At 39.6% G+C, this 144179-nt stretch overlaps 4 protein-coding genes and 1 long non-coding RNA gene across 7 annotated transcripts; 3 read left to right on the forward strand and 2 right to left on the reverse strand.

Moving 5' to 3' along the window:
- Positions 1–49651: 49651 nt before the first annotated feature.
- On the reverse strand, positions 49652–94160 carry atp8b1 (ATPase phospholipid transporting 8B1). 2 transcript variants are annotated; one of them, XM_041970570.1, is made up of 30 exons: positions 94007–94160; positions 75970–76149; positions 75785–75882; positions 71522–71635; positions 71340–71438; positions 70173–70234; positions 70019–70091; positions 69465–69535; positions 69129–69211; positions 64089–64247; positions 63697–63785; positions 63356–63546; positions 62091–62175; positions 61428–61551; positions 60379–60422; positions 60102–60258; positions 59790–59978; positions 58489–58601; positions 58213–58377; positions 57932–58043; positions 57747–57822; positions 56212–56347; positions 55917–56045; positions 55663–55819; positions 55357–55580; positions 54587–54670; positions 53510–53755; positions 53257–53395; positions 51230–51360; positions 49652–50991 (listed from the first exon to the last, which is right to left on the reverse strand). In XM_041970570.1, the coding sequence occupies exons 2-30, from the start codon at positions 76130–76132 to the stop codon at positions 50758–50760; spliced, it is 3747 nt and encodes a 1248-aa protein (XP_041826504.1). In that variant the 5' UTR covers positions 76133–76149; positions 94007–94160; the 3' UTR covers positions 49652–50757. The 2 variants fall into 2 exon arrangements, with proteins under 2 accessions (XP_041826504.1, XP_041826505.1); XM_041970571.1 differs by having other exon boundaries at positions 94003–94148.
- A 6122-nt stretch (positions 94161–100282) lies between these two features.
- txnl1 (thioredoxin-like 1) lies at positions 100283–105703 on the forward strand. Its single transcript, XM_041970816.1, has 8 exons — positions 100283–100566; positions 101288–101384; positions 101905–102078; positions 103316–103438; positions 103529–103598; positions 103699–103871; positions 105229–105333; positions 105423–105703. The coding sequence occupies exons 1-8, from the start codon at positions 100469–100471 to the stop codon at positions 105450–105452; spliced, it is 870 nt and encodes a 289-aa protein (XP_041826750.1). The 5' UTR covers positions 100283–100468; the 3' UTR covers positions 105453–105703.
- Positions 105704–108935: 3232 nt separating this feature from the next.
- LOC121630441 (tripartite motif-containing protein 16-like) lies at positions 108936–110687 on the forward strand. Its single transcript, XM_041970723.1, has one exon. The coding sequence runs from the start codon at positions 108936–108938 to the stop codon at positions 110685–110687; it is 1752 nt and encodes a 583-aa protein (XP_041826657.1).
- A 4241-nt stretch (positions 110688–114928) lies between these two features.
- Positions 114929–124299, forward strand: nars1 (asparaginyl-tRNA synthetase 1). Of its 2 annotated transcripts, none has more exons than XM_041970269.1 (15): positions 114929–115123; positions 116140–116222; positions 116324–116389; positions 116535–116627; positions 116709–116798; positions 117307–117385; positions 117479–117549; positions 117712–117798; positions 117982–118203; positions 119295–119494; positions 120739–120874; positions 121000–121113; positions 122152–122283; positions 123260–123391; positions 123559–124299. In XM_041970269.1, the coding sequence occupies exons 1-15, from the start codon at positions 115084–115086 to the stop codon at positions 123688–123690; spliced, it is 1677 nt and encodes a 558-aa protein (XP_041826203.1). In that variant the 5' UTR covers positions 114929–115083; the 3' UTR covers positions 123691–124299. The 2 variants fall into 2 exon arrangements, with proteins under 2 accessions (XP_041826203.1, XP_041826204.1); XM_041970270.1 differs by having other exon boundaries at positions 114929–115102.
- An 11161-nt stretch (positions 124300–135460) lies between these two features.
- Positions 135461–135801, reverse strand: LOC121629571. Its single transcript, XR_006008389.1, has 2 exons — positions 135615–135801; positions 135461–135539 (listed from the first exon to the last, which is right to left on the reverse strand). It is a non-coding gene; the product is annotated as an uncharacterized LOC121629571 (long non-coding RNA).
- Between the last annotated feature and the right edge of the window lie 8378 nt (positions 135802–144179).

Genomic DNA, 144179 nt, shown 5'->3' on the forward strand with positions numbered 1-144179 from the left:
GGCCGTCCCTACAACACCGAAGTGCAGTAAAACTGCAACAGTATTTTAGCAATACACCTTTTCATCCCCACGAAACCAGGGATTAGCCTCCATGAAACCGATCATGTCTGAAACCAGGTACCAAGGTGGATAGGTTTGAGACCTCTACCGTCTGTGGTATTGTGAGGACAGCGCAACCGCACCACTAGAGGATATGACGTCAGTGTGATGAACGTGTGCCAAACACAACAACAATAATGGAGTCCATGACCGGCTGTGTTGTGGTTCTGCTCCAGACAGTCCTGGCTTGTACAGCTTTAGCACCAAAATGCACGGCTTTTACAACACAGTGCTGCACTACTGTACCATCAACAGCAGAAACAAGCAGATATCATTATCTGCACATGTGCTACGTCTTGTTCTAGCTCTGGAGTGTTACACTTTAATCGTCGTAGCTCCACCCACAGCCTTGTAGAATGTAGTACAGCGGTTTCGTGGGAATGTTAAAGCCTTTTTCCTAGTTTTCGCCACCGTTTTCACCTTGTTTTCAGTGCGTGTGGACATTGCCTTAATCCGAATCAGGAGCGATGGAACAGGAAAACATCTTCAACCTGCAGGCCAGTAACACCCAAGCACCAGAGTTTGGAGAATACTGCTCTTGACCTTTTCCCTCATCGAGTGAATGGGGTTCTATGAATATGCTAATCTGGCTCGCCCATATCGCTGCCTGAGAGCAGATGGCATTGGCTTCCCTGTTTACTCTGACTCTGTTAAGCTTCCTTCACATAGAATATGATATGCACTGTGTTTGCTGCAGGGGTACAGAGCAGAGGAGACAGCCAAGTGACAGAAAAGATAACCAGGAAGAGCTTTTTTTCAGCTATAATGTTAGAGATTTGCCAGCTAGCCAAAAGCTAGCCAGATTAGCCAGCAGTTGTGCTTAGTTTTTACACTACTTTTTTCACATGTTTTCTCGAAACCAGAAGAGTGAGAAAGCATGCTAATTCTGCTGCTTGTGTGGAGTCACATCATGTCAAACATGAGAAAAAAACAAAAAGAATGTCTGCTCAAGGCCCCTTATCCTCCATGTGTCACTGTGTAGCGGTGCCTCTTACTGGGACACATTCAAAACTGGAAGGAAAAGTCAGCGTCAGGCCAGCTCTGAGGAATCATGAACTATAGCGGATTAAACCCTTCTTACCTGCACCAGAGTCAAATGTATAACTCATCCATAGCTCATCCAGATACCGCTAGAGTTTTAACCAGGACTAAGAGATCTGAAAACATCATACCAGTTATAAAATCTTTACGTTGGCTTCCAGTCAGTCACAGAATAGATTTTAAAACCCTTCTGATTGTTTACAAACTCCAGAATGGTTTAGGCCCAGAATACATCTGAGATGTTCCGAGAATATAAACAGAGCAGAGCTCTTAGACCCAAGACTCAGATCAGCTAGTTCAGACCATCTCATATGTATATATATATATATATATATATATATACTGTATATATTTCTCAGGACTTCCCTTTATTTAACCATAAACTCATATATTTACAAATTATTTCATGAGATCATCACTCTAAGGAGGAAATGTAATAAAATGTAAACCTGCAGGTTTAAGGATAATCCATTTCCCATACAGTCAGCTGGTGAGAAAATATGCACAGCTGTCAGACATCTCACACACACACAGAAACACACACATTGTAGGGGTGAGTTAAAGCATCTGTTGTGGCTCCAGTCATCCCCCTTATTGTGGGAAGTATTTATTCCAAATTAAACTTTATTTCTACCATGACTTGATTCAACAAGTTTATCGTTCACAGGAGTTAAGGACAGACTGTGTTCAGGGACAGGCTGAAAATGCAGCTGACCAGCCACAAACTGGTCGTTTGCTGTGATTGTGGACAGAGGTCGACATTAAAACTGATGCTGGAGACATACCCAACAAGAACATGACTGCCAAAAACATTTTTTAACCAACACATCTGCCAACCACATTTCAGTTTCTTTTCCCACTGAGCATGTACACCCACAAATACATTTACATTCACCACCTCTAAACCCCTCCTGGATGGAGCATTTTCTTCCGCTCTACCCCTACAGTACACATCACCCCATCCCCAATGTACAGTGCTGACACACTGCTTTCCCTTTCTGAATAGAAATAAATAAATATATAAAAATGAATTAATGAATCATTTAAAAACATCTACAAGGAAAAAACTTCTTGGGATTTTGTTGCATAAAGCGTATACATATATACATATATTTCAGTTAATAGTTAACAAAGCCCTTAAATTAAATTATTATCATTATAATGTGAATAAATTGATATTTGTATGTAACTCAGACAAATTTCTCCAATAACAAATATATTTGTAACCAATTTGTTCTAATTAACTGGAGCTGAAGCTACTCAATAAGTTGATTTGTTTTTATTCTTAATATTATTAAAGTGATGTAACGAACTGAACTGAGACAAAGAGACATTGATGGATGGAAAGATTTCTACAAGAAGTCAAACAAACCTGTGAGCAGACAGGTACAAACACAGCAGAGGCCTGGAGGGGAGACAGGGCCTTTCACCATCAGTCCACCAGATGAACAAAGGCTCCACATCCATAAATATTTACCCTCTTACCATGACAACAGACATTCTTCATGTCTCAGTATTTTGGTTTTTAGGTTATCCTGGCTGGGTATCAGTTTCAAATGACCACATAAATGTTCCATTTTCCCATCTTGTTTTTTTCCTTCTTCTTTCTTTCTCCCTTCAGTCTCATATAGATGTTTGAATGAGCAGTGTAGGTTTTTAGAAATGATGAAAAGTAAAAGGATAAAGTTACTACCGAGTGCCTCTTGGCAACCTATCTACAACATTATAATTTCCCTCATGGAATTCATGAAGTATAAAGGAATGTTCAGATTTCCTGAGTGTTGTTTCTGCGATGGACTGGCGACCTGTCCAGGTGTACCTGCCTCTTTCCTGCTAATTGCTGGGATAGACTCCAGCCTCCCCCCGACCCAGAATTGGACTAAGCAATATAGAGAATGAATGAACGAACAGAATTAGTTCCCAGCCTGGAAGAAAGAATATCTGTCTGCTACCAGGTTGGACCCCTTTTCCTTTCAGAGTTGCCTTAATTCTTGGTGCCATAGCTTCAACAAGGTGGTGGAAACATTCCTCAGAGGTGTTGCTCCATATTGACGTGATAGCGTCACACAGATGCTGCAACATGATTAGCTGATTAGATGTTAGTGTTAGCAAGCAGTTGAATAGATGGACATAACAAAGGTGGCTGTTGCTTATTACTGTTATCAAAATTTTACCTTATCTGGGCCATGGCCAACCAGGTTATTTAAAACAGTGATTATGACACTTCCTGCAGGTTTCATGTGCCTCTAAGATTTCTGCAGGTAAAAGTGTGCAAAGAAACCTGAAGTACACAATGTTTAGTGTGAATGTTTGTGCTGCTCACAGTTGCCATCCTGCATGGAGCTGCATGCAGCGGCAGAGCAGATCTAATGATGTGCAACAGTATTTAAACCAGAACATCAGCAGAGAGGAGGCTGCTTTTAGGATGGATGCCAGCAATCCTCTGTCATCCTTTTGTTTGCATTTCTTTAATTATGTCATTTGCTTTGTTTCATTTAATTTTTGACGGCATTTTACATTTTTTATCCAGAGGTTTGAATTCTTGTTATTTATTCTTTTCTTTCCTTACTCATTTTCTATTGAGTTTAATTTCCTTCCCATTTGTCTTCTGTTATTATCTAAATCCAGTCTATCCATTCACTTCTACTTTTAAGAAATCTTTATTATTTTGATTTTTCTGTCCTTCTTTTCCCCCTCTACTTACCAGCTTTCTGTGTATTTGTGTGTTACTGACAGGTGCAGATCATTAGTGTCGCAGGTAAAAACTATACACACACACACACACACACACGAGTATATACACTGTACAGGTAAGCACCTGGCCTATTGCATACTGTGTATGTGTGTTTGTTTGTGTGTATGCATGTGAGAGAGCAGAGCTGATGATGACAGAGATAAATACAAGTTTTTTAAAACAGATTTCAGACATAGTTATTTATAGTACAAACAAAGATGCACACACAAATGTGTGTCCAGATTCACACCATAAGCCCAGTTAAGAGACCCAAAACAGGGGAGATTAATGTTGCTACCTGCCGCCAGAGACATCTGTATACACTCCACCATGTGCAGCGCACACACACATACACACACACACACACACACACATACTATATCTGCTGACATCTACGTTTCCATTGTGAAGTTTATGCTAAATATGCATATCTTAATTACTTTATCTGAAATAATTAGCCAGTGTATTTTCCTCTCCCTCTTGTCTGTCCATGAGCTGAGCCAACAGCTCAGCACTGCAGGGGGCGCGCTGCTAATCATTATCAGTTCGGCTGCTTGGTTACACAATATAAGAGCGAGACGCTATATTAGAGGAAATGCCGCCTTCTTTCTTCCTACACGGCCTCATGTGTCAAATAAGAGTAAAACGAGAGTTCAAGTAGAAGAATGATAGAAAAGAAGGACTGAGAGTATAAATGATCATGAAGTGCTTTATGTGATTGTTCCAGTTCTTATTATTGTAATATCATTCCAAAAGGTTAGTTTTCTTATGTTAAATTCACCTATCCATCCATTTCCTGCTGCTTATCTGGGGTCAGGTTGTGGGGGCAGCAGCCAAAGTAGGGAAACCCAGACTTTCCTCTCCACGGCCTCTTCTTCCAGCTCATCCAGGAGGATCCCGAGGCTTTCCCAGGCCAGCTATGACACATAGTTCCTCTAGTGTGTCCCAGGATCTCTTCCCAGTGGGGCATGCCTAGAACAGGAGGCATCCTAACCAGATGCTCGAGCCACCTCATCTGGCTCCTCTGAATGAGAAGGAATAGCAGCTCTACTCTGAGCTCCTTGCAGATAACAGAGCTTCTCACCATTACTCTCCCTCCAAGGGAGAGCCCAGCCACCCCATCTCAGCTGTTCATATTCGCGATCTTGTAGTTTTAGTCACTGCCCACAGTTCGTGAGGGTGGGAATATAGATCAACAAGTAAATAAAGAGCTTGCCTTTTACACAGGTGGCACAGCTCCTTCTTTGCCACAACAGACGATGCAGAGCAATGAGGCCAGCAGACCCACATCATCTGCAAAAAGCAGAGGCTGAATCCTTAGGTCACCAAACTGGGCCCCCTCAGTACCTCAGCTGATCTTAGAAATTCTGTCCAAAAAAGTTATTAAAAGTTAACAGAATCAGTGACAAAGGGCAGCCTTGGCTGAGTCCAACCCCTCCTGGCCATCCATCTCCTTCATAGTTGATTGTCCGAGGGAAATGTGTGAAAACTGACTGTGGAATCTTATTTAGCTGACGAGGTACACAAAGGAACACAGCAGTTTTCAGCTGTCAACCCGCCGAAACTTGTAAGATGGCTTCATCCCCTACTACTATATTATGTTATTATATTGACCTACTATACTATACTATACTATTACACTATCTGTCGTCTCGATTATAAGCAATATCTCATTCCTTTGTTCACCTCACTGCGGCAATCTATCGCCACAACGCTACCCACAGACGTAACCGGAAGCGCTCTTACTGGCTTACTGGAAACTGGAAGTTTTATAGAACGTGCCGTGCATAAGCTCCAAAAGCAGCGTATCTGCAGTTCCTTTCCTCTCAAAAGACTCCACAACAGACTCTGCATTTATGTGCAGAGCAGATGCCTGACAGTAGAGTAGTTACTGCTGCTGCGCTTCTGGAGGCAATGTTGGTTCAATGAAGACATTTTGACGTCCATGAAATTATTTAATTCTCTCCCTTTTGAAAGCATGTTGTTAACAATATAGCCATGGCAGCCCACCACGGCTGAGTCAGTGTAGGGGAAACACTTCTTTATATTGTATCATTGTCACTGAATTTTCATGTCCTTTATTTATAAATAAAAAATAATTGATCACAACAAAAAGAGACTAATGAGTTTGTCCGTCCGTCCGTTCTCGTATCTGTCTTCTATGTCGAGTATGAATGGGCCTTTCAATGTTTTAACAGTCATTACAAAGATAGACACATATTGTAATTTTCCTCTGGGATTGAAGTAGTTTTCATTCTGTCTCACATTTAATAAAGAGAGAAAAGTTACATTAAGGTCAGAGAACATGCAAGAAGCTCAAACTGCATCAGAAAATAAAATATCCTCAATGCATCAGCATCTGTGCAACAAAAGATGCAAAGTAAAATAAATCTGAACATTGTAAAAGTTTGTTCTTATCAAGTAGAAAAAGACAAAAATAAGCTGTCCTTGTTGCATTTGGTCGTTTGGTTAATTTAGTTGTTTGCTGCCTCTGAGGTACCAGGAAATGGCCTAAATACATCACACTCAATGACACCAATTAATCACAGGCACACAACTAATAAATATTTCCTTTCTTGCCTTAAGTAGCAAACACAATATCCCATCCCCAAAGACAAAAAGGTCAGCATGAGCCTTTAAGCCTCCGAACACAATTCAGCTATTCTAAAGTGGTTAAATATACACACTGAGTACTTCAGGGAGAAGCCAAGGTCTGATCTGATAGTCACACTTATGATGACAGATTATACAGACTTGTTTTATCACTTAGTTACTTGTGTGTTAACCAGCCTAGAATATATCTGAGAGAATTCAGGTGTAACTGGGATAACAGGTTTTAGTTTCAAAGATGTCTGAAAGACATCTGAGTGGTCCATAGGAGTCCTTTTTGAAGGGTCCTTGAAGGGTTTAGGACTAGAGAAAGAAGGGCGGCAAATAAATACAAATATTATTTAAAAAAATGTAAAGAAAAACAGTTTTTCCACAAATTTATGTTACATATTAAGTAATGCACAAGGTTGAGCAGAAGGCAAGGCATCTCCTTTTTGTTTCTTTTATTGAATTCTACTTGTCTTTTGAAATGCCTCCTCAATTCTTAATGAGTTGTTCCCAGATAGATCCACCTTGCTAGTGGACAAGAAAAAAAAAGTACAAAAATAGGGTATTTGTTGCCTAAAATAAGAAAGATTATCTACCAACAGAACAATAAAATTAGGCTTGTCAAGACATCCAAAACAAGAGAAAATATTTAACCTTACTGAACCCAAGAACACATTAAAATTAATACATTCTAACTAATTTCAAGCTATTTTTGCTGATACAAATAGAACATATGAGACTCATTTCATAGCATGTTAAAAAATTCTACTAAAATTAAATTAAAGCTGATAACAAAATCTTGACATAATGGTCAATATGATGCCACTAGGCATCATATTTCTTTAAACCAGTAAAGATACACTAAAAACTATAGTACTTTTCTTGATACAAAGGAAACAGTATATAAACAATATTTATATGCATGATAATTTATTTAAATTGCTTAATAAGGCAAAATCCAGGATTTGATCCGTACAGGAAATGTCATGGGCATGCTTAAATAAAGATATGAATCCCAATTCTTTTAACTTTATTATAGTTGAGGTGCACATGAATAAAAATATGATTACTGTGTCCAAAGGTGGAAATGTGTTACATGCAGATGACTGTACAAACAGTGCTGCAAATTGTATAACGATCTCACAGGAACGTGCCATACTCCTAGGACGCTGTGAAACCTACACTAAACAGGTCATCCACTAAACATTTATCAGGACAGAACATCAGCATACTTTCTAATTTACAAGCCTACTCAGTAATAAACTTCTTCCACTCAGCCATTGCAGATTCATATGAGGAAGTCATGTTTGCAGCCCTAATTCATATACCTTACACGTATGTACACACACACATATGCATCCCCACACCCACACACACAAACACACACACCAAATCTAAATATTCTGTAGACCAACATTTACACACAACTACAAGCCACCAGTCCAGCTTTTCTCTCTCCTCATCAAAAGACTCAACACAACGGTCCCTGCAGGACTCCGTCATTCATCTCATATTATGTTATTTATTTATAATTTAGATGCCTGTTTACCATAAATATAGTAGGTTGACCTCATTATCGCTGCAACAGCAGAAACAAGAAGTGTTCAACAGCAGTGTCACCTGATGTGAATCAACTAACATTAGAAAATGAAAAAGTCAAATCTACTTAGATAAGAGACTGGCCATCCTTGAGGGGTTCCCAAACTTTTCCACTCAGCAGTCCACCTGTGGAGGTCACAAAGTTTCCTCATCGGTTTAAAACCTGGACTAATAAAATGTTCCTCACTGGTCCAGTTTAGGGCTGGACCAGGACAGATGTGGACAGAAGCCTATGTGTACAGACGAGTTTAACTGAGCAGCCTCAGTATTGAAATATCCACCTGTCACTTAAACACAGCCATAAAATGAACTAATTTTTTATCCATCATACTAAGAAATCCCATACAGGACACTTGTATGTCCAAGGTCGGAAAAACCAGAAGTTTTTATGTTTGGGCTGATGAGAGATGTAAAAGTACAGAAACAAACCACAACATTAACAATAAAGTCAAGTTTGACAACAAGTAGTACCAGAGTCAGGATTACAGCTACATGTAGAATCACATCCAGTGCTCATCATGTTATGTTTAGATAAAAGCCTGCAGCTTGTAGCACACCAGCCGTCTCTCCACTCATTTTTTAAACAGTTAACTCAAGAGATGTCGTTGCTGCTGCTAACGAGCAAAAAAGATTAGAAATTTTCTGACACTTGCTGCCTCCTCCTATCTTCCCTCTATCTTTCTTCCCTCTTGCATCGTTTTATTCTGAGTCTATTTCGCCATCATGTTTCTCTACATCTCAGCTGTTCCGCCTCCATGGCTTTGCTCATGTTGGTCATTAAAAAAAATTATTAATGTCATTTGAACCTATTGCCATTATTATATTTTAATCACCATCATTTTATTTTATTTTATTTTATTGATAAGCAAGCCAGTCAGGCCACTTTTGGGTCCAGACCACCGGGAGTTGTCGGGGCCAGTCCGGGCCTGCCAGGTTGGACTGGTTAGGACTGCTTTAATTCTTGGTGTAATAGATGGAACAAGGTGTTGGAAACATTCCTCAGAGAGTTTGTTCCATATTGACATGATAGCACCACATAGTCCATGATGAGAATCTCCCGTTCCACCACATCCCAAAGCTGCTCTACTGGACTGAGATCTGGTGTCTGTGGAGGTCGTTGGAGTCCAGTGAACTTATTGTCATGTTCTAGAAAGCAGGTGGAGATGATCTGAGTTTTGTGACATGGTGCATTATCCTGCTGGAAGTAGCATCAGAAGATGCTCCACTGTGGTCATAAAGGGATGGACATGGTCAGCAACAATACTCAGGTAGGCTGTGGTGGTTAAACCAGGCCATGTTGGTTCTAAGGGGCCCAAAGTGGGCCAAGAAAATATCGCCCCTCCATTATATCAGCAGCAGCCTGAAACGTTGATCCGTGCAGAATTTGACAACAAGCTGTTAGACAACCATTTAATTTGAATCAGGTGTGTTGGAGGTTGGTGATTCCTGATCTAGACTATCTCTTCAAAACTTTTAATCTGGATCCGGATTTCATAATCCATTTTTGCAGGACGGCGGATCACATAATCTGGCTTACTTTTATCCCGGTTGTTCAAAGCAAAACAGAATTGGATCACCCTGATCCAAAATACTGTTTTTCAGGATCACGTAATCCGGATTTCCAGCATGTAGATCAGTGTGTGCTGCCGGCCATGTGAAGAACAGCAGGTAGACAAGATGGTTTGCATGCCTTGCGAGCGGAACCACCGGGAGCATGTAATGTAATATGTTGTCCTGCATAACATTGCGACCAGGCGGAATCTCCCTCTCTGTGACGATGTTAATGACGCACCTGAGCCCCGTGTGAACGTACCAGACCAACCGCTCTCATTCTGTCACAATGATGGACGGACGGAACGTGTAGTGAGGGATGCAATTGTTATAAATTTATGTTTTTACAGGTTCTTTACTGATTGTGCAGTGATGAATAACAGGAGAACTGAATATTTTATTTGTGTTTGTTATTAGACTTGTTTGGGGTTTATTTCATGGGGACATAATAATGTCATGTTTTTATTTTTACTTTTTTTACGTTACTTTTTTTAACCATTTTATTTTATTACGCTGAAAGACCTAATAGGAGCCTGTCCCTATGTTAACTACTTTATCACTGTAAGGGTTAAGTCAGGTGTAAAATACAAATATAAGCATATTTACCGAATAAAGAGTACTATTATTTGATCAGCTGTTAGGTTGTACCGCAGTTTCTTACTGAAATCCACCTTGTATTCCTGCCCTCTGTTGGGATCCGGATAAGCCTGTTTTTATTAAGTTATCCGGATTCTACTCAAAAGTTATGAACAACCCAAACTGAGGGTTTTATCCGGATAACAACCAGGATTGGATTACGTGATCCAAGTGGATTTCAGAATCTGGATTTCCGTTTTGAACAACGCATTTTCAAGATTTGATCCTATCCGATAACGGAAATCTGCTAGGATTACGTTTAAACAACCGGCCCTTCATGTCTAAATGCATTGGGTTGCTGCCATGTGATTGGCTGATTGGAACTTTGAGCTAACCAGTAATTAAACTAGGGTATCTAATAAAGCGCCAGTGACCACATAATTATCTGAAAGTGGCCAGGGATAAGGATTGAAAATAAGCCAACTATTCCTTAAGATGACTTTAAAAGTCCGTCCTGTATTGATATGTTATATTGTAAGTTCAGATTACAGTGTCACTGAAGACTGTAGATTTATCTTACTGTCACCAGCAACATGTTAACCAATTCAACAGACTTGTTTGTAAGTTTGTAAGAAATTATTTATTAGTTAACTTTGACATGAATCAGTGAATTAAACTGCAGCCTGACCTGCAGTGGATTATGTGGACTACTTTTTCCTGACCAAACAAGTTGCATATCACACAGACTGCAGAGCATTCTGAATAATAATCTGTTGACAGTGATTTTTCTGCCTTCTGATGCCAGGATGTGAGTGGACCTTTAGTCAAAACCTACAGGCTGATCTAGGTCATATCCACTGTTCTGGACTGAGTGATTATTGGCTGTTAAGCTGCCATGGCAACCAACACCCCCACCCCCAAGAGAATAAAACAAGGGCCCAGGGAACAATGTTCCTGCTTTAGAGATGCAGACCAGCGTTCCTGCCTCTGATCACAAGTTAATAGCTGTTTTACATGGTCACCAGCACCCTCGTTTAAGGTGCTTCTGTGATGGCAGACCACCTACAGCTCAGACTCCATCCTGAGCGGTCCACCTTAACAACACTGTGCTTGGCATCCAAACAAGCTTTGTTTACTGACAGGATTTGGCAGTCAGCCATTTTGTTTTTGCGCATTTACATAAACACCAAATGGTGCCTGTTTCCTGTGTGTATGTGTGTGTGTGGGTTTGTGTGAGTGTGCAGGGGCCCCAGCTAATTCCCTCCCTCATCGCTGCAGATGAAAATCTGAGGCAGGTTGAGATTTATTTAAGTGTGGACGCTGTTTTCCTGCAAAAGCCGATGAACTCTACACAAATGCTCATGAGCTGCAAGTTCATCTCTCCGTACCTTAATGTAGTTGATTACTGAATTATGCAATGACCCAGCCAAAGACATCGAGGGAGGGGGGCACGGGTAGGGGGAGGAATTTTCGCTGCCAGTGATTTTTTCCGGAATTGCCCTGTTTTTAGAAATACTTTCTGCTTGCCTTCACCCCGGGCTAAACATGTGTGCCAGGCAGCACAGCAGAAAATAAATGAAGAAGTTTCTCTCTTCCCACTACCCTCCAGTGAGCTGTAATATAAGCCTCTTACATCAGGTGGACAGAGATACATACCATGATTCAAATCTACAGTATTATTAATAGGGCCACTTTATGTGCACACGTGCATAAAGTGTCTATACTAAATATACACTTAATATGTAAAATTAAACAAGTTCAAAGTGCTTTTAACTGGTAGAGGAGAAACTATTTATTCCTAGTTGCTCCATAAATGTCAAATTATTTGATTTAAAATGGATGAATTGCATGTTTAGTTTTTTTATGTTTTTTTCCACCATCTACTGCATTTATTCTATATTACTAGATAGATAGATAGATAGATAGATAGATAGATAGATAGATAGATAGATAGATAGATAGACAGACAGACAGACAGACAGACAGACAGACAGACAGGCTTGTTGGTTGGCCTGAACCAAAACTTTATATTCTTTCTTTTCAGTTTGTTTTATGTAAGAAAACAAAGGCGTAACAACTGAATTATGCAGTTTTGGGGTTTCTGTTTTTACTTTGATGTTCAAACCTAATGCATTTTTAATAAGAATCTGTCCAGTGTGAGCAGCAGGAGAGGCAGCAAGTAATCCACTTCATGTGACGTTGTCTCTTTGGTTCAGTGGATGGATCATTTGCATTCACACTGTAAGCAAACCGCCCAAGAGTTCACTTGCAAATGAACTGAGACTCCTGGTTTTCAAGTGGACCAGGATTCGCACCAGAGTACAAATGGGTGCTCATACTACTTCAAATAAACCATACTCTCTGTAGAAGCGGACCAGGGTTCATTTAAAGGGGACCAAACAGCACCAGTGTGAATGCATCCTTAGATCTCCCTAACAGCTCTTTAGTCTTGCTGATGTTCAGGAGAAGGCATGCTCTTTTTTCTCCAGTCCCTGTGCTGCATTCAAGTATCCCAGAAACACATCGTAACAGTCCTTCAGGGTGAAACAAGTTTGCAGTATTTTTTAATGCTCTTACATCTTCTACCATTTAAATTTTTGCTTACGAAGGTCCCCAATCCAGAGTAGGACAATTCAGCTTTACTTGTACGGCACCAACGCACAACCAAGTCATCTCAAGGCACTTTTACAGACAGTCCAATTCATTGTAGTCCGATTATAATCTAGTGAACTAGATTAGTTACATTTATAATAATTGGGTTCATTTAAGCTAGTTAATAAAAAAAAAAGTTAGCAAACCAAATTTTAATCTTCTCTTTGAGTCAGTCCTCCATCCTGAGCTGCACTGAGCTGCAATGGAAGGGAAAAACCTACAGCAGAACCAGATTAAGAAAGATAACCAGGTTTTTTTTTAACCTAAACACAACTAGAAGGTGTGTAAAATATCCAAACTGTTTTTATATGAGGGTGTCAAATATGCATCCCATGTTTGCGTGAAAGCAGCATGTGTAAGGATTTTCTGACTTAGTTAGTGGGAATCATTGAAAACAGGTAGTTGACTTTAGGTAGAATCATCATTTTAATTGTGGCAACCCTCCCCATGAGTGATATGGGTAATCGCCTCCACCATGACAAATCCTCCTCTATTGTTTTAAGAAGCTGGACATCTGTCCCCAGTCTCGTGTAAAGACCCACTTTTATTCTCTGGCTTTTAACACTGCGTGAGTTGTGTGGTCCTTTGTGTCTTTTTATATATTTTATCTTTTCACTTTGATTCATTTAATTTATTTTATCTTTTTACTTGTTTTTATTATTTCAATATTTTGTTTAGTTTATCTTTGATTTTATATATTTTATCTTTTAATTAATTTATTTGATCTTTTAATTAAGTAAGTAAGATTATTTATTTAGTAATTTATTTTTTTATTTTATTAATATAGTTGATTGTTGTGGATTGTTGATGAGCAGCACTTTGGAGATTTGTTTTAAAATGTGCTTAATAAATAAAGTGGATTGGATTGGACATAATTTAGCTTTGTGAGTTCTGAAAATCTGGCAGAAATGCCTAAATATCTAATGTTTCCAGACTGTATTGCAATATTGGGTTTGTTTTGTAAGTCATAGTTAATAGGCATAACTATTGTCTTAGACCAGTTAATAGAGTAATCAGATATTGATGAGAATTTGTTCTGGAGGAAAAGTAATACATCATCAGTATAAAGACTTATCTTTTGTTCTATATTTTTGGCATGGATTCCTTTCATTTCTTTATTTTTTCTTGTGGCAGCAGTTAAGGGTTCAATTAAAATAGCAAAAAATGATGGAGAAAGCGGGCAGCCAATATATATATATATATATATACACATATTTGCGACTATGCCTGACACTGGCCCATGTTTAGTGTATTGTATCAACAGAGCGTGCCAGTGCTTACAAATATTTTGTGTTATTTGACCATCCCTTAGGTAAATATCAGCTGTCCAATCCAATGGTCAGTAAATGCAGCATGTACTGTACGGATGTTGTACGGATATGAAATGAAGTGCGTATATGTAACCCTCTCACTGGGAAAAGATTGTGTGTCCTTCTACATGGAGGCGATGTTCATGGGTTGTTCCATTAATGTTGTGTTTATTCTCAAATCCATCCATAGAGCCACCCGACTCATCTTTTTCATCTTGCCTCTCCACATCCCGCCATCATAACAAAGAAATAAATCGATGTATGGGGCTTGTCATGCCAAGTGTCGTTAATTGCATTAAAAATATTAATCCAGAGGTGTGCAAAGTGATATATAAATAAAGGTGATATTAAAAGAAATCTGACTTCTCTTACCATTTTTTCATGGGTTAAGCATTAAAGGGTTAAGGCCATAATGACTGATGAATAGGTCAAAGTCTGATTATTATAACCACAACAGTTGGCACATTTGAGTCATATTTAATACCTTATAAAACATATCTTAAAAGGAGCTGTTTTAAAATTATTACTGATTTACTTAATTCAGTGCATTAACTAGAAAAGAAGGGAAATGAAGTATGTCCATTTGACCTTTTTTTCTGCTTTTCTATTGTGCTTTTCTCCCCATAGAAGTTAAACTAAGCTCACATTTATTATCTTTCTCCTATACCATAGGAAACATTTGTATGAGAACTAATATGCATGAGAACTATTGATCAAGTCAGCATAGGGGCCCACCAAGACAATTTGTACATAGTGACCCAGAATTTGTTCTATGCCCTGTTTCAGAGGATACTATTTAAATTTTAAACCCCGGTTTATTTGGTTGTTTCATGTTGAATTATTTCTACAGATGTGATGATAAAAATGAATGGTAGAGGGGTCTCATTTTTACCTGCAATTTAAATACTGTGGGTTTGCTAACTGTTAATTATTTGGCTGCAATAATTGACTTCCAATCTAGTAAGAATGAATTGAAACTTGAGTAAAAAGTTGGTTTATGTTTATTCACTGCTTCCAAATATACTTCTGCCTCTTGTAGTCAACTGTTAGATTTATTGTTAGTGTTAAAATTGTTGTCGAGATCATTGTTGCACAAGATGTTTTCAGTCCTTTGCATAATGAGTTGCCTGGATGGTTGTTTTTGTGTTTGTTTTTTTATAAGCCTTCTGGCTTGTTGGGTTTTTATGTCACCTTCATAATTCACCACCAGCCCATTCCCTCTATTTTTTGGGGTTTGTTTGTTTTTTTGTTTATTCCCAGGTCGGCATGTCTGCATGTGTGCAAGTTTGTGTGAAATACAAAGTCATTTATTTTACAGATGCACCAACAGAAGTTTCATTGAGAAAGAACAAACAACACTGGCTCATAAGTCTTTATTCCCCTCCCTTTTTTCTTCCTAAATCTATAAATCACCTCTTCTTTTTCATTTTTCCATCCTTGCTCCATCTCTTTCTGCTCTGATGAAGACTCCTGTCTCTTCAGGCTGTAATTAAGCAGATCAGCCTCAGTCTCTGCGCTCAGTCATGGGTGGTTCATTGTACACATGGATTCCTCTGCAACGCTTAACTGGCTAAACATTGTTTAGTCCACTTAATCACTTCTACTTATTATTATTATTATTATTATTATTACACCCAGAGTGCTTCCACCCGCTTTGCCTAATCCATATTATCTTTCAGTTTTCTCTTTTTCATCACTCTCCTAAAACTTCTTTATTGCGACACGTTGTCTTTAAGTTAATTTTTGGGGGGGGGTTATGTTCTAACTCTTTTTCCTCTACTTTCCATTTACTCTTCCCCTCATCTGTGCTCCAGATCCAGCGGGGTTTTAGCTTGTGGTCCTAATTGTCAGGACATGGGTAGATCCTGTATGACACGACCATATGGTGCATGGCTACAGCACTACAGTGCCTCAGGTATTTTAAATGTACTGTGTATATGCTCATTATATCTACTCACAAGACAATTATGACTTACTGAAAGCAAAACAAAAGCAAACTCATTAGAATCTGTCAGCAGTTAGGAAAACGTGAGGCGATAACATTACGCTTGCTAAAAAGAAGTTGAAGGAGTTCTATAAAAGGTCCTTGGACCTCTTCTGTTCAACTTGTATATGCTCCCTTTGGGTAAAATATTACAAAACTATAGCATTAGTTATCAAAGTTATGCAGATGATACACAACTTTATGTGTCTCTGTCACCAGATGACTGCAGTCCAATAGACTTATTGTGTCAGTGTCTGGAGCAAATAAACACCTGGATGAGGGAGAATTTCCTACAATTAAATGAAGACAAAACTGAGATTATTCTGTTTGGTAGCAAAGAGAAGAGGGTCAGCATTGGCAAACACCTGGAGACTCGGGCTCTTAAAATTACCAACCAAGTTCGTAACCTGGGAGTGTTGATAGACTCAGATCTGACTTTCAGCAGCCATATCAAAGCTGTCACTAAGACAGCTTTTTACCAGCTCAGAAACATCAACAGAATTAAAAGTTTAGTCTCCCAGAAAGACCAAGAGAAACTCATCCATGCATTCATCTCCAGTAGACTGGATTACTGTAATGGTCTTTTAACAGGACTTCCTAAAAAGAGCATTAAACATCTGCAGCTCATCCAGAACGCTGCTGCTAGAGTTTTAACCAGGACTAAGAGATCTGAACACATCACACCAGTTTTAAAATCTTTACACTGGCTTCCAGTCAGTCACAGAATAGATTTTAAAACCCTTCTGATCATTTACAAATCCCAGAATGGTTTAGGCCCAGAATACATCTGTGATATGTTCAGAGAATATAAACCTAGCAGAGCTCTTAGATCCAAAGACTCTGGTCAACTAGTCCAGGCCAGAGTCCAGACTAAACATGGAGAAGCAGCATTTAGCTGTTATGCTGCAAACAAATGGAACAAACTGCCAGTGGAGATTAAACTTTCCCCAAATGTAGACATTTTTAAATCCAGGTTAAAAACTTTTCTTTTCTCATGCGCCTATGCATGAAATCTGCACGGTAACTTTTTTTTTTTTTTTTTTTTTTTTTTTAACTTATCTTGCTTTTAATCATTTTAATGTAATTTATTATTTTATTGTGATTATGTGTTGATTATGTGTTGATGCCTTTTACTATTCTAAATATCTGTAATGTCTTTGTTTTATGTAAAGCACTTTGAATTGTCCTGTACATGAAATGTGCTATACAAATAAACTGCCTTGCCTTGCCTTGCCTAATAAACCTTTGCTGAATACAAAACCACTAAAGTCAGAGAAGTTCAGGTATGTTTTGAGGTGCCAGTCCATGTAAAGCTTTGAACTGTTTGGTCAACTGGGAGCCAGTGAAATGGTCCAGTTAGATGTCAAACCGCTGGTTTCTGAAACAGCTGCAGACTAGATAAAACAGACTTGGCAATACCGAAGTACAGACAGTTGCAAAAATCCAACCTTGACAGCTTATAGTTGTAGTAAATGTCTTTAAGTCATTGCTGGAAAGAAATTATTTTAATCTATCAATGTTTTTCTTGCAGTAATGAGCAACTTTTTACCAGTGAATTTATCTGTCTGTCAAATTTGAGCCTTTCTTCGTCTTTTGCATTATTTACACGCGTAATTTGGTCCATTTTGAGGCCCTTGCAGATGCATTCCCAATGGAGGAAACAGAGCAGTACCACTATAAACTGGATTTTTTTTTTGGATGGGCTGCACAGTGGTATGATAGCACCACAACCTCACAGCAAAAAAAGTCCCTGGTTCAAGCCTTGGTTGGGAAGGTGTTTGAACTGTTACCTTTCTATGTGGAGTTTTCCTTTTTGTGGATTTTTCATGTTCTCCCTGTGTATACGTGGCTTCTCACCGGATACTCTGGCTTCCTCCCACAGTCCAAATATACATGTTGGGTTAACTGGTCAGTGCCTAGGAGTGAGAGTGATTGGTTTTTAGTCTCTGTGTTGGCCCTGCAATGGACTGAGAAACTGTATGAGGTGTACTCTGCCTCTTCTCTGTTAATTGCTGGGATGGTCTCCAGCTTCCCCGTGACCCTAAATTGGACTAAGCGGTAAATAAAATGGATGGATGGAAAGCAGTTTTGAATAGGTGTGACCAGTGTAGAGTCTTTAAGATGTAAGGACTGATAGATTTTTGTGTTATCTCCATATAAATAAAATGAGATGTTGTATTTGTGAAAGCTGTAGCCCAAGGAAAGCATATACAGAAATGGCTCCAAAACTGATCCTTGTGGAACTCCACAAAACGGCATTGACTAGCTATGCCCATGCCAGACTAGATAAGTATCCCACTACAATTTCCCAACCTTACCACATTTGTTCCATATATATATTGATGCCATATCAAGCTTTAGCTCTTCCTTTGTCTTCACAGAGAAATACTTGATCCCTATTTTTCTCAAATTTGACCCAGGTCATTTTCATGTGTGGTCCTAAATTTGAAGTTTTTCAAAGTGTTCCTGTCAAATTTTATCTGACTTGTAAGTTGTTGAAGTGAGTCACAATTCTGGTTTCTCTTGATAATTTGATTTTATTTTTTATCTTATTTATTTATTTGGAATTATGGAATTTATGTAATTTTGCTGGACCTGACTGGAGGGGACAGAAAAAAAGGAGAATAGTGAACAGAAGTTAAAAGGAAAGTAGACAAAAGAGAGAAGACAAAGATACGACAGATAGAAGGCAATGGCCCCTCAATCCAAACTAACACCAGCCATTGAAACTGCTTTACTGGAAAACGAAGCTGACAATCATCAGGAGCTCCTAAAAAATAACCAAAACAACAACAACAACAAAAAACAAACAAACATGTATCACAACAACAACCAACATACGAGAAACTCACACAAAAAATCCTAAACAGTGTATAAACCCACTGGACAACTCAGTGACTGTGTCAGCATGCAGAGGACGAGGAATGAGGAGTGATCAGAGATGAATGTGATCCTATAAATGCTACCATACCTCTATGGAGGCTAGAGGCAAACTAGGGCTGACCCAAGCGGCAAACCAGTAAAATGTGAAGCCTATGCGGAAGTGAAAAATTTGCAGTTCACCCCTCATCCGCTAGGGGCTGGCTCCAAAAGAATCAATCCCCATAGACTCTCATGTTAAAAAGACCAACAAACATTTTAGGATTAATAGGTCAAGTTTAACTTCATGACAACTGTGAGGGGGGTGAATTTTTTTCTAACTCATCCGTTTGGATGTTATTTAACTTTAAAATTCGGCATTAGGGGTGTGTCTTTTTGATTGACAGGTATCCAATATCTGCAGCAAGAAGGGAGAGTGTAGCACAACCGCGGTTTTTAGCCGGCTAAAAGTGCACCTTAGCTTTAGCCTGCCTACCTCCATTGGCTGGTTAGCTACCGTTAGCTCCGGGTTTGTTGGGTTAGCGCTTAACCACAGGTAGCTCGGAGTTTGATGGGTGTCAATCCCCCACCTTCACAGTCTCCCTCTCAGCTCCACCTCTTTGCCCATTTTTGTATTTTCCAGGAATGACAACACAGGTGACGCTGCCAAGATGGCGACAGTGGGAACCGCCCAATGAGCGTCAATTCAGCTCTTCAGAAACCTACGGGTGACGTCACGGAGACTCCGTCCATCTCTTATATAAATTCTATGGTCAGACCCCAGCTATCAGCAGCTGTCTCAGAGCACGAACCCAAGCCATCCCACCCCTTAGGTGACCCTGAACCTACCCAAAGGGCAGCAGAGGAAGGCCCCAGCCAGAACACCCCACGGTCATGGGGCACAGGCACCGGCGGGGCCAAGATCAGCAGCCCCCAATCCCACCAGGCACAAGCCATCCAGAGCAGTCAGAGCGCAGGGCCCAGGGCTCCAAGAGCTCACGAGTGAACCCCGCTCCCAAAGGCAGAGGGCCTACACCATGCCTAGGATGACCAGGCCCCCCAGACAACCACCCAGTGTGGGCTAGCACACCCCGGATTTTCCAGCCACAACATTGACCACTCCCCCCCTCCTCCCCTCACCCACCTCCCTACACACTCTCTTCACCCACCCACCCATTTACTCACATATACCCCCACCCCACACGCTGCTCCTCCCCCTACCCTTCCTCCTCCACTCACTGCCACCCACCCCACTCTCACTCCTCCACCCACTCCTTACCTCCATCTATGCACCTCAAAACACCTCATTCACAGCCTCCCCTGCGCCATACCCAAGAACACTCACACTCACACACCCACATGCCACATGCCCAGTGGCAGGCATCCCTGGTGGACCAGAGGATAGTGAGCCCCCAAATCCAGCCCCCACCACCACCCCCAACCAAGCCCTCCTTCAAACCCCTACACCCCACTTCCCCCAGGCCATACCCCAGGTCCTGGGGTGGCAATCAGACACCAGGGCATACACCAACCCACACTCGGGTAGACCCAGACCTCCTGGAGAGGGGGCCACCCTCGGACACCAGAGCCCAGAACCCCCACTCAGCTCATCTCAGAATAGCTCGGACCAAAACTGATGCCCACTCACCCAGGCCCCACCAGCGGCCACGTCCCTCCGCCACGAGGTGACCCCAACTGCAGACCCCCCACAGCCTATTGTTGTTTAAAAAAAAAAACAAAAAAAAAAAAACAACATAGTTTTACATCTTAACTTGGTTTTCCCCTTTGAACTCAGGAAAACTTCTTACAATGATTTATTTAAAAAAAAATTATTAAGAATTGAATAAGTGTATTACCATGTGGTTAATGTATGCAGATAATCTGTCTCGCATGATAATGATAAGCAGTTCAACTCGGGTTATATCTACAAAAATTACACACCGTCCATTTACTTGCACTACCCCCGAGACACACAACCTGTTGGTCTCTGACACACACACATGAGCTTGAGCTGTCCCGCATGACATCTGCCTGTGTGTGAGAAAATAGTCGACAGGTATGACTGGTGGTTGTCGATGCGTATGTGTGTGTTGTAGACATAACACAAGTCCCACCGGGAACCTCCGATCCAGCTGCTGATTTCAGAACAAATGGCATCTGCTGCCCCACAGACACACACACATACACTCACACACCATTTTACCACCACTATCAAGAGTATATGTACACATGTGCTAACTGGTGGTGCGACACACACGTGTCACGGTGTAACAGATGTAGAGTGGGCCTGAGACACATGCTCACTCTCCTCCTGCTCAGGTGGAGGGAGTGCAGCTGATGTCGCAGAGAGACACGCAAAAATTGTCCTCAGACAAATAAGTGTCCAGAAGACATTCATCATTGTCCACCATCTGGAATAAAACAAATTTGTCTTCTAATACTGAGAGAAGAGGAAAAGGAAATAATTGATGGAATAAATTATTTACTTGCAAGACCTGATTTCTTTTACACAACATGATGCATGTCTCAGTGAGACCTTTGGACATATGAGACGCGAGTTTCACAGCTTGTTCAGTATGATACTTACATTGTTTGATCCTTTAAAGAAAGTAATTAGTTATGGTTAGCACCTGCTTCTCCCAAAAGATAACCGAGATACAGCATTATAAAAATAACCAGGGAAAGTAACTTTTCCATTATATTAAAATGTCTGATTGAGCTCAGAAAGAAATTTTGATATTTTATGTTTTTTGTGATTTGATTGTGTTAAATCATCTTGTGATCTCGACTCATATCGATCACTGGATCCTAAATAAATAAAATCAAATCAAAATCACGTCATGGAAAAATTTTCTTTAAAGGTATCAGCAGCAGTCTGTGGAAGTAGCACCATGTACCTTTCTGACCTTAAAACTCAGTTTCTGATTCGTTTTGATGGCACACTGATAGTTATTATCCACATTCCTTTAGCCATCGTTGAGGCTGAGAAACCACACTTCACAACTCTTTTTTCCAGGATGCTGCATCACTTTCCAGCAGCATTTTGCTTTACAGCACTGTAACTATCTACACATTCGTCATTTTGAATGCACTCCATGACTGATTCATCAAAGGAACATAAGAAGATATTATTATGCAAGAGGAAAAGAAGGTGCAAGAGTGACAGAGCAAGATATAAGACCTGAGTTAACACCAGGCTAACATTTGCTGACTGCAGCTCATAAGAGGAAGGATGCAAGAGAGATGCTGAATTAGCTGTCATTAGGGGCCCCTTGGTATGAACATCTGACCAAGTTCAGTAGTACAGCTTTAAAATAGGAGTCTTCAAGACTTTACTGTTGTTACTGCAGTGGTTCTCAAACCTTTTCTACCGTGCCCCCCTTTTGAAGAATAAAACATTCCTAGGCACCCCCTGCCCTTGTAAATACAGAGTGAACCAGGTATATATATATATATATATATATATATATATATATACACACACTACCGTTCAAAAGTTTGGGGTCACTTTGCCACGGGATTCAATAGAGAAGTGACCCCAAACTTTTGAATGGCAGTGTATATACACAGACGTGGACAAAATTGTTGGTACCCTTTGGTTAATGAAAGAAAAACTCCCAATGGTCACAGAAATAACTTGACTCTGACAAAAGTAACAATAAATAAAAATTATATAAAATTTAAGCAGTGAAAGTCAGGCACTGCTTTTCAACCATGCTTCATCAGAATTATTTAAAAAAATAAAAAACATGAAACAGGCCTGGACAAAATGATGGTACCCTTAACTTACTATTTTGTTGCACAACCTTTTGAGGCAATCACTGCAATCAAACGATTCCTGTAACTGTAAATGAGACTTCTGCACCTCTCAGCAGGTATTTTGGTCCACTCCTCATAAGCAAACTGCTCCAGTTGTCTCAGGTTTGAAGGGAGCCTTTTCCAGACGCCATGTTTCAGCTCCTTCCAAAGATGCTCAATAGGATTTAGTTCAGGGCTCATAGAAGCCACTTTAGAATAATCCATGTTTTCCTCTTAGCCATTCTTGGTGTTTTTAGCTGTGTTTATGGTCATTGTCCTGTTGAAAGACCCTTGACCTGCGACTGCGACATTTCTCTCTAGACTCCCTTGATAGTCTTGAGATTTCATTGTACCTGCACAGATTCAAGACACCCTGTACCAGATGCAGCAAAGCAGCCCAGAACATAACAGAGCCTCCTCCATGTTCCACAGTAGGGACGGTGTTCTTTTCTTCATATGCTTCATTTTTCCGTCTGGAAACATAGAGCTGATGTGTCTTGGTAAAAAGTTCCATTTTTGTCTCATCTGTCCATAGGACATTCTCCCAGAAGCTTTGTGGCTTGTCAACATGTAGTTTGGCTTTTTAGTGATTTGTTTTTAACAATGGGTCCTCCTTGGTCGTCTCCCATTAAGTCCACTTTGGCTCAAACAAGGACGGATGGTGCGATCTGACACTGATGTTCCTTGAGCTTGAAGTTCACCTTTAATCTCTTTAGAAGTTTTTCTGGGCTCTTTTTACCGTTCTTATTATCCGTCTCTTTGGTTTGTCATCAGTTTTCCTCCTGCGGCCACGTCCAGGGAGGTTGGCTACAGTCCCATGGATCTTAAATTTCTGAATAATATGTGCAACTGTAGCCACAGGAACATCAAGCTGCTTGGAGATGGTCTTATAGCCTTTACCTTTAACATGCTTGTGTATAATTTTCTTTCTACTCTCCTGAGACAACTCTTTCTTTGTTTCCTCTGGTCCATGTTGAGTGTGGTACACACCATGTCACCAAACAGCACAGTGGCCACCTGTAGCCTATATATAGACCCACTGACTGATTACAAGATTGTAGACACCTGTGATTCTAATTAGTGGACACACCTTGGATTAACACGTCCCTTTGGTCACATTATTTTCAGTCTTTTCTAGGGGTACCATCATTTTTGTCCTGGCCTGTTTCATGAGTTTATTTTTTAAAATAATTCTGTTGAAGTATGGCTGAAAAGCAATGTCTGATTTTCATTGGTTAAATTTCATAGAATTTTTATTTATTATTACTTTTGTGAGATTTAAGTTATTTCTGTGAACATTGTGAGTTTTTCCTTCATTAACCGAAGGGTACCAACACTTTTGTCTACGTGTGTATATGTATATATATATATATATATATACATATATATTAGGGCTGGGCACATTAGCTCGTTAATCTTGGGTTAAGGTAATTAATTAACGCCGTTATTTTTATTTATTTATTTTTTCCTTGCTCACTGGCTTTGAGCACAGAAACCACATGCAGAGGCTGCAGTCCATGTCTCTTCCTTACTTCCTGGTCCTGCTGCAGCAGTGCCTCTGATAATCAGGAGAAGGCGGATTTATTCAAATGAAGAAATGTTTTCTGTTTGGAGCTTAAGAAAGAAGGAAAAAGAACCAACGTTTCTCTTTGTCCATCAAAACCCATGCAGATGGGCAGAACATTGTGATTTTTGGATGGAAACTGCTCCCAAAAGACGATGATAAATAATAAACCAAAGCTTTTAGTTATTTATTTATTCTATTTTAATAAATGCTGTTTTAATTTATGCAAGACAGCAAAGGTAAGAGTGCGGACCAGAAAGTTTCCAAGACCCCAAGTTGTCAAAACATTGGTTTGACTGCTACATTTTCCCAATCGCATGCGCTCCTCCGTCATGTTGCCGTGTCCCTCCCAGGGGGGCCCGCCCCCCAGTGTGAGAACCACTGCTGTACTGTATGCATTACTGTAGTTGTCTCATCACTTTATAAGAACGCGATCTGATCCCTCGGCTGGAGGAACTGCAGCATTACAAAATATCACTCCCAGGTCTTCTGGGACAGTTCACACCACAGAGAAACAGTCGGGCGTTTGGATCCAATGTTGTTTGTACTTGAAGTACTACCTCAAATTGTGGTTAAAAAAAAAAACAGGAAAATTAAAGAAAAGCAAGGAAATGGTTTCTGTGAACTAGAGGAAAGCTCCTTCACCAACACAAGCCCAGACTGAGTTCCTCTGCGACATATGCAGTATTTTTAAATATGCTGAACACACTTTGCACGCATTGGTGTTCCGCTGTCTGTGTGACCTAACATATCCACACCTACAGTTGATTCTTTTGAGATGACACGTGACATGGGGGAGGGAAAAAATGTCTCATGACCACATTCCTGCACCATGGACATGAATGTTTGTGAGTTTGGCCTACGACTCACACCTGCCGAAGCAGAAATGACATTTCCCGCACTGTGGGACATTGGTAGTTCATGCAATATAATGCAAGGGGCAGTCATATAAAAGTTTAATTGGTGCACCGTTCATATGGAGGGTTTTGTTGTTGTACCAATGTTAAACCAATGGAGCTGTTCACAGGAAGCTGGAAAAAGTCATTCTGAGTTATGGAAAGAGGGTGGGGTTAATACGTTTATTCTTTCTCCCACTCCTTGTAAAACATAAAAAGTTGAGATGGCTTGAGGTGGAATGCCCACCTACATTTATTTCTTGGTCTGCTTTTATCTATTTTTTATGTGTGTGTTTGTTTGTTTATTTATTTATTTTTCTAAAAGTTTGTACAGCAGCCCTACATATCATGTAATTCCTCGGTGCTTTGTATGAACTGCAATCTTCACTCCCCCTCTCTGTCCACTGGGAAAAGGTTTACTATCAATGTTTTGGGACAGCTCTTTGACAGAGGCTGCAAGATTTGCATCCAGCTATGTTGAAAACATCAGGTTTGACCTGATGGTGGTGCTAGAGGACAGGTCAAGGTTTCATTATCAGGAGGTTTTTTTTTTGTTTGTTTGTTTGTTTTGTGTGGTTTTTTTTTTTTTAATGTATTCAACATATAAACAACGTGCATGGCAAAAATTTGGTAAATAATTTTCTGTAAATCATTTTCTGGAGGCAAATATCCCTGGGGTCAGATTGATCCCAAGGGGGAAATGTGTTATAATAATAATAACATTTATATAAATATATATAATAGTAATATTTTACAGTAAGAAGAGGGTTACTATTATAGGCAAATTGCCAATAAAGTTTATAGAAAAAAAAATCCTTGCAACTGAACTAATATGTTTCATGTTTGTTATTAAGTTTTCTATTTGTCCTTTCTATTTAGTCATGCACACACGGTTTAAATGTGCAAACAAATTTTAGAATTTAAGCCAACCTGGATATCAAATAAATATTTAGTATAATCTGTGTAGTATGTGTTGTATAAAAGCTTGTGTTTCCTGTTCATCTGTACATTTGTCTGTGGTTTTCATGTGCCTATATTTGCGTGTCTGAGTGTGTGTTTTGGGAGGGGAGGGGGGGTCAGTGGATTCGAGTGGCAGGTGCAGGGATCGTGGTGATGCCCCGGGGCCGACTGCAGGGCTCGAACGCTTGCCGCGGCGATTAATCACCCGGCAAAATGCTTCTGACATACCAAAGAGGGAACGAGAGGAGCTTCATGTTTCTGCATCCTTCAGTGAACATGTGTGTGTGTGTGTGTGTGTGTGTGTGTGTGTGTGAGTATTGGTGTGTGTATGTGTGTGTGTCTGTGTGTGTTTGTTTGTGTGAGAGAAAAGGGAGAGGATGGGAATCAGATACAGATTCGTAGACAGAGCGGTGTACATCTAAAAGCATGCTTGGTGTGTAGATAAAAAATGTACTTATGTCTTTTTGTTTGTGATTCTGTTTTAGGTGCATGTCTCTACACTTACCGGTCACTTTATCAGGTCCACCTGTGCAACTGCTTTGGGAATCTAATCAGCCAGTCACATGACAGCAACTCAATATCATGCAGAAATGGTGAAGACGACTTGCTGAAGTTATTTCAGAAACTGCTGAGCTACTGAGCAGCAGTTGTCTGGACCAGAATGTCTGGTTGATGTCAGAGCTCAGAGGAGAATGGGCAGACTGGTTGGAGATGATGGAAAGGCAACAGGAAGTTAAACAACCACTGGTTCCTACCAAGATATGCAGAATAGCATCTCTAAACACACAACACGTCCAGCCTTGAAGCAGATGGGCTCCAGCAGCAGAAGACACACCGGGTGCCTCCTGTCAGCTGAAACTGCACAAAAACTCCCAGAATCCAGAGATTTCTTTGCCTTGATGTCAGATAGGCCTCATGCATGGTGGTTTCCATGGTGAATACTCTCCGAATATGTACGTTTCTGATTTCATGTCCTAAACATATCAACTCCGGCCATGGGACAACTTTTATACTGACAGAATCTGTAGTTTAGATTCACTCCTCATATCAGATACTAGTCAAGGCCCATATTCGGAGAGTATCCTAACACTAGAGATATCCTGTCAGGATATTTCAAAATTCCACTTAAGTCAAATTAGTTTATTTCTGATTCCAGTATACCAGTCATATCTGAGGTCAGGATATTGAACATATGGCTTACAGCCATATTTGAAGTCTGAACATAGGAAACATTTGTCAGGATATTTCAAGATATTACTCGTGTGCTTATACTTTTACGATCGCAAGGATACTGTCCATTCTGTTCTCACACAAAAATATTCTGCAAGGGCCTTCATGTGATTTTACAGTAAAAAAAAAAAAAGACAAGCATGTTTTCTCATAGGGAACTTCTATTCATTTTCATTTGATGTTCTTTTACAGAGTATTTCTTTATATTTTTAGTCTATGTTACTATAACCTGAAATCGGGCAGGTTTTTGATCTGCTCTGTGCTTATTTCTACAACTTCTGAGCATTGTGTTACATTTCTGTGTAGTGTGCACTGACTGCTCAGTAGTGTTCTACATTTTGACATACTTGGGGCATGAATACACAGCAGTGTTTGGTTTTGAGTACGAATTAAACTGTTGTGAGGTGATCGCTCATTTTTGCAGCAATTTTCAGAAAGTTTATGAAAGCAGTTTTATCTAAGGGTTTAGTGTTCAAAGATGAGAGAAAATAAGAGCATTTAAAAAAAAATAGTGTTTTAGCAGTTAAAAAATACTTTAAATAATTAAATCTTCCAATTGAAGCAGGTGAGCTGTTTCATTCAGCACCATGGACAGCAGCATGCTGTGCGCACGACAAATACTTGATAAGCTTCCTTTTGTGGAAGTGTTCTGCATACAGTTGTGCAGAGCGGATTTTTGGTAGTAGCCATATTTTTGACCGCACTACGTGCACTAATATACATGTCTGTGCACGTGATGTGCAAATTCGCAGTGCACGCTCGACGATATGGTTTCCCAAAACAATTCAGCCCCTACCTGAAATGTTAGCAACAAATAAGAACAAAACATACACAAAAATAGATTTTAAAAGTACACAATATTCAAATTAAGTGAAATAAGAAGAAATAAGTAAAAAGATAAAAATGGACTAAAATAAAATAGAAGTTCAGTTAAAAGCTAAGCTAAAAAGGTTAACACAGTATTGATGTAATTAATACAGTGAATGTTTTCTAAGAGGAGATTTTGTAAATTAAAGAATTATTTTAAAATATTAAACTTTTATTTATGAGGATAAGCTAAATGGGGGGAAAAAACATCATTCCACCAGAAAGAAGAATATTCACTGTAAAATTCACATGCACACTCACACACTCACACACTTTTAAGATGGATGGGGACAAAGCAGATTTATTCTATCAGCCTGGTCATTTGTTAGTCTTCTATAGAAATATTGTTGATGAGAAACATAAATCTTAAATATTTACTTCAGATTTCTCAACCACCTGTCGGTTTTCTCAGGTGGACATAAGGGGACACATCTACACAATCTCAGATCTGAATCAGATCAAATGTCTCTGCAGTCTTTTACTTGCTAAAGAATGAACAAAGGAAATTCTACTTTTACTTGTTCAAAGTTTTATTAGATCAAGAATAAGAAATAAAAGATTTGACTCTTGATGATTCAGCTACGTTTTCTTAACTTTTCTTTATTTATTCTTATCTGACTTAAAATATAGAAGTCAGGTTAGGTAAACCCAAACCAAAGGTCCCAGCTCAGAAAACTCATGTGGTTTTGAATACTTTGCTGACTGGTAGTTGTCATAGTTTGTAGTATGTGTTAATGTAAGCTTTCAGCCACGTTACTGTATGCGCTCCAATAAATTAATAATGTTTTTTAAGAATTATTGAGTAAACAAATTAAATAAAATTAATCTCAAATAAGGTACGTTTTGTAAGGGAAGGGGTGAAAAATGGTTTACCCCTGAAAAACCAGCTGCTTTGAACAGAGCAGTATGAACATGGCTGAAAGTGAAGCTGTTGTGTTTTAACTACAGCATGTCACAGTCATTTCATAAAGATTTTCATATAATGGCACAAGGACTCAACAATGCATGTTTTCTTTATTTAAAAAAAAAAAAACTCAAAAGATTTACTAACTAAAGGGTAGAAAGTCAGCAGGATGAATTTAAAGCTGTGAAGCTGCTTCCTTCTAAACACAGAAGGAACAATATGTGATGAATATCAGCATCAGGTGAACAGACAGAAAGCAGGATGAGAATCTCACAGCTTCTAGATGGTGAGGAGAGAGAAATATTCACAATATGCACAATAACTTCCATCCATGCACCTTCAGTGTTTCATTATCCAGATTTTTGGCCTATAAATTCTCTAACCTTTCAATCTTAGCTTGACTGTTTAGTTTAACACCTCTGCAGCCTCCACTACCGGGAGTTAAGGGTTAACATCTCATTTCCAGGTGTAGCATCAGCTCTGTAGATGTAAATATAAACATGTGTGGTATCCACAGAAAGTCCAGAATCTCAGCTACCAGCTCAGTAAAACCATTTCTATCACCAACAAACACAGTTAAGACAACAACAATTAAAAAACCAGGTACACAAATTCAGAAGAATATGTAAACACAAGTTGTGGCTCCATACAACACATGAACGCGAACAAACGGCTCCTCTACTGAAAGCTCACATCTCACAGATTCCACAGCTGGAAGTTTCATCTCGCTAAGACCAAGATTCACCGAACCAGAGGCAGAAGAAGACCCAATTTATGCTTTATGTTTGTAAAAGTCAGAAAACATGTCTTACCTTTGCTGTCTTGCATAAATTAAAACAGCATTTATTAAAAATAAATAAAAAAATAAAAAGTTTCTCGTTGTCTTTTGGGAGCAGTTTCCCGTCCAAAAATCACGATGTTCTGCCATCTGCATGGGTTTAGACAAAGAGAAACGTCAGTTCTTCTTCTTTCTTAAGTTCCAGACAGAAAACATCTCTTCATTTTATTAAAGCTGTTCTCTCCTGATTACATCAGATGCACCACTGCAGCAGGGGAGGGAGACATGGACGCCATGTTTCTGTGGTCAAAGCTAGCAGCCAGCAAAAAAAAAAAAAAAAACTTAATGCGCGATTAAAATAATTAACAGCGTTAATTAAGCATTGCGTTAACGTCTTAACGTCCCAGCCCTAATACATACATATATATACATATATATATATATTTTTTTTTTCTTTTAGGGGCGGGACTTGTACATATTGATTATGATTATCAATTACAAAAAATTAACGCATTTAATCGCAAGCTGGATTCCAAACAACGCAGAACGTTTGTTAGTGCCAAGCGGCAACCTCCATGTGTAAAATGTGAAGCCTGTGCAGAAGGGCAAAAAATTGCAGTTCACCCCTCATCTGCTAGCGGCTGGTTTTCAAAACAGAGCAAATCCTCCTAGACTCCCATGTTAAAAAGACCAATTTCACAGCAGAAATAAACATGTTTAAATCCTGGAACAAAAATCCATTTTAGGATTAAAAGGTCAAGTTTACCTTTAATCTTTTTTCCAACTAGCCCAAGACTTTGAGAGCCGGATTTTTCTTCTTCTTGGTCAGTGGTAGTATCAAGAAATATCCCCCCTAGTGAGCAGTTGTAACTGTGTGACATTATTCTGGCAGTTTAGTGTGAAAGCAAACCAAACTGAACAAAGGTGAAAATATTTTCTTCTTTGAAAATTGTAACCAGGGACGAGCGTTTGCAAAATAGCTTAATGCTAGATGTAATCTATGTCGTCTATGTGTCTTTTCATTGTCCCTGATAAATAAATACACAATTGATCTATACTGGTGTGAATGTGCCCTAAAACAGAATCTTTTTATTTATAATATAATAATTTTTTTTTTTTGGATCAATGCTATTAGATCATTGATCATTGAAACGATGTATGGTTACATCATTCGTAGCCGTGTTCCTACTGGAGCCTTTTGCATGGCTTCGTTCTTTGTTTGCTGTAACAGTTTGGACCAGCTGCAGCAGAAAGAGTGCTGATGTAATTTTATATGACTCCAGTAGGATTATTCAGATCTTTTATTTTAAGATATATGTAAAATTCCAGTATTTTCTGCAGGTATCTGATCCATGAAAATAATGGAAATTGGGGAATACAGTTGGAAAAGCAAAGAAAGGTGAGAGGAGACGGCAATGAAAAAAGACTGAGAAAAAGGGGTTTGTCCTCAAGATATAATGGAGTATTATTTGTTGTTTTTTTATTGTTTGGGTCTCAGCTGGCAAAATCCAATGTATTCTATTTGATTGTTAGTATGTGTGTGTACTTGTGTTTCAGATGCAGGCAGAACTGAGGTGCTTCCCTGTGCACAGATTCACACTCACATCTACAATGCTAAGTGAAACTGCCCTCTGAGGTTAAAATTTACATAATGATCTGCTATCGGTTTGATTTATCAGTTCAAATCCGAGTCTCCCATTTCTTTATGATCCCCTGGGTGAAGCCGTTTACTGCTCTACCGTCCCTAATCGGATGAGCAAGGCACCAACACGGCCTGGGTGAGAATTCGATTCCCAGCGGGGCCAGACATGTTAAACATTAATACAAACTGATTCCCGCTAAATGAAACATTAATATTAGAAAAGTTAAATAATATTGTAGCTGTATTTAAATGTGTCAGGAAGCGTTTAAGAGTCAAACAAGCGTGAATCCCTGGTGGAAGGCTTGTGTAGGGGGAGCTGAAACCTTAGGAACAATCATCTTAATTCTAACTATAAAAATAAAGACTTTACCTGTAATAAATTATTTAAGTGACACAGAGATTAATGCTTTTTTTTCTATTCTTTTTTTTCCCATTACTCCAACTGGAAAGTATTATTGCCTTTTTTTTCCTGTAGCTAATCTATATCATTAATTTTTTGTTTGTTTTTTTTTTTTTGTTTGTTTTTTGGTTTTTTTTTTTTACTTATGTAAAAGCTGTTCATGGTAGCATACATTTCTGTCAGTATTGCCATCATCTCATTCTGAATGCCTGACAACATAATGACGAACCACATTCTGAAAAGACAGGGTGTGCAGAAGTATTAGGCAAGTTGTATTTTTGAGGATTAATTTTATTATAGAACACCAACTATGTTCGCAATGAACACAAAAGACTCATAAATATCAAAGCTGAATATTTTTGGAAGTTGGAGTGGGGCTTTTTTAGTTTTAGTATCTTAGGAGGATATCTGTGTGTGCAGGTGACTATTACTGTGCATAATTATTAGGCAACTTAACAAAAACCAAATATATACCCATTTAACTTATTTATTTTCACCAGGGAAACCAATATAACAACTCAAAATTTACAAATATACATTTCTGGCATTCAAAAACAAAACAAAAACAAATCAGTGACCAATATAACCACATTTCTTTGCGAGGACACTCAAAAGCCTGCCATCCATAGATTCTGTCAGTGTCTTGATCTGTTCACTGTAATGTCTTTGTTTTATGTAAAGCACTTTGAATTGTCCTGTACATGAAATGTGCTATACAAATAAACTGCCTTGCCTTCACGATCAACATTGTGTGCAGCAGCAACCACAGCCTCCCAGACACTGTTCAGAGAGGTGTACTGTTTTCCCTCCCTGTAGATCTCACATTTGATGAGGGACCACAGGTTCTCTATGGGGTTAAGATCAGGTGAACGAGGAGGCCATGTCATTATTTTTTCTTCTTTTAGACCTTTTCTGGCCAGCCACGCAGTGGAGTACTTGGATGGGTGATGGAGCATTGTCCTGCATGAAAATCATGTTTTTCTTGAACGATGCTGACTTCTTCCTGTACCACTGCTTGAAGAAGGTGTCTTCCAGAAACTGGCAGTAGGACTGGGAGTTGAGCTTGACTCCATCCTCAACCCGAAAAGGTCCCACAAGCTCATCTTTGATGATACCAGCCCATACCAGTACCCCACCTCCACCTTGCTGGCGTCTGAGTCGGAGTGGAGCTCTCTGCCCTGTACTGATGCAGCCACGGGCCCATCCATCTGGCCCATCAAGACTCACTCTCATTTCATCAGTCCATAAAACCTTAGAAAAATCAGTCTTATGATATTTCTTGGCCCAGTCTTGACGTTTTATCTTGTGTGTCTTGTTCAGTGGTGGCCGTTTTTCAGCCTTCCTTACCTTGGCCATGTCCCTGAGTATTGCACACCTTGTGCTTCTTGGCACTCCAGTGATGTTGCAGCTCTGAAATATGGCAAAACTGGTGGCCAATGGCATCTTGGCAGCTTCACGCTTGATTTTCCTCAGTTCATGGGCAGTTATTTTGCGCCTTGTTTTTTAACACGCTTCTTGCGATCCTGTTGACTATTTTGAATGAAACGCTTGATTGTTCGATGATCACGCCTCAAAAGCTTGGCAATTTTAAGAGTGCTGCATCCCTCTGCAAGACATCTCACTATTTTTGACTTTTCAGAGTTCGTCAAATCTCTCTTCTGACCCATTTTTCCAAAGGAATGGAAGTTGCCTAATACTTATGCACACCTGATATAGGGTGTTGATGTCATTAGACCACACCCCTTCTCATTACAGAGATGCACATCACCTGATGTGCTTAATTGGTAGTAGGCTTTCAAGCCTGTACCGGTTGGAGTAGGACAACATGCATAGAGGATGATGTGATCAAAATACTCATTTGCCTAATAATTCTGCACACACTGGAATCAGAAAGTAGTTTGACTCACTGGAAAAAGGTTACATCGGTACAACCCTAATTCCAAAATAAAGTTAGGATGCACTGAAGAATGTAAATAAAAACAGAAGGCAATTATTTGCAAATCTGATAAACTCGTATTTTATTCCAAATAAAACATAAACATAGGGATGGACTGGCGACCTGTCCAGGATGTAGTAGCTGCTGGGATAAGCTCCAGCTCACCTGCTGCCATGCAGTGGAATAAGCAGGTATAGATTATGGATGGGCGGATGGATAGAAAGAACATTAACACTATCAGATGTTAAAAATAAGTTTGATTAAATAAAATTTAAGAAAAAAAACTCTTTTTGTGGCCTTGTTCTGAGTAGCATTTAGCTATAGCTTTAACTTCTAACGCTGTTTAAAAATCTAGCTGTGGTTCTAGCTAAAGCTAAAGCTAAGTTTAGTTTTAGCTTTAGCCCACTATTCAGGAAACAGTTCAGTTCTCATGTACTGAGAATACTCTCACTGTTCCCAGCTGATGGTAAAACACTGACAAGTCATAATTACTACATCCATCCATTTTCTATGCCGCCTATTCTCATTCAGGCTTGTGGGGGCTGGAGTCTACGTCACCAGTCCATCACAGGCCAACACAGAGAAACAAACAACCACTCATGCTTGCGTTCACGTTCTCTCCTAGGGAGAATTTAGAGTGACCAATTGACCTAGCATGCATGTCTTTGGACCATGGGAGGAAGCCAGAGTACCCGGAGAGAACCCACATATACGGGGAGAACATGGAAACTCCATACAGAAAGGCCCCTGTTTAGACCTTCCAGGCAAGGGCTGGGTGGATCCATCCAAATATTGATATTATTGATACCAAGGCAAGTATCGATATCGATCAATACCTGCCTGATGAGATCGATATTTTTCTCATAGAGGGCTTTGGAGGCAACAAGCTAAAGAATGTAAATGAGAGCCAACCAACAGTAGGATTTGCTTTTGTTTAGCTACTTTCCACTCTTGAACTTATTTTTCCCAAACAATGAGATAAAAGGCAATAACAAAATAATATAATATATTATATAAAATAATAAAAATAAATCAGTTCTGCCATTTACTTTGTTAATAAAAAATGTTTTATTTGACAATAATCTTTATACTGTGTTTAATTATGATAATAATAATCATCAATAACTAAAGGGAATTATTATAAATGTGAAATGTCAAGCAAAAAAATTCAGTATCGGCAGTATTTGCCCTTGATTTACTTTGTATCAGATTGATACCAAAATTTGCAGTATTGCCTGGTCCTACTCCAGGCCGAGGCTCGATCCAGTGACCTTGTTGCTGTGAGGTCGACATGCTAACCAACAAACCACCATCCAGCCCATCCACAGAAACAGGAAGTAAAAAGCAATAAAAATCTGTAAATTGAAGCAGAGTTTGACTAAAATTCCACCACAATAATGTGAGACACTCATACAGAAAATTATTACATCAACTTGCTAAAGTCGATTATTGTTAAATAATAAAGTATACTTCACTTTTCACACACAAGCTTCTGCATTTTGAGTTTTAGGTAAGCAGATAATGATCATAGTTGAATATTTCCTGTCTAGTTCATATCAGATAGTTATTACCAAATTTAAGACCTGGTAAGAATCAAATGTTTTTTTTTTTTTTAATATCCTCAAATATTAAACTTTAGAATTAAAGGAAGGCGTAGTTTCCTTTTACTTGACTATGTTATGGGTTTGGTTAGGTTCACTTAATAAATAATATACAACCAGAGTTGTAATCAAACACACTATTACACTACTACAATATGCTGATGAAACATTTTCCCACTATGAATAAAACACTGTCAGTTTTAAATCCTAATTAAGTCTCTTCTTTGCAGTCTATGATTAATCGGCTTCTACCATTTGTATTTATTTAAAACCATAATCAGCTGTTTAGATAGGAAACGATAGGATTTTTAAAATCTTTTATCTTCTTTTAAAGCTGCTGAAACCTATTTTACGTGTTTAAATATTTTCCTGCTTACTATTGGCAAATTTCTTCATGATGGAGCCTTGCTGCAAAATTTAAACCTAAATTTAGAGTAAACCTGCAAAGTTTCTGCACTGTTTATCTACTGGAGGCCATAAAAATGAGATGGGGTGCAGGCATGATTTAGCCATCAGGCAGCACAGTTGTCTCGCAATACTTGTATTTGGTTGCCGATCAATTAAACATGTCTAATCTCACACTTTTGTCATTCTTCATTCTTTGACATTAACTTATTCATTCATTCACTCTCATTTGTTCATCCATTTATTCATGATCTCTCACCCTCTCCATCATGCATGCATCAATTCATGTTAATGTATTTTTTTTAATATGCATGTTGAGCGATTCACCGTGATTGACTTCAGTCAAACATACATTTTAATTTAATGCGTTTGATCAGCACTTTAATTCATTCACCTGTCTGTTGATTTGTCGGTGGATTCTTTATTCACCCCCTCAATGCGATTTAAATTTTTCAGCTGTGATCTGTGCAGGTATCTGTCATGAATATCAAGCTCACCTCAAAGAGAATAATGCTCCTCGGAGGTGGCACGCAGCGTCACTGCATCGCTTTTCATTTGATCAACTCTGTCAGGACAAACATCAAATAACAAGAAAGACACATTTTTATTTCAGCTTTCTTTGTTTTAATTCTTCACATTTGATTGAAAAATTTCTGGATGATAAACTGATCTTCAGATGCTTTCATTCAAAACACAATCAATACATTCATCTTCTTTTTAACACTTTCAGTTTGATTAAATAAGGGGAACATTCTGGAAAGCCTGTTTTTTGTTGTTTTGTTTTTTGTGGGAAACAATGAGCATCTTCTCTGTATTAGCCTGTGCCAGCCTTTCCTGTTTCCCTGCACTTCTCCCTCTGTGTGTTTCTATAGTAACCTTGGCTAAAATCCAAACAGCCGGCAGGACCCTCTGAAGGGCATAACGCAGGGAAGATGAAAGATTTCCACCAGGCGACTGCAGCTTCTAGGCAACAGATAAATGTGGTTTTTGAAGGAGGACATGGCTTCACCGAACAGGAAAGGATGAGAATGTAAGGATGACAGTGATGCATTCATCAATTTAAGCCGCACTCTAAATTGGCCACGTTTATTGGCAAACCAAACATCCAATCTAACCAATCTGTGAAACTGAAAATATGCTAATACAGATAGTTTAAAATCAACACACACAGGTTGTATTTAATGCCTTGTGCAAAGCATGAAACACACCATAGTCCCTAATAAAGCCAACTACTGACAGAGCATCTTGTGGAGCACCAGAAGAACTGCAACTTATTGTCAATCCAAAGAAAAAGATTATTTAAATACTCTATAAGCAGACAAGGAGCTACTACAGTAGAATACATCATATATAAACATATTATATCAACTTTAATTACCTGTTGGACAGGACTGAAAATGAATCCCTCTGTCGTTTGCAAGCCTGAACAAAGTGCAGCTGAATAAGGAGGGACATTTATACAAGTGACAAGTAGAGAGAAAAAGAACATGTGGTGGTGGTCGGATGGTTGTGTGAAGAGAAAGAAGGTAGAGAAGAATGTTAATGACAAAAGAGGCATGCCAGTGTTATGGATGCATGGGTGTATGTGTGCAGGGATGTTTGACATCTGAAACAAGATGAAGGGAGCATAAATTCACCCTTAAATGGCAATATTTAGGATGGATTATTTAGTTAAGATGTTTATTTTTGGTTGTTTGGTTTTTAAATGTTCATATAGTACAAAATGTTTAACAGCCAAAATTCTTCTTCCTGTTTAAATAAAAAAAAAATTATTAAGTTAAAGTTCAAAGTCAATCATTTTTATATATGTTAAAAGCAAAAGTTACTTTGTTCTTTGCTGGAAAAGAAGCATTTGGACTGTAAAGATGAAAACGAAACCCCAGTATTTTCAGATTTATTTTAAAAAAAAAATTGAGTGGATACACATCAACTAAGCTCGAGCTGTGTCTCAATTGTACGAATTCATCGGCTACATTCGTCGTCCTGGTGCTCCAAGCACTGTCCCAATTCGAAGGAGCCTCCGAATCCACCCTACAAATCCACACTTTGGTTGGCCTCAAACGAAGGCGATGGTGATGCATCCTTCGCAGCCTCTTTTCTCCCAGAATTCATTGCAGACAAGACGGGGGCGAATGAGCAACCGAATTTAGAAGATTATGTGTTTTTTGTTTTTTTTAAACTACACTTTAGTGGGAACATGACAAAACCAAGTACATTAAAAACTTGTTTCTTGAATGGTGGCATTAAAATTCTGTAATGTTTGATATTCGTGGAATTTTAAGGGGATAATGAAGTGTTTACATCCTACATTGCTGCTATGGGAAATTCTCGTTGGCTTGGTAGGCTGTCCCATTCCACACGGAGGACACTCTGTAGTCTACGTAGTCTGTACACTCCGAACTGGGACACAGCTTCTGTGTGTAAATGGCCTTTGAACCCTGAAAATGTTAAAGTTTGGAAGAAAGTGATGCCAATCGAAGCTCACAGCGTTTCCTTCCTCGTCCACCTCAGTTAACGTGTTCCAAGTTAGTTTCATAGCAGATTAAAAGTGTCATTACCTGGGCTTTTCATGTATCCTTTGTCCTCTAAGTGTCTTTAAATATTTTTTTGAAAACTTATTAATAAAAAAAAATCAAACAGAGCTTGTTCTGGCCCTTTGCTCATACCACAACTTTGTCTCATGAGAGTTCATGTAAGCTTTTGGTAATGTTAATGAGGTGTGCGCTGATTGGCTGCAGGGAGACCAGAGTCCAGTGCATGCACAATGCGCCCGACTTCAAAACATCAGCAGCTGATAGCAAGCAAACCTGACTGAGCAGCAGCTCACAGAGCTCAGCCATTTGTGTTTGAACCAGACTCTGAGCCTGAGAGTGAAGATACCGAGATGGTGGAAGAAGCACCTTTACAACAAAATGTTTACACAAATTTACGTGGCAAAGCACTTCACCCCACTTACAAAAAAGAAAACACAGGGCTCATTTGTACATTGCAGGGGGTTAAACTTTAAGGCTCGTCTCTTAGCGTTACCACAGTAAAGCATGACTTTATATCATTATATGGTTCCATCATTCCACACCTAACATTACTTTAGGCGTGGAAGAGGGGCTGGCTTTTTCAAATAGCCTCTTGTGATGACGAAATCCCAGGAACAAATTAAAATCACTCGTTTGCAAGTTTACTCTTGTTGGTGGTTCTGCTGTAAACAAGGGCCTCAGACGGAAAAGCTCGACCGTTCAAAAGAAAGGCTTTCAGGGAAGTTAACACCTCGGTCCAACACCAATACACACGTTTTAACTTGAAAAAGTGCAATTTCAGGGTGATGACTCCTTTAAAACCAGTGGTTAAGTGAATCAGTGAAGGTCAACAAAGCGTGATCTCATCTCATAAAAAACTATAAAGTGACCAATCAAATGAAGTTTCTGTCTTTGTTTGCACGCAGAGTTGTTTCAATTTACTTTTATTTATGCAGGAATCAAAACAGTTGTGTCATTTGTAGCTGAACATCAGCATTATTTTAATGTTGTCTAACACTGGAGGACTGAATGTGAACCTGTTTATGGCCCATATGCAGCTGCTATATTTGACCTGTTTTTTGTCTTAGAGATACGACTGAAAAATGTACCAATTTACCAGTATCATCACATGAAAAGAATAATCAAAGCAACTTTAAAGCTGCACTAATGTTCATGCTCCTGTGAAGGGTTTGAAAGAAAGCAGAGTAATACGAACCTTTAGGTTTTCATTTTCACTCTCATCCCACCATTTCTCTGATTCCCAGACATTCGGTTTGGCTGTTGAGGGAGCGATCAGCAAAGGAGTTTGAACCTCTGAGCACCAATGTTTCTGTTTGTTCCCTGAAAGATTCATAAGCACCACATCCACATGAATCATTCACTAAGGAAATGATTGCCGTAAACATGAAGTGCCATCTCTGCCACTGTGCGCTGAAAAATTCATGCTTTTTAAGTCATAAATTATGACATGCTTTTCTCTCCATTTGCTGGAGGGGGGTGGGCTGTGGGATCATTTTCCTGATTTAGGGTATCTCTCTTTCTTACTCTCTTTTTCTCTCTCTCACATACCCATGTGGACAAGGCCAAAACTTTCAATTTTTTTAAGAATACCACAATAGAAACTTTGATAATATACATTTTATTATAGTGAAAGAGATGTTTTACATACTTTAGTCAAAATACCACCAAGATCATGTACCTTCAGCCCTTTCCTCAACTCCGTTCTTACAGCCCTACTTAGATCAGCAGGTTTCCAATAATTTATAAATTGTTTATAAAATATTTGATATTTTATTCATTTAATTTTAAATTTGCATTGTGAATTTTTCTTTTTATGGAGCTGTCAGTTGTAGCCTACTGATGAATTTGTTTAATGAATCAGGACTCATGAACTAAAATAAAAACCAGACGGTTTTCTCAGATGTCAAAACATGTCATCTTTGACAGAGTTGCATTTTAAACATATAAAGGTCACAAAAAGTCTGGCGCTTATGTTACTCCACAACAACACACACCGTGAGTTGCTGTTACAGCCTGAATAACATTCTGGTATTTTCCGACAAAGTAAAACTAAGAGTGACATTACATCATGACAGTTGCTGAAGACAGACAGTAATGTCAACGAAGCACGGGTCACTATCATGACACATGGCAAACACAGTTAAACTGAAACTGGAAACATGCTGAGTCATTCTTAATTTCACAACTCCATTATAAACGTACCTGGTTGTCAAGCTCCGCACTGTCCACCCCTTTAGTGCTGCCTGGTGGTAGCTACTGCTGTAGTTACTGACAGCGTTGACTGAGGATTGAAAGGAGTCAGAGCTTCATCTAGTGGACAAATCACACAACAACGTCATTCTGCACGACTCTGACACATAACAGCATTTACTGTTTTATAAGAAATTAAGAATATATCATTGTTTAACCGGCAAAACTGGCCGATTATGATTATTTTGAAATGGGCTATAATCTTTTTATAGCCCATAATTTAATCGGCCAACCGATCAATCAGTCGGGCTCTATGTACCACTACCATGTAAGCATAAAATCAGACATAAATAACCATCAAACCAAGTTAAACTACATGGGAGAGCCCAGTATACGTTGCATGAGCACCAACACAGCAAACTCAGCTCACCCGACCACACAACCACACACGTACACACACAGAAAAGTCAAATACCCTTCAGCTAATTTTATTAGCAAAAGAATTTCTAAACATATAGTTTCCTCTGGAGTCATTCAGTCTACATAAGTTTGCTAAAGACATTGCACATGCACAGGTTAGCTGAATTTCGTTGAACTGACATGCTAATATGCTAGCTTCACTAACAGCTAAAGTATCACACAGCTGAATTATACTGAAATACTCATATTTCCTTGACCACAGATTGCATGACTGAAAGACTCTGTTTACAAGAAATGAATGAAACCGGCCCAAATTTATAAAACAGTGCAAAACAAAACCTACTGAAATTGTTTGGTAGATGCTAACAAGTTTTTGCTAACTAGAAAAATTAAAAAAAAAAAATCTAAAACAAGAGTTATCCCTGAAAAGCTAAGAACTTACTTTAAAAAAAAATGCATCCATTGCTTACATTTTCAGAAAAGTTCCCCAGATGCGCTGAAGGGTTTTTGACTTACAAATAAACTGATTTATTTAATCCCAAGACCTTTTGTTGATTGCAGAACGGTTTAGGCCCAGAATATATGTGATATATTCAGAGAAAATAAACCTAGCAGAGCTCTCAGATCCAAGGTCTCAGGTCAACTTGACTAGACCAGAGTCCACGTTTATAACACTTCTTTTTTCATGAGCATATGCATGAAATCTGCACGGTATCTGGTAACTTGGTGGTTAACAGTTGGTTAACGTGGTTAGCACTGCAGCCTCATAGCAAGAAGGTCCCTGGTTCGAGCCTTGGTCGAGGGGGGTTCTCATCAGGTAACCCTGCTTTCTCACACCATCCAAATGCATGCAAGTTAGATTAATTAGTCTAAATTCTCCCTGAGAGTGAGTGTGGTTGTTGGTCTTTCTGTGTTGGCTCTGCGACGTCTCTTGCCTGTTAATTGCAGGGACAGTCTCCAGCTTCCCCATGACCCTCTTTGGACTAAAATGAATGAACTTTTAATTTAACTTGCTTTCAATAATTATATTTATGATTTTGTTATGATTTTATTGTGATTTTTGCCACTTGTTGCTGCTACCTTTGATGCTTTCTTTGCACCACCTGTAAAGCTTTTAATATTCTATGTAAAGCACTCTGAATAGTCATGTACATGAAATGTGCTATACAAATAAACATGCCTTGCTTCCTCCACAGCTATGTTGAAATATAATCAGCTGTTAATCTCCAGATCTTGGGTCATGGTTTGCTCCTGAAAAATGACATTACAAATTAAATAATTTAAATTTCACAGGTTTTCTTCATAAGTGAGAGTTTGTGAGATTGAGTAACGTGGCTTCTTCATAAGTTTCTAATGATTTTGAATGATTTAGTCAATCTATGACGCATGCCTTTAGAATTGTTTCTGCCAGCAACTTTCCATGCAGTTGTCAGCCAATGGGAGTCACACACATCATAGAGGGGGTGGTGTTACAATAACGAACCTGGAAGGAACCTGTCTGGGAGTTCAAATGCCCATGTGTGAAATAGCAAGCATTTTATTTAGCTGCATTTTACATCTCTACCATCATCCATAACCATAGGCTTTGGCTATTAACCAAAAGAAGAAGAGTGGGAATACATTAACTCTCCACAACTGAGTTGCAAGCTTGCAAAAAAGAGAAATCCAGAGCAGATTTGCTGCTCCTCCACATGTTAGGTAGTCAGAGCATGTTTACACCAGGGGACTCGGTTCAACTGGACGGGGATGCACCACCCTTGAATTTGGTTTTCACACTGCTATCTGTGGAAATGGACCAGGGGTCATAGATGGATGGATGGATGGATGGATGGATGGATGGATGGATGGATGGATGGATGGATGGATGGATGGATGGATGGATAGCAGGCAGGTAGGGAGGTAGAACTTTATCGTCTGTCCCAAGTGGTGACAAAAATTCCTCTTTGACTGCCTTATGGGCCCACGTTTACAATATTTAAAATATTTAAAACATTTAAAACAAACTGGGTTTAACTGGGAGCCAATGAAGTGAAGATAAAATCAGAGAGTTCTGATCTAACCTGCTATTTTTTATCAGAATCAGGTCATAGGATGAAAAAGATCACTTTAAATGTATAGATTAAAATATTTTGTCATTCTGAGATGTGTGTTCCTTCCTCAGTTTCTCTCCTGCTCCCACTGCCATGTTGGGATCTCTATTTATTTTTTCCTGGGGAGTGTGTGGTCCTATCTGTGTGCACATGTTTCCATCTTTGTGTGTGTTCTTTTCTGTCTCTGTATACTGGGCTCTCACCTCGAGGCTAGTCGATCCTCTTACAGTAATACCATTGCCTAATCTCAGAGGCATATCAGAGGGGGCTCAGAGCGCTCAGCACTAATAGGTTCACACAAATGGGATCTAGTCAAAAATCTCCCAATCCTCCTGCCACTGTAAATATGAAGAGCATTATCTAAGTCTGCCTGGAGGCCTCCGATGTGGAACTGATGCAGATTTGACAGAGACCGAGAGATAGCAGCCAAAAAAAGAGATCATTTCACATCATGTTTACCACGTTACAACAGTAAATCCAATGGTTTTAGCTATGAATGGACTGAAATTGAAACATTTTGATCTCAAATTGTGGCTGATATAGTTTAGGAAAAGTTGCTTTAAAGACTAGAAACGAGAAATGTTTACTAAGATATTTCTAAGGTAAAGAATTTAATGATGTTCTACATAAACTGGCTTCATTTCACACCAAAGTGAGACTTTATGATCCCGATGTTGTTCTAAAAGTTTTCTATAAGTTTAGTGTTCTCTTGATACAACTGTAAGTCAAGTTAGGATATTATTTATATATTTACATTCCGTTCTTCTCTTGTTTTCATTGCTTATTGGTCTTGAAACACCTTCTTTCTTTTAGCAAAATTTCCAAATTCTTTCATCTGTTTCCCACTTTGTAGAAGACCAGTCTCCATCCATCCAGCCATTCATTTTCCTTACCTGCTTTGTCATAATCAGGGTTGCAGGGGGAGCTGGAGCTTATCCCAGCTGCTACAAGAATGATGTATGGGCACAAAAACATGAAACTGGAAACCATCCAAAAGTATCTACATTTTAAAATGACTAAAATGCTAATTACAAAGAAAATAAATGCAGCTTCACTGTTCCTGGTTTGTTTTACTCTTGCAGGTCAGATCTTATTAAAATTCCATTTGTTAATGAATTATTTTCTAAATACCAGATGGTTCCAGGTGAACAGCACATATCACTATTTGTTTAAAATGCTTCCTCCTGTTTTACTTTATCTGGCTCAAAGGCCTTTAATATAATGTAAAAGATTAAAATTTCTCAGCGTGTCATTTATTCTTTTTATTTTTATTATTTCCTTAGAGCAAGAGGGAAATGTCTTATAAAAGAGGACATCTTCAAATACTGAAGTACTTGTGTACATTTAAAGTTAGGCACAGTGTTTACCTTGCATGACTTTGTCTTGCTGCACATAAATCACATCCCCGCTATGTGCTGACCGAGCCTTAATGTGCTTTGTTGAGAAGATGCAGGAATATATGAGAAAACATTAATGATGAACCCTGTTCCCACAGCTGACCCACACACTGATCTCCAGCTGGAGTCTGAGCAATCAGAGCAGGTCTGACAGGCAAACATGATCATGTAGTGACACCCAGAGGCTGCAGACGGTACTGCGATTAGGGCTGCCAAAGTTCTCCATTTCTATACAATAATATTTGATGCAGCAGTATTTGCAAGCCGTTGTCTAAATTTTAATCTTGGTTAAAGTCAATTTTGGAAATGGTCAGCTAATTTAAAATGATTTGTTTTGCTACTGTGCTCCACATTTTTTAAATAGTTCTCCCTGTTTTAGGGATTTATCTCTTGCAGCTTTCAGCAGCGTGTTATAAACGGCAAGTTCGGACTTCCCCCACAGGCTCGTACAGTAAGCTCTAGGCTGCATCACTTTTTCCTCCTCTCCTCATACTCCAATGCGCCCATCACTCTGTAACAGGGTAAATCTGGACCTTTTAGACCACATGACCCTCTTCCATTGCTCCAGAGTCCAATCTTTATGCTTCCTTTTTCTCCGGTTAGCCTCACTAATTAGTGGTTTTCTTATAGCTATAGTTTTCTTATAGCTACACAGCTGTTCAGTCCAATCCTTTGAGATTCCTTCACATTTTGCATGTATATATATATATATATATATATATACATATATATGATTTTACCAAAAGTTTAAGTGATCGTCAATGAAGATTTTTTTTCTAACCACATTTCTTCTTGGAAGACGATGGTTCCCAACCATCCTTCCAGTGTTTAATAATGCATTGGACAGTTCTAAACCCAATTTTAGTAGTTTCAGCATCTTCTTAGATGTTTTCTTTGCTTGTTGTCAATAATTTGACCCTTATAAAACAGACTAACATCTTTTCCAGTCAGATTTTAGAGATGGCCTATGACTCCTCAGACTTGTTCTTTTGCTCCAACTTTTGGATCCACTGATCACTGTGCATTGCACACTTCAAGCAGTCGCTGCATGTAAAGGGTATTAAGGGGTATGCAACTGGCCAAACATGACTTCTAATACTCCTCCACACTGTGCTTTTCCCATGACTCAGATACAGTTTGATCTCAGTCTCATCTGTCCACAAGACATTTCACCAGAATTCTGCAGGAGATTGTTTTGTAAACAACGGTCAACAACACATCTGTGTATTCCACCTGATGCTTGGGATCTACTTGGGATCTGTTCAACAGAATTTGAGGGATTTCTTTTTGTTAGGGCTCCATCTCTGCTGGTGATAAGCTCACATTCACATTTCTCTTCATAATGCTCCAAAACGTAGCTTTTGCTAATCTTCTGACATATCTGGTAGCCTTGTTGCTTTACTATTGTTTTTAGATCCATTATAGCTTCAGAAACAAATTTCATAATCAGTTTGATGTATGTGAGAGATGGAGAATGGATCCACTGTAGTATATTTTGTTATACAGTACAACATGACCACATAGTTCTTCCTGATCAGTCCTCATTTCACAGAATGTTTTCCTTTTAAATTTCACAACAGCAGCATGAGGAAAGAAAATAAAATCATGTCTGATGTTTATATCATTCTTCTACCACAAGGTGTCACTGTTTTCTCAGGTTTTCAGAATTCCTTCTAAAAGTAGTCAAGTTGGGAAAACAAGTACAAGCAAATGTTAAAGAGGAATCTGCTCAGATAAGATTTGTCCAGCGCTTTGGCACAACACAGCACTGAATAAGCTGCATGCACTTACGCCCAAGATTATGTTGTGTGATGAAATCACAATCTTGTATTTAAACAACAGGCTATTATAAAAAAAAAAAAGCACTGCCTCTAGCACTATATGACAGCACCTGGACTCACAGCCGTCTGACTACCATCTAATTATGACGTCCCATCCTGTTTGAATTGTTGCTTGTGTTCTTACTTTCAGATGTAAGTCGTTTTGGAGAAAAGCGTCTGCTGTAGACTGTAGAAGAAAGAGATCACAAAGACAAGAGCACCAGGAAAGAATCCAGGAACAGACAGATAAAATTCACCTTGTCACATGTTTCATTTCCTTTTCTTTCCTTTCCTTTTTGTTTTTGTTTTTAATATTTATTTATTTATTTTATTGTTTGTTTGTGTTTTGTATTTTTACACATCTGTTCATTTACAGTTTTATATTTGTGCGGTCTGTTGTGGCACTCCTCATTTCTTAGTAGTGTTGTTTTGAAAGTTTAGTTTCTTTATTGAGTTTTGTCACCTTTATTCTTGTAAGCCTGCAATGAATTCCTTTTGTTTCTGAAGGTGTACCTGATCCAGGGGGTATCCAGTAAAGGTGCAAATCACAGGTTTGGTCATAATATGATTTATCACTTCAGTGGATAACAATTTGATGTTTGCTGAATATGAAAAATATCAAAAAACCATGATCAGATTTTTTATTTGATTCAGGATCCAATGATCAGTTATGATTTAACACGATGACTTAACATTCCTATCAAATCCCAAAAAGCAACTAATATATCCAAATATAGTTTTCTTCCTGAACTCAGTCAGACATTTAAATGAAAAACAATCTGTTCTTTGAACAAAAATAGTCTCAACCACTTTCTGAGATTTAATTTGTTCATATCATGGAAAAGAAAACTGAGAGAATAATTTTATATTTGTAGACACTGAAGTAAGATATAGTGTTAATTTTACTCCTAATAAGTCTCAAATCAAATTAACTTAACTGTTGCAGATTTTCTGTCTTTGGTTCCCCCGAACGAAGTCTAACTCATTCTCCTTCTGCATCCTGCCTCTTCTCTGAGCTCCTTCCAGCCAGTAAAAGTCAGTCTGATGTTGACTTTTGTCTTATCTTTAGTTCTGAAACTTTATCTATTTTCCTCTCTTCTGCAAATAATGTTCTCTTGCATTTCTTTGGTGAAACAGCCAAGGTGTTGATATCCAGTTGCTAGCATATGATGCAGTGATGTAAAATGAAATACTGCAGAACATCACACAGCAGCCTAGGAAAAAAGTTATGAAGTTTGGTTTCTCAGCTCCAGGAATGAACATAATAAATGTCACTATGCCATTAAATAGAGTCAGGAACACAGAAGGTTAAGGTGGAAACTTTAAAGGAGAATATAGTATAAAGTCCTATTTAGAGTCCCAGACCAAATAATTTCACAACATAGTTATAACTAAACTAAGGTCTGACTTGATCACACTACACCTTTGGATATCAGCATTTTCCCCATGAGATTAAAATCAAAGAAATTGTGGTTTTTAGAATAAAGAAAATTGATTTTACTACATTGATGTTTGATTCACTTACATCCACAAAATTCATGCAACCTTAAAATAAATCTGTGATAATGTACATATGTCACCCAGTTTTCTGTTTGAAGAGAACAGGACTTAACTAAATCCATCTCTATATGCCCTAAGCTGTAGCTCTCCAAAAGATAGTTGAGGATTTTAAGGCTCATACCATGTTGGGACGGCAGTGATTCAGCTGGTAGAGCAGGTCATTCAATGACCAGAAGGTTGGTGGTTTAAATCCCCCTCTCCTAGTTGTATCCTTGGGCAAGACACTTCACCATCCTTTCCTCCAGTGTTTTGGTGTTTTATATTTCAAAAATTCATTGTCACACGCTCCACACAAACAGCTCTGCTTTACTTACTGGTGCTACTGCCGCGTGATTATACAGTAGCTCTTTAAGTTAATTGTGCAATAACTAAGTTGTGTGCATATGGTATTTTGTTATATATTTTCATCTTGGATGTTAAATAGGGATAGGGGCCCCAAAATTTATTCTACTTAGGGCCTACTGAAGTCTGGCTCTGGTGTTACCATCACCTTGTCGAATGTATGATACCAAGAATTAAGACAGTTCTAAAGGAAAGGGGGGTCCAACCCGGTACTGACAAAGCAGCCGGTGAGCTTTTTTTTTTTTTTTTTTAAATCCCTCTTTAATCTTGGCAAAAAATACATCTGGGAGTATGGAGTGATGGATCCCCTTGTACGAGCTTTCCGCTCCCTGTACGACCGGTGTCAGAGCTTGGTCCGCATCGCCGGCAGTAAATCAGTCATTTCTAGTGCAGGTTGGACTCCGCCAAGGCTGCCCTTTGTCACCAATTCTGTTCATAACTTTTATGGACAGAATTTCTAGGCACAGCCGGTTTGGTGGCCTCAGGATTGGGTCTCTGCTCTTTGCAGATGATGTGGTTCTGTTGGCTTCGTCGGGCCATGATCTTCAGCTCTCACTGGAGTGATTCGCAGCTGAGTGTGAAGCGGCTGGGATGAGAGTGCTCTTTCCGGGTCTGCAATAGGGTCCTGCCCCAAGTGGAGGAGTTCGTGTATCTCGGGCTCTTGTTCACGAGTGAGGGAAGGATGGAGCGGGAGATCGACAGACGGATCGGTGCGGCGTCTGCATTGATGTGGCCTCTGCATCGGTCTGTCATGGTGAAGATGGAGCTGAGCTAAAAGGCAAAGCTCTCAATGTACTGGTTAATCTACGTTCCTACCCTCACCTATGGTCACGAGCTGTGGGTAGCGACCGAAAGAACAAGATTGCGAATACAAGCAGCCAAGATGAGTTTTCTCCGCAGGGTGGCCGGGCTCTCCCTTAGAGATAGGGTGAGAAGCTCGGTCATCCGGGAGGGGCTCAGAGTAGAGTCGCTGCTCCTCCACATCGAGAGGAGCCAGGTGAGGTAGCATCTGGTCAGGATGCCTCCTGGACGCCTCCCTGGTGAGGTGTTCTGGGCACGTCCCACCAGAAAGAGGCCTCAGGACACGCTGGATGGACAACATCTCTCGACTGGCCTGGGAACGCCTCGGGATCCCCCCGGACGAGCTGGTGAATGTGGTCGGGGAGAGGGAGTCTAGGTTTCCCTGCTTAGGCAGCTGCCCCCATGAACCGACTCCGGATAAGCAGTAGGGATTGGAAGGAGAAAAAAAAAAAGAAAAAGTTCCTAAAAGCAAAGTGTCTATGCTGAAAATAGTAAAAATAACGACAACTCAGATTGCTAAATGTGCCCTTGGCTTTTATTTATAACCATGATAAAAACAGTGTTACATGACTGTAACCAACCTGCAGCAGTCTTGATCGTCTGCCACCATCTATCCATTAATAAAAGACTACCCAGTAACACTACCATGAAGAGGAACCAAACAGGAAGTATTGCCATGTTTGATCACATCTGGATAAGAAAGAAAAAGGAAATTGTAAACAACCAGTGACACATTCATACAGAAAATATAAATTTCCCTATTTTTTTTTCGACTCAATGAAAATATGATTTATCTTTTAAGAAGTTTAAAATAAAATGGAGATTACGATAACTCAGGAACTTCATTGAAAAGGTAAAATGGAAAAAAAAACAAGTCATGAAATTTGAAGATTTTAAGGAGAAACCTCTAGTTGGTGATTACAGCATGACGTTTCTGAGCAGAAAGAAAAATCCATGTTCACAAAACATTTTTAAATAAGGACACTTTAACTCATGACATGTAACATCCCACAATTATTTAAAATAAAACATTAAAATATATTTTGACGTGTTTAGCTTCATCCTGTTGCTGTAACGTGAAGGTAAATTTTAGGCTCAGACTTCCAGACTTGAGAAGTATGACAGAATTAACCGGAGATTTGTCTTTAGATTCTAGTAAAACACTCGCTGCGCAGAAATGATGCTAAACCTGTCAAAACGTATCATTAAATAATGTAAGTTTCTCATCGGCTGCAGCAGTGGTGAACAAGGATAAACAGTAAAAACAAGGTCTTTATTTAAAAAATCCTGAGTTAACAACATTGTCGGTCACACAGTTGCTGTGCGACTTCAAACCCCGGTAACGGCGTCGTTTCTTCGGTGAGTTACGTTTTTTTGTTTCCCAATAAATCAGGAAGTCTGTGCAGAGGTGAGCTGGAGGCGGTGAGTTTAGATCACAGACTGGAGCAAAATACGAAGCTGCTTGGTTCTTCTCTAAAAACTGAGCATCATCATCAGGAGAAGCTTCTGTTCTCTCATCCCTCAGAGAAAAAGGTCTGTTTGAGCTTAAATATTGCCAGATATTTACAACCCGACCGGCTGCAGCTTTGCTCCGTCTCACACTCGGCCCCCCCACCGTCTCAGATGTTTTCAGCCTCTCTCTGAGGAAACTCCCTGATGCTGTTCTGGGGTCCGCCGCGGGCGGGCGGGCGCCGTCGAATGCTCCGGCCGGACGAGATGAGGTCGGCGTAGCCACGGGAGTGAGAGAAGGCGTAAGCGGAGCGGCGGGAACGCCGGTCTCGCTGGAAGGCCGGCACCTTTCTCTTCTCCTCCTCCTCCAGCTCCATCTCGTACTTCTTCCTGTTTCTCTGCACCTGGAGGATGATGGGAAACAAGCCGGTAAATGGAAATGCTGTTTCACAGTTTGCTTTATTCTTGGCTAATTTTAGCTCATAATTGTTACTTGAAAAAAAAAAAAAAAAAAAAAGTGAGAAAAGGCCGCCGTTCAATTATAAAGAGAATTTTTCTCTGCAGCCCCAGTTACCATGACCACATCTATATTATGAGTAGAGTATGTCATCATCAGGCTAGATGGACACCCAGAGGCCTCACCTTGTCTCCCTCAGAAGGCCAAATGGTTTTATAGAGGAACTGGATGCAGATGGCGGGCAGCAGGCTGATGCCCACCGTCAGGAGGATGGTCAACCACAGGTACGGCTGGCGGAGAGCGTTTGATGCTGCACCTACAAGCAAAGAAAATTCTTTAATTTTTTTTACCAAAGCCTTTAATACTTCAGGATCATCTTGTGAAACTTAATCACAAACATGCCCAGCCCATAAAAACAGATTTGCTTTGAGGGCCTGATCAGAGCTGGTACCAACATGTGTCCTGCCTGATCGGATTACAGGACGATGCTAAAAACATTTGTGAACACACTCAGGAGGTATTAATGACGGTGGGTGGGACACTTGTGGCCACACTGGTAGGGCATAACAAGAATGTGGGTATTTTGGAAAGTTTAATCTGTCTCTCCGAAGTTAACATAACAATCACATCCACTCCGTAGTTTAACTCTGAGGAAACAGCTGTGTCCAATTAGCCACTATTTAATTTTTTTTTATAGTCATTATTCTTGTCTGTGTTAATGCCGATAGCAGGAGATTTTACAGTTAAGAGGTTGAATTAAAGTAAAAAAACTACAACTTCATTTCTCATTACACCTTTTATTCAAAAAAGTTGATGTTGATAGTTGATATAAAAGTTCTGATTAAGCTTTAAAAGTAGGGCAAAATGGATGCAACATCCATTTCCATTCTGCACTTCATAATTTATATATATACACCTCTGGTAAGGGCTGAATCTTATTAATGTATTTAAGTTTGTGTTTTTCTTGGGGAAGTCCAGAGTATTTGTTAATATGGGAACCCGTGAAAGTGTCTAGCCCTGCCTCTGAAACCATGTTGGCCAATCAGATGACTGATTAAAAAATGACTGCTTGCAGTAACAACACATTAGGATCTTGTTGTTCTTCAGTGTAATCGGGACTAGCTTGAAGGCTCTGGTAAAAAGATTAGCACCAGCATTGCCATGAAAACAACAGAGTTAACTTTAAGCCACTCAGATCTCAACAACCTGAAGCTTCAAGCCAAAAAGGCACCGGTTATCTCGTTATCCAGTCCACACATAAAAGAGCCGTTTTCATAGCAAATCGGACCCTCAGTAGGGAGGCAGGGTTTACCCCAAATGCCTAGCGTGGCGTCATATAAGTGTGAGAAAAACCAACATGATTAACAAGAATGATGCAGTAGTGAGAAATGTTTGTACCTCCAGAGCCCAAGAGACCTTGTTGTTGATTGCTGCCATCTTTCTCTTATCTTCTCAATATCACGAAGTAAAACATCTGAGCTCCTACAGGGTATTTATCGCTTGCGCTTGCTTTTATTGTGGGAGGTGATACGCTCAACGGACTGTTGATTGGGGACCTAACCGCACCATTCTCCTATGAACCTAAAACTATAGGGCCTAGAAAGAGTACGGTTCAGCTGTATAGGCCCCTTTAAAATGGAAACAGACAAAATAGTGTGCTACTCAATGGAAATTAGATATTTGATTTCAGACCCATTTCTGCTCCCTTTATATGCGTAATCAGGGACGTCTGTCCAAACGTGCAGCGTTCTGAGTTCAGCTGAGATTCTACGTCATTTTCATACAACAGCAGACATGTTGATGGAGATCATAATAATGATCATTTTTAATAGGAGACATAAAAAGAGGCAATGCAGTAGACGGCGATGGTCTGTACGGCCATTAAAAACGTTGCAGTTTCTTCTTTGTTGTCAGCTATACTGCTTCATTTTGGTGTTCTTTCACATTCAAGATCATTTCTGACCACAACATGTCCCTTTTTTTCCTCTGCAAAGGCAGAATTAAGTTTACAGTGCTGTTTATCTCTTAAGATCACACAAAAATCTATTCTTCATTAAACGTGGTCAAGAAGTGGATCATGATCTGTTCTCTGTTCCCATCCATAACATTAAAAAATCAAATCAAACCAAAAAAAAACAAAAAACAAAACACGTCCTTAGTGACTTTAACAACAAAGCATCCAGCTGATTGGAGCAGACATTAGCCGACTAACCTGTGAAGGTGAACACTGAGGGGAAGATGACGTGGATTCCAGCGCTGTGGATGTCAAACATGATCCCAAAGTAGATGGCAATGCTGCCCAAAACAGCAAAGCAGTTAACGAAGGTCCAGTACGAGGTGTCCAAAGAGATCTAACAGGCAAGAGACGAAGACAAAAACAAGCTGGTCACTTAAAAGAAAGTCATTAGATGGTATGTGCTAGCTTCTCCTTTTTTCCAAACCTCAGATGCACTGATTGCACACACCTGCAGGTTGACGGTAAAAATCAAGGAGGAGGCGGCTACAACAGCGAAGGACTGCTGGTCAGACGGCGCTTCTCCGTCCTGCCCCATCGTCTGCAGGAATGCACCGTAGGGGATGAAGAAGATGACGAGAGAGACGAAGATACCGTGGAACAAACTGATGAAGAAATTCTTGTAGTTGAACATCGTCCCCTGCTGGCCAGGAATGTAAAGCTTTGGGAATTTGAGGCTGAGTCTGTCGTTGACGTCCTGCAACAGAAACAATACAGCAGATTTTAAAATTGCACCCAAATGAACGGGTTCAGATTTGGATCAGAATCCGCTGATGACGGAGCTGAAACACTGAACAATAATCTCTGAATTAACCTTCCACCTCATAATTTGTACTTGTACATGACAACTATTTCGTTTCTCATTTAAAAAGTGACACATCAGTTTTTTTTAAGTGGGGTTGTGTAATGTTCTTTTTTAAGAAATCAGAAATGAAAAAAAGTTTGTGGAATGACAGCAGCACCACAACAACAACAAATATGTCAAAGGATGTAAAAGATAAATAAAAAAACCATACTCAGAAAAATAATTACATGTGTAAATATAAAAAAGATAAAACATCGTATAATGAAGGCATTGTTTTTCAAAGTGATCTATACATTAAGATTAACTTATAAAATGTGCATTTCTTGTATGTTAATTGTTTTTTAAATTTAACCATTTAATGCTGTGTACATATATCAGTTTTCTGTAATCCATTGCATAATATTATGGTATAAACGTACATATTGTATAATATGTATATAATATATATGGTATAAACTGTACAAATCATTCTATTTTTCTCACATTTTGCCAAATAAAGGCTTCAAATAAAAAAAATAGAATATTCTGAGAATATTTTTTGGGTCAAGCTTTAATTGGCTAAAATATTTATGTATGATGTTTTATTTTTATTCTTGTCCTTATTCTGTTTCCCAATAGTCCATCCATCTTCGTGTCTTAACCTTCGGGTTGACAATTCAAAAAGTTGTGTACCAAATATCCTGATGCGGCTTCTCGTATGTCTACGACAAAGCCAGTTTTTACCTGGTCAAGTAGTCCAACAAGCAACACAGGTAAGCTGCTGTACGCGAGGTTGTAGAGAGTGATGAACCAGTCTTCATAGGCGATCTGCAGAAAGAACCATAATTATGCAGCTTTTCCAACAATGTGTGAACATGGTTCTACTGTAGAGCTGCAGATAATCAGCTCAACGCGAGTCTGAGCCAACAGATGAGTTATCGAGCATCAGGTACATCATCTGATCACCCAAAAATCCAGAAAAGTAGTAAAACAAAATATAATATATAGGAACAATAATTCTTATTATATAATTAATATATAAGACTGGTATGTCAGACTATATCCTCAGATAGTTTGATCATATTAAATGTTCAGTTACAACAACAAACTACTAGAAACAACTGCACCAAATAAAATCCTGTAACTTCAACATAAATAAACAATATAATAAATAAAGAATACCAAATAAAATACCAGTAATATACACTAAAATAAAAAATAAAAAGTTAAAATGTAAAAGATGAATGGATGGCTCCAGTTTGCTGCAGTAGTTTATGGAGGGAAAACAGTCTGTTGGGGGAAGAATTATCATTTGCATGAGATAAAATTGAGTGTATATACACAGTATAAAAAAAAATTAAGAAAAAAAAGTTCCGTCATTCTTCCGCTACAGAAAATAAATGTTGGATTTAACCGTCACATGGAGGTATTTGCACAAGCAAACTGAAAGATTCAGTAGTTCTCTGGACAAGGCTGTTCCCAGATGGAGCTAAACCACAGGATGAGCTGCTGACCTGTGAGGAAAATCCGCTGAAGAAGGAGTACCAGAAATGGACCAGAGTGAAGGCGAAGTTCTTAAAGAAGAAGAAACGCAGGAATTTGCACATTCGGATGTAGGACCAGCGACCGTGCACGAGCAGGAGGCGCTGCAGGTAACGGAACTGAGCGAAGGCGTAGTCGCTGGACATGACGGCCTGCATCCCCTCCTGACCGCTGATGCCCACACCGATGTCTGCAGCTGGAGAGGAAGAGGAGAGAGAGAGAGAAGGTTCACAGGAACACTCACAAGACATTTGTCTTAAAGTAATCCCTGTCCTTACTCTTGATCATGTTGACATCATTAGCTCCGTCTCCGATGGACAGCGTCACAGCCTTCTTGTACTTCTTCACCAAAGTCACCACATTAGCTTTTTGTTTGGGTGTAACGCGACAGCAGATCACCGCCTCACACTCACAGGCCATGTCCACAAAGTCAATCTTTAGGAGGGAAAAAACTCAGTCAAATTTCTCGTGTTTCTTATGATGATGCAAACGGAAACAGCAGTGTCATTAATCATACTGCGTTTTACTTCACCTGTCTCATCTCCTTCTCCCCGTCATTCATTGGCTGGCCATCTTGAGGGTTGCTGGGAGGAGTTCTTTTTCCCAGACGACGGAGACGAAGGCGACGACGTTTCTTCTTCTTTTCATAAAGAATTTCGTTCTTAAAAAAAACATTACAAAAAAAAAAAAAAAAAGACAAAACAATAAAACAGGGTCACATGGGGCAAAAAAGATTTAACAAGAGATTAATTTAATTTAGATTTAAGTTTTAAGTGTCATGAAAAGTTTGCACGTTTGTAACAGTGCTAGTATTAAATGAACCTCACCAGCCATCCTCCAGTGATGATGAGAGCGTTTTTGCCTGGTTCTGGAAAGAAAGGCTCTGCAGGTTTTCTTTTGCCTCGCTGAAAACTTGAAGATGGTTCATTTCTCCTGTTGGCCTGACGAATCCTCAGCTTCTCGCTGCAGACACAGAAAAATATGATGCAACAGTGACATCCTAATTGGCTGATGAGACTAAGGTATAAGGCAGGGCTACTCAATTCGGTCCTACGAGGGCCGCAATCCAGCAGGTTTTCCATGCATTCCTGTTCCAACACACCTGAGTCAAATTAATGAGTCATTGTGTAGAACCTGATTGGCTGTTAGAGCCACCTAATTTGACTCAGGTGTGTTGGTGCAGGGATACATGGAAAACCTGCTGGATTGCGGCCCTCGTAGGACCGAACTGAGTAGCCCTGGTATAAGGTATAATCAATCCAATCAGTGTAGTATTCATTTAAAGGCACAGTGTGTAAAAATTATCAACATCTGGTGGTAAAGAGTGATATAAAAATGTTTAAATTCTTCCAGACAAGCATGTGTTCATGGCAAGTGGATCCAGGAGCCTCAGGTCCAGCAATGACTGCACTGCATGTAACTACTTCTTATGTCTTCTTCTATGGTCTTTTTACGCTATTACTTATCTCCAACGGTGCTCTAGCTCCTATTAAACAAAGCTGGTACTGCAGCTCAGAAGGTTCTCAACTTGTTGTTTGTCCATTCAAAGATGCCGTAGTAAAAATGAGGCAGCTGCATGTATATGGCACCACAGCAAGAAGATAAACCGTGTTCATTCTTAGAGATTAAAAACAGTAATTTTGGTAAAGTGCTTAAATACCAATAGAAAGACACCTTACTAAGATATATTACATTTTTCTGTCATTGACTTGAATTTGTTTCACTGACTGTTGACTTTGGACAAGCGGCCGTCTGTTCCAGATTAAATGTTCCGTTTCTGGTGACCACTTTTCTCCGTCTCACCCTCTCATTGTCAACTTTCTCCAGCCATCTGTTTCTCTGTTTTTTCTACATGCATTATGTGTTTTTTTTTTCTTCCTACAGTCATCTCATGTGCTACTTGCCTCTAACTCTCACATCTGTCAGCATTGTAGCGCCGCAACATTTACCGGCTGAAATGCACAAACTTGATTGGCTGAGTCGTATCACGCGAGGTGGTTCGTGCGTTTCTTTGTCCACTAAATTATAAAAGCTGCTAATGTTAAAATAGAAATGCTCTGCTGGGTTGTAAGTCATAACTTTGTTTTGGTTGTAGGGTCCGGGTCCAAATGGGACAGATTCTGGGTCTGGGTCTGGCTCATGGTCTGCCAATCAGTGACCTCTGACATTTAAAAAAAAAAAAAAAAAAGGAGAGGGAGTGTGTATCCAGTCTGATCCTTAGTGACATTATGCTTTGCTGTGTGGAGCGTGTTTAATATTTTCAGACTCATTTGCTGCTTTTTTTATGAACTGTATTCATCTTATACACACATCACTCTGGGGGATAGAAGCCGTGTACAAATCCCCATTTTAATAGACTTACTTAACATCTTCTCCATAGTGGATCTGCATGTCGTTTGTCAGAAGTGAGCAGGAGTAGCCGATGTTCTCTGCAGTCTCTGAGGATAAATAAAGAAGGTGGTATAAACATCAGGAATCTACTCGTTCCCTTTGTCTTATAGGTTAAGTGTTTTAGATCAACTTCTCTCGGTAGTCTGATGATGGTACCTTTTTTGTCCCCGGTCAGGACCCAGATCTTGATGTCGGCCTTGGCCAGTTTGGAGATGGTCTCTGGAACGCCGTCCTGCAGCTTGTCCTCTATAGCCGTTGCTCCAATCAGCTTTATTTATTAAAATTCAAATATTTTAATGAGCAAAGAAACAAGAGAAATTACAAATACATCTACAAAGATCTTTTCAGGTGTGCGCGGCTCCTGCCTGCTTAGTTAATATCTGAAAATCCATCTGTGATCCATTTAGCAGGCTAAAGTGAAATAGCTTTCTGCTCACCATCAGGTTGTTCTCGATCTGCTCGTACATGCGGTCGAGGGCAGCATCTCGGTCGACCATGGTCACCTGGGCTTCTTTGTGTTGTCTGGACCAGGCCTCGTACTCATCTGCACTGATGTCTTTGTAACACAAACACAGCGTCCGCAATGTCTCGTTGGCAAAGACCTACAACACAAACACACAGCAAAGCACACAAATATTAATCAGATCAAATGGAGTTCATTTTATGGCAGCAGTAAAACAACTGCTAATGACAGTAAAAGTTTAAAAACTGACATCCAGCGCGCTCTGGGTGCTGTCCTTGTGTCTGCAGTTGGGGGCGAGTCGCTCATAGATGACGGTGTCTGCTCCTTTACAGTACAGACGGATACGGCCATCAGGAAACTTCACTAAAAAGACAAGAACAATAAATTCAACACAATATACACTCACCAGTCAGGTTTATCAGCTACACCAGTTCAACTGCTTGTTAACGCAAACATCTAATCAGCCAATCACATGGCAGCAACCCAACACATTTAACCATGTACACAACTTGCAGAAGTTCAAACTCAGCATCAGAATGAGGAAAGAAAGAGGATTTAAGAGACTTTGAACGTGGCATGGTGGTTGGTCTGAGTCTTTACTGGGATTGTCACACACAACCATCTCTAGGGTTTACAGAGAATGTTCTGAAGAAGAGAAAATATCCAGGGAGCAGCAGTTGTCTGGATCAAAATGTCTTGTTGATGTCAGAGGTCAGAGGAGAATGGGCAGACTGATTGGAGATGATAGAAAGGCAACAGGAAGTCAAACAACCACTGGTTCCAACCAAGGTCTGCAGAACAACATCTCTGAACACACAACACGTCCAACCTTGAAGCAGATGGGCTACAGCAGCAGAAGACACACCGGGTGCCTCCTGCCAGCTAAGAACAGGAAACTGAGGCTACAATTCACACAGACTCACCAACACTGGACAATAGAAGATGGAGAAACGTTGCTGGTCTGATGTTTCTTGGTGTAAACGGCATTAAAGGCCCTGGCTCATATCAACGCTTCAGGCTGCTGCTGGTATAACGGTGTGGGGGAGATGTTCTTGGACCACTTTGACCCCCTTAGTACCAACATGGCCTGGTTTAACCACCACAGCCTACCTGAGTATTGTTGCTGACCATGTCCATCCCTTTATGACCACAGTGGAGCATCTTCTGATGCTACTTCCAGCAGGATAATGCACCATGTCACAAAGCTCAGATCATCTCCAGATGCTTTCTTGAACATGAGAATTACTACTGTGTGATGCTGTCATGTCAATATGGATTAACTCCTTGTTGAATCTATGACACTGACAGTTAAGGCATTCTGAAGGAAAAACAGTCTCCACCGTGGCAAGGTGGATCTAATAAAGTGGCCAGTGAGTGTACATCAATGCCACATCTGCTGCTATAAATCATGTCTGACTAAGTTGGGAACACAAACACATCTAACAACTTTAGTGAAAATACATTCATGACATACTGAAGTTACAACGATTACACTGATTACAGTTACTAAACTGTACAGATACAAATGTGTGTGTCTGTTTGTGCTCGTACAGATGATAGACATGCGCTTGCGGTCAGAGTTGAAGTCAAGCAGCGCCAGCATTTCATAGGTTGCCTCCTGTCCCATCTCCATGATGGTGATTGTGTCCTGCGTGCGAGACAGAAACACGAAGCCGAAGTTCCTGGCGGCTGTCACCAGAGCGCCCTCATCAGGAGATGCAGCCTGGTACACCAGCTCACCTGAAAAAGGGGAGGGGGCAGAACAGGACAGATTTTAGAGGCTAAACCGTTTCTACTCACTGGTTTCACATTAGCTGCTCATATTAACTCTTCACATTTGGCCAATGCATTTTTTATGATTACCGTCTTTGTCTTCCACCATGACTGTGTGGCAGAGGGAGAGCAGTTTGAAGAACTCCAGGGCATCTTTGTCCTTCTTGGATCGGACATGGGCAACCAGGAAATTATCCATGAACTGGAACTTTCTGTCAGCATGACGGTTCCAGCTCCAGTCCACCGGCTAACAGAAGATGGTTTCATGATTTCATTCAACCTCATACAACTAGAGCACCTTTACCAAAACAGGTTTCATATTCTAAAACCTGAACTCTTTAATTCGTGGGTTTGACCAGTGTTTTACCTTTCCACGTTCCAGCGACACGCCCTCTGCAGTGGTTGGGTCACCTGTTTGGAGAAAAGATAAACGTGCTGATATACAGTACAGAGAGCAGAGAACTGAAGAAACAACAGCTACAATAAACCCACTGACACCAACAGGGAGGCACAAAGTGGCTTCTGGTTCGTACGGTTTACTTTAGCACTTTATTATTATTTCATCGTTCAGTTTAATTATTTCATTTCTAGCAATTTAACTTTGCTGCGTCACAAACACGTAAGCACTCACTCTGACTTTGTATCTTGAACCCATTATTCAACAACCTGTTTGTTCAGTTTTCTGGTTTGGGTTTCTGGTTGTTCTGGTTTGGGTTTAACCCAGAGGGATCATTAAAGACTCATTTTTCACATCTGTTCACAATGCTGGCGGTGGGCACTGACGTGGACAACTAAAACCATTTAGTTACTCTAAGTTCTATTTAAAAATGCTCCTTCCCAGAGTTGTGGAGTCATAACAAGTTTGTCTTTTTTTTCTAGAGTTTCAAATACATTTCATTGGTGAAATTCTTTTCTGGACTTTTTATTTGATCTGCTACTCGTCATCGCTGAAGGCAAGGATAAGTTTTTATTTCTCTCAAAGTCCAAATATTTATTTATATTGTTGTTATTCAAATAACTAGATATTTTAACAAAACTAAGTAAGTAGATAAATTGAATAACTTTTAAATATTTTATTATTCCCTAAGAGAAATTGTAAAATTTTTACATTATAATTTTTTTTCCATTTAAAATTTAAAACTAAGATTTCCTGAGTAATTGAATGATTTGTATAAATTAAGAATGAAAATCCCATCAGAGCCAAACTCACAGCAGAGAGTAGCTCGTAGTTCAGGCGTCTCCCACACTGCCCTCAAGTGGCAGCAAAATGCAACAACATGTAGAGGAACGTTTGCAAAGTCCAAACACAAGAACGCGTTTCCGTTTATCCTGAACCTAAACATGGCATTGACCCTACCAGATCTTATCTGGTGTCTTTTCAGCAAGGAAAACTCAAACCGCTTTAACTATCAGTACCATAGCTGCGTCCTGCGATGGTGCACTTCTTGAACTGCATGATGTTCTGAGTCAGAGTTCCCGTCTTGTCGGAGAAGATGTACTCGATCTGACCGAGCTGCTCATTCAGGGTGGTGGTTCGAGCCTGTACGGAGTTGATGAAAGAATTTATAAGTAAGCTGCAGGTAGCCCAGGAGCTAAAAAAAAAGTGCATTAAAAGCTAGTGCAACTTGAAAATCTCAACTTCATGTCCATTAACAAGCTCATTGTAAAAGTCTGCAAATAAACCACAAATGTGGAGACAACACATAATCCTAGCACCAAACTACTGCTCACTGAATAATATTTAACATCAGTTCGTGGTTTAAGAAGATTATTTAACTGCATTTCTATAACTGATGGCCTAATTATTATAGTGGGAATAAGCAGAACTTCGTGATATTTCATTGACAGGCATACTGTACATTCAAAAGCTCTTCGATGAGAAAAGATTACAGAGTGTCTTTTCTATTCTCACCATTTCTAGAATATGTTTTACTTTTGTTGGCAGTTTTACTGACTGAAGCTGTGAAGGAGGTTTTTTAATGGCATTTGTTGATTTTTTAATTCTTTAAAGATAAAATAAATCGTCCTTCATAGGTTTTTCTTTTTTCTTTGACACATAGAAAGTCGGATGTAATGTACCTTGGCTGCTGTGTCTTTCTCTGGAAGATACATCTGGAGGTCCCAGTTGATGAATTTGCTCTGGCCCAGACGGATCACCTCCACACTGCACAGAGAGGACAAGAGAGGATTTTATATTTAACAAAGAATATCAGAGTTAGAGCTGCTCTGAGTCTGCGGGGTCTAGAAAACATCAATTTTCTTATAAAATTAGCCTGAAGTCAAGAAAAACTCTTTGGTACAGAGTGAACCAGAACTACAAATCCTGATTTGATGCGTATCGTAGGAAGGGAGACTGGCGGCTGACAGGCGCAACAAAGTTCAGGTTTCCTCATAGTTACCACCAGTATAACAAAAGCTTCCCAAGAACAAACAATTTTATATAAATTCAGTAATGGGCATGAAAAAGATATTGTTGTGCAAATGGAAATATACGCTTGTCACTACCTTCAGGAGATTATTTACATTAGCTCTTACGTTTTGATTACATGACCTCATCATAACTGAAGTATCATAATACGTACAGAAAATTTCTGAAAAAGCCACCAGCTTTGTTGTGTGGGTTTTGTTTATAGCAACAAATTATACAAAGAGAAAAATTACAGCTCATTTACAGTGAAAGGCAAAACATCAAAGGGATGCTGACTTTAAAATATCACAACAAAGTTGACTAAAAAAAATAACTTCTTATATAAATAAATTTGAGGATACCAAAAATTAATTTTCTATTATCACAGTTACTGTCAATATCGCAACATTTCTTGAAAATGATGCATTGATTTAATCTTTGGTGTGTGCATTAAACGGTCAGAGTATTGATCTTTTGACAAGCAGAACCAGAAGAAGAGAAAACAGGAGGGACACTTAACCCTTGAAGTACCATAGTATGAATGAAAAGTGATATTTTGCATCGCCGGCAACGCAGTAGGACTTAAAGGGTTAATGTTGCTTATAGATAATCCATAACCGGGCCAATTTGCTCCACTTGACTAGGAATAAAAACAAGAAGTATTCAGGAAATTTAAATAATGAAAGAAGCAAAACTAAGTCTGGATTCATAACCATGAAAGGCTGAATGTGCAGCAGGGCGTTGCTACTGTCAGTGTCATAAAACTGTTAAATAAATGTTAAATAAAGTACTAGAAATAGGAGAAATCAGATAGACTGGTACCAGCGATATGTGGACCTGACTGGAGTAACTACATCTCCTATGTACATACAGCCACTTAAAATGACCAGCTGCTTCATGCATGGGCCATTCACCTAATAAATAAAGTTCTACTAACCTGACATATAGTGAAATAGGCACCATGGTATTGAGGACGATGATGTACCCCCAGAAGCTGAGGAAGCCTCTGTAAGAAGAGGCATGGTCTTTGCCGTCATACAGATACCAGGCCTTAGAGCCAATCGCATCGTACCAGAAGGAGTGACCGATAGCCAGACCAGCCGAGACCAGGATGAGCAGAGCAAAGATCTATGGAGATGAAGAAAAGAAAGGGTTAAAATGACCTGAGAGCACATTTAATTCATCTTATTAGTTTAAATAAAAAAATACTGTGCCAAATATAAATCACTGTGCAACTATATGAGGAAGTAAATAAGTCTAATGATGATCCAGACTGACCGTGTAAACCATGTAGTTCATCAGCTCATCAATTTTAGTTCTCTTGAATCTCGTTTTTCCACTGTTCCTCATGATTTTGGTGTCTCCTCCTACACCAACATAGATCAGTCATTAATAACCACCACTCAATAGTCTTCATCTGGTTTTCGGATCAAAGTGAAAGGGAACAATTACTTTAATTTCTTTTATATTCCCATTTGTTGTATTATGTAGCTTATAAAATGAAAGAAAATGAGAATGATGTTTTAAAAAAATTATGAAACACAATGTTTTGTTGAGCAATGGCTAACCATGTGCTGAAAAAGTGTCAAATTCAGCTAAACTCAAGCTGTGAAAGTAAAGGCTGATGTATGTATTTTATCTGAAGACTGTGGAGCTGATGGCGTACAGACCTGCGAAGATGACCAGTCCGTGGCACTTCTCCGTGTTCCTGATTTTGCAGCCTCGGAGCAGCATGTTGTCCAGTTCCAGAGGGTAACGCTCTCTGTCCCACAACATTGTCCCTATGAACTTGTCCAGACGGTTGTTTGGTTCCTCACATTCAATCAGGGCTTTAAAAAACAAAACAAACAAAAAAATGAAAAAAAAAAAACAAGAAAATACGGGAAGGTCAATCTAAACAGTAATAGTTCAAAGTTCATGTCAGTGAGCAGATGGGATATTTTACTCTAAACCCCACAAATTTCAAAAGGGGCAAAAGAAGAAGTAACCTCTGCGACTATTAACCACCATGTTCAACTCTTGAGACAAGTCTTTTCCCATTTGCTGAAACAGCACATTGACTTAAAGTTAAATCAAGAACTGAATTAAATATACCGCCAAGTTTAAATTTCTCTGATTCCACAAAGGCTTATTCTCTCGTTATCAATTAAATCAAATACAACTGTTGCGGCAAGTGTATTGCAGCAAGTTTTACAAGCTTATAACCAGCCAAAAAGTCATTTTAATCAGAAGCACTGTGTGTTAGGGCATTGATCATGTTTTGAGAGTAGATGTAACACATATTATTATTGTGTGAATGCCTCAAGGCATTCACACTATAGTTTTCCTGTTTCTCTTTATTATTTTTTTTATTATACCGCGTTTTTCGGCACCTTTCTCCTCCCGCATTTTTGGGGCGATTTCAACAATTTTGGTATCAAAACGTTCAGCTCGTTCAGGAGATTTATGCTATGACTTTTGGTATTGATAACTTTTATACTTTTTAAAATATTTAACTTTAAACATGAATATTTTGCCATTGAAATCAATGTAAAACGTTTCACCTCAGTCAAAAACTTCCTCTTCTTTCAACTCCTACTACTTTTACATACTTTCAGCTAGAAACACCATTCAAACTTTAAACAACTCACAACGGATTGAGCTATTCTCCAATGACTGCTTTTGCTGATATGTTTTACGGTTTTGGAGTTATGGAAGTTTAAAAATCATCAAAATCTTGATTTTCACCAAAATCTCTCCCACTCTAGCGCACTCTAACTTTTCAGCCTGCTGTGCCACTCAAACAAATTCTCATAACTCCTACAATCTTGGTCGTAGAGACATAAATTATACATCAAAACGGAGGAATTTAAGTTGACTTCGAACAGAACCAAGAATGACAAAGCTAGGACTTATAGATTTGGAGCTAGGCCTCTCCAAGCGAGCAAAAGTCTACTTTTGCTCCTATACCCTTCCATTCAAATCAGAGGCAGGATTCTGGTTCAAAGTGCTTTTTTCCTGTGTTTTTAACTCGCCACCATTTAAATTCTGTTCGAAGTAGGGAAGAATAAATTACATCCCTGCGTTCCCCAGACCCTCCTGGCGCTCACGGTGAAAGAATTATTTTCATAACTCTTATGGTTTTATGTCAGGAGCGAGGAGTTCGGGAGGTGCGCAGAGTGATTCGGCAGTTCTGCTCTGCTCTTTTCTCAGTCTGTGTGCGTGTCAGCTGAGGTGGGGGCCGTCGTCATGACAACTCACTGAGCGCTCTCAGCTGGGAGCAGCCAGCTGAACTTTCACCTAATTCATTCAGTCCTATTGATCCAGATTATGGACTTCTCACCCAGTTTTTTTCCTCCTAATGATTCCACATATGTCTCTGTCCTCTTCTCCTGTCTCCTCCTTGTCCTTGTCATGACAACAGGTCACATGTCCTCTATTTCTCCTCCTCTGTCTGTCCTCCCATCATGTCCTTTGTGGCTCACTTACATGATGGACTGTGTTTAAGCTGCCAATTCACCTCTTTTTCAGCTCTTTCTGCCTTTTACAATCATTTCTTCTACATTCAACCAGTTCAGCACCTTTAATATTCACTTTCAGCTTTAAATACTTTAACTATTGACTTCAGCTTCATGATTACTTCAGCTGACGCTTCTGCAAGCAGACTTCAGCCATTTTCAGCCATGTTGAACTATCTTAAGCACATTTTACTTCAACTTTACACCATTTTAACTACATTTAAACACCAGTTTGAGCTTTACATCTTTCCAACTATTGACTTAGGCTTCATATATACTTCTTCAGCAACCATATTTTCGCCCTTTTCAGCCATCTTCAGCAATCTTAAGCACATTTCAGTTCCCCTTTTCAGCCTTTCAGCAGGTTTTAACTCCAGTTTCAGCTTTAAATCCTTCAACTTTTCACTTCAGCTTAATAAATGCTTCTTCAAAAAAGACATTTCAGCCTTTTTCAACCATCTTCAGCCATCTTTCAGCATTATAGTACAATCTTTCAGCATGAAAGGCATTCACACTTGCTGTTATGCTAATAACAGCATTTTCTAGTTCTTATTATTATACCGCGTTTTTCGGCACCTTTCTCCTCCCGCATTTTTTGTGCGATTTTAACAATTTTGGTATCAAAACGTTCAGCTCGTTCAGGAGAGGGGTGCTATGACTTTTGGTATTGATAACTTTTATACTTTTTAAAATATTTAACTTTAAACATGAATATTTTGCCATTGAAATCAATGTAAAACGTTTCAGCTCATTCAAAAACTTCTCCTTCTTTCAACTCCTACTACTTTCACATACTTTCAGCTAGAAACACCATTCAAACTTTAAACAACTCACAACGGATTGGGCTATTCCCCAATGACTGCTTTTGCCGATATGTTTTACGGTTTAGGATTTATGGAAGTTTAAAAATCATCAAAATCTTGATTTTCAAAAAAATCTCTCCCACTCTAGCACACTCTAACTTTTCAGCCTGCTCTGCCACTCAAACAAATTCTCATAACTCCTACAATCTTGGTCGTAGAGACATAAATTATACATCAAAACGGAGGAATTTAAGTTGGCTTCGTACAGAACCAAGAATGACAGAGCTGGGACTTACAGATTTGGAGCTAGGCCACTCCAAGTGAGCAAAAGTCTACTTTTGCTCCCATTGACTTCCATTCAAATCAGAGGCAGGATTCTGGTTAAAAGCGCTTTTTTCATGTGTTTTTAAATCGCCACCATTTAAATTCTGTTCGAAGTAGGGAAGAATAAATTACATCCCTGCGTTCCCCAGACCCTCCTGGCGCTCACGGTGAAAGAATTATTTTCATAACTCTTATGGTTTTATGTCAGGAGCGAGGAGTTCGGGAGGTGCGCAGAGTGATTCGGCAGTTCTGCTCTGCTCTTTTCTCAGTCTGTGTGTGCGTCAGCTGAGGTGGGGGCCGTCGTCATGACAACTCACTGAGCGCTCTCAGCTGGGAGCAGCCAGCTGAACTTTCACCTAATTCATTCAGTCCAATTGATCCAGATTATGGACTTCTCACCCAGTTTTGTCCTCCTAATGATTCCACATATGTCTCTGTCCTCTTCTCCTGTTTCCTCCTTGTCCTTGTCATGACAACAGGCCACATGTCCTCCTCTATCTCTCCTCCTCTGTCTGTCCTTCCATCATGTCCTTTGCTGCTCACTTACATGATGGACTGTGTTTAAGCTGCCAATTCACCTCTTTTTCAGCTCTTTCTGCCTTTTACAATGATTTGTTCTACATTCAACCAGTTCAGCACCTTTAATTATGGGTGCCAATGCTGAAGGCATTGACAACATTTTACTATTGCTATTATTATTATGGGTGCTCTCAGCTGCTATCTCAGCAACGAGCCAATGTTTAACCCTTTCATACCTCTCATTCTGCAATCATGCTGAGATTAACCTTTTTTTTTCTCTGTCCCTTTTCATCTAGATGTCCAAGTGGTGTCAACACCACAGCCCCCCCCCCCCCCCCCCCCCCACACACACACATACAAAAACAGCAAGTGACTCTAACTATGGAGTGGGTTGAGCAAAGATCTTGAAACTTGCCAGTTTTATTGAAAGTCCCCATGTAAACATTTTTGCACATTAAGCATGACTAGACCGCCATCTAGTGGCCATTCTGCACATTTTCCAATCATGTTGAGAATTGCTGAAACTCTGTTTCAGATCTTTCTGCCTTTTACAGTGATTTGGGCTACATTCAACCTGTTCAGCACCTTTAATATTCAGTTTCAGCTTTAAATACTTTAACTATTTACTTCAGCTTCATGATTACTTCAGTTGACGCTTCTGCAAGCAGACTTCAGCCATTTTCAGCAATGTTGAACTATCTTAAGCACATTTTACTTCAACTTTACACCATTTTAACTACATTTAAACACCAGTTTGAGCTTTAAATCCTTCCATCTATTGACTTGGGCTTCATATATATTTCTTCAACAACCATATTTCAGCCCTTTTCAGCCATCTTCAGCCATCTTAAGCGCATTTCACTTAAACCTTTCACCCTTTCACCACCTTTTAACTCCACTTTGACCTTTAAATCCTTCAACTTTTCACTTCAGCTTGATAAATACTTCTTCAAAAAAGACATTTCAGCCTTTTTTAACCTTCTTTAACTATCTTTGAGCATTTCAGTCCGATCGTTCGGCATGAAAGGCATTCACACTTGCTGTTATGCAATAACAGCATTTTCTAGTTATTATTATTATTGACCTTTTATGTTGTGGTATACCCACCAATGTTAGCTTTCCTTTCAGCACATATTTTGAAATAAAGAAAAATTACCATTAAATTATTCTACTTAAATGACCTACATTCATGACATAATCTCAGTGTAGCATTAACGTCATATATTTCCTCTAAATTCCACCCAAAAGTTAAATATCCATAATGTTTTATAAGTAGTGTCTGTACGCTACAATTTTTATCTTTTGAATAAAAAAAAAATTTAATTTAAATTTAAAAAAAGTAAAGAAGGGGCATGAGGCTGGGGTAGTTGGTGGTTACAGAGGTGGGCTTGCAACGCTGCCCCCACCGTTTCTGGTGCTACGCCTGTTTGCTACACATCTGCAAGCTCTCTGAAAATGGACTGAAACATGTAAAAGATGGACAGACGGCTCTGTAGGTATGCATATTTAACATGGAGCATAAATGAGGCTATTAGAGAACCACATTAACACTGGGAATCATACTAACCATCAAACTCTGCCAGCTGGCGTTCTTCCTGCAGTCTCTCATCCGTCACTCGAAGTCCCATCTTAAACTTCAAGTTCGTTTCTCTGTGACGGGAAAAAAATATACAAGGGACTGAAACCTGCTGCTAACCAGAGCTGGATTCAATTTAGCTTTATGTCTATTTATTTTGTAAACTTCACAAAGCAAAAAACACACTTCCAACAGTCCAACAATTTCATCTATCACTGAATATGTTTGTTAAAAAAAGTTCTAACTGTGCATAACCCTGAAGAAGAGTTCATCTGGAGGAATATTTCCCACTTTATCAGCGGCCAAGTTAAACGAGGAGCGCCTCACCCGTCAAGCTCGGCTGTCTCTACGTAACAGAGGCTGTTTGGGTTGGAACTGGATAACAACAGGATGTCAGCCTGAAACAAGAAACAAATCAGACACGTTTCAGTAAAGCAAGCATTTCAGCAGGTTTAAAACTAAAATCTTTACATTTTCACATAGTTTAAGGTTTCACTTTAAAAATATCTGAGTTTCATTAAGTTTTAAACTTTATTGCTGATGTGAAATTCTGTTTTGTGTGCAGTGTAAAACACAAACACACTGGCTTTACCATAGACGCCTAAAAATAATCCATCAAATAAAATATCAGACTTGGTGAAGACACTAATTTATCTGACAAATAAGAAAATAATTCTGTTGATCATGTTTATCATGATTACTTCTGTTTTCAGCAGCTACAAACAATACAATCTATTCCACACCTCTTCTTCTTGGTTTATTAAAATCTGACTGAATAAAGAAATGTCTGAAAAGAAGTCGCTGCTACACTTCGATCATCATATTATCTTTGTACAGCAAAAAAAAAACAAAAAAAGAAAAAAATCAATCAATCAGCGTACCGGAACAAAGTCGTTTTTCTTGAGGCAAACCACGTCTCCGACCTGGATGTCCATCCATTTTGACTCTTGAAACCTGAAGCACAGGTAACCTTGTTTTCATACTGTTTGAGCAATAACGCTGGATTTTTCTATAAATAAATAACTTTGTTCTGACCTGCCATTTAACAAGACATCACACTTCCTGTTGTTGATCTCTTTGTCCATCCTGTGACGAGCCTGGAGGGAAAAACACAGAAAGTCTATCAGATTTCATAGTTTATATTATAGCTACTCTGCAGTATAATGACCCGGCATGAGTCCTTTTAAAAAGTTATACTGCAATTTTTAAAAGACAGAAATAAATGCCCTCAAGTCTAACACGGTCAAACAAGAAAATATTGAAATTTTGGAATATTGGAAGAAACCTGACCCGATGGCGAGGTGAAGGAAGGCAATCCGATGTTTTAGGCTGAGGATATAATTTTAAAGTAGGCAACCAGCTCCATCATGATTGTAACCGTATTTCGTACTTGCTTGTGTACTACCCTTGTTACCAGAGGCTTCCGCTGGGGGCAAATTAGAGAACTTACAGAGCTTTCTGGCTCTGGGGGCCCTGGGCCCTTCGCTCTGTCTGCTCTGTATGCCTGGTGCCTGGCGGGGACGGCAGCTACCATCTGTGCCCCCTGGCTGGGGCCTTACTCTTCCGGCTCCTCAGTAGTCATCTCCGTGGTGGGGTGGCTGGAGTAGCTGCCACCCCCTGCAGCCACTGAGTTGTCCAGTGGGTTTATACACTAAGAGTTACTTCTGTAAGTTTTGTTTGTGTGTTTCTGGTACTTTGGCTTTTGCTGTGACACAGGTTGTATTCTTTCTTGTTAAAGCTGTAGGAAATTCTCTGGCCTGTTTCTGTACAGGTGTAGCAGCTGGTTGTCTGGTGTTTGGTTGGATTGAAGAGTCGTTGCTTCTATCTACTGAATCATTGTCTCCTCTGTCTTTTTTTCTGTTCTTTTTACTTCTGCGCTTTTTTTTTTGTTCTCCTTTTAACTTCTGATCTTCTCTTTTCTAGCCCCTCTGGTCAGGTCCAGCAATATTAAGACCATAATTCTCAAAAAAAAAAAAAAAAAAAAAAAAAAAAGAATTTAAATAATTTTTGGCAAAGCACATTTGTTCAGCACAACACAGCAGCCAGACCATAATTCTGCTGCTACCATGCTGGACAGGACAAGTTAGGAAAAATGTTAAAAAGTAAAACAAATAAATAAATAAACAAAAGAACTACAAGCAAAAGTGTTTTAAGACATACTGGAAACATACTGAACATGTAAGAACTGAGGGCAAGTCTTACCAGATCATCCACCAGGTCTTTGATGGCGGTGATTCCCAGCACCACAACCAGAGGAATCAGTGTGGTGTACCAAGGCAGCGTGGAAATTTCTGGTATGATCTAATAAACAAACATCTGATATTAATTATCAGGCCTCATTTTCATTACTGTAAAATGAAATGTATAAAAGACAGGCGTCCTACCTGTAAGATGAGCAGAGCCAGGAAGTACAGGTTGGCTGCTCTCTTAAACTGCTCGTACAGGTTCAGAGGGAGGAAGGTGAGGACGTTGTACTTGTATGTCTTAATAGCATTTCCCTGCAGAGAAAAGCAAACTCAATAATATGAGCACTGTTTCAAAGCAGAAACCATGCATCTTTAAAAAGATCCTTCTCATTGCAGAACTTTGTTATCAGGGCAGCAGAGCCTTAGTGCTACGAGTTAAAGTCCGTACCATGTTTAGGTAAATACAACCTCAGATGAACAATGACTGGGAAAACTGGGGGGGGGGGGGGGGGGATCCATTGCTTCCATAGTGATTAAGGTTAGTAGCAGCCCACATGTTTATCAAATGCACTGGATTAACTGACCATCTACAAGAGTGATCACCTCCATGAAAGCAGAGTCTACATCATAGATTCACACTTCTCGTTGTTGACCAACGTTAACTAAAGTTTAATGTTGATCTGATTACTTTTCAAAGTGGAAAACATTTAAAGCAGCTGCTAATCTAGCGAGGAATAGACATGCCTTCAAGTTCACTCCAAGGTTAGACCCTGTAACGCTCACTAAACCCAAGATCTACATCTCAGTCTCTCCAGGCCACATTTAGCCTGTTAAACGTTAAAATCATGGCAGTATAATCGGAACTGAACAAGTATGGTTTGTTTGGAAGAGTTGCAGGAGAATTAGTTTCTTCTTGGGTTTGCAAAAGATGTGTCTGAACAAACCACAAGACTTCTGGAACAATGTTGGAGATGTTCAGCTCTAAATGTGCAGCAGGGTTTAGAAAAGTCTGGCACAAACACCTCAAACCAACTGTTGAGCGCAGTGGTGGAGGGACTGGTGATTTGGGCTTGTTTTGCAGCATCAGGGACACCTTGCGGTCATTGAGTCGACCATGAACTCTTCTGTAAATTTCCTACAGTCAAATGTCTGACAGATATAGCTTAACCTAAATTTGGCCAGGAAACAGGACAATTACCAGAAACACAGCAGCAAATTTACCACAGAATGACAAGAGGGAAAATGATCAAGGTGTTGGAATGACCAGGTGAGTCCTGACCTCAACCCGATTGAAACACTGCAGTGGGACCGTCAGAGAGCTGTGCACAAACAAAAACATGGAAACCTTAATGAACTGAAGCTATGCTGTAAAGGAGGTGTGGACCAAAATTCCTCAAGCGATGAAAATGCCTGACAACATCATGCAGAAAACCAATTACTTCAAGTCAAGGTGGCTAAAAACAAAACTCAGAGGAACGTCCAAGTAACTTGGATAATGTTTCCTTAGCTTGGAAACTTCATGACTTGACAATATTATAAGCACAACTACAATGAACTGGACTTGTGGATTAAAATGAATTTTTGTCTTGTGTCTTAATTAGGCAGTTCTTTATGAATTAGATTGTTTTGACATAGTTATATAAATTGGACTAATGTAGATCACAATTAATTGGCTTGGATTGTTTGTAAAGTGCTTTGAGATGACTTGTGATTCGATACAATGCAAATAAAGATGAACTGAAAACAGTTTAACTGGATTAGAAAAGGATTATAGGATAGCACTGCATTTGAGTTAACTAAATCACATTTAATACTAGGACTAGGCAATATATCGAGATTTATAAATATATCGAGACTTAATCACATGTGATATAGAATGAGGGAATATTTGTATCGAGATAGTTTGTTTTGAGTTAAAAACATCTTTTCTTTTGCATTTTGCACAGCTGTATTTTTGTTATGTCATTGAAAAGTATTTTTCATTAATTTTTATTTTAGGAGCATTTTAATTTAATATAAGTCAACTGTTTTAATGAACATGTGCTGCTGATCCTTAAAAAAAGTGTGTTTAGCACTGAAGGCTGTCAATTAGAGCTGTGTTTTTGGCTACTTGACAAAAAAAATATATTGAGATTAGGGCTGCACGATTCTGGGAAAAATGTGAATCACGATTTTTTTGCTTAAAATTGAGATCACGATTCTGTCACGATTTTTGTACTTTGTGGTGTCGCTTAAGGTGATTGAAAAGGTTTGTGGTATTGCCTTGCGGTGCAGCAACCTGGGCAAGGCACACTTTACAAAGTAACTGGCGCTGTTTGTCGTCACCTGGTTTGAAACCAAAATATTTCCACACAGCCGAATGCGAGCCTTTTCTGGGTACTAGCTCGGTTCGGGCGGGCGGGTGAATGTCGCCGCTACCTCCTGGTATCTCTTCGTCATCCATTCAACCCCCAGCTGCAGACTGAACTCCGCTTTGCTTTACTCTCGTCTCGCTCGCTTTTTTGAAAAACCAGCTAACTGCAGGTGGGCTTGCTCCACTGAAGTAATAACGCTTTACCATTGGTTAGGGGGTGGGGAGGCAGCGGTAGTGCTGCGTTTGAGGGCGCTTTAAAAAATTCGGGGAAAAAATCGAAACATTTATTTGTGACGCAGCAGTGATTAAAAATGCTTCAGAATCGTTGTTGTTAGAAATGAGATCACGTGTATGTGTGGATCGAGATCGAGATTTTTTAACGATTAATCGTGCAGCCCTAATTGAGATATATATCGTATATCGTGATTCAGGTAAAGATATCGAGACATAAAATTTGGTTGATATCGCCCAGCCCTAGTTACTACTTAACTGAAATGCCTGTTTTAAAGTACATTAAGATGACTTTTGTAAATGTACACTAATAAAAACAAAACAAAAAAAAAAAAAAAAAAAAACAGGAATGGACATTTTATGTGATTTCTTTTTAGTTGACTAATCAGGCCAATTGAGATCAATTAATCGTGATGTCATCAATAAAGAAATGAAAACTACTTTATCCCCGGGGTGCGAATGGAATAATCTCTACCCTCCACACACCAGTGTTTGTTTTTTGTGGGTTCTTGTTAACTTTCTTGTACAGGAGGTAAACAGAAGGGGGATGACATGCAGAAAACGTCCCAAAGTCCCAGAACCTGGGGCGGGTTTCATCGAGGTCCATCCATAGCTCGGCTGATCTACAATGTGAGATAAACACTACCCAACATGAGCTTTTAGCTACAACAAAACCAATCATTTTTCACCATCTTTCCATCTGGTCCTTTTATTGCAACGGTTTAGTAACTGCTGCTCCAGTCTGTTGTTCCTGCTATCGGTGCAAACTTCAGAAACAGCCTAAACCTTTCTCTGCTTCCACCTCCAGACGGTGGTCGGGAGACACGTGGAAGATGCTTCCTTCTGAGCCGAAGCTGCAGCTAGCTTTGGGCTTAGCCTCCTTCATTTACAGAGCAGTGGGTAAGCAGACGCAGGACTTTGCTAGCAACCAGAGGAGCTTGAACTGAATTTAAGTAAAGGTGGTTCTGAACCTTTGTTTGTGTAATTTCTTTTTTACCGGATTAATTTCATAGCCACCAAGTTCTAAGGGCATCATCTTTTTCTACATCCTCGTCTGACCTGGCCCACGTATGTCTAGTGTGACTCTGTCCTGACTGATGTCTGGAAGAAAAAAAGGTAGCTCAGAGGCAGTGCCCTGGGTGCTGAATGGATGAGGTCATGGCTCCATGAAATACCGTGAAGAAAAACACAGAAGGCTAAAGAAAGCAGACATGTGGTGGTATAATATGTCAAAACGAAGGCATTAATGACCCACTTAACCATCGAGGAAGCAGTCTAGTTTGCATGGACATCGTAATAGAGACGATTGTCTTTCCAAACAAATACAGTTAAAGATGTGCTCATGCCCGGCTTCTGTTAAATGTTGGACTAATATTTAGAAGATTACTGCTGTTTAAGTTGTTTGTCGGACCTTCTGATCTCAGCTCCCCTGGCTCTCACTGTGTTTGTCGGTAAAGGTCACCTCAGCTGCTGGATCGGGTTTCAGCCTTCACAAAGACCGAGCTTCAGACACAAAAACACTCGTGTTCACCAAACTGAGCTGCACCACTCAGCAGGAGGGAGCACCTCACCCACGAGGCGATCGCTTTCCACATTAACAGTAGAATAACTAAAACAAGCTACTGAGTTTTACTTGGGTAGAAAAGCCCAAATCTTTTTACAATTTTTATCTTTGTTCAAAAGAAAACAAAGTGAACCTTCCAACATGTTTAATGTTAACTCTTGTAGAGGCTGATGAAGTGGACTAAGACATGCAAAATACACACTTTCCCTGTTATTTGCACAGGGTGTGTACTGTACAGAGCCATGCTTAACTATGTTGAGCTGGTTTACATGAGGACCAATGATGTAGCACATTTGTAAACAGTTGAACTTACAGAGTATTTGCTCTTCTTTATGCACAGAAAGACTTTTTTCTGGAACTCTGGCAAATGGTGATACGGCCGGTTGTTGGCTTTCACCTTCCAGCCCATGTCTGGGAAACAGCAGCAGTCATTTAAGAAAAAAAATTATTATAGGGAGAAATTTCCAAAAAGAATAGAAATAACTTAAAGGAAAATACCGTGGGGTCTTGTTTCCACTGGGGGGTATGGTGCTTCCACGGGCTCCTCAACTTCATCTTCAGAGCCTTCGTCCAGTTCATCGTCCGTCTCGTCATCACTGTACGGCATGGCCTCATCATCAGGCCCCAGGGAGCCCTGCGAGTCTGCACGCCGCCTATTCATCTTAGCACTTCAGGTTTCTGATGAAAACCAAAAAACACAAACCATAACTTAGAAGCACTTCATGTCACAAAAACGTGTCCAAAATAGCACCTGGCTTTTTTGGAGATTTTTTAAGTAGACTAGTGAGGCCAATCAAAATCGATTAGTCATGACATCACTATGATGTCATCAATAATTAAATGAAAAAATACTTAATCTCCAAAAGAAAACTGTACAACATTCGAGATGTTATGTTTGCATTCCATACGAGTGTTTTTTACTTGGTAATGTTTTGCACGTCAAACCAGCTGACCTCTACTGTGCACGCAGTAGTTTAGACGCCTGCATGCACATATCCGCATGCTACCGGGTCCCACCTTATCACTGGTACCGACATGTTCAACCGCTGACAGATTAATGAGAAACGGTCTGAAATGAGCTCAAGACTAATGATTTCTTCTCCACCCTCGACTTGACTTGGATTTTAGTTTATAGGTTTATCATTACATCTAAAAAGGGGACGTGACCTTGAAAAACCGGCCTTACAAGTTAGCTAACAAAGAAATAAAAACAGAGTGAAGTAGAGGAATTACATTATTAACCAGGCAGCAGCTGCTTTGTTCTACAGCACGTTTCAAAACAAGATCTGCAAGAGACTGCAGCTAAATGGGATCCAAAGCCCAACTGTCCACGTTCGAAGTGCAGCCCGGGGCACTGCGAGTGTTCAGAATAAGACTGCAAATAATGTCATTTTAGTTTGTGTGTAGCCTAAGTTCTTACTGTAAACTAATTCATTCTGAAAAATGTTTTACAGACCTGAGGTGAACCTGAAGGAAGAAGCTTAACGGAGTCACGTTATTTTTTTTTTGTGTGTGTGTGTGTGTTTTTGTAAACAGAAAAAAGAAAGATGTTTGCCAGCACACAAGGTAAGAAGCGTTCGATCAGTACTGTGGATTTGGGATCTGTGGCTCCCTTATATTCATGATAAATGTGTGTAGTACGCAAAATCCTGATGGTCTTTGCTTTAAAGATTTTTAGGATTTCAATTTTCTGTTTTGATTTACTTCAAAAAGTCAGAATAACAGAATAAGATCAAACAGAATCTGTTAAAGATGTGCAACTAGTTTTCTTAATCTTTATGTCATTTGCATGTTTTCCACATATAATATTAAAGTTTACATCACGCTCTATATAAGAGATCACACTGAAAACCAATCGTCATCCAGCTGAGTGATATATTGGGAGAATGCTGAAAATATGGAAATGACCAGCAGAAAAATCCCCACACAGTGCTCATATTCACGTTTGTGGTTTTATGAATCACGTTTATGCTTTTTTTCCATTTAAATTCCCTCCATTGACCTGACCTGGAGGTTTTACACTGAAGAAAAAAAAAAGATTTCTTTCATTGACTTATTTCGTAGAGAAGTTACACAAAATAAATTTATCTAAATCATTTTTATTTTTAATCTGAGTAAATATTTTTTTTTATCCCTATAACATTATAACATATTAATTCCAACACGTTTAAAGTACTAAAATAAACAATTTCCTATCAACTTAAGTTTCAAAAGGTACATTTAAATCTATTAAATTGTTAAATTATGTTTTATAATTAAGTTAATTTAAAATATTGTTTGCAATGATTAGCAGTTTTACTTCAATAACTTGAATACTCAAAACCACAAAATGCTTTTTAAAATATTTTTAATATTTTAAAAATTCACACACACACATCAAAAAAACAAAAATAAAACAACAAAAATGGACTTTGCAATTTCTACACTGAACACAAAATATGACAGAACGCACAGAAGGTGGAAAACAACAACTTACAGAGCAGTGAGCATCAACTCTGGTCTTTTCTGCAGGTTTTAGATGTTTCCCTGCTGCAACACACCTGATTCAAAGGAAATGGACCTCCAACAGCTTGCTGTCAAGTTCTACACAAGATTAATGAGCCATTAATCTGAATCAGGTGTTTAAGCAGCGGAACATCTAAAACCTGCAGGACGCCGGCCCGAGAGGACGGCGTTGGTGAGCCCTGCTCTAGATTAAATAATAACCAAGATGCTTCTCATCTTTAAACTGTATGTACGGACTTGTGTTATTCATCACTCAGCAATAACTTTACTATATAAACAGTTGTTCGGTTAGCACTGATTGACAACACCTATGGCTGCATGCTGGGGCACCGAAAAGGGGGGGTTAAAGTGGAAGGATTCTAGGGGCCCATGACTGACAGGGGGCCCAGAAGGGTCTTCAATGCAATTGTAATACTAACAAAATGATCTAATACTCAATGATAAACTTACAATCACGCAAATATTTTAGTTACAATGCATTGACATCACTAAATTTCTTTGTTTTGAAACATTTCTGAACACCCATCCCCCCCCCCCCCCCCTCTATATTTCTAAATGGTTTAGTCCACCTGCTCCATCAGCAACAGACAGACAGCGAGTGGATGTTAAGACGGCAGGTTGCCTCAAAAATCTGGAAGTTTAAAAGGAAAGAAAAAGAAGGAAAAAACAAAGCTGAGACTGTAGAGAGAACAGAGGGGTGGACAGTACGTCACCCAGTTCTTTCAGAGGCGAGGTGGTCAGTTAGCTCGTCTGATGGAAAGTTGTGGAACATCAGCTTTTCGTCTCTTCTAAACTTTCTCTATATAAACTAACTCACTTTGCTCCCATATTAACTCATAATTCTGAAGAAAACTCTGGATTTTATTTAATTTCATTGTTGTTTTAATCAAATAATCAAGGCAGGCAAACAATTAGCAAGCTGCTAAAACATCACGTATGTCCGAACAGACATGAGAGCAGCCGAAGCAGATGCTGCCAGGCCCCCCCCCACCCCCACATGGACATGTCCAGGTGGCCCCTGAGGAACGAGGTGAGTGTTGAATTAATTGATTATTGTGAATTAATTGATTATTGGGGAGAAAAAACATGATATAGTAGAAAAAATCGTTCTGAATTAATAATAATAAATAGTTTATCTATTTTAGAACAATTTGAATGGTTGAGAAAATGCTCAGCTATCTCTGTAATGTTAGGTTACGTCAGTAGTTCGGGACTCATCCTCCTGCTTTGCAGTAGGAACATTTGTAGTGCAGCAGACTGGGTGACTGCTTTCAATCCAATCAGAGAAATATTTACATTTTCTGGATATCAGAAGATTAACTAGCACCAACCATATAGCATCACATATGTTTTTCCCCACTAATCTAAAGCTTCACCTGTGAGTCTACAGATGTGGAGATAAATTAGACTTCATGTGTTGCTACATGAGGGAGACGATGACGTGGAGGATTGGTAGTCAAATCAATTTCCCTTCACATTGTTGGTGAAATCACTGAAAGCACCTTTAAGTAAAACAAAATAGTGAGGCCACCAGAAATAATGATTGTGATGCTATTACACATGACATTACATGATTGGCGATACTATATAATAGAACAGCTGATAGAATAGAAAGCTGGACTTCAGGACTTGATAAGTGATTTTCCAGGGAGAAAACTCCACGTTGGGCTCTTGCTGAAAAAGGCTGAGCAAGGACAGTGATGGTGAATGGGATTGCAAGAGTTTGACTCAGCAATAGTGCACCTTTACCACTCTTTGATATCTTATTACACAAAGTTCTACCTTTTAAAATGTGATTATTTAACTTTAAAGACGCTCCCAGCCGTTGTTTGGCTGTAAATCTCCACAGTGGTTTGCTTGTGACTGTATTACATTCAGTTCATATAAAACAATAAACCATGTGAGGTCCTAGTTTATGTTTCTGAGTCTATTTAATTTATTTTACTTCTGATTTTTTTTATTTATTTTTATTAATTTTTGTTGCCTCTTGCTCAGTGATAATGTTAAATGATAACGCTCACAATACAATAAATCATAAAAAAATGAGCAGCCATTTTGTTTTTGATGTTTTAGCTGAGATGTGTTTCTCCACAGATCATAAATGCATTTTATTTAAAGCAAATAACTAAATCTAAATTAACTTCATAGTATTTTTAGTGCTTCCCCTACCAAGTAGCCTCACTGTCATGTTTTTCTTTTCACAAATATTGGTATGATGGTCAAAATATCATTAAAATTGCAAATTTATGTATTACAGTATCAAATTTTTCAGAGGGGGGGCCCCACTTCAGTTTCTTTTCATGGGGCCCAAAATCTCTGGCAGCGCCCCTGGCTGCATGTCACCCAACAGTACTAACAAAGTCTTATGATGCTCGTCTGCTTGCAGCATTCTCCTGATCTCCATCTGAGCCGCTGTAGCAGCTTGCTGGTGTTTCTAAGTGTGGTTCCAAAAATCTTCTTCTTCAACACTGAATTTGTTTTTCAGCCCAAAGACCTTAGATGGAGATAAGCTGTTGAAAAAGTCCAAAATTTCATCAGGACTTTTAAAATAAGTTCATAGTAGTGTCTCATTGTAAGACAGCTTCAGACCACAGATTTCTCCAAGAACCAGATCCTGGGCCAGAGATCAAACGTTGTCCATGACGATCACACCTTTAACTGACTTACCTTTAACTAGAAATGATTTAATTTTATGTGTACACTGACGTTACACATTATAATTAAAGAGATATACATAAATAAAGTATGTTCAGTCTAAAGGAGGGTAACTTTTTTTTGTGTGTGTATTCTGTCATGTTTCAGCATCTCCTGTAGGCATCATGTTGGCTTCTTTTCTCATCTTAAAGTACAATGTGTAAAGTTCCTCTTCTGACAACAGTTGTAAAACCTATAAAAGCAGGACTTTTGTCTTTATAGGCATCGTCAAGTTTTGCTTTAATTTGTGCAGCTTCCACACAGAGCTCATCAGCTGGTTTCCACTCAAAGACCAGTTTTCTTCTTTTATCTTCCATTTACTTTAGGTGTTGTTAAAAGACAGCTGAACGGTGGTGTTGCAGGTAAAAAAAGAAAAAACCTACAGAAATACTGAAAAGTCTAAACTAGAAAAAAAGAGGAGCTGCTGTTGTGTTAGTGTTCTTTTAGCCAAACATGTCAGACATCAGAAAACTAACTCTGGCAAACAGAACTGCTGAACATTTGGATGTTAGCAAACTGATTAAACGTGAATAAAAAGAGAAACATATGAATGGAGAGTAAGTGTTTAAATGAATATCCATTAACTGTGGGCCAAGTTTACCTTCTCAAAACAAGGAAGAAATACTGATGATTATCAGCTGATGTTACGGCTGTGAAGGTAACATCAGGTTTAACACGTTTTTAGATGCAAACCATCACTCGGCACAAGGAAAACCAAATATATCCCATAAGACCTGCATGCCAAATAGCAGCACAAAGAAAACATACATACAAATTAATTCCAGGAACCTGTTTGGCTACAGCTGGTTGATCAGCTGAAATCAGGTCTGTCTGAACAGGTTAAAAAGTTTCACAGGATCACAGTGAAACTCCTTTTCCCAAAACTGAACATCCAGCTGATCTATTGTATCACCAACATGACAACAGCAGCTCAAGTTTACTCCGTTTTGCCTAAAGTCTGTGTCATGGGGGGTGTGGTTACGTGTTAAAATGCAATGTCATGAACGAGGATCTATTTATATGCATCTTGAGGAACGTGTCCGCACCTTCCTAAACGTCATCACCTGATGCCTGGAACTCAGTTTGCATGACCAAACATCAGCTCAGATGGTTTTGAGCAGTAACTTGAAACCACACAAGGAAACAGGAAACATCTTGTTACAGACGGAGCAGAATGATGAACGCCTTGTGTTTTCACTGCCGTCTTTAAATGAGTTTCACCTTCACACTGCTGTTTATGAATAAATAACCAATCCTTATAATGAAAAAGAAAAAAAGTTATTTTGAATGGTTCCCTCTCTAGGAATGAAGTTAAAAATACTTAATCATCTTAATTTAATTCAGTTTAAATTTACATTTTGAATTAATTCAATTTAATTCCATTTAAATATGTTTAAAATTAACTTTTTAAAAGGTCAGGGTTTTTTACATGTTCTCCCTAACGGCACCAGGCTACAGGGTGTCCTCCATCACTAAAAATCCAAACACATTAAAGGAATTCGAGTGGTTGACCCGTCATTGTATAACATTCATTTGGTTTTTATCCAAAGTCAAATCCTAGAGAACACAATGCGTCCATATCTTACAGAAGGACACAACGAGGACACAGACTAATTTGGGAATCAAACTGTAACCTTCAGCTTGAGGGCAACCGCTCTACCTCCTGAGCTGCAGACAACCCAGTCAAAGCAAATGATGGATCATTAAGCTTTCATATATTTTTAGATGAATGTAAAACCAAAGTGCATCAGAGACGTGCTGCAGTTATTATACCTAGGACCTGAAAACTGACCACATTTATAAGATCCAGCTTCATCAACTGCACATTGGTGGCAACTTTTTCTTTACAAACAAAACCAACTTGTCACCAGATAGTTTGTCTTCTTATTCGCAACATTTATGACCAAACTAAACACCTCGTTTCCCCCGTACAGTCATTACAAATTCCTAGTTTATGTCTAATTCCACTTCAAAATCCAACAAACTGTTTACAGATAACAAGCAGATTAGGTTGGTTTCCATCCGTTAAGTCAGGGATCAGCGCCTGCGGTCCTCGAGGGCCGACGTCCTGCAGGTATTTGGATGCGTTCCTGCAGCAACACCCCTGATTCTAATGAATGGGTCATTAACTGGTGTGTTGCAGTTGGGAAACACTCAATACCTGCAGGACACCGGCCCTCAAGGACCAGAGCTTGTGACCCCTGCGTTTAATATTTAATTGTGTAGAGGAATCTGTTAGCACAGCTAACACGATTCATTAGTTTAGGCACCAAGAACAAATCCACCTTTAAAAGCAATGCAGTGACCAGTGCCAGGAGGACACCAGAGCCCATGTAAACAGAGCTGAGCAGGGCCAGACACAAAGTCGCTTCAGGAAATTTAATAGTGGAAACTAAAAAAAAGTGCCTAGAGTTAATCTGTGTTCATGTGAAAGGTTAAAATGCCTTTCCCTTTCTTTATCATTTTGTTTCTAAACATTTCTGTAATCCCAACCCTGTAAAAGCCACCAGCCAGGGGAAAAACAGAAGAGCCAGGTTCAGTGAAAAGTGTCTGGTGCTGCAAGATCCAACGCTAACGGAGTCAAAGATGTAGTTAGACATTTGTCACTAAAACGTTCTGTATGAAACCACTTCTAGAACTAAAGAAAAATACTGTGTTATCCCAGAGGGAAATTACAATGTTGTAGTAGTTTTCTTTATGTTGGTTTAAAATAATATTAATAACAGATTAGAAGAAGATGAAGGGTGGTGGCTACTGGCAGGAATGATCTCTGGTACTTTTCTTGTACTGGACTTGACGAAGCCTCACACTGATCACTTTTCTTCAAAAAGAGGTCAATTAAAACACTGCCAGATAAAACTAGAATATCATCAGCCTACCACGACTATGAAGTCATTTGCATCCACAAAGCAGCAGCTAGCTTTGTCACCAGATCAACGTTGATGTTCGACATGAAGCGTAAATAGTGGACTTCATCCCAAACATGAGAGCCAAGTACATGTTTCCATCAGTTTTGTTAAAGGTGTTCAAAGGCTGATGGTATCTGATGAGCTTGAGTTTACAGAAAACCCATCAGCATAAAGACTGAGTGACCTGTTTGATGTAGGTGAGCTAAACACTCAGTGTAGAAAAAGTTGTTCATCGCTGATTCATGAACATGTTCAAAAATTATATGTGGCCGTCACACCACAACATGCTCAACTGGAAAACGCACAGTGATGTTCTGGAGACCAAAGTCAGAGCAACACACTGGTAAAAATCTTGTAAATGTACTTTCTATGGCTACTAAACACTGAGGATTACATGACAACGCATGAAGTTAGACTATAGAAACACCTGCTGCAGAGTGGCTGAATGATTCTCTGTTCATTTTTAATTCAATGGGAACGCACCATTTGGGGTTGAACCCGAGCCTTCCGTACAATAGATACAACAAAATTAACACAACGTCTAGGTATAATGGTCCCGTACTAATCCCATCTTAAAAACATGTTTTTACACAAGCACATTTCCTTAAGTTCTGGGACTGGAGTGGCCCAACTATTACACTTAACTGCTGTTTTTACTATATTTTATTAGAAATTATTGGGTTTTACTTTATTCCCTGTATTCTATTAGCTTGTTTGTTGTAAGGTGACCCTGAAAGACACCTATAAAAAAACATTTTGTTTGTGTTAGAACACAAACTTCTTAGTTTTCTTCTATATAAAATATCAGTAATAAAAACCAGTGATTGATGGTGAAAGCCTTTGCTAATATTTGTGTTTTACAGCTGAATGTCAGCAACATGAAGATGAACAGCTTCCTATTTTTGCTGTTCTGCTCCACAATGGAATATAAATTCAGGGGTTTAAATGCTGACAAGCAGGATTCTGCATCATTAGAGAAAAAATGACTCTTGACATGTCAAAGTAATTTAGCAGGAATGTTGACTTGCTGGTGTTTGACTGAATACACAAAGTGCATCGCCCAGCTGTTATGACACAAATCCATCCAGGATTAAATTCCAGAGCCTCCACACAGAGACTCAGCCTTGAGGTGTGTTGTAGTTTTAGTATTAGAAGCTTTACAGATAAAAACCTCAGTTTACCTCACCTGTGTGCATACATAAAAGACACACCCACATTTCTTCCTCACAGGCTGTTTGTGTGTGTGTGTGTGTGTGTTTCTTTATGGTGTGATCATCATTAACATTTAAAAGATGGTATTTCCAGAAAAGTTCAAACATCAGTTTTAGTAAATTCTTAAATTGTTAAAGTTTCATAAACAAACTTGGTGAAATGAATAAAAATGAATATTAAGGCCGCAGAGTGTAAAATGTGTGAGAACATTTTACTTCTGTGGCTTTTTCTTTTTTACTTATCTTCAATTACCAACCATAATAATGAAACAATATTATAGTTTCTATGAAAGTATAAAAGTCTATAGATGTGTGTTGTGAGTTGTAACTTTCCTGAAAGTAAAAATACTCCTAGTGTGATGCTGGAATACCAGAATTTTAATTTTTTATTAATAGTTTAAAATCAATTTTAGATGCTTTTGCAAGGAAACAATAGGCACTGCCACAACATTTGCTGAACAAGTTTTTCACAAATTCCTGTAAAGATAAATGATAAAAATCTATTTTAGATCAAAACAAAATCACAAAGAAATGCAGCAAAATCCCAGATGGCTTGAAAAGCCTGATATATATTCATTCTTAATACTTGAAATTTCTTCTCGTTTTTCAAGTAATGCTAAATTTTAGTCTTTCATTTCATTTAAAATTTGTTCAGATCAGACGTTACTTAGTTCTTTGCTGGAAAACAGAATATTGTTGTTTGTTTTTTTTATTAATAAAACAATAAAAGGAACATGTATGATTAAATGCACTCGGTTGCATTAATTGTCTGTTTTATTTTCCTCTGAATAACAATTTTCCAATGAAAATGACTGACTTGTAACTTCAGGAATCACAGAATTTGACATTTAAATCAGAATCAGTAGTAAAACACAGACTACTATGAGGGTGTGATCTGCTTTCCGGCTAATAAGAGTTTTTCACGGCGTCGGAGCCAAATGAACAGAATCAAGACGAGAGTCAAACATTTTCTGCTCGCTGCAGCTTCACATGTGTGCGACGCCTCCGGCAGGACTCACGCAACCGGCCGTTTGCTGGTGAATTTGGGAAATAATTAAGTTTCATTGGGCCCTACACCAGCCACATTAGATGCTCATCAATAATGACACTGAATCCCTGCAGGAGAGCAGATGTAAGGGCAGACAGCACGTCTGACCAGCATGGAAAAACAATATTCCTCAGGAAACAGGAAAGATAAATTTTCTGACGCTTACAAGTGATGATTCAGGCTTGTAAGGAATCTTCACCACAGTTTGATGGTATGAAGACTACGAGTAGTTTCATTGACTTAAATCTAATTTTGCTCCCAGTTTTTCCCCTTTGAATGGTTAAAGCATCCAGTGGTTCAGTTTGGTTTTGTTTATGTAATGTCTACACTTCCACCTGAGAGCAGCCACATTAACACAATCACTTCATCTGGTTTCCATGTGAGCGCTCCACACTCGCTGCTACACCTACACCACAAAAAGAAAAAGCCAGAGGCGGCAGCAGGGCTGCAGGTTTTGGTGTCTGGCTTGGGGCATCCCTATGACAACGCCAACAAGGGAGGGAGGGGGATTCGCAGACTTGGAGAGAGAGGAGCATACCTAAGTGACGACAGTGAAACCTGAGAGGACGGAGGAGGTGCAGCTCCTGCTCAGACAGCCCAGGTGAGCAGACAGCTTCAGAAAAACTCAAGAAAACTGCTCATAGACGCCATGTTTTCTCTCCTGAAGCTCTGAAAACAGCAGACACAACATGGTATTTATGGAAGTCAAGTGTGTTTACGCAACTAAAATACAGCTTTAGGGACTGGTTTCTATGCAGGATATGGAAAACAAATCCTGAAGTAAATATTTATTTCAATAGCATCTTCTTCATGAGTCTGAAATAAATCAAACTTCTGGAAATGTGGAGTTTCCATGAACTTACCAGACGTCTGAGCCCGTCGCTCTGCCTGAGGCTACATTTACCACCTCTGACATACTAAACTTCTCTCCAACTTCCTGAAGCCAAAGCTCCTCTAAAAACCAACAAGTCCCATTTGTACTGACAGCATGACTTATCTACAGCCAATGCTCATGTAAAGAAGAGCTGATTAATTATACCAAATTCTTCTGAGTTGTTTGGCTATAACAGATTATTACGCATGACGTATACAAAGTGGATCACAATAACAAGAGAAAAATACAGCATGAATAAAAAGGCAAGAAAAGCTTTTTATATGTTAAGAATTTTCCTTATAATTGCTGTACTACATATGTTGTAGAAGGTTAAGTGAGAGGATATGGTTGATAGTTTGGGTGGCTTTTTTTGTGTTTTGTGGTAAACGTGATGGCTCCTGATGGCTTTCTGTTGCCAACGTGGCTCTAGTGTTTAAAAGAAAAACAATATTAAATGTAACAGGCATCGTAGCATTGACATGAAAAGCTACAAGGTCTCCTGGTTTTCCGACAGCTTCTGTAGATAGTGCTGGGCAGCATTTATTTTTGTTATGATACAAACTTCTTAACCTCAGCACCAGTTTAAACAGCCTAAAAGACGCTGGGAATGTGGAGCAGCAGGAAATGAGGGAGGTTGTTTGGTTTTGGTTGCTGCAGATCAGAACCCTCCACATCCTCAGATACAACTGAAAACGCCAGAGGACACCCAAGTCAGAGGTTACTTGCAGACATGCTTGCTCGAGGTACCGAATGTGAAATAAAAAGCAAGACATGGATCAAGACAACCATGACATCACAATCCATATAGCCAAAGACCAAGACCATGGCCTGACGAGGTCTGTAGAGAAGATGGATTCAAGGATAAGATTGAGACACTGGTTCCTGTTAGATAATCTACTGCTGTAATTCTTCTCTCAGTCAGTGGAAAATGTGATTAATGTCCATCACCACAACTACTAATTGGTAACTAACATCAATAACTTTAATAAGGTGAGCAGGGTAACTACATGTAGAAGAGTAAAGACAGAAGAATCCATCAATACACTAAAAATGTATTTACTGGCTCAGAATCAGGATCTGTTGTACCAGGAAAAGGACAGCGATGTTGCATATGAAAAACTTTTAATATTCACATCGCTGTGTGAACGTAACTGTTCTGTCACGCAATATAACAAATATATCAAATGTCCATGGATTACAGAAGGGTTGCAGAATGCTAGCAAGAAGACAAACGCTCTTTATAGAGATTTCAATGAACTTAAACAGAACATAAAAACTAATTAAATATTCTGAGCAAGCAGAAAAGAATATTACAAAAAATTACTGGATGAAAACAAATATCAAAAGAAATATGAGGCATTCTGAATAGTCTTTTAAAATATGGTGTTAAGCAAACGGATGACAATGAATAATCAAACTGGAAATCACACATGAACAATTTGCAATCTGAACTTTCAAGAAGCATTTCAATCCTCATCAACGCAGAACCAGATTAAATCACTCCTCATTCTGTACTGCACGTTAATTTCACCATAAGTTACAGTCCAGAGGTTCGGGAGAACGCATACATAAGGCTGAATATCAGCAACACACCAACCCACCTTCCTTACAGTCAAAATGACTTAAACTCACATGTCTGGTTAAATTTCACACAGTACAAATAATGTTTAGGGCAGGAAATAAAACATGACCAGGAAATATTCAGAAAATATTTAAAGATGGAGAGGACGGTTATATATAACAAAGAACTTTTTGTGGAATAGTTTAAGGAACTGAAGCAATGTAGAAATATAAAACAGTTTAAAGTATAAAGAAATGCTATTTGATTAATTTAGAAATGAGGACAGGGCTTGACTATCCAGGGTATTTAGGATTTATGGTTGGACATTTATTTATTTATTTTGTTACAATGACATATTTTTACTTAATTTGCTGTGTAAATCATTGGTTGTCCAACATTATTGTTAAAAACCAATTTTGTTTATTATTTTGTTTTTAGTATTTAAATCACAGAAGAGCTTTAAAGAGAAACTGACTGATCCATAATGAAACAAAAGGGAGAGGGATTTATAAGTGTATACTTCTACCCTCTCCTTTTCGGACTAGAAACTGAAGCATAATGGGCTGATGGAAAACCATGAGGGCTTGATTATTTCTGTTCATTTGTTTTGTTCTCCCCTGTTTGAAAGGATATGTTTTATTAAATAAAACACTTAAATTGATCGGCCAATCTGTAGTTACCAGCAACTACAGAATCTCCTGGCTGAAGGCTGCAAGGTAGCATGTTGATCTGCAACATCAGCACCACAGCAGTTAGACACAAGGGGTGCAGTTATGTGTCTGGCACTTCATACGTTTCCACAGCAACACTGCTCGTCATAGATGTGCTGTAGCTGGTTAATCAGTTGTGTATGCAAGCTCAAGTCAATGACGAATACAAAAAAGGCTAAAAAACAGCAACATTAATCATCAGACAGATAAACAAGTTCATTACTAGTAGATTTACAAACACCAGAGCAGGAGGTTCTACCGTCAGCGAGAACAGATTCACAGAACGATTCAATGTCAATCCACGCGTCTATTTTCTAACACTTTTCCTGGTAAAGGTTATGTGTGCTTTCAGAAGACATACAGTTCAGTTCATAAGAGACCCCGAGGCGTTAACCAAGCCGGTCAAGAGAAACAATCTCTCCGGCGTGTCCTGAGGCCGCCTGAGGCCTTTAAACTGTTAAAACAAATATCTAATGAGTTCAAGCTAAAATACTTCCCCCTTTCCAGTGTTTGTGTGTGTGTGTGTGTGTGTGTGTGTGTGTGTGTGTGTGTGTGTGTGTGTGTTGATGGAACTTAATGAAAGTTAATGAGTCAAAGCTTCAGTATTTTACTCACAGCTGGAGTCCAGACAATGAATCTACGCACACACAAGCAGTTAAAGTGTAATGAGACTCCAGCAGCTGCTGCAGCGCCTCTGAGCAAGGCAATAATGGTACAGAGCTTCTAACGTCACTGCAGAAACTCTTCCTTCAACAACATACATATGCACCAACATCACCCCGTCTACAGACTGTATTTGAGTGCGAATTTGCATGTTGTTTTCTCACAGTCGGTGTGTTTACTGAACCCTTAGTAAATTCCATTAGGTGCTGTCTGCTTAACGTTGGCGGAACCTCAGAAAGGAACAGAGCTGACATGCAAAGACTTTATCATGATGGGACAAAGTCCTTTATGAAAAGAAGAAACCAGTTAGTTTTGTTACACTTATTGGTCTTGGCATCCAAAGAGATTGCTTAGTTTATATGTAAACAAACCAACATAGGGCCTTAAAGTGGAGCTGAGCAGGATTAAAGGCTCACAGCCCCGATAATAAAAGTTAATACTATCTGTAGGACAGCAGGAAGTACTTACACAACTTCAGATTCTTGACTGAATTATTTCAAAATGTTTAATAAAGGATGCAAGAAATTTCCAAACACCTGCTCAGACATCTTCATCTTAAACAAATTCACCCCATTTGCCTCTTAAGTCACGATTCAAATTCTCTGTCCCAGCTTTCAGGGCTGGACATTTCCATAAGAAGCAAAACATTTCCCTAATGAAAAGCACTAAGGAGTTCTGTCCATAGAAAGAGTGTCTTTGTTTATGGAAAAATATGCAGCCTGGTTAAGGATATGCACCCAGCCTGAACTACTGTGTACACCAACAACACCAGAAACGGAGGGTGTGTCGCTGGACTCCACTGGAAGTCTTCCAGGCCTCCATTTCTTCACACGTTCCAGCCTGTTACATCCACAAGAAGCAAGAACTTTTTTCTTGTTCTCGAGGCCACAAGAATAAAATGACGTCATTTTGCTCCTGTGGACGTGGTTGGAGACGTCTTGCAGCTTGTTCCTGACACATCAGTCAAGCAGAACTCTCTTCTCTTGGAGCTCTGAGAAGTATTGTGTGATTGGTCGGACATCTGAGGTGGGCGTGGTTAACGCTGAACAGAAAGAAACAGAAAGTTGTGGCTTCCGCATTTCCCCTGATGTGAGGCTGAACAGCTTAAATCAGTGGTTCCCTTGGAGGGGGCACAGCTGCAGTTGCACAATCACCCAACACAACTCACCCCTAATGCTTAGTACACACACACACAGCCCTACACACAAACACACACATACTAGTTGCTGTTGTGTTTTTTGCTGATGGTTTTTACAGTTTTTCTTCTCACAGGGGCCCCTATAGATGGTCTGTTGTGTTCTCGTAGAAGACTTTAGTTTCTCTGTTTAGCTTTGATTGCAGCTGTTATGGTTTGTTTTCTACTTGTTTTGTTCTCCCTTTTTCTATCTTTTCTCTTCCTACTTCTCTTCTATCCACCTTTTTTCATTCTGCTGTTTCTCCGGTCCAGCAGTTATAAGCAAAAACATTTTAAAATAGTAATAAAGAATAACATTTAAGATTAAAGTGGAGCCCCAGATCCAAAAGGCTCCTCTTGGCTGAGTAAATTTGTTCAGCACAACACGGCAGCCAGACCATCATTCTGCTGTCAGGACAAGTACGAAAACGTATACAACACATGTGGTATTTAAACACTGCTGCATGCACAACCCCGCCCAGCCACGAGCAAAGTTTCATGTTAAATATGAAATAACCGGGTCAGCTGTTCATTGCACATAAAAACATCTTAACATCTTAAGTCCAGATGTTAATACTGATGCAGCTGTTTGCTTCTTTACCAGAGAATCCAATCATTCTGGACCTGACAGCATCGTTATGATAAAAATAAAATAAAAAAATCTATTCAATCTATAGTTAAACTTGCTGAGATAACGTTGAAGAGAAGAGCAGCAGACACAGAGACAGTCTCTACACTTTCACTAGAAATCATCTGATCCATCATTAGTAGGATGCAGCGGCTCTGACATCCATCAAGGAGTATAGACTTTTATTTTATTAACAAATGACACCTTTTTGGAAGCATTTAGGAAGTCTACCCTCATTGATTCCTGTTAACTCACTGCATAGCTTTAGAGGCTTTGGGGTGCTGCATGCCTGCTGCTCAGTTAAACCTGCTGAAAGATTTGTGGTATAAATGACCGTATATGGGCCGGTCTGGGCTAAAATGCCAGGGCCGATTGTTTGTCCTAGACCACTCCTACCAATATACTGGGGTCTTCTCTGAATAAAAATAATTCATTTGAATGTGATTTTTATGTCCTAGGTGTTTTTATAATCTCAGCATTTTAGTCACGTATGGAAAATTGGTCAACAATGAAATTTGAAATGTGTCACATGATTAACTTATTTTGTCATTACCAAACATCACCATAATAATACTAATAATAATAATAATAAATTTTATTTGAAAGCGCCTTTCAAAACACCTAAGTACACTGTACAAAAGACCATTAAAATGTTTAAAACAATAAGTACTAAACATGTCATATTCACACCGTAATGAGTAGGTTAACTTTAACAGCGACAGAGCTGTTTATTTAGCCTGTATGCAAGTTACATGTACCAAACAAAAGAGTCAAAACAGAATAATTATTGTCAGTCTGTTTTGCTCCGTCCATCCATATCAATGGATGGATGAAGGAAAGGATGGATGTTGGGTTGGAGTCGTCATTGGAACCGAGATTGTGATTATTACATCACACAGAGAAATATGATAAAACAAGAGCAGAACACAACACCTCAGAAGATAAAGCTCTAAATAAGCAGATAAATAAACCCATGATAGAAAAAAATATAAGTTACGCTTGATGTTTAAATAAAGGGGTGAAAATCTCAGCTTGTTAAAGCAAACTTAAATCATATCTTTTGTTAATCTGACAGAAGGAATGTCCTAGCGTAAACCCAACGAACACTAAGTTTGCCGAATTAAACAAAAAAGAAGTCCATGTAAAATTATTAAAAATTATTATTGAGGTTTTTTTAAACGAGCTACATCTAGAGCATACTTTATACCTCAACTAGTCCAGGCAGACGACCACCCTTCCTGGGTCTGGTACTGATGGAGGTTAAAAAGGAGTTTTTCCTCTCTACTGTCTCCTTGTGCCGCTCAGGATGGAGGATTGAAAAGAGAAGATTGGATATTGGTTTCCTTAGTTTGGTAATCATTGTCATGAACTGATGAACACGCATCATACAAATTAGATTTGCTTGGACTGAACTGGACTGTCTGCCGCGAGATGACCGTCTTAAGTTGCTGCTATACAAATAAAACTGAACTGAATTCTGATATTTTTTACTGGAGTCAAATGATCGAAATATAAATTTAACACAAAAGTTATGTAAAAAAATAGAAAAATTCATTTTTATGAGGGCACATGATTACAATTTTTTCTTGTGCATTAAAGGCATCAATAAAACTTTTTCTAAATGTCTGAAAGTGGAAAATGTCTTTCTGAAGGCCACAGCCCTACGTTCCCTTAGTCCTGATGAAAGGTTTTGTAATGGGAACATTTTCCAGAAGCAACAGCCCTGCAACCAAAGCAAACAAGACCTACAAATTCAGGGTGACTACCAGGGACAATCTGATACCAGAGACTGAGTGTGAGTGATTTACATCAACAAGATGATCAGTCTTGTACTTGGTTTCATGACTCGGTTTGATGTGTACAACTCGAGTGGTAAACTTAATGTTGCCTTAAAATACCCCCAACTCATACTTCAGAGTTTTGATCAGAAGCAACACATTCTTCAGCTTTACAGACAGAAATCTTACAGTCATGAGGGCTATGATTATTCCAGCGTTTTCTGAACTGCACGATCATTTTAGCAGATCTTGGTTGTGCTCTGGAATGTTTGGTTGAGAGAAAATAATTTAAAAAAAAAAGGCTTTCATCTGCCTCTAGACTGGGAACAAGTCATTTCAATTTATTTAAAAAAATAGATTTAGCTTAACTAAAACAAGTAGTTGTTTCTTTGTTATAAAAATAACATCTTTCTTTAATTAAGACTTGTTCTGTTGGACTTTTTTCAAATATCTTCCAGAGTTACTGAAGGAAACTAAAGCTCCTATGGAAATTTTTGGCTCCTTAATAATCAATAGTCAGCCTTTAATCAAATATATGAATGTTTCTGAACTCGCTTTTAAACCCGCATTAGTTTAAAGGAAGGAGTCGCGTGTTCTAAATATATATAAATATAAGTAAACAACAATGTCACCTATTGAAGGAGAAAAGGTAAAGTCAGCATCAGCCGCCCGAACTGGTCCTTCCCACAGTGGTTTCAAAACGCCTCAACAGTCCAACAGCAGGCAGAAAATTTGAAAAAAACTTGTGTGTGAAGAATTTGTTGACATTTTTAGACTTACTTTGTGTCGTTTAAAGGTTGTTTTAAAAGGTGAGAAGTGTTTTCAGTCGATGTCCAGGCCGCTGTGTCACCGCAACATGTTTTCTTCTCCTTCCTGCTTGAAGTCTGGGCTCCAGCTCGGCGGCGGCTCCCCGCCCTTTTCCCCCGCGCTGCCTCACCTGTGCAGCCCCGCACAAAACCTGTCGGACCGGTCCGACGCCTCCGGTGCTCAGAACAACAGAAAGCGCTGGAACAAACTGAGCTCTGCATTTACAACCAGGACCTACCTGCGGAAGTGGACGCGGAGGCACCCTGGTCGCGTGACGACAAGCAAAGGTGTGTAATTGAATTCTTAATTGAACCAGGTGCTGGGCTGTCAAACATGATGGTTTTTGGGGTTTTTTTTTCTTCTGATTTTTACAGGAATATGGAAGGATGTCATTTATGCTTGAAAAGCAGAATTCATTTTTAAGAATGTGTTTCTGGATAATAATATTTTTGGTTAAAGTTTTGAAGGTGTGGACTTGCTTAAAACCCTGTCCGATACAATCTGACATTTGCCTTCTGCCACCTGGTGGAGATCCTATGCACTACAATTATTCTGACATCACAGTACATGCAAATTATTTTTGCATACATACAAGTGAAACTCAAAAAAATTAGAATACACTTAATTTATTTCAGTATAATTGAACTAAAAGAAGGGAAATTAATATACAGACTTATTATATGCGTCTATATACGTGATATATTTCAAGCATTTATTTATTATCATTTTGATGAATATATGCAGCTTATGAAAACCCAAATATTTTCAGAAAATTAGAATATTACATGAAATCAATAAAAAAAATTATATTGAATACAGAAATGTTATCTGAAGAGTAAAGTCATGCATATGAACTCAGTACTTTGTTTGAGGCCCTTTTGCATGAATTCCTGCCTCCATGTGGTGTGGCATGGATGTTATCAGCTTGTGGTCCTGCTGGGGTGAAATGGAAGACCAAGATGCTTCAATAGCATTGCTCGGTCTCATGAGTCTCATCTTTCTCATGGAAATGTTCCATAGATTTTCTACAGGGTTCCTGTCAGGAAAGTCCAGCCCAGTAATCCTTTGGTCATTAAAACCAGGTTCTGGTTCTTGTGGCAGTGTGGGCAGTTTTTGCAATTATGCAATTTTTTATCTGGTCGAGACCTCACATGTGAAGATAAGAAACATCAGTTTTGATCGTACTGTGTGTGGTGTGCTCCGAAAATGTAATCACAGAACAACACACACATGACGATGCTGTCCAGCAACTCATCTACAATCTAGTCCTCTGAGCCGGACAAACGCTGAAACATAGACGAAGAACCATAGCAACAACCGGCATAAAACAAAGAAGAATCATAGTAACAATCGGAAAACACAACACACAGCATGGAAGGGGATATATAGGACGAGGGAATGATGGTGGTCTTGGGACTATTGTTAACAGAAAAATCCAGAACTGAAAAAAAATAACAGACTGGTGACGGTGTGAAAACAGACTCTATTTACTTCCTTGTTCCCCAGCCAGCTCGCTCTCTGATTGGCTACATTCCGTACCACGTCACCATCCACGCAGTCACAATGCATGAGTCTTCAGAAATCTTCGCTGAAATATTAAACATGTTCAATGTTTCCAATTGTCGGCTACGTCCCGTTTCGGAGCGGATTGTCGGGACAAATCGGCTCGTAACAAACCACACACCAAACGATGATCGGACAGGGAAATCTCACGATAATCACACGTTTGCTGTCCGAGGTCGGGAAGAGGCAAATCAGGACAAAAACTGTCCAAATATGGTTATGTGTGTACCAGGCTTTAGGAAACTTAATGCTGCACGTTAAGAGTCTTGGATTGTTGCCTTTCCAGACTCTGGGACCTGGATTTCCACACGAGATGAAAATTTGCCTCATTAGAAACGAGCACTTTGGACCACTGCTCAACAGACCAGTTCATCTTTCCTTTAACCCAGGTAAGATGCTTCTGACCTTGTGTTTTGTTCAGGAGTGGCTATACAAGAGGAAAACGACATGTGAAGTCCAGGTCCAGGATCCGTCTGTGTGTGGTGGCTCTGGAAGCCAGAGACGAAATTTTGATTTCAGAGGTGAGGGGGACAAAAGTATTTATTTTATAAAACTAATCTTTCAGCTTTCTGTGTTTTCTAGTACTTCTTCTTTTCTGTTGCTCCTTTTAAGCTTAATGTCTTTTTTGAAGTGGCATCACAGGTGGGAAGAAACTGAATAATATGCCCATTATTCAGTGTAAGTAGTCAAGTATTAAATTTTATTTTAAATAAGTGTAACACAGAGCCATTTAAATGTTTTTGTTAATTAAAAGTGAACAGCAAGACCACAGAAGGCTCAACCAAAGTTTCCAAACACATGTTGTCTGTGATCATTGGCAGATAAATTCCTGGCAGGTTCTTCGTGTCCAAAGCATCAACTCTTTCTTGATGTATGTGACAAACTGCCACATTGTTAAGGTGTTTCTGCCTCATGCAGTTGTGAAGCCAGGTCTTTAACCTCCTCAGTACCCTGAAACTCCTCTTAGCTTCAGCAGACGATGTTGGAACAATCAACAACAGTCTCACAAGGACCTCCACCTGGTCAACAAGGACCTCCACCTGGTCAACAAGACCTCTGACTTCAGGCAGCATGCCTCAGGATGTCTGGTGTTTGAACTTTGAAAGCTCTGATCCAGATTATCATCACTCTAATATTTGTCACAATGCTTAATGTCATGATTAACATATGTTTATTCTCTCAACCTCACCTCTGAGCCTCCAACTTCTTCTCCATCTCCAGCCTCTTCTCCTCCATCTGCTCCAGCTTCTCCTACTCTCCCAGATGAGATGCAGCGCTGCATCTCTACCATCCATCACCTGACAGAAATATATTGGTGCACGACATGAACAGTGGGGACAGTTTGGGGTGCAACAATCACCAATTTTGATGATACGGTTATAGAAGAAAAACTTATATTCACAATTATCATTAGATTGGGTGTATGAAAATAATGTTTGTATATATTGTATTTTTCCCTTTTTAATAATTATTTTATTTATCAGCACTTCCAATAAAAGAATACACTTTACAAGATTACTGTGAGCTTTGTAAATGAGGAGGAGGATCTTGAAGTGGATATGCTGCTTTATGGAGCCAGTGAAGGTGTTGCAGGATGGGTGTAATGCATTTCTTTGAGTAACTTACACTGACTTTTAAAGAAGTCTCTCGTGTCCACATGCTACTTTTTTTTAGACATCCTGGCTCCGCCTAATTACCAAACACACATATGCACACAAGCACATGCGCACATGAACACAGATTCAAACGATAATGTAAAAGAAACTTCTGATAATCCTTCCAGCTGACGTGACTCAGGCAGAACAAACGCCCACCTTACATCAGCATATTAACTCCTGACCGCAGACTAGCTGCCCAGCAAGCAGCGGCCAATCACACAAGAAACAGCAGAGCCAATGGAGGAGCTTGTGGGCGGTCTAAAGTAAGGGGAACAGGCTTCAGGTTGAGCGGTCGTTTTCCGCTTGGTGCTGGTGCTTGATCTGTCTCTGTTTACTATGATGAAACATTGTTTTTGGACAGTAAAAGGTGCAGGGGACCGAAACTGTCTCACTGCACGCAGGCAGGTGACGCACTGTGTTGCTCATACCTGTCCCACATCTCTGTGTGTACAACAATAAACCAGAGAACAATTAATCTTTGACAAAAATAACTGAAATATTTCAGCTTGACAAGAATATATTCCATAAAATTAATTTTGCTACAGTACAGGCTACTTTGATTCATATTCTTACAACAAAATTTATCACGTTATAACGCGATACGTTTCACTTTTTACAATAAAACTATGACGTTATAACATGACAGCTCCATGCCTCCATACTCTTCTTTGGCTTTTGAAACATTCTTATACTTTCTTCTGAGATAAAATAATAGTCTAATTTATTCTATTTAACAATTTTAATGTTCCTTTGTAGTGTCTTTGGGTGTTTTGAAAGGGTTTTTTAAATAAAATGTGTTATTATTATTATTATTATTATTATTTATAAAATAATAGAAACGTATTTCTCAGCAAATAAAGTCAGTCTTTTGATGTTACAGATGCTGTTGAATGAGACCAGAAGAGTGGGACAATTTATAAGTTCAACAAACCTTTAAATAATTTAAATAAATAACATGCATCTATTGCACAGAACAGACTACAGTCATTTTGTTTATCCAAACTTTTTTTATTATTGATTTTAAGTGATGCCTGTGCACTAATTACACACCAATTCAGGTGATATTGAATACAACCAAGCTTACATGCACATAGATTGCGCAGATACATGCATTTTCAACATGGAAAGTACTGGTAGGTGCAGCATCGATACAAAAATACCAGCATGGATGCAAACAGTGTTAACAAATGGGCAGGAAGACACTAAACACCACACCTCCCACCCACAAGACCAGTCAAAAGAAGAGAAGGAAAAGAGAAGAAAGAAATTAAAAAAAAGGCAAATAATAAAATAAAATGAAAATTAATGAATAATTTTTAAAAAAGGGAAATGGGGGGGGGGGGGGTGTAAAAGTGTGACAAACTTTTACAATACTCATTTCATAATTTTCAGTATACCTCAGGAACAGCTGCTATGTGACATTGAAATTCGAGGTGGATCCTTGTAAGGTGTATCTTCTCTAACTTAAGGCCTCCTGGCTAGCAAGGTGCAGAAGCCTAGCTTATTGCCTGAACCAGTGATTACGCCTATGGCTGTTTTCTGAAAATAAAAATGAAAATTATAAAGGCTATATGCACCGCTGGGACTGGGAGAATTAAGCTGCTGACACAAAGACATAGTCCTGTCTGGTTCAAGGGTGCAACGTCAACAAAATCACAGTGTCCTCCAAGCTTTACCAAATTTCTCCAATGAAGTTCAACTTCATCCCAATTTGGTAAGTTAGGCATTTCTCAGGCCATCACTCACAGTCTCCCCATACAGGGACAGATATGGTTTGTAGTCCATGTTTTCACCACAAAACATATCACATTATAAGGCTGTTAAATTCTGTAAAAAAAAAAAAAAAAAGTTAGACCATTAGGATGAGGAGTGGCAGTCTTACACTGGGTCAAGAGATCAAGTCATGTGGAAGGTTCCTTTTGCTATGTTTATTTATTTATCTGTAAATAAGACACTAGTGGTGAATATATTGGTTTACACAGCTGAACTCTTGGGAATATTCTGGGCTCTGTGGAGTTTGAAAGACTCTAAGCCCCATTCTGATAATCTGTTCAGATGGTATATATCATGAAAATACATAAACCAGATCAGTAATTGTCATAGAAATAATTATAACAGCATGTGTAGTTAATAAAGCAGTAAGAAATGTGTTGGCACCAACTCATGTAGGATAAGAAAAATGAAACAGCATGTAAAATAGCAAAAATAGTAACCTTGAGGAAAATATTGATAAATCAATAACAGGTAGTGCGTTATAATTATGATTATTATGATCATGATTATTATGGGGAGAGTGGTAGTCTAGGGGTTACAGAGTTGGGCTTGGGTCTGGAGGATTTGGATTCAAGTCCCAGTCTGGAAATTAAGGTTAGCCACTGTTTGAGTGACATGAAGCATCAGCTGCTTTCTTTGTGCCGAAATGTGGCAGCCCACTGCTCTCTAGTGACTCTAGAGATGGGTCAAATGCAGAGTTGAATTTCCCAATCAGGATTATTACCATAATATTTATTTATTATTTTATTTTTATTTATTTATTTTTGTTTGTTAATTTATTCATAATTCTGAAGTTCGTGGGGCTTTTTGATTTTTGGCAGAATCCAGACTTTTTGCCCCCAACTTTTATTAACAAATGCAGAACAGAACACGTTGAAAAACAACAGTTGTAATGAATGTCGCAATGAATCACCAATTTAGTTAAAGTAAAAGGTGTAAATTAACAACTAAAAAGAAGAAAATAAAACAAAAAAGGAAAAATACAAAGAACAAACAAGACATTAAAACAACAAACCAAGGGATAACCGTAACAAAGTACAAATAACTACAAAAGAATAAGGGTCACAATTCAAATAGGACACACATTATGTTGTACATAGTCAATTTTTCTCGCCTTCTTTCTGTAAATTGTTTTGATTGTAGTAATATATGATCGAGACTAAAGGTGGCAGCAACGCGCCGTCGGTGCGCTGAGTTTTCTGTGATAAAACAGAACAAGAAGAAGACTCCGCCTTTTCCTGATGTTTGTTGGCCAATCAGGAGCCCCCATCGTGAACCAGCTCACTGTACCTAAGGTGTGCTTCAATATTCGACAGCTAGTTAGCTTATTTACTGCCATCAAGCTAAAAACAAAACACTTTTACATTTATTAGGTAGCCTAGTTTCCTGCTCAGGACATCATCCAGGGCAACAAGCTCAGGATACACTGGTAAACTTCATTATGGTTGGTGTTAAAGTAATCGGAAACGACCCGGACTTCCAACCGGAGTTGGCGGCCGCCGGCTCTAGGCTCACCGTAGTGAAGTTCACAATGGCCGGGTAAGCTCACCAAACCGGCTCCCAGTTCGAGCGGCTAACCAGGCATTGTCTGCTTTCAGCGAATACAGAAACGTTTAAACATAACCAGTTAACAGTTTTGAAGTGGTTGCAGAAGCTGGATAACTAAAGCTTTCCTTTTTTTAGGAAAGCCAGGTTAGCATGCTATCGTTAGCAGGCAAGCTAACTAGCTTTGTTTCTTGCAATGACATAGCATTATTACAGTAACTTTAGCGATGTTGTTATAGAGTAGTTACTTTAATGCGGAGGGGGCTATCATATGTAGCACATGTTTTTCATCAGGAAAAATAGCAGCTTAAATGCCAATATCCTACAAACAAGTCCTGCTTGTTCTCCCATGCAAAACTTTGTCATGTTTTGAGGTTGTGATTGATCTGCAGGCCTTTTGATTTGACGACATGACGGTACATAACTTGCTATTTGAAGCCACGGAAATTTCATTTAACTATTTTTGGGTAAAATTTACAATGTCAAATAAGTGTGCTGTACAATAGTTCTGTCAGATTAAAAAATGTATGAAAACCTGCTAATTTTATTTTCTTTTTATTTATAAATATTACATATTCAATTCCACATACAATGTTTAGTAAAATGTCCACACAACTCTAACTTGTACCAACAGAGCAGAAACCATTGTTATTACAAAGATGCAGAATAGTAGAAAATGAGAATAAATGACTGACAAACTGTTCTGCTTTCTCAGGTGTCGGCCCTGTGTCAGAATAGCTCCAGCTTTCAACATGTTGAGCAACAAGTATCCACAGGTCGTCTTCCTTGAAGTTGATGTTCATGTCTGTCAGGTAAATATGATCGCCCCCTTCATGGCTCTAATCCTTCAGTCTAGAATCATTTAGTTAAAGTATAGTTAAAGAAACATTTGTTAAACTGCGTACCATGTACTATCAACTGGGTTTTCCCTCCAGTTCATAGGCTTGCATGCATGGAAATGCAAACCAAATGTTACTTTCTACTGTGATCCAAAACACTACACCAAGAGTATGAAATTCTTACAAAGTAGAGATACTGTTGTTTGAGGTTTATTGAAAAGAAAAGTAAAAGAGAAAATAGATAAAATTGCATATCTTGTTTGAAATTATCAGTGTGTAATTTCAGGATATTTTTTATATACCACCTTTGCACTGAAAAGTGGGCCAAAAAGATAAATGAGCTCTCTAGGAGCCAGTTACGTTTATGCTGAGACCAAAGCTGACATGCTGGTAAAGAATGATCAACTAACACAAAGTTTCAGTGTTACTGGTGTGAGCTCTTTTCACAACTCAAAGCCAGTTTGAAGAAACAGTTTGCTTCACTGCTTTTCAGGCAACAGCAGCAGCCAACAACATCTCAGCCACACCGACGTTCTTGTTCTTCAGGAACCGGGTCCGGGTGGACCAGTATCAGGGGGCGGATGCTGCGGGTTTGGAGGAGAAGGTCAAACAGCACACAGAGAACGACCCGGGAAACAGCGAGGACTCAGATATTCCTAAGGGATATGTGAGTACATGTTCCTGAAACCTTTCTTTGTTTTAGAGAAGGGTTTTGGTATAGTATTAAAAAGAAAGGAAGTAGCAGCTGATATCTACATCATTGTTGAGCAAAGCTGGATTTATCCATCGGGCCGTGATGCAGCTCAGATTGCAGGCTTTGAAGTTACTCTGTGAATACGTTTCATGCATCTACTGCAGTCCTGAACTTTCTAGAGTGACTGCCTGTAAAAATGATTTCTGAATCATTAGCTCCTTAGCTTCTTGCCAGTCTTGTTGGTATTTACATCGCGATTTGTGTCAAATTGGCTGCTCTTGTCCAGCCTCAAAGATTAAGTGAGATTTTGAATGAATCACTTTAAAGCCACCTGTAACGTTTTCATCCTAACTGCTCACAGATGGGCTGTAACACCAGTTAAAATGGCAGCTATAAAACCATCTGTACTCATATATTTTTATGTCTGAGGATCTCAGGCTGTGAATTTTATGTCTGAACTACAGATTTGTATGAAGTCCACGCTGAATTGTTCATGTGTGAAAATAATTGAAGTTTCTGAAGCTAACGTAGTTCATAGATTTAGGAAATTAAGGAGCATGTCTGGAATTTGCTTTTCCTCACTAAACCCCACAAAGTGAAGAGCTGCTTCTTCGTACAGAAATCAAGGTGCTGCTGTCACCAGAATGTTGTGTTTATCATGTGATTAGTGGTTTTTCAGCCAATTATGTGACAATCAGGTTGAAACTGATTGAGTGGCTTAAAACATGTTACACACCCAAGTAGCTGAAAATGAGCTTTTCAGGTTAGTTAATAAGGAAGTCTTTGGCTACGTTCACATTGCTCATATGTGACCCAAATCACATAGAAACTACAAATCCTTTTTTTTTTCTTCTTCTTCTTCTTTACAAATCCGATCCAGCCCACTTTCTTATGTGGTAGTAAATAGGATGCATATATGACCTTAGTCTGAACTGTTATGTTGCATTTCATCCAACTTTCATCCACAGAGGTAGAAAGCAGAGCTGCACAAAAGGACATTGTTATGCTCTTTTTTCTCATAATAATCATGTGTAGCAGCCATATTTACTTCGTAAACACGACATGCTGCGTGACGTAGCAGTGTGATGGAGGTCTCGTTCAAATTATGTCAACAACCAGGCAACAAAATCAGATGTTTTGCCAGACAAATCTGATTTGAGCGTTAATACTGCAGTATGCATGTTGTCATGTTGTCTGCTGCGTGTTTCAGATGGACCTCATGCCTTTCGTTAACAAAGCCGGCTGCGAGTGCCTCAACGAGAGCGACGACTGCGGCTTCGACAGCTGTTTAATTAAAGACTCCTCCTACCTGGAATCTGACTGCGATGAACAGGTACACAATGGAGGTTCATGTGGAAGATGTTTGGGCTCATTTATTGTTGATTGGCGCTGATTTCCCATATTTTTCCCCCCTCTTGTCCAGTTACTGATAACGATGGCCTTCAACCAGCCTGTGAAACTCTTCTCTATGAAGTTACAGTCCTCAGACTTTGGTGAGTTTTATTCTGCTGCTGCCTGAGTCTCTGATAATGCAGAGGTATCCTTCCTTTTCCTACATGTCTCATTTGTTTGTCCCCCCCTCCCACGTGTCAGCCCAAGCCCCTAAGGTGATGAAGGTGTTTATCAATCTCCCTCGGTCGATGGGTTTTGATGATGCGGAGCGAAGTGAAGCCACTCAGACTCTGGAGCTTTCAGAGGAAGACTACAAAGACGACGGTCTGATTCCTCTACGTTACGTCAAGTTTCAGAACGTTCAGAGTGTTACGGTAAGAAAAGTGTGAAGGCAGAGATATAATGTCACGTGTTTGAAAACATCTGCTGTTTACATTTCAGTGTCTTCAACTAAAGTTTGATTTTCTTATTTAAAATCATTAGATTTGACTGAAGCTCTTTTTCATTAATCTGGTGTGATCAGTGAATAAACTCCTCACTCAGTTCCTGAAGGCCGATCACATCACTTTGGACATGGAAACATTTAACAACATATCATAAAGCAGATGAAAGAAACAGGGATGTTATTTAACACAAGAAAGAAACAACTGAATTAAAAAGGGAGACAACAGGACGGTTCACAAGAAAAGCTGAACAAAAACTCCTAAAGTCAGCTATATCATTACAAAACAAATACCCACATCATGGGCTGGCCAAGCACACGTCAGCCGGAGCTTCATGCTCTCACACACCTGGAATATTGTCTGATAAAAACAGTGAAATATACCACAGTGCACCCCAATACTTCCAGCAGGATAATGCACCATGTCACAAAGCTCAGATCATCTCCACCTGCTTTCTAGAACATGACAATGAGTTCACTGGACTCCAACGGCCTCCACAGTCACCAAATCTCAGTCCAGTAGAGCAGCTTTGGGATGTGGTGGAACGAGAGATTCTCATCATGGATGCAGCAACTGTGTGATGCTGTCATGTCAATATGGAGCAAAACCTCAGAGGAAGGTTTCCACCACCTTGATGAATCTTTGACAGTGATTCCCAACCCTGGTCCTCAAGGCACACTATCCTGCAGGTCTTAGATGTCTCCCTGCTGCAACCCACTTGATTCACATTAAATGGATCTCTGACAAGTTCTGTATATGTCTGCTAATGAGCCATGGATTTGAATCAGGTGTGTCATAGCAGGGAGACATCTAAGGACCAGGGTTGGGAATCACTGATCTATGACACCAAGGATTAAGGCAGTTCTGAAGGAAAAAGGAGGTCCAGCCTTACCGGGACTAGCAAGGGGGCCCAGTACTGCAGGACTGGTATTCTTAGTACATCGTAGGCTGATTATCAGTTTCTGTTGTTAAAAAGTAGGTTTGCCAAAAGAGAGACGTACCATTAACCAGGTTGGATGTCGGCGTTTCTCCAAACTCAGCATTAAGACATCTGTCAGCATCCTGTCAGCATCCTGTCAGCAGCCTGTCAGCAGCCTGTCAGCAGCCTGTTAGGAGCCGTAAAACCACACAGACCAGCTTGTCCAGAGAACGTTGCTGTCTGTGGAAAAACTGCTGAAAAGCTGGATTTTCTGCCGCAGTTACCTATAAATTTTCAGCAAAACTATAGCTTTGAAGGAAGCAGGATAGTTGGAGTTCTGTTGTCTGAAATCTCTTTTCTTTCCACCAGTTGTTTGTCAAGTCCAACCAAGGAGACGAGGAGACGACAAAAATCAACTACCTGACGTTCATAGGCACCCCAGTCCAGGCCACCAACATGAACGACTTCAAAAGGGTAAGAACCAGCTGCAGGAGGCTGTTTGTTTATGTTCAGGTGTGTTTGCGAGTGTCACACACTAATATTTAATTTGGTTTTGCCTTCAGGTTGTAGGAAAGAAAGGTGAAAGCCACTGAGCAGGAGAAGGAAGGGGAGGGAGGACGAGAAGAAGATGAGGAGGAGGAGGAGGCTGCAGATACAAACAAGGATTTTCCCTCCACCAAAGCTGCCACATTTACAAAGCTGTCAGAAAATAATACACACAAAACCTCCTGCAATCCTCCTCTTGCTCTTAAATGAATTCTCCATCTCTGGAGACTCGGTCTATAAATCATTTATATTGTAATTCTGAAAACCCTGTAAATAAAACACAATCCTTTTTCAAAGGCATGTGCGTCAGCTCGGCTTTTTTGGGGAACGCGCTGTTAAAAGACGGGATGATGATGCAGTTAGAGGCAGAATTATTTAGACAGAAACAGTGGTCAGGATTTGGCGCTTTGCAAGCCACCATATGGAGTTTCAGGTTTAGTTCAATGGATCCTAAAAATATTTACAAATTTCTATAAAAGTCTCAAGTCGCAAATCAGCATCACCAGAAATAAAATGTTCATTTTTAATACTTGTTACTTGTTCGTACTTGTTACAATGACAACAAAGATATTCTGGTTTATTCTAGTGAGAATCCTGTGCAGACAGTGATGTAGTAGTGGTGGTGGGGGGGTCAGTTCTGGTTTACAATATCACCATACTACTACCAAATAGTTTTACCTTGTTAAATGTGTTTTCTTCTCAGTGCTGTAGGTTCCAGGCCCCTTTTTACCCTTTAACACTATTACCGTGTTATTACGCTGCTGTAATGTAAAGTGCTACTGAATTATTGTAGAATATCTAGAAAATTTCAGTCCTGAACTGAATGTCACAAGTCTTTCAGTTTTTCAGCAGGACCTGGTCTAATGTGGTCAAGGTCCCCCCAAACGCAGTGGGATCACCCTTCATACACCAATCATACACCAAGCTAACTTCTCTGATCGTTTCTTCCATCCACGCTCAGCGACTGGTTAGAAACCAAACGGCCTGATGTTATTTATCTTAGTTAAAGAAGAGCATGAGATTTCCATCACCCGAACTCCTCTGTGCCTTCATCCCTCTCACATTCACAACCTCAGTATCATCCTCGACAGCAGCCTCTCATTTGAGCTGCACATGAAACCAAATCAGCAGCATTCTTCCACCTGAAGAGCGTCGCTGTGTCCGTCCTCCCTTTTCTGCAGCTGAAACTCTCATCATGCTTTTGTCACATCAAGACTCGACTGCTGCAGCAGCAGCATCTTGTACAGCTCATCATACGGTTTTAACCCTCATACTGGGCTCAGATCAAATTTGACTTGTTTTCAAGTTTAGGCATGTAAAATGTATTTATTTATTTATTGGATAGAAACAATTATTTTCACACAATAAAAGACATTTTCACAATTTTAGTACATTCTGAAGGTCTTTAAATATGTAATATTTCTAAATAAAAATAAAATAAAATTAGGCTTTCAAAAAAAAAAAAAAAACCTGGCTGTTGCATGCACCCTAAAAAGCTATGGGGGGTTTCTCTTTCGATCAAATATGGCTCGATTGGCCCTACCACACACACAGACACACACACAACATCCTACCCTGTGAACACAAACTTTCTACTGAATATTAATTTATTCTGACAAAGAATAAACTTCATAGATGGGCAGGATGTTATGAGGTTTATTCTATTGCAGCATCAGCCAACATCAGCTTGAGATTCGCTGTCTGTGCAGGCACAGAATGATACTGAGAACAGAAAGCTTTTTATTTGATAAAAAAGTGGTTTTGCCTACCAAAAACCCTTCTTTACAATCTTTACAATTACAGTTAAATCCACCTTAAATGGTTTTGGAGTGCATGCAGGTAACTAGTCAACATGAATATGTAAAATATGTCTTACTGTAATTTCATTGTACATTTTTTGTTTTATTGACAGTTATAGGGCCCGTGATCAGCTTTGGTAAGTTAAAACGATCATTCTGAGGCCCGGTTCCACTTTAAAAGGTAAGGGGTGGGTGTGAGGTATAGCTGGCCTGTAATCTGCATGTTGTAACTCTTGAATGAAATCAAACCACTTTAATGTAGATTCTGTATTTTAATGACATGAAATGTTCTGTAATAAATAAAAAATAAAACAATACGTTATGAACATTAATGGAAATGAATCTTTGTTTGTAAATCATATACTAATTTGACTCTACATACTATAAATAAACAAGCACGAGGCAAACACATGAAGCCTAAACAGTGAAGCAGCAACATTTCTGATTACAGCACCTCTTCCTCTGCAGTTGTAATTAATCCCTTAAAGCACTTTAAAAACACTTTCTTTGTTTATTTAGACATAATGTCACTTGCATTTGCGTGCTATGTCTGTTTTATACCGAGAGGAACAGACAGAGACACGGAGCCAAACTGAGGGACACGGCGCTGAAGCTGCGCGCGCTCCCGCGGCCGTCTAATCAGCAGAAAATCACTTTATGGCACAACAGCGGTCAAGGCCCCGATCAGACCACTGGAGGTGGACTCATGGAAGAATATTTCTAGGGAACGTTTTAAGGACCGTGACCGGAATGTTTTTATATGCTTTTAAAAATAAAGTGTTTTAAAAGTGACTTTCTTTTACTCTGCTCATCCTGACTGGTCTGGTGTTGTCTTCGTTTAAGTTTTACCATTTGGGTCGGAAATTCCCATCTACATGTTTCTGAGACCAAAGCAGCCGAGAGCTGGCACCAAAATAAAAAGAGGACATTGTTACGTCATAACGCGGTGACTTTATTGTAAAAACGTGAAATCAGCACCTTTAAACGTGATACGTTTTATTGTTAGAGCATGAAACACAAAGTATCCTGAATGTGACGAGCTAGAAATACTGGAGCAAAATACATGGAAAATGTTCTCGTCAAGCAGAAACATTTAAGTTCTTGTCAATGATTAATTGTTCTCTGATTTACTGTTGTACAAACAGGAATATGGGACAATTATGAGCAACAGTCACCTGCCTGCAGTGTGAGACTGAGTGTGTGTGTGTGTGTGTGATGCTTTTGGCTACCAGTGGTTATGCCTACATCTGTCTTCTGAAAAGTAAAAATAAGAGTGAAGTTGCCAGCAGGAAGACATAGTCCTGTCTGGTTTAAGGGCAGCATCATCACAGTGTCCTCCAGAGTCACATTGTCCCGTCTCTACTTGTCTAGTATGAAGTACAACTTAATCCCATGTGGTAAATTAGACATTTCTCTGATACTGCATGCACAGTTTTCTCATTCAAAGACAAATACGGTTTATTCTCCACATTTTCACCACAAAACGTATTACATAAAATAAGTTTGGCATTTTTACAATAAAACGTGTCATGTTATAACGTGATAAGGTCCCAGTTCTTTTTATTTTGGTCACATCTCTGTCAGAAACATTTCAATGACGTGTTGCTTCGCATTTCTCTTCATGGAAGGAATTTGAACCCTAATAAAATCTTTATCTTCTTCCTGCTTTCAGACAGTCCAGCCCCCACCGCCCTGTCTGTACTTCACTGTCTCGCTGCCTGAAACACGGAAATGGCGCAGCAAGGAATTCATCTGGAGAAGGATCTACTCTGCTGTCCCATCTGTTTGGATCCGATGAAGGATCCGGTAACTATTCCTTGTGGACACAGCTACTGCATGAGATGTATTGGAAACTACTGGGATGAAGAGGAGCAGAGGGAATCCCACAGTTGTCCTCAGTGCAGACACACTTTCAGTCCGAGGCCTGTCCTGGTGAAGAACACGTTGCTGGCTGATTTGGTGGAGGGAAAGAAGAAATCAGGAGTCCAAGCTACTCCGGCTGATCACGGCTCTGTAGACCCTGGAGACGTGTCCTGTGATTTCTGCACCGAGAGAAAGCTGAAAGCTGTGAAGTCTTGTCTGCAGTGTCTGGTCTCTTACTGCGGGCAGCACCTCCAGTCTCACTACGATGTTGCTGCGCTCAAAAAGCACAAGCTGGTCGACCCATCGAAGGAGCTTCTGGAGAACATCTGCTCTCGTCACAATGAGGTGATGAAGATTTTCTGTCGCACCGATAACACGTGTATCTGTTATCTGTGCTCCATGGATGAACACAGAGGCCATGACACAGTCACAGCTGCAGCACAAGTGAGTCATAAGCAGAGAGAGCTCAAGGCTGATCAGGGGAAAGTCCAGCAGCGGATCCTGGAGAGAACCAGAGACATTAAGATGCTGCAGCACCAGGTGGAGGCCATCAACCAATCAGCTGATGAGGCTGTCCGACGCTGCGAAGAGATCTTCACTGAAGTGAGCCAGCAGATCAGATCTCGCCAAAAAACCGAACTGACGTATGTTTGTGAGCTTCAAGAGAGGCTGGAAGGGGAGATGGATGAGCTGAGAAGGAGGAACACAGAGCTGGAGCAGCTCTCACAAACAGACGACCACATTCAGTTTCTACACCGCTGCAGCTTGATGTCGCATCAGGGTGAAGCTGCAAACTCATCCAACATCAGCATCCTTCCACTGAGCTTCACTGAGGATGTGGAAACAGCTGTTTCTGAGGCCAAAGGGAAACTACAGGATACTGTCAGTGAAGAATGGCCCAAAACCCCACTAACGGTAACTGAGGAGGATGGTTTGCTCCCACAAGCAGAACCCAAGACTAGAGAGGAATTCTTTAAATATGTGTGTCCCATCACCTTAGATATGACCACTGCAAGCAATCATCTCAGGCTCAGTGATCTCTTAGAAGTAGAATGTTGTTATCATGCACGTAATGCCCTTGTTCACCCAGACCAATTCACTGACTGGTGTCAAATCTTGTGTAGAGAACATCTCACTGGACGTTGTTACTGGGAGGTGAAGTTGGGCGACAGTGAAGGTTTCATAGCGGTTGCATACAAGACCATTAGCAGAAAAGGCCATGAAAGTGCATTTGGAAACAATAACAAATCCTGGGCGTTGCAGTGTTTTCCTGATGGGTACGAGTTCAGACACAACAACACCCGCATTCCCATCACAGGTCCTCAGTCCCAGAGGATAGGAGTCTATCTGGATCACACTGCAGGCATCCTGGCCTTCTACAGCGTCTCTGACACCATGACGCTCCTCCACAGAGTTCAGACCACATTCACTCAGCCGCTCTGTCCCGGCGTCGGTATTCATAGCCATGGAGACACTGCTGAGTTTTTCTGCACACCAGATGACATAGAAGACGACTACAACCTTAAAATACAACACACATCTGACAACACTTGTCTGGTTGCATCCATGCACCACGCTCAGATACACAATGTCACATTGGCTTCAACAGAATATATTTAGTACATATAACTTCATTCTTATCTAGTTATTAAAACTCATCTTACATGAGTCACGAATGTGCGTTAAATCAATGTAAATAACATGAGGACATAACAAATGCTGATGAGGGGGTGGGAGGGCATTACCCAGTACTTTTTTAAAGTACTTTTTATTTTATCTGATTGATCCACAATTCAAAAGACAGAAAAAAGTTTAATAACTTCAGTAAAAGAAATGTCTCAAAGCTTTTCTTTTATCTTCTTGTTTCTCTGTATTATGATGTTTGAGGTGAATTTGCTCTTTTTTTGTTGTTGTTGTTTTTTAGTGGAGCGAACTTGTTAGATTTTACAGTGCTGGCTTGCACTGATCTTCTAACATGCCTGTTCTGCACCATCCAGTCCCTTTCTCCATCATGTTAGGGATTTGTTTGGAATAAGAGGAATTCAAGACTCTAGCTTGTTTGGTGGAGTTACTGACGCCTAAATCTGGATTTTATTACTGGACTTTTATTACAGTGTGTCGTAATTTCCCCTCTTGATATTAAATATGTACAAAAGTTTACTTTCATGTATAAAATCTGCTTTAAAAAGACATGATTTCAGAGTTTTCTCTATTTTAAACTGTTGTATATGTTTAGTTTAATCATAATTTTTTTGTTATGTATATATATATATATATATATATAGATAGATAGATAGATATATGATGAATTGGCAAGATTTTAAAAAATACAGCTGTGTTTTTATGAGATGAATGAATGAATGAATGAAAAATACTTTATTAATCCCAAAGGGATGATGTACTTGTTGGAAACATTAACAAAGTATTATTACTGGATCTATGAACATGATAAATTCAGCTTTTCTCAATTTAAGCTCAAACTGGAAAGTATCAGTATAGAAAGATTGAGACCAACAGGCTCAGTTACAATCAGTGTTATCCCCCGCACTAAAACATTAAATTCAACTTATTAAACTCAACAAGTTGGATATGTTGGAGCTTTTTCGGGTGGAAACAGAAGCATCTCTTGTTTAGATGAAGCCTGGTAATAATGCCCATTAATTTCTCTAGTTTTTATTCGGGTAGAATAATTACTGCTTGTAAATACACCCTCATGTTTTAGTAAATTGTCATTGACCTCAACAGATCAGCCGCTCGTAGAGGATGAAAGCAGCACCGTTATCATTTTCTGTTTAGTAGTTAAAACCTTTTAATTATCTGTTAGTTAATATGTTTTTGTTATCTAATAAAAAAAGTTAAAATCCAACCCCCCTCCCAATAAGTTTATATGTTCTAGGAGATTCTTGTGAGTTCAGGATCCAAGGTGACTGGCAACCTTTGCCTGATGGTAAAGTCCACCTCTGACCACGAATGTGAACAATGATCACTAGCTGTAAATAAATTCACATCAACTTCAAAATGCTCCACTTCTGATCACATCTGTCCATGTTTATTACATCTTTTCAGATTTTCATACAAGATTATAATTCATATTATTATTAGTATCCTGTAACATAAACCTTAGAATAAAAGCGCATACTTTCTCTTTCTCGTGAATTTCTTTTGTTTTTCCTGACATGTATTTCCTCCCCGCTTTTACATTCCACTAATTTTCGTTTGTTGTGAGTTTATTCTTTAAAAATAATAGTTTCTGTTGTGATCAGCATAAAATGATTTGGTCAGACAATCTCTGAAGAGATAGTTAAACTGAATCTTGAATCTTCAGGGGTCTGTGATCCTGCTCTTTGGGCTCATCCATTTAATCTATTGCTTGATCTCATTTACAGACTTCTACTTCCTGTTATTGGTAGTTTTTCAGTTTGAACAGCAGGTGGCGCCACTGCCTGAAATAATAACCTCAGCCTGACAGAGCATGCGCTGCTACTTAATACTTTACAACAACAGAGGAGGCACCACACACCAAAAAGCTGTTTAAATTGAGCTCAGCTAAAATTCCTGTTGAACAAATGTATTTAGTCGTTCATTTAAAGTGTACGTGGTACTTGTACTCTTCTCTCTCTCCTCTGGTTTCATGTAATATGTGTCAGTAATATCAGTCAGTCTCACACTGTCATAGCTCAACATTATTAAAGTGTTTAGTGCTGAACTCACATCTAAAATAGAGATAATTGAACAACATCCCACATCATTAATCATGGAGGTTTGTTTGAACATCAGGAGGTCACTGCCATGCAAAGTGTAGGGATACCATGCTACTGAACACCTCATTAGGCTAGTATGTTGACTTCAGTGTTGTCATCATGAAGCTGAAGAAAATTGTTAGCCATCCAGTTACTGATAGAATCTCACACCTGAGCAAGATTTGAGCCTTAAAACATCATGAGATTTAAAATCATCTCCGTAGCCGTGATAAGAAATGAAATATTTTGAAGATGAAGCTGATACAAAACAATAATGACCCCAAAACAGACCCTTGTGGCACACCATGACTAAGGTATGAGGAAAAAAACCCAGAATGTAGCAGCTGCAAAGATTATTGTCAAGACGAAAACCATTCCAAAGCAGATCCTGGTACACCAGACCAGTTTTTAAGTCTATCGAGCACGATTTATCAAAGATGTAAGGTTACAGGGTCGATAGCAGTAAAAGAGTTAAAAAAAAAACTATAAACAAATGTGGTTTAGGGGCCTTACATAGCACATGATACCACTGCAGTTGTTTTTCTTGGGCTTAGAGGGAGAGTGGATGGACATGGTCAGCAACAATACTCAGATAGGCTGCAGTGGTTAAACCAGACCACGTTGGTACTAAGGAGTCCAAAGTGGGCCAAAAAAGTATCCCCCACACCATTACACCACCAAAGCCCTGAACTATTGATCCAATGGATCCATGTTTTCATGATGTTTCCAGCAAATTCTGAGCCTAGCATCTGAATGTGGAGCTGAAATAGAGACTCATCAGACCAGCAATGTTTCTTCATCTTCTATTGTCCAGTATAGGTGTCAGAACGTCCTTTTGCCTACAAAATACACATTTTTAGTGTAAAAGATAGTCAGGACATTCTTTATCTTTCAAAATCTGGTGGACTGTAAACTAAGCTAAGTTAAGACTGAAGTGGATGTTTTGCATGGGCGTTAGTCAAGACTGAAACTAAATTCTTTAAATATGTGTGTCATATATTAGGTCAAACCTTGCACACACTGTATCAGGCTTCAGGGTAGCAGGTTGCAGAATAACATGCTGTCAAATAAGGGCCTTAATGGTTGAGCCACATTCACTCACAGTATCTCAAACATTGTGTAGAGAGAGTCTGACGTGACATTGTTACTGGGAGGTGGAGTGCAGCTGAATTTTGATATTCAAGACAATTATGTTGCATCACAACAACAATGTAAGAAAAGCAGGAAGAGAAAGTGTACTTGGAAACAACAACTCTAGGGTGGCAGTGTTTCCATCACAGACGTTAGAAAACGACAACACTTCATTGAAGATTCTCTGGCCTTCAGAGAAGAAAAGTGTCTGGGTCACTGGACTCTCCATCATTCTGCAGCGTCTCTAACCACACTCCGTCCGCCAGTTTATTCCAACTTTGCTTTATATTTTATATTCAGCCTCTGCTAAATTTTATGATGTTTCAAGCAATAATATTAAATGTAATTACAGTATTTTAAGAAGTCATGGGTTAAGTAATGTCCTAAAAATAAATTATTAAACTTAATAGTTATTTGGGCTGCTTTTATATAGTCATATACAGGTTTTTAAGTATAGCTGCTGTTTTTAGATTGATTGTTTTTCTGATAATAAAGATTTAAATAATATAATTATGACTTTATTATCATTACTATTATTAATGTATATTTAATATATATTAATTGTTTTGATCAGTTTAGTTAACTATGACTGCGTCCCTTCTCAAATGTTTTGCGTGTGTGTGAGCGCGCTGTGTGTGTGTATGTGGTGTTATGTAGGACCTTCATGAACAAGACTTCGCTAAAACCAAAGACTAATTTTTGATTCACACATTTGTTGGATTTGAACACATTTTGTATTTCCAAATCTAACTAGAAATAATGAAAGAAATTGCCCCGAAAAGTACATTTCGTCAGTAATTTCAGTAATATTTGTTTGTCAGCCCTGACATTCAAAATTGAAAGTACCCTCATCGCATTCTCCTCGCTTCCGAGAACGCAACATTTGGAACGCCACCAATCACATTTCCCGTCACAGAAGTGACGTAATTACGCTCACCAATCAGATCAGGCGATCAGACCCCCAATGCCGATGCGCTGTTGTCCACAGCTAACTCCTCCCGTGACTACGTCACGGCTGATGCAAAGTTGCACGTTTGGTAGAGCGGACGTAACCAGCAGCCACCTCTGCGTGTTCATTGTCCATCTTTTTGAATAAGATTAATTAGTTTGTGCCTCAACGGATTCGTTGTCGAACCTGGGCCGACATGACAGATATAACAAAAGGTGTGGGACAAGTCTCAGTGGGTAAGGAAAGGATGAGCTCAGTCAGAGCTAGCTAGTTTATTAGCTTGCTTCCATGCATGTCTCGAGATTATTGCATCAGTTCAGGTAATGGTAGCAGCTAGACGACCGACTAACGCTGGTTTCTGGGTCTTTATATATTTGTTCTTTTATATCCATTCATTTAGAGTTTATTAACACAGTTACCGAGCTTTGGCGGAGAATGAATGAAACCCGCAGATAAAGAGCCAGCCACAGGCTAACAGTTAGCTAGGACAGCTGTCGCAGAGGCCAGGGGGGGTGCGTCTGTCATTAATGAATCTCAGTCATTGCTTAATACTAACCACACTTTGCAAATGTCTTAATTACCCTTAAAAGACTGGATTCTCAAACTTAAATTTCACAACAGTTTTGTTTTAGCCTTTAAAAAACGACGGAGGCACTTAAAGTGTCAGTTCTGTATCAGAATATGACTAAATCCAATGACACCGGTGTAATGTCAGGTCTTCATGCTGCTGCAATGAAATTCAGAGTAAATCTGTTAAAAGTGTTAGGTTTAAGGTCAGACTCAAATACATTAATGACAAAAGTGGTAGTGAGTAATAAACCTAAACTGAGATTTAAAGCCTGCCGTCGTTAATAACATAAATATTACAACCAGTGTATCTGATGTGTTATTGCCCTGGTGATCATACTTATGTTTGTCCAGTATCAATAATACATCAGATGGCATAATGTCCAGCCTCAGTTATTGTTCAGGAAAGAAGTTTGCTTCATTTTCTTTTTTCCTTTCTGATCACATGGTGACAGAGTCGAGCCACTTCAGTGAATCCCCTCAAATAACCTCAACAATAAATGCTCATTTACGTTTGAAGTGAAAACAAAATTAATTGAAAGTCTGATTAGATCGTGGAACTGCTTCCACAAAAAAAAAAAAAAAAAGTGCAAAGGGCTTGTGTTGGGCTGGGGATTTGCTCATTTTGAGATGACAGTTCTCATCTATTCTGTAACGCTTGTAAATGTGAGCATTTTTTCCTCAGCTGAGATGTACGTGTCCGACAAATGTGGCAGCGATCAGGATGGCGACGGCTCTGAGCAGAAACCCTTCAAAACGACTCTCCAGGCAAGTAGCTGCTGCATGGGAGGAATGCATGCAGGAATATTTTTGATATATTTTTGGTTGAATTGTCAGCAGCTTATTTAGTTTCTTGTCAAATCCTTCAGGCTCTGTTGTTTGTTGGAAAGGAGCCGTTTCCAGTCATCTACCTAGACTCACAGAAGGAGGGAGAGGTTGGCTTTTTTTCCCCCAACATAAACACATTTAGTCCTCTATTCTGCTGTTTGATACTCTAGTTTACAGATATTATTTGAGCTTCAGGATCTGCCTTCATATACTTTTATGTTTTGGTTATTTTTTATTTGTTGTGTTTGTCAGCGTTGGGCAGTGATCTCTAAGACGCAGATGAAGAATGCAAAGAAGGCTTTTAACCGTGAGCAGATGAAGAGCGATGCCAAAGATAAAAAGGAGGTTTGTATCCAGTATAAACGAGGAGACAGACCAGGAAGCAGTGGACGTGTTTCTTCACGTTGGCGCTGTTTTGTTCTGCAGGCAGAGGACAGCGAGAGGAGAGAGAAGAACCTGGAGGAGGCCAAGAAGATTGTCATTGTGAATGACCCCAGCCTGCCCACGCCTGAAACGGTCAGGCTTCCATATTTCAGACTAGTGCTGGACGATAAGGCCTGAAAATACAATCTCTAGTTCTTTTTCAAACCAAATACAATTTCTGATTTTTCTAGATTTTTCTTCTTTCTTACAGGATGTTAAACTTATTAAAAACAGCTTGTGGATAACGTCATAACTTTTCCAGGATCTAAAATGGTTGCATATCGTGCATAAACATTTACAACCTGACTCATCTGCAGTGTTGGGCACGTTAGTTAAAAACAAAGAATTAATTATAGTTACTAGTTAGTTCTTACAAAAAGTAACGGTGTTAGTAACAGAGTTACATCATTAAAGTTCAAATTTGTTCCCTGTAACAGAATTTCAAATCTAGCTGCATGTTCATAGATCTGAATAAAGAATGAAATGGAAATCATCCACACTAATTTCAAACAGAGAAATCCAACTAACAGTCGTATGAAAACGTGAGCTTCTCTTTATTCTGTTTCAGATGCACAACTCATCAACTTTTGTGTTTTTCCAGGTTAAAATCGGTCATCTGGAGGCCAAGAGAGGTCAGAGAGTGAAGGTGTTTGGATGGGTTCATCGCCTCAGGAGACAGGGTGAGAGGAGGATGGCGAAGGGAAACTGGTCGTCACTTTTTGTGATTCATTAAATTTCCTGTTGAACTTAAATGAATCTTTTCTGTCCTACAGGAAAGAATCTGATGTTCATCGTGCTGCGAGATGGAACTGGTTTCCTCCAGTGTGTCCTGTCTGACCAGCTGGTACGGCTTTACATCGTCACTGAATTCCACAGTTTTCATTGTTTTCATTTGGCTCCAATCAAAGATTTAGAAAAACAGTTATTTTAGCAGGAAGATGAGACCCAGTGAGGGCTTGATCTGGTGCACCAGACTCTAAGTGTTGACTTAGTGATTTTTCTTCAGTGCCAGTGCTACAACGGCTTGGTGTTGTCCACAGAGAGCACCGTAGCTCTGTACGGGATCATCACTCCAGTTCCTGAAGGGAAACAGGTAAACATCTGCCCTAAAACTCACACTCAAACACTAAAACTCAAACATCAGATCCTTTTCCAAGACTTCCAGTAAGTTTGCTCCATTATGATGTAACTAAGATTAAAACCGAGCTTAATAATGGGTGAAAATGGTGCGTGAGGAAGGTGTTCAGTGAGTTCTTCCATCGTCTTCCTCCCTCAGGCGCCCGGCGGCCACGAGCTGCACTGCGACTTCTGGGAGCTGGTCGGTTTGGCTCCGGCGGGCGGAGCCGACAACCTGCTGAACGAAGAGTCGGACGTGGACGTCCAGCTGAACAACCGACACATGCTGATCAGAGGGGAGAACGTCTCCAAGGTCCTCCGGGTCCGGTCCACGGTCACGCAGTGCTTCAGAGACCACTTCTTTAGCCGGGGATACTACGAGGTGAAGCACAGCGGCTGGAGCCCATGTTCAATAAACGTTTTCCTGTTTTAGCTTTTATTTGACAAAAAAATTTAAAGGTAGTAAAAGCTCAGCGATGGGTTTGGTAACGTTGGTCATCCTCGTTAACTCACTGCTGCTTCTTTTTTTGGGGGGGGGGGGTAACTCAGACGGTGCATTTGTGCTCACATTTCACATCGTAGCATCGACTGAGAAGCAGCTTTCACAGCGTTCATACGAGCTTTTTACATTAGCGACAGCGTCCTGCACTGCCAGAGTTCCTCTGGTTCTTTGGCTACAGGGTTTATTTATTCATATAATGTCATAGTTTAAGCTTTAATCTTTTTCCATATTTTGTCAGCAAAATCAAAATAAGCTCAAACGTTAAAATTAATATAAACTTTTACTTTTAACAAATCATTTAGTCCAATTCTATGAGGAGCTGTTTACTATAAAACTGTATAAAATAAATTAATAAGCCCATGAAATTAATTAAAATATAAAATTTTCAGTTAGGTAATAATTTCTTTCAGAAGACTCTCATTATACTTTGAAATGTAAATTTTAGATGGTTGTAAAATGTATTTTTGTTTTTATTTTTCATTAGTTTCCTCTGCGTATTTGATCCTTTGAGTATTTATTTACTTTTGGATGAAACGGCTCTTTCTAGATGCTTCGTTGTAAACCTAAAACCCGACTACAGTAACACTCAAGTAAAAGTACTTGAGATAGCATACAACTTTCTCTACTTCGCTGATGTAGGACTCTATAGCAGCAACCTGTCTGTAAAACGATTTGGCTTCAGGAAAATCCTCTGAAGTGGATGTTGCAGTAAATTTGGTTATTAAACTTAAACAGTTAAATTGTAAAATTACGCGGCCTTAATTTTACTCCTGGAGACCGAACGGTAAACGGTGAGTTAACAGAATTAGACAACTAATAATGAAAACTATCATGGAGAAAATCTCCTTAAAATTCATTTATGTTAATTTATTTAATTGTTTTTCCATCTTATTTAAAAGTTGAGTCTCTCTGGACCTGCATGGACCAAGACCCACCCTCTCTGTAACCACCCTTTCTTCCTCCTGGTGTAGATCACTCCGCCGACCCTGGTGCAGACTCAGGTGGAAGGCGGCTCCACGCTCTTTAACCTCAACTACTTTGGCGAGGAGGCGTACCTGACGCAGTCCTCGCAGCTCTACCTAGAGACCTGCATCCCCGCCCTCGGCGACACCTTCTGCATCGCCCAGTCCTACCGGGCCGAGCAGTCTCGCACCCGCAGACACCTGTCAGAGTGAGTCAGCTGGTCAGCGCGGTAACGGGAAACAATCCCGGGTGTCCGCGGCATAGTGAAAGTTAGTCATTAAAATGAGCTAAAATTAAGGCCATTGAAAGTTCGTAAAAAGGTAGCAAACACAGTTTGACTTGGTCATAAATTTTTCAATAGTATATTTTAAGTTTTCCATTGATGCAGATTTTTAGTTTTAAGTTTGTTTAAAAAAAGACAAAAAAAGTAAAAAAAAAAAAAAAAAAAAATATATATATATATATATATATAATATAAATATATGGATATATGGAAATCTGTAAAAAAATATAAAAATATTATATATATATATATATATATATAAATGAAAGCAGGAGCTGGGCCAGCGTTGATTGGTTGATCGGTTGTGTGCAGGCGTGGCTCATGTTGATACTAGCAAACCACTTTATTGACTTTCATTTTCTAATGTTAGTTGAATCACATCAGGGTAAGCTGCTGTTGAACACTTCTTGTTTTTACTGTTGCAGTGATAATGATGTCAGCATATTATATTTATGGTAAATGAGCATCTGAATTATTTGCTGACTCAGTCATGTTGTTTCTGGTTGACATGATATGAGATGAATGATGGAGTCCTGCTGGGACTGTTGTGTTGACTCTTTTGATGAGGAGAGAGGAAAGCTGGACTGGTGTGAATGTTGTCTACAGAATATTTAGCTTTGGTGATTACTTAGCCTGTGTGTGTGCATGCATGCATGTGTGTACTTGCATGTGAGCATATGTGTGCAGTATATGCAGTATCACGGCCTGTGTGAGTGTACGACTCCTGGCCTGACTTTTTGTCCCAGTCCGGTTCTGCTAAAATGATTCAAAAGACTGTATCAGGGAGCTTTTCCAAAACCTGTTTATTAGCATTTTTTCCAAGTCTCCTGGAAACGGGTTTGGAATATTTGTGATGTGTGTGTCTTAGTCAAGACAACATCACACCCATACCTTTAAGTAGGTGGGATAGCGTTTTGTCTTGGGCCATCATCACGCATGGCTCAGGGCTGCACATCCACCCCTCCTCCTAAAAATGCCACAAAATGTCGTGTTGGTAGTAAAAAATATTGTAGAAGTAGCAACAAAGGTAGTAAAAGGTAGTAAATTGACCTCTAGGATTCCTGCATTAACCCTGCAGTCGAGGACAGCAGGCTGAAAAACACGGATTGAGTTTTCTGCTGCTTCTTAAGTCTCATTGTGGTTTAAGGAGGTGAAATGTCTGTGCTCAGGTACACCCACATCGAGGCCGAGTGCCCCTTCATTTCGTTTGAGGATCTGCTGAACAGGTTGGAGGACCTGGTGTGTGATGTGGTGGACCGAGTGTTAAAATCTCCTGCTGCCCAGCTGCTCTACGACATCAACCCGGTACAGCACACATCTCTGCATACGTCCTTTATCACAAACACTGAAAGTACATCCAGCTCCTTTCGTTGTAGGCGTTTGACAGCCGTCACAGTAGCAGAGTTGATATTTACTGTGATGATTTGCAGAACTTCAAGCCGCCCAAGAGGCCGTTCAGGAGGATGAACTACACCGAAGCCATCGAGTGGCTCAAAGAGCACGATATCAAGAAGGACGACGGGACTTACTACGAGTTTGGAGAGGTTAATATTTAATATTTCATGTTTTTCATTATTTATGCTTCCTTTAAAAAAACAAATAAACTTCTAATCACAGAATAATTAAAGATGGTTTTAGGGAAACAAAAGAAGAATAGTCTAAATCAGGGCTACTCAATTCGGTCCTACGAGGGCCGCAATCCAGCAGGTTTTCCATGTATTCCTGCACCAACACACCTGAGTCAAATTAGGTGGCTCTAACAGCCAATCAGGTTCTACACAATAACTCATTAATTTGACTCAGGTGTTTTGGTGCAGGGATACATGGAAAACCTGCTGGATTGCGGCCCTCGTAGGACCGAATTGAGTAGCCCTGCTCTAAATTATAGGAGGGAAATGTAAACATGAAGAGGAAGAGAGGACATAAAATGATGGTGTTAAAGGTTGTAGTTGTCCGATGCACCTGTAGAGGGCGCTGCTGTCCTTCCTGTAGTTTCAGAACCGACCTGAAAGCAGCAGGAAGCCTCATGTTGATCTATCCAGGGCCTTTTCACACCGATTTACTACAAAAGGCTTCCAGCCGTTTTTCCATTTTATTTCTTTTGATCTAATATATATTTGTTTTTATTTACTGTGATTTATTTTTATTTAACGTTTAATTTATTTAATATTTAATGTTTTTGATTCCAGTCTTTATTTATTCCCCTAATTTCCTCACTGTTATGTAGTTTTTAACATAACTGTAAACAAATTCAGGTACAAGTTTAAACACAAGTTTGTACAAGGTTCAACATTCTTTTTGTTTTGTAATAAGATCACAAAATAATTGAAAATATGCTTTTGGAAGATTTCATATTTATGTAAAATAATTAAATTCATTTTCTAATAAAATAGTTTTGTTTCTTGGTATATTTACTAATGTAAACTGGTGAAGCTGCTTCATTATAATTAGTCATTAAAAATAAATAACATTATTTATATACATAATTAGAATGCATTATTATTTAATAATGTCCAGTTAAATCAAAATAAATAAATGAATGATCAGTTTAACCATTTGCTGTCTGTCCCGCTGTCCTTCAGGACATCCCTGAGGCTCCAGAGAGGCTGATGACCGACTCCATCAACGAGACCATCCTGCTGTGTCGTTTCCCCACTGAGATCAAATCCTTCTACATGCAGCGTTGTCCCGAGGACAGGCGACTCACCGAGTCGGTACGAACTTTGCGCTGATCACAGAGAGGACGGCAACATATGTTACTTAAAGGTCCCATAGTATGCAAAATTCATTTACTAAAAGTTTTCTAACAGTCATAGCCTGTGTATGCGGCCCAAAAATTCTGTCTTCTCTCACTTGCTCCACTATTTAATGAATGTGAGCTCAAACGGGTGAATCTGAGATCTTTCCCTTTGTGACCTCACAGAGGAAATAACCACTCACCCCTCTAGGGGATGCTGTCATTGACCCGCCCCCGGCTAGCTGAATCTGCCCTCTGAAATCACCGAATGGGCACCAGCGAAAGCCCGATCCTCTCCCAGAGAGGAGCGTGGAGAGGGCGTGGACAGGCACCACTCCTGAACATTTAAAGGTTCAGACACAGAAACAGCCTGTTCTCATTAGAGCCGCATCTGGAATGGCTGAAATTAAGGACCAGGGCTGAATTTGGGGAAATACACTTAGAAAACAGTGTTGTTTGACCTCTGACGCCCATAAGAAACTACTGTAAAAATGTACAGCATGGGACCTTTAAAGTGGTCTTTCTTCATGAAGATTTAGACGTTTAAATAGTGGACATGATGTTCTAGCAAGCTTTCAGCTATCCTGACTGAGACGAACTTCAGCTGTGTGGATGGTAGAAAACAGATTTTTACTTTAATAACTTTTGTTATGCCGTCATGAGGATAAAATCACTTCATTTACATGTTAATCAGGATTAATTGTTACAGCAAAGATCAAAAGTAAGTTAATGGACATTTCAAGATGGCGTGGTTGGAACAAGCAGCGGCTAAAACAAAAATCCGCCTTTAATAAAAAAGAAATCTACTTATAAGATCCGTCCGTTCTCTGAATAAAGCGTGTTGAGTACTCGGCGAGAGGTGACCATGTTTTTCTTGTTTTCTAGGCAATGAGAGCATGTAACAGGCTTACCGAGCCTTAACTGGTGTGTGTGTGTGTGTGTGTTCGCTGCAGGTGGATGTGTTGATGCCAAACGTTGGCGAGATCGTCGGAGGCTCCATGCGTATCTGGGACTCTGAAGAGCTGCTGGAGGGATACAAGAGGGAGGGAATCGACCCCACCCCGTACTACTGGTACACCGACCAGGTCAGAGGAAAGCCGCTTCCTTTGTAGTTAAATTCAATACGTTATAGTTCGAATTTAATTTACATGAAGTCATTTAAGCTGTTGGATAACCAGCAACGATCATGCTCGTCAAGAATAAAACTGGTAGTAAAGAAAAGAAACTAAAGTTTTTCTTCTCTTTCTTTCAGAGGAAATATGGCACATGTCCTCACGGCGGTTACGGTCTGGGTCTGGAGCGTTTCCTCACCTGGCTGCTGAACAGACATCACATCCGAGACGTCTGTCTATACCCACGATTCATCCAGCGCTGCAGACCTTGAACACACAAACATACGCTCACATTTACAGTTAGCTGAACATAAAACATGGCTGCGCGCTCTCTCAGCCATTATTACCTCTACATAAAACATCTGACACGTCATAGTTTCCTCTTCTGTAGTCAGCCTAAATTCTGCAGATCTCACAGTGAACTCCGTGATGTTTCACCACAAACATTCTCCGCATCGATAAGTTCTGCTCGTAGCGGCTGCAAAGTTGTATTTCTGTCCACCTTCATTCTAATAAAACACTTCCAGCCTTCCTGCTGTTCTCTACACATCAGCATCCAAATGAAATATTTAGAAACGAGCCACAAATACTAATCTGAGTGCTTGTGGCTGAAAATGTAATCCTACAGGACAAGTCACTCAGAATGAAGACGGAGAAAATATCAAAGTCAAAACAGTTATTCTAAGTCACATTTTCTGGTTCTGGGGACATTTCATGGTTCTGGAAAGTACTGAAATCCGGTGGAAGATGTGTGCATGTGTGCATGTGCTGTCTGTCGGGGCTTGTTTTACACATGTCCCGTCAGCATCAGTGTCTTACTGTTTGTTCTGCATCTCCTTAAAAACTCAAACTGCACTAAAATAAAACGTATGAAATCATGAGACTGAGTTTTCTTCAGTTTAGCTCTTGTCTGGGTTTCCTTTAGCCTTTTTATTTTTTAATTTTTAAATTTCGGCACAAAAAGTCAGTAAATTAGTATTTGGTGGATTTTTTCTTTGCTTCTGGACAGAAAAGTTTAATTATTTGGAGCTTGTTTAATTCCCTTTTAAATGGAGCTACATTTGTAAGGAAAATGCATTTGTGGGATGAGCAGCAGAGCTGAGGATGTGGGTTGATCACATGAAAAAACTTCCCCAATCATCTCTGCCAAACAGCTGATTCTGTTATTGATTTTCTTTTTCTTATGACCCACTGATCAGAAGAGTCACATGGTCCTAATTAAATTCATCCTCATTAAGATAAATGTTTTCCTTTATTTTCTCCTAGAAGTAGTCATCCGGTGATACTTCCAGCTAAATGATTTACCAACGATACATAAATCCATACTTAAGGTTTCATCGTTACCTGATGACTTCAAATAAAGTCAGGTTAAATTCAGTATGAAGTAAAAAGTTAAGTAGAATGGTAAATGGTAAATGGTCCGTATTTATATAGCGCTTTTCTGTACCTGGGATGATACCCAAAGCGCTTTACATTATACATCACATTCACCCATTCACACACACTGATGGCGGAAGCTGCCATGCAAGGCGCTCGACCACGACCAGTAGAAGTGAACGGTGTCATTGAAAGTAAAGATTCATTCCAGTTGGATTTGATGTGACAATTTTATTTAAAAGGAGGCACAACTGTTTGAACAATTAAATTAATATTTATTTTTTAAGCAGCTTCATAATTAATATAAAAACTTGATGCTGGGGGGCTCTGGCCGGGTCTTCCTCTGCCGCCCTCGGGGTGGCTCCGGGGTCGTCTTTGTGGTGGGGGGGCTTGGGTTCGTGCACCGGGATTGCCGCTGGTCGCCCGGATCTCTGGGCCGCCCTGGTCTGGCTCTAGCCTCCATAGATATGATCTCTCTCACCTCTGATCGCGCCTCATTCCTCCTCCTCTGCATGCTGACGGTCACTGAGTGTGCACCAGGTTTATACATATGCTTTTTTTTGTTTAGGTTTTTATTTTTTCTTGTTTTTATGTGTGTTTCTGGTACTTTGGTTGTTGTGACACATCTTGCTGTGCTGTCTGGGTTTTTTTTTTTTTTTTTACAAACTGATGACTGTCAGCTTAGTTTACCTGTAAAAGCTGTAGGAAATTCTCTGCTGTGTTTCTGTACAGGTGTAACAGCTGGTTGTCTGGTGTTAGGGTTGGATTGAACGTCGTTACCTCTATCCACTCTTATCTTTTTTCCACTTTCCTTCTTACTTCTCTCCATTACTGTTCCCATTTTTTTCTGTCCCCTCCAGTCAGGTCCAGCAAGATTACATTAATTCCATTAAAGCAAATAAATAAGATAAAACAATATATTCAAACACATAAACAAATTAAAAAATGAGATTATCAAGAGGAGCCTTGTGTCCATTAAGCTCCTCTTGGCAGAGCAAATTTGTTCGGCACAACAAAGCAGCCAGACCATCATTCTGCCGCCACCATGCGAGATAAAATAATTATATTAATAATAATATTTCCGCTCTACATCTGCTTGATAAACGGATGCATTTATTACTTTTGTAGTCTTGTTAGTCACTCGAAAAATTTTAACCGTCAAATTTGACCGACTCATTTACGCTCTAAATAATTAAATAAATCCAATTAAAAAATGTTTGGAAAGTAATAAACTATCCTTTAAATTTAAATAAAACTAAAGTAGTGTTATTTGGATCAAACACAGAAGAACTGGTTGATAGTAGCTACGTTTCGGAGAGCCCAGCTGGTGTTGATGTGATGTTCGATCGGATTAAAAGTGCTCCACGTAAACGCAGCTATAGATGGAGAGCAAACTGATAAGTACTGTGTCGGCCAGACTCTCCTCTGTGTGACTTTCAGTTGGTTAAAAGCCAACAAATCGCTCAATTATTTTCCCTTCTTCACTCTCAAATCTAAAAATGAATGCCAGCTGGTCAGTATGTGACCGCTCAGGGGTGGAGTCCACAATCACGGAGAAGTACTTTGCTTGCTGTATCTCTGCAGCTACTGTAACTTTCACTCTGTTTCCCATTTGCTGAATTGGCTGAATGTATTTTGGTCCTAAACCATTCAGTTCTTTGTAAACTGACAGCAGGATTTTGAAGTCAATTCTTTGACAGACAGGAAGCCAGTGCAAAGATCTGAGGACTGGAGTTCTAGGATCTACTTTTTTGAATTTGGTGAGGACTGGAGCAGCAGCGTTCTGGACTAACTGCAGCTTTCTGATGGACTTTTTACTGAGACCTGTGAGGACAGCATTACAGTAGTCCAGTCTACTAAAGATAAATGCACTGACACGTTTTTCTAAATCCTGCTGAGTCATCAGTCCTTTAATCCTTGATATGTTCTTTAAGTGATAGTAGGCCGACTTCACAGCTGTCTTAACATAAACAGCATTAAAATCCATTGTTTCTGTTGATCAAGCTGACTGGTCTCCGTAGTAAGTAAGTAAATAAAGTAATAATTATAAAGCACTTTTCACAGATAAAAATCACAAAGTGCTGCTGCTGTACATAAAATAGGTGCAATGAAACAACATAACAATTTAATAAAATAAATAAAGAAAAACCTGCGGTGGACTGGTGACCTATCCAGGGTGTACCCTGCCTCTCACCTGTTAAATGCTGAGATAGGCTCCAGCTTACCCACAACGGACAAAGATAATGAATGAATGAATGAATGAATAAAGAAAAACCCTCAACCAAAAGCTTTCCTGAATAAAATAATCTTCAACTACTTTTTAAAATAGTCCATGGAGTTGACCACACGGACGGAGAGAGCAAGTCTGAGGGTCTAAGGCTGCAGCCTGAAAAGCCGGGTCTCCCCTGAGTTTTAGACCCGGTTAGATGTGGACGATAAATATTCTCACAAAAATGACTCCAAAAGCTCAAAATGTATTTTTTAAAAGTAAAAATATACATACCCTATTTAGGCCCTAATAGTGTATGTATAAGTATATTTGTATTTAAAACCAGTTTCTATAGTATTTTTCTAAACACTGCTCTAACCTGCAACTTGCTCTTTAAGACAGAGGTGAAGATAGAGCTCACAGTACAGACAGGACACAAGATGGATGCTGAGTTACCATCAATCGGGGGTGCATCACTGAGAAAATAGAAAATGTTCTGTAGTGATTCTTTAAGATTGGATGTCCTCTGAGTAGGACATTTTAAAAGGTGACGAGCTGGAAATATTCACAGAAGTTAAATATCTTGGTGTCATTCTAGACTCTTTCCTTAACTTGAAAAAGAAATATCAAGCTCCAATCAACGTCAGCTTGCATCAGACCATCGCTGACCATCAAAGCTGCCAGAATGTTCCTGCATGCCATGATTTTCTCTTACATTGATCATTGCTTCACAAACTGTTCACTCACAGCATAACTGCACTCAAATCTATAGAATCACTGAACAATAAGACTAAAAATGAACTTGCTGTGATGTCATCTCATGTCCACGGTGTGATGTTGGATAAAACAGTACAGTTTAATGAGATGATCATCTTGAAATGATAACATCTATTTGAGGTTTGAAAATCCTCTCTTCATGTAAGGCATTGTGTATTAAATTAGCTTCTACATCTAAGGGATTATCTGGGTACAGACAACTCATGTCTGACAATGTGCTTCAGGTGGGAAACTAATGGTTTCTTCTAGTGAACCTTCCAGTGAGCAGTTACTATGGAATTGATTTACCTCTCCTTCTGGAATAGAAAACCCCAAATTTCCCTCAGCTCAGAGTTAACATCCTCAAGTTTCAAGTCAGAGAGTCAGCATACACACAGGTCTGATCTTTGTTGGTGTCCTGTGGTTATGTTGAACTTCTGAAGATGGACATGACTGAATCAACATGTTTAAAACATATCCATCTAACCTTTAGTTGAACCTGCTGGTTGAGATAACATCTCCAGAAGAGAAGAGCAGCAGCAGACACAGACACTTTATCCAGGAACAGTTTCATCTGATCCACCATTTCTCATGTCTGGTTTATTTCCTTTCTCCAGGAGATATTCTGCTCTAATATTCTTCCCTGTGCTGGAGTACAGATGTTGAGTTTATTAACAAATTACAATATTGGAAGTATTTAACACGTCTGCTAACTCACTGTATGGTTTAAGGAGTTACACGGTTGATATGCACATTTAAATGAATGCAAAGATATTGCAATATGCATGATGGTATATGGACCAGTCTGGGCCCAAATGCCAGATCCCAGTCCACCCCTGGTGTACACTGGCATGTCTCTGTGTGTGCGCATCCGAGCAGAACTCAGCGTGTGCAGCATGTAGAGGGAAATTATGGGATAAGCTTTGTGCCACTGGGGAGCGAATCTGAATTCTTTATATTTGAATTTGAATCATTCAATTTGAATCTGATTATGCCTGTTTGAATAATACCTTAAAAAACCGAATCCAAATGAACATATTTGATATTGAATCTTTGTTTTTTGAATGTGTGTATTGGTAAAGTTGAAACTTTTGTATTTGAAAAAATTCATTCCCTAATTCATTTACATAGTTCAGTTTCAGTTCTCTCCATTCAAATTCAGATCTGAAATTCAAATTCAGATCTGAAATTCAAATTCAGATCTGAAATACAAATTCAGATCTGAAATTCAAACTTTTGTGCCACACATTCGGGACCTGACGTGAGGCAAAACAAGTGGATCGCAGATGGAGTAACGTCAGTTTTGTGCAGTTGTTCTCAACGGCTACAAGCAGGGGAGGGCGAGGGGAGGGTGGCGGCGGGGAGAGAGAGAGAGAGATGCTAAGATTCAGGCCAGCCACTCTCGCTACAACAGCACTTGCCGTTTCTGTAGCGGTAGTTACCGTTTCCTCAACGGTCTCAGCGGTTTGCTGTGGGCTGGTTGCAGACTTTTCACATTAGTGGTAACTCCTAATACAAGAAAAATATGTGTAGGTTTGCACAGATTAATCTGCACCTCAAGTGACGTACATACACCATGTAGGCTATAACGGACCAGTATGCGCTGTCACAGACATGATCTGGCGTGTCTGCAGCACAGAGAGTTAATTACTAAAATGTTTCCAAACCAACGCAAAAGATCAAGCTGGTCTGTTACAGCTTACATGGTGTATGTACGTCACTTGAGGTGCACAAGAAAAATATATGTAAGTTTGCACAGATTTTCACATTAGTGGTAACAAGTCTGCAACCAGCCCACAGTGGCAAACCGCTGAGACCGTTGAGGAAACGGTAACTACCGCTACAGAAACAGCAAGTGCTGTTGCAGCAACAGTAACTGCCGTTGTAGCGAAAGTGGCTGGCCTGGATCTTAGAGTTTCTCCATTCCTCTCTCCCCGCCACCACCACCCTCCCCTCGCCCTCCCTCTGCTTGTAGCTGTTGAGAACAACTGCACAAAACTGACGTTACTCCATCTGCGATCGACTTGTTATGCCTCACGTCAGGTCCCGAATGTGTGGCACAAAAGTTTGAATTTCAGATCTGAATTTGAATTTCAGATCTGAATTTGTATTTCAGATCTGAATTTGAATGGAGAGAACTGAAACTGAACTATGTAAAGGAATTAGGGAATGAATTTTTTCAAATACAAAAGTTTCAACTTTACCACAATACACATTCAAAAAACAAAGATTCAATATCAAATATGGTCATTTGGATTCAGTTTTTTAAGCAATTATTCAAACAGGCATAATCAGATTCAAATTGAATGATTCAAATTGAGATATAAAGAATTTAGATTCGCTCCCCAGTGGCACAAAGCTTATCCCATAGAAATGAGGTGCTGTGGTATAAATAGGAAAATAACTTCAGACTGTTTAGTTTTACTACAAGCACAAAGTAGAAACCTGTTCTTTAAGAAACGTAACCCTCAGGCTTCAGTGTTTCATTCACAGGTTGCGCCTTGCAGTTAGTACGTGAAACTGTTCATACCTCAACTTCATGTCCTTGTTAGGATACAGAGAAATCCGTATTTAGATGTCAACTTGTGGTAACCTGCCATCTCATGTGTATTTCTGCATGAACACTGAATGGAAGCTGAAAGATTAAATTGGAACCAAATCGCAATACAGGTGAGAGGAACTGCAACTACATGTTTTTCCACATGATTCAGGCCTATTTCTGACTGTTTCTGATGCTGTTCAGCAGCTGTGTATTTGTGTCCATCTTTCATTGCAGGTACTTGAGGTCACTCAGCCGCTGTTGTACAGACGAAACATCAAGACCTCGGTGGCAGTTTCTGTTGTGGTCTGGAGTCTTCCTCTTGTTCATGTCCTCCCTGTTTCTTTGCTTTTGAGCTCAGAGGAACGTTACCTCTGTTCACCTTCTTCCTGGTTGGGATCTTGAAAGCCCTGTCTGCAGCTTGCAGTGCCCCTGCTGATTAAAAAACAGAGTTGTGGTCATTCTGTTTGTGGTGCTGCTGATGTCACACAGCTCATCCTGCCCAGCATCATTTGGTTTCTGGCAGGAGAAGCCAGAAATAGCCGGATTTTCAGCATCATGTCTTTCATCTTACTTAGGATTAGACCTCTCGTATATTTTAATCAGGAAAGGTGCCATAGACAAGCTTTTTGCCTCACTGTGTTGATGTAAAACGTCTTCCAGTCATCAGATGAGCAGCTTGAGTAATAACGTGTCAGCTTCATGTTGTCAGATTAAACAGATCTTACTTTGATTTGGAAATCTCACAGTTCCACAGCTGTAATAGAGAAATAGAATGTAATGTAATAGAAAAAAAATGTGTTTTTATTAACTTTTCCAGGGCCGGAGGGATTAAATTTTCAGACAGGGAGTTTTATATTTAGAACTGGCCCACATCTTATTAATGTGGAGTAAAGTGGATAAATGGAACATCTGTACACTAGTTATAAACCTGTGGTTTTTATTACTAACTAGAAGCAGCGCAGACCCCCACCATGCCAAAGATTGTGGGCGTTATTTTGGAGTTAGAAGCTCTAATGGTAAAATTATCCCTATCTCCTGATAGTGAAGAGTCCTTTAAACAATTTCTGCATCCAGGCGGTGATCACCCCCAAAATCTAATCCTTATTCCTGCTTACATTTATAAGATTTCCTGAAAATGTAGTCAAAATCTGTTCGTAACTTTTTGAACAGACAAACCATAGTACAGAGTACAGGTGTAGTTATTTATTGCAAAAATAAAAATACTAAATGCCTAATTTCTTGTATTATTGCACCAGATTAGAAAACAATGGCTAAACAGTTTTGTTTCTTTTGTTTTTTTTTTGTAAAATGCCTGTCACTTGCAGCAGGTTTAAAAGCTAAACACACAGAGTACTACAGAGACTGTGTTATCACATCTTAAGAGACCAAAATGAAGATCGAAATTCATCTAAAATGGGAGCAACTTGTGTTTCACACTAACCACTTTTTGACACCTTGCTTGATTCATCTTCATGTTTGAGTTTGTGGTGACCTTCTTTCAGCTTTGTGACGCCATGATGATGTGAATTACTTAAAGCAGGTGATGTGACAAAAATAGTTGGGGATAAAAGGAGCTCCGGACACCAACTTCATAAATAATAAAAAAGGTTTACAAAAAGTGACATGTTAAACAGATATGTAGCAATCTGTGAGGTCTCTGGGCCACTTGAAGAGAATCCGCCTGGCTGTCTGTATCAGCTCAATAGAGTCAATAGAGTCTCAATAGAGAGACAAAGAACATCCCTAAGCTGACATCTGGAACCATTCATGAGACTTGTATATGGAAACAAAAGACAGCAGATATGGAGTCTAGAATTCGCTCAATCTCAACAAATGGCAGACTACTACAGCTGCAGTCAAATATAGTCATAAGCTTTGCAATGCTGAGAAATCTAATCATGAACCTGCAAAGCTGTGGATCAGACACTTCAAGCTCATTTTAGATTTGACCCACTGATACATTTTCCATCAGGTACATAAATAAAAAGAAAACTATTTATTCAGCAATACACACATCTACTATAGTGTTATTCTCCTTCTTTTATGTTAACTGTACTCTATAGATGCCTCTGGAATAACTAAACACATCTCTCTGTGGTCAGTATGTACACTGGTGCACGGGGACCATTCAGTTTGTTTTGAACAACACAGGAACGAACACCTCAGCATCTATTTATCTCTACATTTAGAAATATTCAGGCTAACCATCAGTCAACACAAAGTAGACTGATATTATTGTCCATCTTATTTATGACTTATTTTTAGTCATTTTTTCTTTCTTGAGGTGATCTATTTTTTTTTTTTTTTTTTTTTTTTTTTACTTGTCGTGTACAGCATCACAGCAAGCAAAATGATAATCTGGTTGCTGTATGGTGCTGAACAAATTTGCTCTGCCAAGGGGAGGCCTATGGGTAAAGCTCCTCTTGAGATTGTGATTAATTTATTAATTTACTTTGAATCACGGAATCTATGTAATCTGGCTGGACCTGACCGGAGGGGACAGAAAAAGATGGAAAATAGCAAAAAGAGCAAAAGGGAAAGAAGAAAGGAGACAAAAAGATCACAGACAGAAGGCAACACCAGTCCACACCATCACCAGACAACAAACTGTTACACCTGTACATGAACACACCAGAACATTTCCTACAACTTTTACAAAAGCAGAAACACACACACAGAAAAAACAGGGCTGCTAGTCATTAAGAGTTTTTAAATAATAACCAAATCAAAAAGACATAACAGCGACCAGATACTAACTCATAGGAAAAAAAGGAAAAAAAAAAAATAAAATTATCTCTTAGTATTAAAACCCACTGGACAACTCGGTGACTGTGTCAGCATGCAGAGCATGAGAAACAAGGAGTGATCAGTGATGAAGAGTGGTGAGTGAGATCATGCAAATGCGACCACGCCTCCACGGAGGCCAGAGGCAGACCAGGGCCAGAGGCCCGGGCCCTCAGCAGCAGACCCGGAGCACCAACCCAAGCCACCCCACCACGAAGACGACTCCAGCCCCACCCGAAGGGCGGCAGAGGAGAGCCCCACCAAGAGCCCCCCACGGTCCCGGGGCACAGGTCCCAGTGGGCCAAGATCAGCAGCAGCCGGCCCCGCCAGGGACCGGCCACCCAGGGCAGCCCAAGCGAAGGGCCCAGTGCCCCAGGACACCAGAAGCGGCCGCCCACCCCCCAAAGGCAGAGGGCCCGCAACATGCCTAGGAGGACCAGCCCCCCCCCAGACAGCCACCCGGCGTAGGCCAGCACACACCCCAATGTCCTAGCTGCACACCCCGGGAACTAGGGTGCTATCAGCCCCCTCCCCCCACTCCCCACCTACTCCAATCTGCACCACATATAACCCCACACTCACACCCTCCCCCACCCACAAGCACTCACCACCACACAGTCACGCCACACACAACCCACCCACCATGCCCCGTGGGGGACACCCCGGGCGGACCAGAGGACAGCGAGTCCCAAGCACCCAGCCCCCCCCCGACAAGTGAACTTAATCCGCCCCAACCACACACAGAAACACACGCACACACCTATTTCCTTGCACACTCCCACTCATCCTAACTCATATATGCCCTCTCAGCCCCACCCACACAATATAAACACTCACACAGCATCCAACCCTCCCACTCTCACTCCCCAGACACACCCCTACTCATCCTAACACATGCATACGCATGCACACAAACATACCCCCACATCCACACAAACATCATCCAAAGTATAGACACACGCACACAACATACAAGCATCCCTTTCTCACACCCCAGCACCTCCCCCTATAATCCCCCGAATCCCACTCAGCCCTCCTTCAAACCCCTACACCCCCCCGCCCCCAGGCCATACCCTGGGTCCCAGGGGGTCAACCAGACACCAGGGCATGCACCAACCCACACCACGGCAGCACATCCGGGCAGGCCCAGACCACCGGCACATACGAACCCCACCACCCCGGAGGGAGGAGGACCACCCCCGGGCACCAGAGCCCAGAACCACCGCCCAGCCCGCCCCGGAATAGCCCGGCCGCCCGGCCCAGGACCGACGCCCACCAACCCAGGCGCCACCAGTGGCCTCACCCCCCGCCACGAGGCGACTCCAACCGTTGGCCCCCACAGCCCCCGACGGGGCCAGACCCAGAGCCACCCACATTGAGGGCAGCCCAGTCCCGCACTACGGGCAACCACAAAGAACCTGCAACCACCAGTCACTCCCGGCCATTTCCCAAACCCCCATAGCAACGAGGTCACAGTCCTCCACCTACACTAAGTGATGGAACTAAGCACAGGGGACCAGAGGGAATGAGATTCAGCTAAATAGTTCTTTGAGGAGGCAGACTTTGTCTCACTACTGATGTGGTCAACTAAGAGATTCCTAAACTGCTGAATACACAGATTATTTTTGTTTTTCCAGTTCACAAGGCTAGTTTTCTTTGCGATGCATAATGCTGTGTGTATCATGTGTGCAGAGTTAATTGCCATATTAACGTCACCCAAGTCACCTAGTAGACATAGTGCGGGGATTGTAGGAATATTACATTTAAACCATGTTGACATGTCCACACATACCTGAAGCCAAAACCTGTGGACAGGTGTGCAGGACCACAAGGCATGGAGATAGTTGTCAGGTGTGTTTTCATTGCAGTGTGTGCAGATGTTTGATTGTGACAGACCCATCCTGAACATCCTTTGTCCTGTATAATGACTTCTATGCAGAATTTTGAATTGTATTAGTTGCATATTTGAATTCTTAGTCATTTTAAAGGTGTTTAAACATATCAGTGACCATTTATCTTTATTAAAGTTACTCCCATTTTGAAGTCGGAAGACAGATTGAGTCTGCTAGTTTGGATAATAGTGACACGGTCGGAGACCGCGGTACAAAGAAGCAGACCCAAATGCAGAACACTTAGTGAGACAAGGAGTGAGATGCAAACAATGTTTATTTATAATAAATGTTAGTGGCTTGGTCCAGGTCCGGGAAGATCTTCCTATGAGAGGGCAGAGGATTAATGTGGGTCTGAGAGGGTGCTGGGTTATGTCTGCTATAGCAGCGGCTTACTGTATTCCAGAGGAAGACAGACGGTGGAGGAGTAAGCCAGGTGATGGTTGCTGGTGGAGGTGGAATGAGTTTGTTTGCAGGCAGGGCGAGCAGGCAGGCAGTCGACTTGGCATGAGGGACAGTCTTTATCCAAGGTGCTGTGGTGATCCAAGGTAGCAAGGTCTAAGGCTGAGGAATTAAGATGACAAGATAAGTTTACTGAGAACAAGGCACAAGGTAAGACTTAGAATGAGGCCTGGTTACCACGCAGTAAAGTGTGACAATCTGGCGAAGACTGGAGCTCCTGCATGATCTTAAATAGCTGGGAGGTAAGCTGGCTAACGAAGGTGCTGATGCGCTGCAGGTGGGATCAATTGTGGCTCCAGCCTCCGCCCTTCATCCCCATGGCAACCTGCTCAACCCTACCTGCAAAACTCAGACACACAGAACCATGACAAATAGTCTATATGTTTTTGATAATAACTTTGGGGCATTGAGATTCATGAATTCTGTCACCCTAATAGGTAGCTGTAAGTTTAATTGATTAATGGTATATTTTATACATATAATAGATTTAGGCTGGTGATATTCTAAAAATGTTTTGCTACTGATTCCATATTGTGAAGTGAGAATATTAAATGACAAGAAGTTTCCATTTTCTATTATATGTTCTAACTGTTTTATTCCTTTATTTTTCCATTGAGTGAAATTAATCAGCTTTTTATTTTGCAGGATGTCAGGGTTGTTCCAGAGGGGTGTAAACTTACATGAAAAAAGTGAGGATTTGTTTATTTTTAGAAAATCCCACCAAACCACTAAAGAGGAACTGATGTTGATGCTTTTAAAACACTTATGTGTTTTGATGGTTGAGCTGATGAATGGCAGGTCAGAGATAAACAGATCCTCACACAATGCTTTCTCTACATGTAACAATGATTAATCCAGACTGCTAGGTTTAAGCCATTTGGAGATATACTGCAGCTTGTTAGCTAAGAAAACATGATTAAAGTTGGGTAGCTCCAATCCGCCTCTATCTTTACTCTGTTGTAAAGTTTTTAGACTGACACGTGATGGCTTATTTTTCCATAAAAATTTAGATATATGTGAGTCCAGTGACTTAAACCAGCTGGTGGATGGTTTATTGGGTATCATTGAAAACAGGTGGTTTACTCTAGATAGAACCATCATTTTAACTGTGGCAACCCTCCCCATGAGTGATATGGGTAAGCGCCTCCACCTTGAGAGATCATCCTCTATTGCTTTAAGTAGCTAGACATAATTTAGCTTTGTTAGTTCTGATAACCTGGGGGAAATGTTTATGCCTAGATATCTAATGTTTCCAGACTGTATTATAGTATTGGGTGTGTTTTGTAGGTCACAGTTGATGGGCATAATAATAGTCTTAGACCAGTTAATAGAGTAGTCAGATATTGATGAGAATGTGTTAATAAGTGTGATTGTCTGGGGGAGAGATGTAGGTGAGTTCTGGAGGAAAAGTAATACATCATCAGCATAAAGACTTATCTTGTGTTCTATATTTTTGGCATGGATGCCTTTAATCTCTTTATTTTGTCTTAATAAAATAAAGAGATAAATTCAATAAAAATAGCAAAGAGTGATGGAGAAAGCGGGCAGCCCTGTCTGGTGCCTCTCTGCAAACAGAAGCTTGGAGAGGTTTGATCATTGGTCTTCACACATGCATTTGGGTTGTTATATAATATTTTTATCCAATCTATGAAAGATGACCCAAACCCAAATTTGTTTAACGTTGCAAATAAAATTTTCCAGTTTACTCGGTCAAATGCTTTTTCTGCGTCTAAAGAAATGACTGTGGATTCCAGATTATGTAGAGTAGAATAATTGTAACGGCCCTGCTTGTCGTGGACAGCTGTGGTCGTTTGTGTTGTGATTAGGGGCGGCAGAGCGCTGTCCGGAGTGGCTAAGGCCAGCGCCTTTGTCCCCGCCCCTGTATGACTGGCACTCCTCTGGACCAGTCAGGCTGCAGCCTACGGGGAAGCTCCGGCTGAAAAGGCTGCAGCTGAGGCAGGTCTGGAGGGGGAGAAGCCAGAATGGCTTCGGCCGCTCTCCCCCTCATGTTGTGCACCGGGTGTGTGTGTGTCGCAACCACCTCCTTTTCCACAATGGGTGCTTTTAGTGTTTAGTTGTGTTAAGTTTACTTTGTGGTTGTTTTAGGGCTGGGCTAGGTTAGCGTTTTATTGTGTTGTGACGACGGTCACGTTAGGTTATGGGCCTGCTGCGTTTGTTTGGTTGTAGTTTCCTCACCGAGTGGCGGTTATGTCTTTGTATTTGGTATAGGTTTTAGTTTGTTTCTTTCTGCAGGTCCGCTAACCCCAGCTCACCTTTATATTGTTTTACAGGTTGTCCATCACTTTGCACGGGAACTGTAAATAAATGCGCTTTCATTTTAAAGTACCATCTGTCCATGTCGTGTGTTTTGTTACGCCCTTCCTTACCCCTTAAGTCGGGTCGTAACAATAATCTATGATGTTAATTAATCTACGCATGTTAGTAGAGGAATGTCTACCTTTAATATAGCCTGTTTGGTCAGGATGTATTATTAGAGGGGTTATTTTTTCTATTCTTCTGGCCAAAGCTTTGCTAATTATTTTGAGATCTACGTTTATTAGTGAAATTGGATGGTAACTGGATGGAAGTGTCGGGCCTTTACCTGGTTTTAATAGTAGAGTAATATTGTCTAGGTTCATATTTGAAGGTATTTTTTGTTTTTCCCTTATTTCTAATATCATATTGTAGAAAGTGGGTGCCAGCATTGTCCAGAATTCTTTGTAGAATTCTGCTGGGTAACTATCTGGACTTGGAGCTTTATTGTTGGGCATATGCTGGAGAGCTTCTTGGAGTTCGCCAACTGAAAGGGGGGAATCCAAGACCATTTTATTTTCATGTTTTAATTTTGGAAGATTGATGTTACTAAGAAATTTATCAATATTGTCATCTGTTGTAGTGAGTTGTGATGTATATAATGTTTTATAGAATTCTTTTAAAGTGTTATTTATCTTGTCAGGGTCATGGCTGATGCTTCCTTCTGGATCTCTGACAGAGGAGATGGTTGTTTTCTCCTTGTTTGTTTTTTAATGGTTAGCCAGGAACCTTCCAGATTTGTTGCCATGCTCAAAATTCTCCAAGCGAAGTCTTTGCACCAAGAATTGCGTCTTTTTATCTATTATTTCATTAAGTCCAAGTTTAGCTTTCCTTATAGCATTCAGTAGGTGTTCTTCTGGGGAGACATGGTAAGCATCCTCTAAGTTCTGAGTTCTAACTCTGAAATTCTCAAAGTTTCCTTCTTTTTCTTATGAGAAGAAAAGGAAATTATTTTCCCTCTCATTACTGCTTTTCCTGCTTCCCAAAGAACACACGCTGAAGTTTCTGGCAAGTCGTTATTTTCTAGATATAAGAACCATTCTCTTTTAAAGTAGCTGATAAACTCAGGATCTTTAAGTAATGACGTATTAAATCTCCAGTTTCTAGTTGCTGGTTTATTGCTCTTACTTCTCAGAATGAATGATACTGGTGCGTGATCATTAATGCTAATAGGATGGATTCTGATTTTTGACATGTCATTCATCAGCGAGCTGCTAGTTAAGAAATAATCTAATCTAGAATAGGAATGGTGAACTGAAGAGAAGAAGGTGTATTATCTTAGTGTGGGATGGTGAGAGCGCCAAGCATCACAGAGACCAAAATCCTTCATGTACTGTTATACAGTTTCTGAGGATTTCCAGACTCGATGAGCTCCTGTGGTACTTTGTTTGTCCAGTATAATGTTAAAATCACCTCCTATAATTAGTGTGTTATCTGAGTGACCATAGAGGCGAAGAGGGAGTAAAAGAAGGAGGGATCATCTACATTTGGACCATATATATTTGCGATACATAACTTAACATTTTTAATAGATAATGTAACTATTATAAATCTGCCTTCTGGATCTATGATTGTATTATCTATGTCAAAATTTAGCCTTCTATTAATGAGAGTTGCTACTCCTCTCTGCCTAGAATTATAACAAGCTGAATACACGTGTGGAAACTGAGTTGTTGAGAGAAGATCTATTGTTGAGTTTGATAAATGAGTCTCTTGGAGTAATATTATATCTGCTTTCATTTCTTGCAAACGATTAAAAATTTTTAACCTCTTTTCCCTTGTGCCAGCTCCACGCACATTCCAAGTGACAAATGTGAGTTCGTTCATGAACCAACCACAGAAATGAGGGCTATATGCATATTACTGAAGCGTGTGTGCGTGCATCCCACTGCTTCTCCGTGTGCATGTGTATCTGCCAGCTGGTTTGTGACAGGGATGTATGTGCGCTTGTGCTGTTCTGTGTGCATTCCTGTGAATCATGAAAAGTGCTGATGTGTATATAATATAATGACAAGTGTTACCGTTAACCGTTAAAGGGTCGGAGAGAAGAAGTGTAAAGAGTGAAAAGAGCGACAGTGCCAAACAGGAAAAAAGTAATTTAAAAAGTGCATCTGTGCTGAGAGCAGTGTAGTGGAGACGGGCAGTGGATTTACTGTTAACTAAATGATCTTTTATGGCGGTTTTATGGATATAACATGATACAGTGAGAAAACAGGAAAATTAAAGCACATACCAAGTCAGTAGAGCCACGGAGTGATGTCCGGGTCGCGGTACAGCTGTCCATTAATAAATAAATTATCCACCATCGCGATGACAGCGTGAGCACCTTCCATGATGTATTTCCTCCTGATGGGAAACAGTAGAGATGGGATTTATGGCTCTTTGAAGGGAGCCAGATCTTGAGGAGCCGTTCCTTTCAAAGAGCCATTCAAAAGACTGGCTCGTTCTCACAATATTTTTATATCACAATATAAAATTTCACAATATATAATGACAAACAATCAAAATATGTACCTATATAAAATCCACTATACAAGATTAAATAATTATAGGAAAATATAGATAAAAAAGGATAAATCTGAGCAGTCAGTGCAAATTCTAGTAAATGTTTTGGATAAAACGCACAGTATTTGTTTCCAAACAATACTCTCTGCCCATAGAAGCTTCACATGAATGGAACGTGCTGGACATCAGACTTCTATGATGTCACAAATGTTATTTATTTTATTTTCATTTTACTCAAACTACTTCCTATTTACTTATTCATTTATTTATTCATTCAGTCATTTTTAGCTGGAAGGGGGGTGAGGGGGGATTGGGCTTGGCGTGTGTGTGTATACATGTGTGCATGTGACTGTGTGAAAGATTTCATTGACTTTTTATTCTTATGTTTTTAATCATGTAAAGAACTTTGTGTTGCCTATGGCATGGAAAGCGCTTTATAAATAAAGTTTGATTTGATTTGATGAAGGCAGTGTCAAAAATTTGTATATAAAAAGAATGGCTCACAAATGAACTGCTCACAGCTGTGAATCGGTTCCCATCATTCATTTAAAAGAGTCATGAACGTCACATCTCTATTTAGGATGCGCTGTAAGCAGACAGTTGTGTGGCTAGCCTGCCAAAGTGTTGGGATGTACTGGTAAGACTGCTTTCGCTCATCAGACGGAGCGGGACATTAATCTGTATGTGTGTTTTGCTCTTTTTTTAGACACGTGAAGTTGCGTGCCCTACACTATACTGTGCGTGAGAGGTTGCTGTTTTGTCTCCGCTTGGATTTCCGCCAGCTCCTCCAGTTCATCGGCCCTCCGTACGATTTAAACCCCGGCATATAGGGTTGTTTTATTATTGTTTTAAAAGAAATTGTTTAAATAAAATGTAATTTTTATGGGAATCCACCTGCCAAGGTGCATTTTATTTGAACCTACCCTTTTTAGGTTAACTGGGGGTTTTAACTCCACAGCTGGGTTGTCACCCTCTTCTGTTTTGTATAGAAATTATTGCCATTCTCGTCTCTCCTGGACTGACGGAGTCCAATAAGCCTGCAGCTGCTTTCACAGCGATGCACCGTCACAGACGTGATCTGGCGTGCCTGCAGCCCGGCGTCTGAGTTTCTGTTGCCATGGTTACAACTACCAGTCAGTGCAATAATTTACAACAATAAGGCTATTTGACCGGAACTTCTTCCATAGGTGTCCATTAGGACACCCTCCAGCCAATCAGAATCGAGTATTCACCCAGACCATGGTATAAGCACAAACAACAGGTTACTACGAAACTGATCAATATTCTCATCTGTTGTGTTTAGTTGTGTTTTATATAATGTTTTATAGAAACCTCTAAAGGTGTTATTTGTTCATTTTTTTGTTTACTTTTGTTTTTCTTTTGTTAGCTTTTTTTTAACATAAATAAATAAATAAAAGTGTTTTTTTTCCCCCTTGTTTGTTTTTAACTGATTAACCAGGAACCTTCCAGATTTGTTGCCATGTTAAAAGAATGGCTTTTTTCTCTATTATTTCATTAAGTTTAAGTTGAGCTTTTTTTTATATGGTTCAGTGTGTGTTCTTCTGGAGAGACATGGTAAGCGTCCTCTAGGGATTTAATTCTGAGTTTTAACGCTGAAATTCTCAGAGTATCCTTCTTTCTTTTATGGGAAGAGAAGAAAATTATTTTCCTCTCATCTTTCCTGCTTCCCAAAGAACACACGCTGAAGTTTCTGGCACATCGTTTTCTAGATATAAGGATCATTCTCTTTTAAAGTAGCTTATAAACTCAGGATCTTTAAGGATCCCTTTTTTTCATAAATGGGCTTAAAAATCTGAGATCCTTCACACACGAATCTTAAAAAATATAAGGTAATGTAAACAGGAAACAGGTTGTGGCAGCTTGGCGAATTTTGTTAATACTCTGCCACATATAAGGAATAACTACATTTGATATAGTATATATACATACATTGAAATTACCACGTTTGCCTCCCTGATAAACTGGACAAGTAAATGATCCAGGTGTTTTTATAGAAAATTTAAATTAATATGACAAGATGTTATTTTATAAATATTTTCATAGATCAAATAGAAAAATCAACACACTTAGTAAAAGTTAAAATAAGATTTAAAAACAGAAAAACATCAATGTACATGTTAAATTAAAGTTAAATATTTTATTTTAAAAATGTGGTACTGTTTTGTAATAATTCATGCACCAGAGGGTTGTAGTACTAACCCTGGTACTACTGCAGTAATACTGACTCTGGTACTACTGCTGTAGTACTGACCCTAGTACTACTGCAGTAATACTGACTCTGGTAGAGCTGCTGTAACTATGATCTTGTTGATGTTGTTGTGAGTCCACATCTGCATGTTTGTTTGAAGTTTGAATTTTTTAACTTGATTGTTTTAATGCTGCTTTTATCCAGTGTTCCTTCTCCATCCTTTGTCTTTGCTTTTAATGTGAAATGATGCTTCTTGTGTTCTGTAAAACACCTTGACTCACCGTGTCGTTGCTGAACAAATAATCTTGCCTTGCTTATGTCTCTTCAGCCCAAACGTAAAAACTTGTGGTTATTCCAGCCTCGGATATACAAGGTGTCCTATATAGGATCTCCTGGTGTTATAAATAACGAGTTTGTTCATTTCCTGTGCTGTGTTTAAGTGTTTAGACTTGATTGGTCTGTTGTGTGTTTAACTGGTAGTAAACGATGTGATTGCTGTCTTTTATGCTTGTTGGTTTGAGGTGACTTTCTCCTTTTCTAATGTTAGTAGAATCAGGTGAAGCTGCTGTTGACCTCTTTGTGTTTTTACTGTTGCAGCAAATATTGGTGTTAACAAATGATATTTATGCTAAACTGGCATGTAGATTATTTGCTGACAAGATGACACAATGGTGTATCAGATTAGCATGAGCTCATGAGATGAATGAGTCCTGCTGTGATGGTTGTACCGAGACTTTTGATGAGAGTTGGTCTGGTAGCTTATAGCTGCGTGTGGACATCTGTCTGTATTGAATTTTTAGCTGTGGTGATTAATTAGGAATCTGAAGGATCGTTCTGTATAAAAGTATTTGCTGTCTTTGCGACTGCAGAGGCGCCTGCAGTGCGATGCAAAGTTTTAGTGGTGGGTCAGCTGTCTGGTGGGAGAATTGTGTGTTTCATCTTGTTGCTGTACAGCATGTGAAGCACTCAAACATCCTTAAAAAAAAATTGCCAATCGGTTTGAAAAACATATCGTTGCAATTTAATTCAGCACAACATGATGGATCTGTGTCCACAGAAGAGATTAAATTCTCTGAGTTCTGTGTAGGACTCGATTCCTGACAGAGACCAGCTGTTGTGTCATTTTCTCTGTTTGATTCAGGTTCTGTCCTGATGCGGACAGCCTTTCCAGGCTTTTTACCTCCTTTACCTGATAAAATGACGTCTGATGGTAAACTTGTACGTTCTGTCCTGATGCGGACAGCCTTTCCAGGCTTTTTACCTCCTTTACCTGGTAAAATGACGTCTGATGGTGAACTTGTACGTTCTGTCCTGATGCGGACAGCCTTTCCAGGCTTTTTACCTGTTTTAACAGATAAAATGACGTCAGATGGTGAACTTGTAGGTTCTGTCCTGATGCGGACAGCCTTTCCAGGCTTTTTACCTATTATAACAGATGGAATGACGTCAGATGGTGAACTTGTAGGTTCTGTCCTGATGCGGACAGCCTTTCCAGGCTTTTTACCTATTATAACAGATGGAATGACGTCAGATGGTGAACTTGTAGGTTCTGTCCTGATGCGGACAGCCTTTCCAGGCTTTTTACCTATTTTAACAGATGAAGTGACGTCTGAAGAAGAACTTGTATGTTCTGTCTGGATGCAGCAAGCGTTTCCAGGCTTTTTACCTCCTTTAACAGATGAAATGACGTCTGACGAAGAACTTGTACGTTCTGT

The sequence above is a fragment of the Melanotaenia boesemani genome, chromosome 19 (genome assembly GCF_017639745.1).
Source record: "Melanotaenia boesemani isolate fMelBoe1 chromosome 19, fMelBoe1.pri, whole genome shotgun sequence".
Taxonomy (NCBI): Eukaryota; Metazoa; Chordata; class Actinopteri; order Atheriniformes; family Melanotaeniidae; genus Melanotaenia; species Melanotaenia boesemani.

What these genes read in the sequence shown, in the direction of transcription:
- LOC121630441 (XM_041970723.1), top strand. Translation starts at nt 108,936, where the DNA reads ATGGCGCAGCAAGGAATTCATCTGGAGAAGGATCTACTCTGCTGTCCC.
- txnl1 (XM_041970816.1), top strand. Translation starts at nt 100,469, where the DNA reads ATGGTTGGTGTTAAAGTAATCGGAAACGACCCGGACTTCCAACCGGAG. An exon ending in GTGAAGTTCACAATGGCCGG is followed by an intron (nt 100,567 to 101,287) that starts GTAAGCTCACCA and finishes CTGCTTTCTCAG; the next exon opens with GTGTCGGCCCTGTGTCAGAA. An exon ending in AGAACGTTCAGAGTGTTACG is followed by an intron (nt 103,872 to 105,228) that starts GTAAGAAAAGTG and finishes TCTTTCCACCAG; the next exon opens with TTGTTTGTCAAGTCCAACCA.
- atp8b1 (XM_041970570.1), bottom strand. Translation starts at nt 76,132, where the DNA reads ATGAATAGGCGGCGTGCAGACTCGCAGGGCTCCCTGGGGCCTGATGAT. An exon ending in AGTGGAAACAAGACCCCACG is followed by an intron (nt 75,883 to 75,969) that starts GTATTTTCCTTT and finishes GCTGTTTCCCAG; the next exon opens with ACATGGGCTGGAAGGTGAAA. An exon ending in TGGCTCTGCTCATCTTACAG is followed by an intron (nt 71,439 to 71,521) that starts GTAGGACGCCTG and finishes TTTGTTTATTAG; the next exon opens with ATCATACCAGAAATTTCCAC.
- nars1 (XM_041970269.1), top strand. Translation starts at nt 115,084, where the DNA reads ATGACAGATATAACAAAAGGTGTGGGACAAGTCTCAGTGG. An exon ending in CCTTCAAAACGACTCTCCAG is followed by an intron (nt 116,223 to 116,323) that starts GCAAGTAGCTGC and finishes CAAATCCTTCAG; the next exon opens with GCTCTGTTGTTTGTTGGAAA. An exon ending in ACTCACAGAAGGAGGGAGAG is followed by an intron (nt 116,390 to 116,534) that starts GTTGGCTTTTTT and finishes TGTGTTTGTCAG; the next exon opens with CGTTGGGCAGTGATCTCTAA.